At 35.0% G+C, this 144179-nt stretch overlaps 5 protein-coding genes and 1 non-coding gene across 7 annotated transcripts in view; 3 read left to right on the top strand and 3 right to left on the bottom strand.

Moving 5' to 3' along the window:
- Positions 1-12553, bottom strand: part of LOC116134388 (dual specificity protein kinase YAK1 homolog) — a 15134-nt gene extending 2581 nt beyond the window's left edge. For both annotated transcript variants that reach the window (XR_004128732.1, XM_031420067.1), the window contains exons 1-15: positions 11966-12553; positions 9209-9408; positions 6911-7064; positions 6710-6819; positions 6313-6382; positions 6132-6214; positions 5971-6049; positions 5838-5878; positions 4883-5005; positions 3018-3168; positions 2156-2270; positions 1954-2036; positions 1769-1843; positions 960-1034; positions 11-816 (exon numbers count right to left, since the gene is read on the bottom strand). Coding sequence is in view for 1 of the 2 variants with exons in the window: in XM_031420067.1 (XP_031275927.1) it covers positions 11-816; positions 960-1034; positions 1769-1843; positions 1954-2036; positions 2156-2270; positions 3018-3168; positions 4883-5005; positions 5838-5878; positions 5971-6049; positions 6132-6214; positions 6313-6382; positions 6710-6819; positions 6911-7064; positions 9209-9408; positions 11966-12085 (2285 nt within the window). In the remaining variant the exon portion in view is untranslated. The remainder of the gene's footprint in view (positions 1-10; positions 817-959; positions 1035-1768; positions 1844-1953; positions 2037-2155; positions 2271-3017; positions 3169-4882; positions 5006-5837; positions 5879-5970; positions 6050-6131; positions 6215-6312; positions 6383-6709; positions 6820-6910; positions 7065-9208; positions 9409-11965) is intronic.
- Positions 12554-35743: 23190 nt separating this feature from the next.
- Positions 35744-42564, top strand: LOC116134523 (protein SCAI-like). Its single transcript, XM_031420217.1, has 10 exons — positions 35744-36163; positions 36697-37084; positions 37674-37880; positions 38058-38279; positions 39210-39276; positions 39407-39601; positions 40147-40238; positions 41495-41677; positions 41759-41895; positions 42109-42564. Exons 1-10 carry the CDS (start codon positions 36021-36023, stop codon positions 42326-42328), a joined length of 1854 nt encoding a protein of 617 aa, XP_031276077.1. The 5' UTR covers positions 35744-36020; the 3' UTR covers positions 42329-42564.
- Positions 42565-50258: 7694 nt separating this feature from the next.
- Positions 50259-50365, bottom strand: LOC116134625. Its single transcript, XR_004128772.1, has one exon. It is a non-coding gene; the product is annotated as a small nucleolar RNA R71 (small nucleolar RNA).
- A 19872-nt stretch (positions 50366-70237) lies between these two features.
- On the bottom strand, positions 70238-73186 carry LOC116134533 (benzyl alcohol O-benzoyltransferase-like). Its single transcript, XM_031420224.1, has 2 exons — positions 72603-73186; positions 70238-71302 (listed from the first exon to the last, which is right to left on the bottom strand). Exons 1-2 carry the CDS (start codon positions 73047-73049, stop codon positions 70370-70372), a joined length of 1380 nt encoding a protein of 459 aa, XP_031276084.1. The 5' UTR covers positions 73050-73186; the 3' UTR covers positions 70238-70369.
- Positions 73187-78459: 5273 nt separating this feature from the next.
- LOC116134409 (tRNA (guanine-N(7)-)-methyltransferase-like) lies at positions 78460-81769 on the top strand. Its single transcript, XM_031420088.1, has 8 exons — positions 78460-78678; positions 78771-78827; positions 78918-78993; positions 79831-79910; positions 80061-80110; positions 80212-80296; positions 80384-80482; positions 81325-81769. Exons 1-8 carry the CDS (start codon positions 78460-78462, stop codon positions 81547-81549), a joined length of 891 nt encoding a protein of 296 aa, XP_031275948.1. The 3' UTR covers positions 81550-81769.
- A 2532-nt stretch (positions 81770-84301) lies between these two features.
- LOC116134399 (F-box/LRR-repeat protein At3g48880-like) lies at positions 84302-136156 on the top strand. Its single transcript, XM_031420080.1, has 2 exons — positions 84302-84420; positions 135553-136156. The coding sequence occupies exons 1-2, from the start codon at positions 84302-84304 to the stop codon at positions 136154-136156; spliced, it is 723 nt and encodes a 240-aa protein (XP_031275940.1).
- Positions 136157-144179: the final 8023 nt, after the last annotated feature.

The following is a 144179-nucleotide window of genomic DNA, read 5'->3' as shown; positions in this document are numbered from 1 at the left end:
GACTGCTTACCTATAATTGGGATCCCAGTCTCCAGGATCTGGCATTGACAGGCCAGCTTCAGGTTTATCATGAGCTGTTTCTGCACTACAAGAACCACGTGTTAACGAGCTGGACATGCTCTTCATCGCAGACAAATTATGAGTAATTCCGGAGCCTCCTCGTTGCTGCTTTGAGTTGGAGGAACCTGGATTTGATTGCAGATTTGATGACAAACTACCAAGTACTTGAGAGTTAGCTTCAGATTGACCAGAGCTGGTGCCATCAATAGATTGTCCTTGCCAATGTTGAGATGATGAACTCTCTTGAGAATTTCCAGAATATCCCCAACTTTTTCTTCTATTATAGTGGGTAACAGCAGCCATTTTTCCTAAAGGAGATCCATGAACACTGCTTCTTGCAGGAGAAGTTGGACCATAATGTCCAGGAGAGCCAGCTGAAACCTGACCATATGAGCTTGGAGGAGTGAATTGTGAGGGACTAGTACCTAGGGGGAGTGGAACCATAATTCCTGCTGATGGACTCACACCAAGCCCATTTCCATGAGAATACTGAATGACCCTCTTTCTTGCATCAGGGCTACTTCCAAGCATTGACATGCCTCCTTGTGCAGCCATGTTCATCCCAGATGGACCAACAGGAGAGAAATAGGCAAACATATTGCCACCATCACCATAACTCCCGTAACTACTTCCAAGCCCAGTACCATCATTATAACTACCATAGCTTCCCACACTACCATAACTATTACCATGAGCATATGGCACCACCTGAAAATGTGGGGTATTATGCAGGGAAAATTTGTTCCTGCCAGAAATCTGCATGAAAAGTAAACATAATCTGCTTATTTATCTTTTTCTGGATTACAAAATATATTATAATGAAGTTATCAATAGTTGCAGAAAATGATAATTAATCATCTGCGTAACCTCTTAGATTGTTTAAAGGAAAATATGCTTACATTAGGAGAAAGACCAGCAGCAAACCAATGGCCTGCACCTGGGTGATGATCCACCTTAATATTCTGACCAACAGGCTGAAAAAGAATTTAAGTTTAATGTATGTCAACAGAAACTAGATAACTGAAAAATGCCTAACATTTTACAGAATAAATTACACAGAATGCCTCTAGTTCAGAAATGTTATGAGACCCCCTTTATTTTAAAATAGACAAGCAATATCCCTGGCAGAATAAAAGCCTATTTTTGTTCTTCTATTTTTTCACCATTAGCATCGTTATTTTGATAGTTGGCAGAGCCAACTGCAGAAAGATAAGTACAAGGAACTGTATAAGATATTGATCAGCTTGAAAACTATAAACCAAAATAAGAACTGTCCTCAAAATATAAGCTAACATTCACTAATCAGTTAGGCAGTCAAGTGCAGTTTACCTTATTTATACATCCAAAGTCTTCACAAAGCGCTTTGTGATTGAGAAAAAAATTGAACTCCGAAAATGAAATTGACAAATTTAAAATTCTTTAAAAATGAAATATCTACGCTTTGAAGATTGAAAACATAAAACTATACATGCCATACTGAAATAGAAAATATAATAAAAAAAAGGAAAATTTTGAGAGTTATAGAAACAACATAGAAAATGATGAGCCCAACCAGAATGCGAGTCTAATGCTGAGAATCTGAAAAACTCCTTTGCTTGTCTGGTGCCAACCATTGAGAATAACAGTTGGAAGAGGTTCACAATATTAAAGCAATCAAAAGTACAAGACAATGGGCTAGAAAATCCAAAATACACATAGATCCACTTACCATGCGAGGTGTCTCTGGGGGTGGTTCATAAGGGCAAGTGAAAGGTTCCCCTGTCACAAAAGGATGTCTTGAAGCCTGCAGGCAAATGAATTCAAACTCTAACTATTTACTTTAATGTACATTTATATATATAGCAGCTTATTCAGGGAGTAAACAGATGAAGAAAACTGGGAGAATACAATAACCTGAAAAGGTGACCACCGTTTAGCAGGATCAAACTCAACAAGTCCCTTAAGAAAATCAAGCAAAGCTAATCGTCCTTGACTTTCTGTCAATGATTCATTATAGTAAAAACATCAAAGACATCACAAAAGATGTTAGTGACACATTCGAAAACACTTTTTAATGTGTTCCATGGTTCAAATATTTAAAAACATTGAAGCTAACCTTTCACAATATCTTCCATAGACAAGTTCTTTCTGTAAGGGTAGTTTGTAACAATTTCTGCAAGGTTCTTATGATTGAAGTACTCTTTCCCAATCAGTGGTTTTTTCAACTCTCTCTGACAAACAGTCAAAATTTGACAATCAGGAATACTATTTACATCACAAAAGAGTAAATCTGTATAATTGGTATACAGATATCATTTACTAGAGATTTAACAAGACCTATTCATCTTATAACCTCTTTTATAATACTTATCCTCTGATGAGACCAACACCACATATGAGTATGGGAGGAAAAATAAAGGTGTAAAAAAGGGATGGGGGACTTATTGTCAGGCTGTATGCGTGAGTGTGTGGGTGGTATTAGGTTTATGAGAGAGTGACAAGTGGCAAGTGATGATTGATGGGGGGCTGAATTCAGTTATACTAAGAGAGTACGAAAAATAAAAGATAATGTGAGGGATCTATCTAGGATCATTCGAAAATAGTAAAAAGGGAAAGGGGTTGGGGAGGTGCTGGCCCTTGAAGTCCAGCGGGTTTCTTTGTTCTTAGCAAATTTATCTTAAATGGTTTGGTTTATGTTTATCTTCTGTTATGCTGAATTGTAGTTGTAGATGAACTGTTATTGGAGTAATGTTGTCACAGAGTTGCTATTCTATATATAAATTGAGTTATTCAGTATTGCTTGTGTTCTTTAATTGTTTTGAAGTGATTAAACTGTTCTTGTGTGACTGGAATTTCTGGGTTGTTGACTATTGGAGTTTCAGAGTGGTCTGGGTAGTTGTTTGTGAGTGATCTTTTGCAGGTGAAGTTTGGGGTTTCTAACATCCTCCGACAGCAAAAACTATAATGTGAATACTTACAGCTTCATACTCCATCTCTGTTAGTGCTTGGTAAGCACTTCTTCCACCCATGAAAACTTCACCATTATCCATACTGTGGACACTCCCAATGCACTTGAAAAACTTGCTTGTATTTTTTGCCTCCTTTAGTACATAATCAGGGGGCTGTTCTCTACAAAATGTCAACCATACATGAATGAGAATTGAAAATATTTGCAAAGTTTAAACCAATTGGTATTTTATAAGCACCAAAAAGAAAAGCCTTACACTGGGTATAATATCCTGAAAACAAAATAATTGTCAAATATGACATACATGGAAGTATTAGCCAAACTAAAATGCAAAAGTTCATTTTCTTCTACATTCTCATAGTTTTAAATAAATAAAAACATAAGAAAAGAGTAGAAAAACAAACCCTTGATTAAAAACTTAAGTTGTTTATTGAGTAAAAACTCCACGCCCAGTTATGAAAGATGTTATTTCATGCAAGGAATATCTTTCAAAGATATTGACATATTTTTACTTAGGGAAAAAGAAAAAAATAGATGGACGGTTGCACACACTGTATGCATGGTTCTAAGCTTCCACTAAACATCCCCTTCTATAATTAGCTTAGACCAAAGCGGGAAATTTTATCTATACATTCTATATTCAATGTGATAAACAATCACTTATGGTCCATGTAAATCCAACTTTGGTGTAAACAGGTGTGATACAACTTGCTATAAGTAATTAATCTTCTCCATTCACTAGTATTCTTTCCTTTATATAGAAATTATAAACTTTGCCGTAGTAATTAATAATTAAAATATGTTAAGAAACATAATATCCTTTGTATACAAGTATTGTTGTTTACGGAACTTAAATAAGTCATTTTGCCTCAATTTTCTGTTTGTACGTATGCTTACACATGTTCCTATGGTTTAAACCTTTCATATACACCTATCAAATTATGGAACTTTCAATGTTAGCCATAGGGTGAGCAATTTTTAGGCTGACACAGATTGAATTAATTGTGCAAAGCTTCAACAAGCAGTGGGGCTCTGCCAAGTGAAGTTACCAAAAAGAAAAAGAAAAAGAAAAAAAAAAACTAGATCCATGTTAAGAAATCAAACCATTCCCCCAAAATTCCAAAAATGCATGCTAAGCAAGTTGTCTACCTCAATTTCAGGCTACACTGGAATCTATTAAATCACTTTAGAGCTGTTAGAAAGGATTTTGTGACTACATATTCACCTCCATCAGAACTTAATATTGAAAGGTCTTTTGTCCATATATAGTATCTCCTTCAGTAACTTCACATCAACAATCTCCTCTTTTGGGGCAGACACCAAAAAAGTCTTTTGCCTAAATATATATCAATAGGAGATCTCGTGCAAGTATCTGCAAGACCTAAATGCAAGAGGTTCTCCAAGCACCCTGAAAATATTATATAGTTTTGTTTTATATTTTTTGTCAATAACTCTTATATCCACTGTTATTTATATTTGAAGTTTGTATCATTTTCAAATGGATTCTTATGCTTCTGCTAGAAAATAAACAAAAGAAAAAGCATTGGAATTTTGAAACTAATTTCCACGCTTTGATACAAGAAATTCAGAGGCTATTACAAACTTGCCTTATTTTCCTCTTTACATTACAAGAAATTATATAAGCCAATCAAAGACAACGCAATCATGCACTAGAATACGATATCTAAGAAGATGAAATATGATCTAATACTATTTGCAAACACAAAAGAACAAAAGAAGACGCTAGATCCAAGTATTTCAATCATTTGACTTGAAAGATTCAACATAATCATGAGCAAGAACATGAAGATTAAACACATAAAATATGGTTTAAACTTATTTGCTAACACAAAAGAACTAAAGAAAGAGTCATACCCAAGTATTTCAATCATTCGCCTCAAAAGATCAAATTCTGAAGCTCCTGGGAATAATGGCAGCCCTAGAAACAATTCAGCAACTATGCACCCAAAGGACCACATATCAATAGCCGTAGTATATCTATGAAGAGTTAATGGCAGAACATCAAGAAGCTTGCACAAATTATAATCAGGACTATAATCTACAGCACATCAAATACCATAAAGAACCAAACTGAAGGTTCTAAACAGCTTAACTGATAGATGCAAACAGAAACTTACAATTGAAACTTCCATCACAAGGGAAAGGAATGGCCTAAGGCTAAGCTGGAGCATTAAAAGCAAGAGACTTTTAACTTTTTTTAACAGAAACATCCAATCAAAACCTTCCACCTAGGTTCAGTCAGATCAATCGATTAACAGTTGAGATTGGATTATCATGAACTTTAAAAATTCTAGTCTTCTTAAGGCTAAGCTGTATCATTAAAAAGCAAGAGACTTTTCACCTTATTTATCCCATTATTTTGATAAGTAAATAAAAGGTTGTTGAAGAGCAACTGGAAACAACTTCAAAACTCCCTACTAGGAAACCAAGGAGATAATTACACACTTACAAGTGTGTATATGAACTGAAACACAGAGGATTGGGGTGCAGAAGCTAGGCCCTTCCCTGCTGGGACTACTTCAAAAGATTATGCCAAGGTATTCAGTATCTACTCTCATATATAAATGATGCTGAAAATTTAACTCTCAACATGAAAAAATCACTCTGAAACCTCAACCCAAGCTTATCAAATAATGTGGTTGGGTCCAAATTTTTCAGCTCAACCTCAAACAAGTTATAATAGTTCATTTAAAACCTGGAAGTTGGACTAATTCAGCATAAACTAGATATTTAAAAAAGCAGAACCCAAATTGGATTAAAGTGGCATGAAATAACAAGAACAAAGCCAAAATTTCATTTAATAGGATACTGATACCCAAGAAGAACTTCTGGAGATCTATAGTAACGACTCTGCAGAAGCAAAAAGAATATGCAGTAAATTAAATAGTTATGAGCATGATTAAATCAAAACAGAAGCCTAGCAATAAACATAAATAGAAAACCTGAATGTAGGAGTATACAGTGCGATCTTCCATGCATGCTGATCCAAAGTCAATTATTTTAATTTCTGCCGGCTTTACACTATTTTCAAGAAAAAAATATAAGTTCAACAAGAAAAAATCTATCAGACAGTTTGCAAACAAAACATGCCAGAGTATTTTACCTTGTGCACAAAAGAATATTTTCTGGCTTCAGATCACAGTGAATTATCCCAGCATCTTTTAACAGAGCCAGTCCACGTAAAATCTATGTAGAATACAAATAAGACATAGTGCAACACCATAAGATTGAACCATAAGAAATTGTAGTAAAGGCAAACTGAATACTAAGCTAAAATGCTATACCTGTTTAGAGAACAATTGGACAATGCTCAATGATAACCCCCTAAAGTGATTAATCTTGATAAGCTCATACCTGAATTACTATAGAATGTCAAAACCAAGGTGCACAAAAAGCTAAAACAATATACATATGAGTAATGCTACAGTTACCGACTGGTGTGTACCGATTTTGTGTACCGAATGACGTGGCACAATCCTGACCGTTTATTTATTATCAGTTAATATTAATCAACGGCCAGGATTTTGCCACGTCATTCGGTGCACAAAATCGGTACACACCAGTCGGTAAGTCTATCATTTTCCTATACATATACATATAAATGTAAGTATGAGAAGTCACAACTGATGAATCTTATTTTACAGCACAAAGGCACAAGTGATACATAGGTTGGTAACTTACAGATTTGTGTCCAGTAGTTCAAAGCAAATGCACAAATGGCGTTGATGTACAAAGTAATCATAAATACGAACAATGTGATGCTTATCGTCTGGATCATACTTCTTGTTTAACTGCAAAAAACCAAACAGCAGAGCAAACAAAAATTTTACTACTAATAATCACTGCCAGTGAGAAATATAATGCTAAAGCAGAATTAGGTACCGTTGTCAAAATAGATACTTCAACCAATGCCTGCTGATAGTATGCAGGTTGATTTTTAATTATCTTCAGAGCAACAAAACCATTCGTTTCTGCATCCCAGCACTTAGCAACCTGCCCAAAAGTTCCATGACCGAGAACATCTTTGACAACATATCTGCATATGATCAGAAAAGACAATTAGATGTTTGATGTTTTTATAAGAAAACTACAAGTCTGATTGGTTTTCTTTTTTGATAAGAGGAGATTAAACGTTTGACTTAGAAATCCTATATTAACAGAATATAGGGTGGGACACAGAAAGCATACTGAACTACACATACAATATTCACAATACACTCCAGTGTATGGTGCCTCATCGTTCGCATACAAAGGATGAAGCAAAAAGCAAGTACATATATGAAAAAAAAACTTAGTTAACCAAATGCCGTGTCAAACAAATAGCGCAATTAACCAAATGCCATGTCAAACAAATAGCACAAAAGCATATTGAGATTCCAAAACAAATGCTAAATAAATTACATAGTCAAGAACTCTGAAACAGAACTTTCAGAAGCTATGAAAAGCCCAATGCAAGGTGGCCAAACTGCCTGGCTCAACAAAAGACAGACTATGGCTAAAGAAAATGGCCCACTGGGCTTTGTACAGGTGATCAAAGTTTGATACAAACCAGTGCTCATGGCACACAGGCCTAACCCTCATTTCTTAATCAAATTATATTATCCATAGATGAAATTCAGATTATTTTCATGCAAAATATCGCTAATTGAATCATTATTATCATTGCAATTTTGTTATTTCTACCATCTAATTACTAACAATGGTCACCCATGTTACCACCCCATCTCACTCGCTCCTATATGTCCCAATAACCATTAGGCACTATTGCTACCACCGTGAGCACCTAGTTAAATATATTTTCAAAAGATTTCAAACTTTTAAATGCAACATTTAACCAATGAACTTCTAGAAAACACTTTCTCGTTTCCTATTGAGATGGTGCCTGCACTGAGGTCTGACTTAGACCAGTGCTGGTCCAGCCCGGCAAAACCAAAGCTCCAAAAGCCCTCCCCATCTATACAATGATACAAACAGAGGCATTTCAAAGACATGGTAGGTCTGGTAAAGAAATTGATGCAGAACTAAGAATCTTTTAATATTTTAGGACCTTTTAATTAGGGAATTTTTTTTAGCTTATTGGATTTATCTTATTATTTTATACAAATAGTATTGATTAGATATCTTGTTTGCTAAAATTATCTTTAGTATTATTAGTTTAATCCAAAAACACTTATTTACTTATTTTTACAGTTTTTTCAGACCATTATACATAGGCCTGGATGTACTTTATTTTGAATAAAGTGAAAATGAATGAATAACATTGATTATTGGTTCTCTCTCATTTCTACTCTTCTCTCCTTCCTCTAAATTTATGTACTTTTCTTTTATTATTATCCTCATCTTAAATTTCTCTTCCATCTCTCTCTTATTCCTGTCTCTTCTCCAATATCTCCCCTTTTCTCTAATATCTATATTTCTTTGCTCTTATTTCTGCCTATTCTCTAATTTCTCCTCTTTCTCTTCAGTTCTATCTCTGATATGTATCTTTCCTTTCTTCCTCTCTAATTCTATCTCTGATCTCTATCTTTCTTTCTTTTCTTTGATCTGTCCTACATCAGAAATTCAAATAAGGCAACCATGGATATGGAGCTAAATTCTGCCACCAGCCCTATTCTTGAAAAATCAATGGTCAAATCAGCTTGAAGTGTATTTTTCCATCCCTAGAGAAGGTTCAGATGTCTGAGCAGAAAATCAGCAACCACAGTCCAAATTTTAACTGATAAACCAAAAAAAAAAAAAAAAGAAAGAAAGAAAATGAACGTAATAAATGAGAGAGAAATACAATCCTGGGTTGCACAGAGTTAAAATCATTTCAGTGCATTAAATGTGCCATTGCCGAGTAATTAAAAAATGTGAACATTAAATATTTATTCACAAGACAACGAGTAGATGCTGGTTACATCTCAAGGAAGCTAACAATTCATGAATGACCAACATACACTTTTGGATGATATATAACATCAGAATTTATGTTAAAACTCAGTTTACCTAAAATAGTTGCCACTAAGACAGCTGTTATACCATGATCACAACAAAATTAATTTGATGCTTTATATACCAATGTAGCATACCCACACACAGACTCACTTCAAGGCCATGCTAAGTGGTACAAGAAAGAAGATCAATTTCAGAAGTACTAGGTGACTATCAAAAAAAAAAATTAAATAACCAATCACGAACCTTCTCTGCGTCTCTAAATTGACCAAGACAAAGTTCACAGCCAAAATAAGATCTGAGTTAACATTATCATAGCCATCATTGAGGACCCCAACAGATGGGCTGGTCAAATACCGCTTTGGATTTAGTTCTTCAGAATACTTGAACTGTGGGTTGCATATTTGGTATGTTTCAACTATATCCTTGGTAAGTCTGGACACCAACTGCAAAATAAAAGTTGCATGTCAGCACAAATGTTTTCCTCAAACAATCTTTACTCTTGCGAGCCGTCTAACCATTATCAAAAGTATATTAAATAATTTAAAATATATAAATCGCAGATCAATTAAATTTCTGCTAGAAGACAACAAAGGCATAATACATGTTAACAAATTGGATAACAGATGTATCTACATTTAAACAACTCCCCCTTTTCTTCTTCCATTCTCATGCATCATGACTTGAATTCATACAGATAGCAGCAATGAAATATTTTTTATTCAATTATTTCACATCAGTCCAAAATCTCAGACTTAATTTAAAAGTATGGATCATGCATTGATAAATGTTCATAATGCGAAAACTTAAGCCCAAATCTCGAAATCGGCACAGATAAATAACCAAGACTTCAAAGTTTCCAGCATTTTGTATCATTACAATATATTTGTACCAGGACAAGTTAGCCAGCTACATATTTAGTAAGATTTGAGTTTAATTTGTATCTATTGGATATTTATTTGATCAAAGTATCATATCTAACTATAATAATCTGTTGCCTAGATGAATCTAGAATTCCCTGATCCGATGGCAACCCAATCTAATTTAAGATGGGGAATCTGGACAAAATCCAAGGAGAGCAAGTTAAGGTAACACCTCCCACCTACCCATCATTTTTTTTTTTTTTTTTTTTTTAATTAACTTAATGATTAATGCTATAGAAAGCTCACTAATGGATCTCATGATAACCAACAATGAGAAAGGAAAAGGGACTTATCATACTCATTTAATCAGCTCAAACTAACACATATAACAAAATGGAATGAAGAGTGCAAGCTTCTTTTAAGGAATAATGGAAATTGGTAACCACCAAATTCTCCAAGAGAATGAAGCGTCAACAATCGTCTAATACATTAAAATTAGGAAAATTCTTGCATGTTATAACATTCAAAAGAAACACTGTTGCCTTACAAAATTCTGTAAGCACTAGGATTATTTATAAGTTGAATCAGTAGAGGTTAAAGAACTATACGTAATGAGATAAACATGCCACCAATTTTCGTCTACTATAATTACCAGTTGAGAAAGCTAATATATGAATACCAAAATGCACTTTGTTACAATAAAATGCATCCAATGTCATGGTCTTGATAAACAGATTTTTCCACTCAAAAGATAAATTAAAAAAAAAAAAGTTTAGACAACAATATTGAAAGAACTGTTCATGGCTTAGAATTTACAAAACATCTTGATATTGCACAATATTATCAGGAGATAGGAAGAGTTCACCATGCAAGAAATTGCCTCACAGCATTGTTCACACTACTGTAACAAAAACTTCTAAGAGAGATATTTTGATTCTATGCCACAATTGGTTTAGTTCAAAGAGTTGAACTTTTACGACAAGATAATAAGATATAGATTACATTGTTCTTTTTATATGTTCATAAATATTTCAATCTTGAAGATTTGGACTCCGACTAATGGTCAAGCTAAGCACTTGAATGGTTTAATAAAACTAGAATTTATGTGGACTTAATTGAAGATTCGTTAAGACAGATTATGGAGCAGAAATCAAACACAGATATCGCTGGAGAAGGTTTAAAGAAACTTCCTTTTTTTTATTTTTCATTTGTTTCTTTTCATAGTCAGACTAGTGTGCATGTTTGGGAAGGAAGGACAGTGGGTTAGAGACTGAGGGGTAAATTTCCATTAAGAGAAACATTCTTTGAGGATGGTGACCAACATAGCTGTGCCAAATGACTCTTCATAAAAGAAGTTAGACGGGAGCCAATAAGCTATCACAAACTCTTGAAATGTGTAATTGGAATTATGTGAAAGTCATCCTAGATAACGATATTCAGCACAAGAACTTTTCTCTTTATACTGGTTTACCGTTTTATCTTTATAGGGAACTGCTAAACTATATTAGGTTTAACCATTGACAATAAGTTTTGATAAGAAACCGAAGTTTCAATTGATAGGAAAGTGAAAGTTCATTAATAAAAGATTTTATCATGATATATACTAATTTGGAACTTCAACGATTTTGGATAAGAAATGAAAGTAAAGTTATTAGTGAAACAGAGCATTCTAAGAATTGAAAGAATTATAACAAGTGACAGCAAGGGTTTCTATAATACTTATTATGTAACACAAGGGAATAGGAGAATATCCTGCCCCGGTAATAAACTGCCAACACTACTTCCATACACTACCACCCATAAGTCTAAGAAAATGCACAATTTTGTGAAGGGATTGCAATACTAAAAATTTAAGCAAGTTTGTACTATCCTACTAAACCTTATAGGGATTCACGTGAAAATTAATTTCATCCAAAATGGCATATCTTACTGCAACATAAACTTAAAAAGCAAAAGTCTTTACAAATAAAACTACTAGTTCCATCTACTAAGCAGTTCTATAAAGCTTAATCCTTCCTCATTCATCATTGCCACACCAAGAAGCTTAAGCAATTCTTGAAATTTCAACATGCAAACACAGACCCACAAACATTTGAACAAGATATGATCAATCAACAATTACAAAACTAAAAAGACTTACAGGCTTTCCAACAACAACTCGTAAACCTTGTGTTTCATTGCGCAGCATATATAGGCGAAACGCCAGCTCCCTCGGCCTCCACGTGGCTTGACCTCCATTGCTAGGGCTGCCCTCATCCATTGACCCACCACCAATACATAAAATCAAGCTCCAACCCACAAATCGGCCATCTCCACTTCCTCCATTAAAACAAAAAAAAAAACACCTAAAATATCAAAGATTGATCAATCACCGATTGAAATTTCGAAAATAAAATTCCCTTCTACTTGCTGATGATATTGATTTCATAAACCCACCAACCGATTCTAATCCCATATCTCATTCATTCACATAAACTCCCTCAATCACAGGATTTCAGCTTTCCACAGATCCATTAACCATCAAAATCAATTGTTACATGTATAAAAATTCTAGCTTTTTTTTTTTGACCCAGATAGTCTATTAATTATATGTATAACATAATAAATATATAATAAAAGATGTAACAATTGAAATTATAAAGAGATGAAAGACGAGGAAGAGAGAGAGAAATTGTTTTTGGTCTGCGAGACAAGCACCGTGTTTCTTTCTTCCTTTAAGATTTTGTTTTCTAACGCCAACAAAACCAAAACCAAAACCAAAACCACTGTTTTTGTGTTTTTATTTTTTTTATTTTATGTGTTTCTATTTTCTATTGGGTTAATTACAATAATACCCCTTTGGTATAACTAAATCACAAAAATTCCCTTATTGTTATAGTGCTATCATAAATCTCTATTAAGTTTTATGTGTTAAAGTAAACAATATAGGGGCAATTCGATAAATTTATATTTAGCTATCATATTATTAATTTTAACGACGTACTAAGGTTCATTAACATTTAGAGAATTTATGTTATTTCGGAAATATCAACAAAAATTTTGTTATTTGATTTAATTATGGGGGTTAATAAAAACCCCATTTCTATTTTTATGTTAATAAACACCTGACTTTTCAAGTAATTGATTTGTTTTCACATAAAAATCTTTTCTAGATTCTCACCGTTTCACTCTTTCGTCTCTGTACAATGCATCATTTCTCTTAATAGAATTAAATCTGATGCTAACATTCTACATTTTTTTTACCTAGGATATATTACACTTTCCAATTTGTATTATTTTTATCTTTAAATGATGTATTATAATGAGGTAAATACTTTTGGTCCCTCAGGTTTGGCCTACTTCCGTTTGGTTCACTAGAATCCGAAAGTAACAGTTAGGTCATTATTTGAATATTTGTTAGCAGAGTTTGAAGAATCTTTTTAGTAACCCAAAAAAATACTGAAAATTCTAAAACAACCCAACAAAAACTAAATATTTAAAAAAATTTCAAATAAATTAAATTAAAAAAAAAAAAAAGCCCACCGCATCACTTTCTTGAACCCAATAGTTCACGACAACCACACCCGAAACCATCCCAACACTAAGACACAAAACTCATACCACTCCTAACTCAAGACCCTGCAAAAACTCCCACCTCCACATTCTCTATTAGTGTATGCCCTAAGAATCAATCGTGTTATCAATTCCATGATATTATATATTGTGAATATTTTATTAATAAAAGAAAGTGTTCTTATTTCATACGTTTGTTTACTGCTTTATTTATATTATATGTATTGTATGTAAAATGTCTGGATAATATGGATCTTTAAAATATCAAATCATCGAAACATTCCCTACGTAAGTAATGCTAATTGGGCAATAACATTGCATAACAGTCATGTTAAACGCCTCCATTGACTATCATATGATGGTATTAGTGTGGTTGATGATGAAAGTCATATCACAAGGGCATTAGTATGGATGAACGGTTAGTGAATTGTTTATCGAATATGATCAATTACGATGAATTACATGGACATATGGAATGTGGTCAATAATACATCATATAATCGTACTAGTGTACCACTGATTCTTAGATCTAAGACATCACGGTTAGATTAAACATATGATGCATATAGTTCATATGATGTATAAGCACGAGACTAGACATGTCTTGTGTAGGAAGCGAGTTTGGTCATATGTTATTCATGTGCGAGGACAAGTGATGTTTAAGATGAGATCTGTTAACTTGAAATAGTTTAATCTCGAGTTCCCAGTTGAATGTCAATAAACATTGGAAAAATGAAATCTCTGGCTAGAGTATAATAAATGTCAAATGAAAAGTAGTTTCATGTTGACATGTTCCATTGTACTGATTGACAATTCGATTAAAGATTAAGTTAAAGGTTTTGACATAACATGAACTCATTCTTAATCGAGATTAGATGACAGAGGAATTTTACTACATGGTACTGACGATCAGAAAAAATGTTCATTAGAGTTTAAATTCATTGTAGCTTAAGGGTTATAGAGCATCGCTAAATGCTTACCATGATCAGTGAGAGTTTCGATCATAAAAAGCTATGATGAAACATATCGAATTACAATATTGGGCCCACGATTAGGTTATAGTGAACATAAGTGGTCACACCTAAAAACCAAGCAAAATGAGAGAGAGTAATACATATCGTTAAAGGTTAACGTTGTTCAAATGTAAACATGTGCATTCAAATTTATATATTGGTGAAAAATGATTATTGATAAAAAGCTACCACTTACCAAGGATAATATGGTAATTTGATTATTTTTGAATTAGATTCAATAATGGACTAAACAATATATATATATTTATTGGATTGGATTGGATTCAATAATAGACTAATATGTAAAAAAAATGGGATTTAGTAAAAGTTAAATTCCTTGGTTATTAATTAGTTTAGACCAATGATTAACTTTAAAAATGAAATTGTTTCAGAGACTCATAAAGAATAATGAAATTGTATTAAAGGGTTAATAACAATTTCAAAATTGTTAATTGGTCCAAGGATATAAATATGTGATGTTTATCCCATTTAACCATAATTTCGAAAAATCTCACTCAAAAGGGAAAGCAATATTTGGCTCACTCTCTTCTTGCTTGGGGTGGATACACTTTGAGGATTTTCATCAAGTTTTGAAGATCTTTCATCTCCAATTGAAGATACAAGAGTTGTAAAACTTTAAAAGGTATCAATTCAACCATAATTTTTGTTAATTGCATGCCTATTGAACCTTACTTCATGATACACCATTTTCCCACCATTTTACCCCATGCATTCTTTCAACCACTGCATAAATTAATGGATAAAACTCATCTTAAAAATCAATCCAACCCCATAAACTAGCTCCATCACACAACCAGCAACACTAAACAGAAATCCAAATCAATCAAGCTAAAAAAAGTCCAAAAGAAATTTAAAAAACAAAAAAAATTCAAATCCTCTGAGCCAATATGGCTGTGTTGATACAGTGATACCTTGCTGGAAATGCATCAATACTATAGGTTGCAGTTTGAATATTTTTGGTGCCAGTTGAAGTTTGCTTCTGCAATTGGTCTGACGTGCATGGCTATAGTTTCTTGGTGCATTTTAGTTGAATGGCTTAGGTTTGATTAAGTCATGTAAATGATGCATTTTGTGTATGATTTGTTAGTTGTTAGAATTTAAATTCAAATATGTAAATGTCTACTATAGTTGTTGTAACAGTGGATGGTTTGGTTAAGTTTTGTATATATTGTCAGTCTAAATGAAAATGAATATAGACTTTTGCACACTCTTATTTTGTTGCTCCTTTTCTTTTCTTTGCATTCTTCGGCCAAGAACATCAAATGGTATCAGAGCCACACACAAAAATCTGAAGTTTCTTGCATCCAACCATCAACCACAACTCAAGATCCATCAAATGGTATCAATGGTTCTTGGCCGGAGAATGCAAAGAAAAGAAAAGGAGCAACAAAATAAGAGTGTGCAAAAGTCTATATTCATTTTTATTTAGACTGACAATATATACAAAAACTTAACCAAACCATCCACTGTTACAACAACTACAGCAGATATTTACATATTTGAATTTAAATTCTAACAACTAACAAATCATACACAAAATGCATCATTTACATGACTTAATCACACCTAAGCCATTCAACTAAAATGCACCAAGAAACTGCAGCCATGCACGTCAAACCAACTGTAGAAGTAAACTTCAACTGGTGCCAAAAATATTCAAACTGCAACTTGTAGTATCAATGCATTTCCAGCAAGGTATCACTGCCTCAACACTCCTCCTTGATACCTTTGCTGGAAACACCAAGTTTGGGTCTAAGTTCTTCAAACTTGGCTTTAGGCAATGCTTTGGTCATGATGTCTGCAGTTTAGTGCTCACCCCTGTAGTGAATTAAAGTAACTTCACCATTATATTCAGCTTCCCTTACAACATGAAACTTTATCTTAATATGCTTGGTCCTGCCGTGAAGAACTACATTTTTGGCCATGGCAACTGTAGACTAGTTGTCACACAAAATTGGAGTTGGACTTCCCTGATTCTGCTTCCAATCTGCCAGAACTTTCCGAAGCCAAATGGCTTGATTCATAGCTACTGCAGTAGATATATACTCTGCCTCTACTATGGATTATGCCACAGTTTCCTGCTTCTTTGACAGCTAGCTAATTGCACCAGAGTTGATGTAGAATACATAACCTGAGGTATTTTTCATGTCATCAAGTGATCCTCCCCAATCACTGACAGTATAGCCCAACAACACCAGATTTTTAGACCTTTTGAACCAAATACCAAGCCTGGAGCTCCCTTTCACATATCTTAACACTTTCTTGGCTGCCCTATAATGCAATTCACTTGGACAACACATAAACCTGAAGAGATAACCGGCAGCAAACATGAGGTCTAGTTGTGTGGCTGTTAAGTACATCAAACATCCAATCAGGCTTCTAAACAGTCCCTCATCCATTCTCATTGCACCATCATTCTTACTCAGCTTCAAGTTGGGAACCAGTGGAGTGTCAGCAGGTTTGGAATTTTCCATGCTAAACTTTCTTAGCACCTCATTTGCATGCCTTTCTTGGCACACAAAAATTCCATTGTTGGACTGAACTATCTCCATACCAAGAAAATATGTCATCTCTCCTAAATCTATCATCTCAAATTCACATTGCAAGGACTTCTTAAACTGACTCAACTGATCTACATTGCTCCCTGTAATCAGTAGATCATCCACATACAAAGATATCACAATCAAGTCACCTTTAGTTTCCTTAACATTTAGTGTATGCTCATTAGGACTTCTAACATATCCTAGGCTACTTAGATGATCATTTATGTGGTTGTACCAGGCTCTAGGTGCCTGCTTTAGGTCATACAAGGCCTTTTTCAGCAGATACACTTTGTCTTCTTCACCCTTCACTTGATAACCTTCAGGTTACTCCACAAAGATTTCCTCACTCAACTAGCCATTCAGGAATGCTGACTTAACATCAAGCTAGAAAATTTTCCAACCAAATTGGGCTGCCATAGCAAGAAGTAACCTAATAGTGTCATGTCTAGCCACCGGAGCAAATGTGTCAGAGAAATCCACCCCTTGTTGCTGTGCAAAGCCTTTAGCCACAAGTTTTGCCTTGTGTTTATGAACTGAACCATCAGGCTGGACCGATACGCCATTTTCAGGTGCGATAGCCACGACACACCCAAGAGCAATGTGGCCACGAATCGCTCTCCTCTTGAGGTTAGAGAGAAGGTGCGACTACTTGCTATAGTTGCTCGTCCTGTGCACCTTGTGAGGCTGGAGCGATGTCTATGGATGTGCTGTGAGGTAGCGGTAGTGAGGAAGGTGGCTGTTGTTTGAGGGTAATGGTGGTGGGTGAAGGGGTTAGTGGGGCGACTCTTAAGATAAAAAGATGAGTTTAGGTTTGGTGTGTTTTTTAATAAAACTCTTTTTTATTACCATATATGTTAAAGTTAAAAATACCGAAGTACCCTCTTGCCGTTTATGCGAACATAACAAATGTTGACTCACAAGGACCTAATCGTTACTTTCGGATTCAACTGAACCAAACTTACTTAAGCCAAATCTCAACCCAAATGTATTTACCAAAATAGATTTCAATTTTGATATTATTTATTTAGTTGTTTTATATCAAATCTATATATTAGATATTCAAATTTTACATAAGTGATTTGACTGATGTACGTACGTATCTCATAAAATAATCACATGAGTTAGCTAATTATGTGGTAATACCAAATAACTTGTCACATAAAAGAAAATGTTACATATTTGCTTTGCGTTATTCTTGTAAAATGAATAATATGTTTTTTTCCACAACATCCAAGTATTTTTCCAAAAATTACTAAATTCTTAAGTAAAACTCAACATTTTATATTCCAAATAAATTATAAGGGTGTGTAAATATTAGGGGTGGGAAGGTTTGAATTCGTATCTGGTTCGATCAGAACTGACTGGATTTAACATAAAATCGAGTCCAACTTATTGTACCGGTCTAGCACCCGATCTGAACTTGATATACTTGGGTCAAATTGAATCAGTCGGGTTATAATGGATTAGGCTATCTTTTAGGCCTAAAATTTTTAATGGTCAAATGACCCAAATTTTATTTAAAGTTGCTAGATTTGAGTTGTTGTGCTTTCAAAAGAAAAATCAAAAGCCCACAAGTTCATTCAAATGTTTGGGACTAAAAAATTTACAAAACCCAAATGTTGATTTAAATGCTATGACTTAAAATACATTTCCTCTTCAATGTTTCTATTCAGGAAAGCCATTTTGACATTCATTTGCCAAATCTTATAGTCATTAGCTTGTCCATCGAGAATGAAACCATCAGGTTGTGTCATATACACATCTCTTCAAGGTTTTCATTCAAGAAAGCAGTTATGACATCCATTTGCCAAATTTCATAGTCATGATATGCAGTAATCGCAAGCATAATCCATAAGAATCTGATCACGGCAATTGGTGAAAAGGTTTCTTCATAGTGAATACCATGAATTTGTATGAAACCTTTGGCAACCAGTCATGCCTTATAGGTATGTACTTTGCCATTGATGTCAGTCTTCTTCTTGAAGACCCATTTACACCTTATGGGTTTTACCCCTTCAAGTGAATCCACCAGAAACCATGACTAGTTCTGGTACATAAAGTCCATTTCAGATTTTATGGCTTAAGCCATTTAATGGAATCTGGATTCGATACAACTTTATCGTAGGTTCTGGGTTCATTGTCTTGGTAGACCAGTATGTCACCATGTTGAGTCATGAGAAAACCATATCTCTTGGGCTAATGTCGTGCTCTCTCAGATCTGCATAGCTCCTGTGCTACTTGAAGTGGTTCACTTTGATCCACAAATTGTTGAGTAACCCTCACGATGTTCAACTACCTCCTATGGCACATCTTCCCATCTTTCATCTAATTATCTTGTGGTACTAGAACTTCATCGAGTTCTACTTTTCTCCCACTACTACGAGCAACAAAAATTTTACGCTCTTTTGGATGGTAGAAATATTATCCTTTGGTTTCCTCAGGATAACCCACAAATATACATTTGTAGGATTTCGGGCCCAGCTTGTTCGAAGTCAATTTCTTGACATAAGTATCGCAACCCCAAATCTTTAGATAAGACAAGGTGGGCTTTCACCCACTCCATTTTTCACATGGAGTCTTATCTACAAACTTTGACAGCATACTGTTCAGTGCGTGAGTCACAGTTTCTAGGGCATAACCCTAGAATTATGTGGGCAAATCATAAAACTCATCATGGACCTAACCATTTCAAGTAAGGTCCTATTCCCTCTTTCAGACACACCATTATGCTGGTGTGTACATGAAGAAGCGAGTTTTAATACTATCTCACATTCCTTCAGGTATGTTTAACACAACTTGCCACACTTGGTATAGTTGTTATTTTGAGAATATCCTTACTGTCTTTCTTAAGAATATATTATTATGAAACAGTTCCACAAAGAACAAAGAATATTATTTATACTCAAGGACAATAATCCATTAGTAAAGTAATATTCTCACTTGTCCTAAGTGGCACAGAAATATAATTTCTAGAAACTGAAGAAAGATCATAATAATCCACAAGTTCCAAGAATCAAACCCGTAGGCAAAATCAGACGATAAGATCCTACAACAAATGTAGCATCATGTGCTCCATTTCCAACTGATAGGTCCACCTCTCCCTTGGTGGGCAATCTACTATGCCGTAGTCCTTGCACATTAGAACAAATGTGAGTACCCCATCTTATGTCAATGACCCAAGATGTTGACGGGAGACGTTAATCTCAAGAACGTACCTGATGAAGAAGTAACATTCTTCTTCCTTTTTACTAGGAAGGCCTTGCAATGTTTCCTCTAGTGGTTGGGATTCCCACAGTGAGAATAAATGCCCTTGCTATCTGCAATAGTTCTTTCTAATGACTTATGTGCCCTTTCCTTCTCACTTGAGCTGGCTTCAACCAATGTCAACGTTTCTAACATTTTCATGCTTGACTCAGTAGCCTTTAACATATCCATAAGCTGAGAAAGGGTATTCTTCTTATTATCCTCAATGAAGTTATAGACAAATTGAGAATAAGAATTTGGCAAAGACTGTAATATTAGGTCTATCGCTAAACCCTCATTAAGTCTGCATCCCAAAATCTCAAGCCTGTTCATATACTCGATCAACTTCAATATATGATAGCCAATTTTGGTACCCTCTTCCATCTTGCATCTGAACAATGACCAAGCCACCATATGCTTCTCATTTCTCTAAAGAAAATGAAGAATATAAGCCAAGTCCATTTTCTAGCACTGGTGTCGTTGTAATGATGTCATTGATGCAAGCACAATGTATCTAGTCATTTCCGCTTTCACATCATGTGTATGCTTCATATACGCATACCCAGTCTCATGGATAGAACTATCAGTAGGCTTTGGTGACAAGGCCTGCTCAATGGTGTATAATTTATCGCTTGACTGAAGTATATTGTTTATACTTCTATACCAGTCAATGAAATTCTCACCATTCCATTTCTCTCTCAGTTCGATGATTCGTCGTAATGATGATGGGATCATATTGCTCAAGTGAATCTACAAGTGCAGAATAAGTAACTGTTATTACAATGTTTATTATTATTATTTAATAAGGCCTTTTATTAAACAATCACTCCCATTATTTTCCTCAAGTCAATAGCCCTCACCATTAACTTGGGAAAGCCCGTTGTCTTTCCTAGTGGACTGACATCTCATATAGCCCATTTCAAACCTTCGCTTTGGTGAACAAGCCAAAATGGGTTGATTATGTAGACCAACAAACTTAATCCACACCAGTTGATAGCTCCCACTACCAACCTCAAATGTAAGCAACCAACAAGCCAATCACACAATTCAATAGCCTAGCCATTGTCCTCAAGTGTGATTCTCAGTATCAGTAGAGTGGACACTACATGTCGCCACGTACACATAACAAGTGTACTTCTCTACTATGCCTATGACGTGTTTATCAACCTTAGTTTTGGCAAACAAGCAAAACAATTATTTTAAGTCGACCTATCACCATTAAGGAAAACTCCAATGAAATTTAACCTCCTATTGGCAGAACTGTACCCTTCGCTTTGGCAACCAAGGTTCCGACGAACAGTGATTTGATTAAACTCATGGTGAGGAAGGCTAACACATGACTTAATATACTTTATTTGAGGGTTTTTATTTTACGTCTCACCAGTTTTATTATCTTTGTTAGAATGACATCGTTTGGCATGTTATGAAACATTCAACCTTAGCATGCATTCTAAAGAAAATATAAATGTGTTGGTACATGGCCCAACTAAAGCTGATTTTCTCAAGCCTAGAGGAATCAGTGGGTCACCTAAGGGTCCTGTAATAAATATCTTGAGTCTTCAAGTATATTACAAAATACATCAGACTAAATTTACAGTGAAATTGATTAAACAATAATTTTGCATCAATAAATTTAGAAACCTTGATTTACATTCGAGGGGAATGAGATGAGAAGAGAATGTACATCGAGAAGGTAGGGCACGCATACCCTATTTAATAATTACAATTATACATACCCAAAATTTTTAAAACATTCACCATAGGTTCAAGGCTCATGTACCGGGCACCATGCAATTTTTCCAACAAGAATTATTGCATACACTTAAAACAATCAAATTTGAATAGGGTGGGTTGAATTATAGAAATTACCCTATTGAATTTGTAAAATTATGCATCGATCCAATAATAAAAACGCTACAGCACCATTCACGCCGCAACCTAGTTTTATCACGCAATGGTGCATAGTAGAATAGATTTGAGCCGTGGTGAAGTTTTATTTCGTCGCGGTTCAAATCGCGCAATTGCGTGATCACGCTGCGTAATCACACTGAGGCCCAAATGTGCGATTTCGGTCGCTCGATGTTTTCCCGCATTTGCGCCGCGATGGAGTTTTATTTCGTTGTAGCTCATTTACGTAATCCTGCTTTACAAAATTCTATGCTGCGGTGCAGAAGAATTGTGCCGTGGTGCAAATCATAGTTTCTAGATTATTGTTCATGTGCGTATCACAAAAATGATCCAATGCGAATCCCTCAACAAATCCAACACATCAGTTAATCGATTTAAGCAATATTAACAGATCAATAAAGCAAACATGCAATATCCAGTAATCAATTCAGTTAATCAATCAAAATACTATTAAAATATATACAATTGAGGCCCTAGGCTCTGATACCATTGTAAGTAAATCAGTGAGTAAATGCAGCGAAAAACAAAAAATATTTCCTATGATTACTCTGAATAACCCAAGATCTGGGTCTGATATTTATATATTTTACATGCTTAAATTGAAAAAAACAAATATAACTTTAATCCAGACAAGGATCAAAAATCATACACACGTTTGGAGGCTCCTTCAAATGTCTCTGAACGCGATTTCGCTATCGATTCAAGAGTAAAACCGAACTCACGTCATTCACACGAAGAAAGTGCAATAGAGACCAAAGATTGATTTTGCAAGAATCAATCCTTGGCTTTAAGGATTCAAGGTTTGGAAGAAAGAGAAGAAAATGAAGAGAGAAAAATTTTCTCTCTCAAATCTAACTCCCTTGACCAAGAATGAATAATTCACTCAAAACATATTTTGCTTTTCTTTATATAGAAAAGCAAACTATCTATTCCACCCACAAAGTTCAGCCACAACGCAAACTAAGGTGGAATCGCACATAGGTCCCTGTTTAATTATTTAGTTAAATATTAATATAAATATTAATATCAACTTCAATAATTAAACTCTTAATTTTGCTAAATTATTCAAATAATAAAATTGGGCACAGGCTACAACCTCAGAAAATTTAATTACACAGCAAAATTACCAATATGCCCTTTCATCCAAAAGACGGATATATACTTTCATAGTTAACCATCCTTAAACTGTCTCTTTAGTGTGTGACCCATAGGCTCTTCATCATACTGGCAGTGAGTAGTATCGCGATTGACACCAATCAATCGTTTCACAACACACAGGCCAAGATTGTCCCCTAGCAAGGCATCATGGCCACCCGATAGATTTGGATTCAGCGAAATAGCTACCTGTCAACGATATGGTTATCATGCAATCAAATCCTTTCATCATCTGTTATCTCATTGAGACTAAGGTATAGAAATAGTGTCAACCTTAGTTATCCTCGATATATTTTTATTCAGTTACTAGACCCATGACCGGAATAAATTAGATTGAGCAACAACTCAATCCCACTGTGATCACATATTTACTGTCATTGTCATTAACTGAATTGCATCGTGAGATAACTTCTCCTGTACCTGGGAGTGATGAATCCTCTGTCGATCTGCCATAGTCTTGATACACTCCTTGATGCAGCCAACCACTACCATATTGATAGCTCTAAATAGAACTACATTAGGCTAGTGTCAAACTACACCATTTGGTGCACAAGGTGCTCCGATGATCTCAAGTCTAAGGATCATATGCACCACCATTCTTTAGAGGATTTGTTCCATAGACACTAGGGTTACCATCTATATGGAATCCTCTGGTGGGTCAGTCTAGTAAACTTGCCTATAGTGAGCACTCATGTGTTGCACCAGGTTGTCAATAAACAACCTTGACAAGTGAGATTAGTCACTACCTTTCGACAGGGTCATTCAACACTATAATAGTCTTACTGTATTATATGTGTCCTTAGTTAGAATACTACTGGGGCTACGAACATTTCCAGAATGGCCACCATATATCATCATAGGGTTCTCACTATCAAGATTTGAAACACTTGATACCCTCGTCACGGTTCTGCCATCCTAAAGACATATATCAATACATACAACTGTGATTCACAGGATAAAATAGACAATGTCTTTTATTGATTAATAAACATTATTACAAAGAGCCAATTCCACAATGATTGATTGACTTTAGGTAGACCTGGCAAAACAGGCGGGTGGGCCGGGTTGGGGTCGGGTCAATACAGGTACGGGCCCAATACGGGTCGAGTTATATGGGTCCAACATATTGGACCTGTACCCTACCCTATGCGGGTATGGGTGGACCCGCGACTACCCATTTTTTCTCTCTCTAGTTTTTATTTTTTACAGTTTCACCCTTAACAGTTTTCAATTATGACAGTTACACCCGAAAATTCCTGCAGTTTTAATTTTTTACAAAATTCACAGTGAGTTCTTTTAGTTGCCTTGAAAAGATCACCCGTATCCAAATTTCATCAAGCAGCCAGTTTAAATATTTTGACATTAAATTGAAAACTCAAAGCACTCCACAACAGCTCCTCACTAAAAGATGGGTATATTCATTCATATGATAGGAGATAATTTATACCCTTAATTATTTGTTGTTTTGAGTCTAAATCCAGCAATCTCCATTCTCTGAAAACCCCTTTAATTAGCAGTGAAACACTGATTAATTAACTTAATATTTTCTCTTCTTTGGACACACAACAATCTAGTGAATTAACTTGTGTATTATCTCATAGGCAAAGAGTCACAATTAGTCGATCATAAAGCAAAGAGTCACAATCACAAAGGCAATTAAAGTCAAGCTTTTCACATCACAAAGCCCAAAGGCAATTAAAGTAAGGCAAGTAAAGTTTAAAAGTTTATTTCCATTTCAGACTCTTCTGTCAAACCCAAAAGAGGGAAACACAAAAACACACAAAGCACTTGCGCTTGCTCTTGCTGGTGATGGTGGTGGTGGTACTCACCGAAGACAGAGACACTCTGGCAACAGTCCATGGAAGTTGTTTTAGTGACAAAACAAAGAGAAAAACAGAAAAAGAAAAAGAGTTTGGGTTGAGGAAGACAGGGGTTAGTGGGTGAGTCATGAGTGTGAGAGTGAGAGACGAGAGTGAGTGAGTTACATACCTTGGATAAGCGGGATTGATTTTGCGTGGTGGAGAGTTTAGAGACTGTCGACGACCGACGTGGAGTTGTGTTAAAGAAGAAGATATGCATTTGCAAGGTTGATTTTTGGAGAGGAGTTGCGTTAGAGAAGAATGAAAATCAGAAGAAGACGGCTAGGAGAGTGAATGAGTTAGGGATTTGGAAATGAAGAATAAAAGAAGACTAGTCTGGGTTGGGAAACGAGATTTAAAAAGGGGTACCTACGGGCACCCGCGGGTGAACCCGTATAACCCCTTTGAAATACGGGTAGGGCCGAGTACGGGTTTGAAAAAAAGGGGTCCAATTTCATGGACCCATACCTTATATAATTTTCCCGGGTTTAGGGTCGACCCACGGGTCTGGACCTATTTTGTCAGGTCTAGCTCTAGGGTACCTACTCCAACACGACTTCATTAGGATACTCTAATTTAATTTACAATTTCTGTTGCTTTCAAGTTCACATGTAAGGATCATAAATCAGACTCCCTAATTTGTATAATATACCTTCTCAGACTATATTATCCTACTATTCCCTATTAACTTTCTGTACCCAACAAAATGAAGATTAACAGTTCAAAGTCCATTAAGTTAAGTGGAATCCTAAAGAGATTTCATAGATCGCTGAACCTATCTCTAGCGTTCGCTTGATCCACGGTGTTTACTCTAAGAAGCTAACACATGAATCACTTCTCAGTTTCATCATGCTCAACATTCAATTGAATAAAAAACCCAACATCCAATTGCATTAAGTATAAGAATAAACACATAATCCAAGCAATATAACTAAAAAACAACATCAATTTATAGACTAAACCATTGTAATCCAAGTTACATCAAAACCCTAACCCAAAAGTGAGTTAGTTCATACTCAAAGTAAAGAAAAACATAACATAAATTGTAAATAAAGAGTTCAACATGCTAGAAATTGAAAGAGAAATGAAATCTTCCCTAATTTGGAGACCCAAATTCTTCAAATCTCATTCTCCTCTTCCCATTTCCTAAGAACGTCGACTCCTCTAAAAATGGGCAAAGTTTTATTTTTATAGTGCCCACTAACCCTAGGACTCAAGACTAAAATGGGAAAACGCATCATTTTTAAAAAACAACTTTTTCTAGATTTCGCCGCGGTGAACTTGATTTTCACCGCGGCATCACAACGAAATGCAAAGATGCATATTTGACCTGAGAGTTTCATGCCGCAACGAAAATACTTTTTGCCAGGGCGAAACTCTGCCTTCGTTTGGTTGAATTTATGGAATTGCCTTTCATGCTCCAACACTTGAATCTTTGATTTTCTCTTTCGTTCTCGTTACGTTGAGCTTCAAGGGTGCTTTTAATCAACCTCCAAACATCTCTGAACTTGGAAAACTCTCGAGTTTGAATCGATTGACCTCATTTTTGCTTCGTTTTGATCCAGAAATGCGTTTTAGATTTGAAACATGAAATAAACTAATTAAATAGCAATTCAGGCCTAAATTCAAAGGGAAGTATCCGACAATCCTACAAAATAAACAAGAAAAATAGTATAATCCACGGATTATCAAATATCACCAAACTTAAGGTATGCTTGTCCTCGAGCATCAAACACAAAAACAACAAAACAAATGTAAGGAAAACTAACTTAAACCAAAATGAAAAAAAGAGGAAAACCATGAAATAAAAGCAAGTTGCCTAGAATTTATTGACACTATAAGTCTCAAAAATTGTTGAAACAATATTATGGGAAAATACTCAACACTCTAAGAAGTCACAATTGAGTTGACTATCTTTCTCCATTGGTCCCCTAAGTAGGTAATCCCCACTTCAATCCACCTTTCGACTTCTCGGATTATTTTATGCAGAAATGTGAAGTTTATCAAATGATGGTAGACTTCATAAGCCTAAGTATCGAAATACTCTCCATTAATGTGGACTAGACATCACTAAGGACCAAAAGGTCTTTATTGGCTTGTAACATTAGGCTTGGGTGAGTGGCTCAAAAGAAGGGATAGGAAAAACAAAGTAAGAGAACTAGGTTTTCCACATGCAAACACAAAGAGCAACATCGACAAAACCCATTCTTCCTCATTTTCCAACCAACTTCTACAATCTTTTTCACAACCACCAAACTTATGCATTTCTTATTTTTCTGTTGGAAATGCATAAGGAAATCTGAAATTTTAATTACAACTATAAATAGATATTTTTTTACTCAAAAACAATTGGGGTTACTTGCCCCCTTTATATTGCCTTTTCTTACAACCCTCAAACTTTAACTTTTAATCCATCACTTCTTCACACACCTCTGAAACTCTTTTATGTTATATACGAGGTTCAAAGTTCTCCTAAAGGGTATGATAAAGTATTTAGGATGAAGGGTTTGGACATTTTTGGTTACACGAGAAGAATAAGGCAATAATATCAATGGCTCAAACGGGTGACTAGGGACAATTCATTCATGGGTTGGCTAGAAAGGCTCAAACGTTCCAAAAAAATTTGCGTAAGTCATTTCCTCAACAATGTCTAATCCTAGAATTTTGCCTCAAGCACCTCTCAACTGGGTTCTAGAGTCTACCAACATTATCAAGACTTCAACTAACCACATAAAATGAGTCTAAGTATGTAGAAAGAATAAAAATGGTGGTTGAACCACTCAACAAACCTCTAGATCAATCTAGTCAACCAACCTAACTTGAAGCAATGCTAATCATTTTCCAATAATAGTATCCCAACAATGAAAATCTCATCATAGACTTATGCAATTCATTTAGGCAACAACAACAAAACACACAAAAACAAATAACATAAAAAAACACTTAAAACTAAATGAATTAATAGTCTCAAACTAAAACAAACAAACAAACTAAACACACAAACAAGGTAAACACAAAAATTTTCTAAATTTTCCTAACCCCAAACTTAGAATGACATTGTCCCCAATGTCACCTCATGCATATCATGGCATAGGAAAATAAGGGCTAGAGGTGACAAAATACTCCCCTAATGGATCTATGAAGTGTGTGATGCGTGCAAAACCCTGACATTCGGTCCTTGGTTTCTTGATTATCCATATCTATCAAACAAAGAAAACTTAAGGACCCTAAATACGTTAGTTAACTCCACTGTAGATTACAAAAAAAAAAAAAAAATGTATCTCAACCTTGCATTGTTCAAACTAATCTAAACCCTAAAAAGAAAAGCGAAAAGAAATTTAAATCAGAAAATTAAACTCCAAGTTCTTGTTACAACCATAAATAAATAAAACAAAAACAAAAATAAGCAAAAATGTGGTTCAGGATCAATCCTCTTCGGCTTCTTCTTCTTCCTCCTCATCTTCTTCCATGGCATCCTCAAGGCGTTGTTCATTGTACTCATTCTAGTCCTGCCATTGGAATTATGCCATATCACAGCCTTGGAGGTTGTAGAAGTGCTCTGCATCTCGAACATCTTTTTCATTTGATCACCCATCCATAGGAAAATACAAGGATAACAAGTAATTGACAAATACAATAAAATGAAATAAACTTAACTAATATTACAAGCCATTCATTCAAAAAGCAAGGCCATGCCTATTTAATGCAAAAGAGATATAATTCCCTAATTATAGGATCTATGTCTTTAACCACCCCATTAGTTGAAATAAGCTTACTTCCATTAGATCAAAACTTAATCAATGATCCTAATTAAGTCTACTAATAATGTAAGAATTTAGGCCTTGAAAATCATGTAAATAGATCCAATAAGGGTTCATGTGGATCTTCCACTTTGGAATGAGACTTGGGCCAGATTGGATCTTTTCAACACTTGAACTTCTTTCTTGATGGGCTTGAGCTTCCCTTGTTGAGCTTGGATTTAGAGTGAATTGGGCCGAAATGTTTGGACTCTCTCCCTCCTTAGAGCTTGCTTGGGCCGAATATCTTCCATTACTTTCCATATTCCACAATCCAAGTCTTTTAAGACTTGAAGTGAAATTCTTCAATTCAACTGAATTAGCAAGTGTTTTAGGACTTGCAATTCCTTGTCCACTCATGTTTACAAATGTTTTAGGATTTTTAAATGTATCATAGTGGCTTGAGTGGGTGGGGGTGTTTTTGTTAATTTTAAAACTTTTATTAAGAAAGGTAATCGTCAATGTTTTAAGTTGAATAAAATAGTATTGGATTTTGGAAATTATTAAAACAAATATATTTTTGATTTTTTAAGATAGGATAGGATAGTGAAAAGGATAATGGAAAAAGAGTGTGCCACAAGAACGCTTAGTTGTCTACTAAAATTTTAATTAAATTAAAATTTCCCTAACTTTTAATACTGTATATTTTTAAATTTCTTTCTAAAAATTTATTTATTTTCTGTAGTATCTCTCCCTTAATTTTGTTTAATAGATCTGAAACTCTTACCTTACTTCTTCCCAAACATATCTGCTACCAGACAAACAAATAGGAGGTGACAATGGTGGCAAGGAGTTGCTATGTGGCAACCGTGAGCTGGCAGTCGATTGTCAGCGGCATGCTGGTGGCCTAACGTCGACGGTGCAGCATGGCTAGGTTTCACTGCTTGACATTGGTGATGTGGTGTGACCAGGCTTTGCCACCTATTTCTGGACATTTTTTTTCACCAGCCACACAAGACAATCAACCAACAACTACCACTAGAACCAAGTTGTCAACTGCTTTGTTTCAATTTCTTTTTTTCTTTTTTGGGGTATTGAGTTTTAGTTTGATTTATAGGTGTGAGTTTGTGTTTGATGATGGAGGTTTTTGTGGGCTGTGCATTTGTGTTTGATAATGGAGGTTTTTGTGGGCTATGCATTTGTGTTTGATAATGGAGGTTTTTGAAATAAAAACCATCACCCACCATCCATCTCCAACACATCTAATGTTTTTGAATTTGGGAACAACGTGAACAAGATTGATAAGACTTTAAAAGATGAGATTTTGGTAGGTTTATGAAATATAAATGGAAGAGAAAGATGTGGAGCAAGTGGAATTGGAATTAAGTTGATTTTTGTTTTAATTTCATTTCCGTTGAAATTACTTCATTACCCTTCATATGTTAACTTTACCTGATAATGATGGGGGATTTTATTAAAAGGCCATTTGAAGTTAAAATTTAATTAAAAGGCGATATAGTTTGTAAATGTTAACTAAACGGCCTTGTTTTTTATTAAGCTTAATTAAACATGATTACGGGTTAATTAGGATTAATGAATAATTGTGTAATCTTTTAAAAATTATAATATGTCCCCAAAGAGTCGAAATTCTTGCAAACAAACCCAAACACCTTCTTCTTCTTCCTCCCGCCACATTAACACATTCCTCCGCCATTAACATCTTCTCCAACACAGATCCTCATTTTCCTCCTCCTAATATTTCGTCTAGGTATGTGTATCTCCCCTTTCGATTTTATATTTCGATTTACAAAGATTTAATGATAGATTGGGTTTGGGTTATGATTTTGATTTAGTTGTTTAGGTTGTTGGGTTATGTTTGATGTAATGGAAGTTGAAATGAGTGAAATTTGTTGATCCTCCTCCTCCTCCAATACTGCATGATCCTGTCATCAAACTTAAAATCATCAAGGACGCAGTCTAAGTCTTCTATGCCTAATCTTTTTCGCTTGGCTCCTTTTCCTACACCTCTACCAATGGCCTTTTTCATTAAACTACAATATGTCGTTACTAGCGTTTGACCAAAGGCCACATCGGTGATGACACAATCAGGATATAATAGATCACCATTACTGGTTTGTCGTAGCCTCATCAGTGCCAATACCTCATCGATGTGCTGCATCAAATAAAAACAACATGATAAGTATACAATAGCTCATGGAAAACATAAGCAAAAATAAGGAAAATTAAGCGAAAATAACTCATCGAGTCGTCAAGCCACCTGCCCATCGTCAACATCTTTTCAAACCAGTCCCGAGGATAATCCCCGGTCTTACACTTTACATGGGCATCACTTCCAGATTCATTGTAATAGGCATAGAAGAGTTTTTTCTTTTCCTCCTCTATTGGCCTATACAAATCGACCTTTGACTCCATTTTCGCTTGCCCACTTCCTCCTCCTTCCTCCATTTGTACATCCTCGCTTTCTTCGCCTCCCGCCTCACCCTCCTCCATTATCACTGCCCTACTTCCTCCAGCAACCTCCTTAACCTCCTCCATTTTTGCTTCTTCCTCAATTTGTTGCTTCATTTTCCTCTTCTTTCCATGTGTTACTACGATGTAAGGCGATTTGACAAACTTGCTCTTTCGGCTCTCTATTTTCAGCCCAAGTTGCACTTCAACCGCCTTTAATACTCCACCAACTTCCTCCTCCACCCTACCAACTTTCTCTGCCACCTTATCCACTTTCTCCCCCACCCTTTTCATTCACTCTGACATCTTCTCAAACCTCTCATAAATGGCTGTTGTAAAACTCCCAAACAGACCGTTTATGAGGTCAACCACCTCATTCTCCCGACCCAACGCCTCGGCAAAGCGATACTTGTTGTACTGGTTTACTGAGGCATACAAACCTCTTCCTCCCTCCCGCCGATTAGAGCTTCATCATCCTTAACGTCAACCACATTCTCAAGTAGTGGCCCTGCAACTACCCTAACATGCGTGACCCCTTCTAGGTCCCACATTAGGCGGTATATCCCTTTATCGCTTTCATTCTCCAATGGTTGGAAAGATGTGACATAATGCTGTTCCGCTTCACCCCTAGTAGCAGTGAGAAAGGGATGGATGACTCCCTGCAATAAGAAACAAAATCAATCAGATTTAAGTGACATTTTAAAGCAAGTGCATATTCAAAAGCTTAATCCTTTAATCTTACCTAAGCTGCTTGAATTTCAATGTCTATTTGGTCATAATCCCAATGGGTACACTTCTCGATGTGCCACCGCAACATCCTAGGAAATTGTTGTCGCACATCCGAAGTCTTCAAGACAGGGACGACCTTATAAATCCAAGCCTACATTGTAAAAAAATAGTCCATATTATAATTCAAACACATATTACAAAAAATATAACAAAAAGCTATTAATATTTACCTGCATTGCCTATGGGAAGCCAAACAAATTGTACGTGCTTGATCTATTCTTCCCAGCCCATTGGGAGTGTTTTAACGCCATCTATTTTAGTTGCAAGGACTCCATGGTTCGCTTAAATGATACCCGTCCCCACGGATAAGTATTAAAGAAGTTCAAGTTGCTTGCAAACATCACCCAATCAGTATCAACGACTTTTGTTGAGTCAGTAGCCATTAGGATCAAATGTAAGAACAATACCAAGCACAGTTTGAACTTCTCTGAAGAGCTTAGCCCACCTTCTTCTAACCTCTCCTCTAAATCGCGTCCCATAATAGATGCTTGCCCCCGCAAAACCTTGTTAGCCAAGCTTCTGGCTGCCCTACTTTCCTTTATTCTTTTTTGCTCAACCGCATCTGGCAATTCCCCACATCTTAAGCCTGTCACCAAGGCATATTCCATCATCCCAAAACGTAGTGGCTTTCCATCCACCACGAACCACATTTCTTGCTTTTTTTTTGCTTTTTACTGTGTAGCAATATATAATGCACTCCTTGCCCCCAGAATGCCTTTTTCCAATTTGTTCTGATATCCAAAAAATGACTGAAACAAGTCTCTTTGAATCGATCTTCACCATTCCTCACTCCTTTTAAAATCCCCTTTATTCTCATAAAAACTTCCCAACTTGACCTTACTATCACCCTTATAGGGAAATACGGTACCTTATCGCTTACAATCTCCAACCCGTAGTCTTTATAGTTTATGCTCCGAAAAATCTACACAATCAATATAAACAAAATATCAGCAAAAAAAAAAAAAAAAAAAACCAAAACAACTAATAGGCTACCAACATACTTTGTAAACAAAGAAAAAGCATCATACAATCAACTTTTCAACTAATCTTTCCACGTGTATGACAAAAAAAAAAAAAGAAAAAAAAAAAGGCTTTTAATGAAAATGTTGTTACTAATGAAAGCACAATGGTTACTGTCTTTTCCACTTGTGCTCATTTGGGTTCTTTTGAATTGGGCAACTGGGTTCACTCTTGGATTGAAGAACATAGATTTGGTACTAATCTTCATACTATTAATGCGCTTATTGATATATACTCAAAATGAGTGAGGTCGAAATGTATCACAATCATAATAATTTAGAAATTGGCTCTATAAAGAGAGGTTATTACATAATTCAGGAGAAAAGTAGGAAAATTTTGTTTTGATCATGATCGCTTAAGCGATATATGTGCGACCACATATATCGCTTAAGTAACCAAGAGTTTTCCAGAAATGATCGCTTAAGTGATCACCTCAATCGCGAAAGTGACCAAGAGTAAAAGCGAAGAATCGCTTAAGTGATTTAAAAGATCGCTTAATGATATTAGATCTGGGCAGATGTTGATTCTGCCTCGTACAAGATCGCTTAAGTGATCTAAAATCGCTTAAGCGACCAAGAGTAAAAGCGATGAATCGCTTAAGCGATACAAAAGATCACTTAAGCGATCTTAGATCTAGGCATATGATTCTTCCTCGGACAAGATCGCTTAAGCTATCAAGAATCGCTTAAGCGACCAAGAATAAAAGCGATGAATCGCTTAAGTGATACAAAAGATCGCTTAAGCGATATTAGATCTGGACAGATGTTGATTCTGCCTCGGACATGATCACTTAAGTGATCTTAAATCGCTTAAGCGACAGTACAGAGCAAAGGGATGTTATTTCATGGAATATTATGATTGCTGGCTATACTCAAATGAATCACTACAAAGAAGCATTAATGTTGTTTCGGCAAATGCTACGATAATGATGTCACCTTTTTAAGCATTCTTCCAACTTGTGCTTATTTAGGTGCGATTGATCATGACAAATGGATTCATGCTTATATAGACAAGAACTTCCAAAAACTAAACAACATATCCCTCTGGACAAGTCTTGTTGACATGTATGCTAAATGCGGAAATATAGAGGCAACAGCACAAGTTTTTGACACCATTAGTTCCATAAGCTTGGCTTTACTTTCTAAAACCTAACTTTCTAAAACTTAAAAATCAAGCAAGCATTTCTGTTGACATTTTCAGTCAGATAGCACGACTTGCATACATTTCTTCCTACCGATATATGAATTTACTGAATTCAAAAACTTAATTGCACTCTCTTATTTCATCACAGGATAAAAATGACCCCTGATTAATCCATCTATCAATAGTTCAATACAGAACTTTCTCTTATTTAATCAACAATTACTTGAAAAATTTCAGGCAAGTGTTTCAACAACCAAATACAATTTCTTGTTTCCATTTTGGGCAACAGAAAAGTAAAACCTCACCACAAAACACAAGATCTGGCATTATCAGTTAATAATAAGCAAGTAAAAGGTTCTTCTAACGATATATTCAAGATTGAAGTAAAGAAACAAAACCTACCAAATTCTTATATCACTTCCTTCAAGGAATGATTAAATTAGATCATGTCTCTTGAAAGCAAATGATTGGCCATCAAACTAACATCACATACACACAAATTCAAACATGTGATCTAAACTGGCAGGTTAATCAGAGCCGCATAGAAGCATTGATAGAATAAAAAGCTTTTAATCATTCAAATTCCACCAGTGGTTTTTCATCTACAAGCAGTACACGAGAAGTACACCATCACATATCTAAACCAGTAGCATCAGTGACATGAAAGATGTTGACACCACAACCATGCACCAAACAAAGGCTAAGCATAGAATTGGTACGGCGAACTAAAATACAATACAGTACCAAAACTCCCAAAACATTTAAACCCTAAATATTTCCTATTCTCCATTTTGACATTTAAAAAGTAACATCACTTAGCAAGCATGCTTTGCTGATTCCCCCAAATTTGCACAAATCATCCATTTTCTCATCCAATTAAAAAAACAAGTAAAAATACGTACCATTTCTTCGCTGGCCTCCTCCTCTGTAGAACCGTTTTGCGATTCTTCTCTCTATTGTTGTGTCGCCGCCGTCCCCTCTGCCTATGGACCACCTTCACTGATCGAATGATCCACCAGAGCAGCCATTGAACTGCTTGTGCCGTCGGACACTAGTATTCGAAGTGGCGTTGGGTTTTCCTCCTCATTGTGAATGTCAGCCATGGTTTTAAGAAAGGAAACTTTAGGATTGAAAATGGATCGAAAATTTGCAAGAATGTGGGACTGTAGTCACCGAAAATCGCAGAGAATGGGTTTAGGGTTCAAGAAATCGATTTTTGCCTAATGCGTTTTGATTAAGCGATTTGAATGGGTGGGGCTCATTTTTAAATTTCAAATTTTAAATAACTTTTGTTAATTATGATTTTGCCTATATATGTTTGAATCTTTTTATTTTAACCTATTTTACATGTTTAATGAATCTTAATTATGCCACGTTAATTTTTCTAAATTAAAAAATAAATCAAAAAAAAAGAAAAAGATTTTCAAGGCGATTTTTGTTAAATGGAAACTTGAGATGTCCCAGAAGTCAAATTTTATCGATTATGATTGGGGTTTCCCGTTTAACCTAATAATCTGAATCTGGTGTAAGTGTGTTTTGACTGTTATTGACGGAACCTATAGGGGTGAGATTTAACCCCAATCAGGCAATCACTAACAATAACGAAGCACAGAAAGCACCATTAACTCGGTGTTTCGTGTCTACTAGAATTAATTTCCAGGTCAATCTGCTTCTTCGTTTTGTTTCGGTGGACGATCCGATTATTCGATCCAATGAATTGAAGAAATCGAACCGAAAACTAAGATGTCGCAGCAAAACATGAATTGCAATATAAATAACAACTCTAGTAATAATATTCCGGTGAGCGAAGTGTATTGGTCTCTCGTCGAAAAAGCCGACAAGAAGTTTTCAAAGATCAGAGACTTGCCGTATTACGAGCGCAACAGGTTACTCTCTCAGTTTCATTTATTTATTTTTTCTTTAATTCATGTTATATCACTTGATTTTTGCTTTGGAAGTTCTTAAATCATAGTGTTCCTCAGTAATTGATTGTAAATTTGAGCATTATTGTTCTTTGTTAAATTTATCCTTAACCTTTTGAATAAGCAAACATATTCGTTTTGTTTTTGTAGTGTATATATGCTTGTTTAAATGAGGTTATTGCACTGCAGAAACAATATAATTGAGAAATACCAATAAACAGAAATTAATAAAAAAAGAGTAAACGAAGATTTTATGGAATATTGATTAGTATGTACCAATACTATAATTTTTAATTTTGTTTGAAATTTAGAGTTAGAATTTTGAAACCCTAGTGGGAGAAATAAAATTATGTGGAATATTAGTTAGTATATTACTTTTTTCTCATTTGAACCTATTAGTTATTATTATTATTTTTTTTAAGTATTTGTTGTGTTGCCCGAGAGCCTTTAAGAGCAACATAAATTGTGGGTTATTCTTGATTTGTTACTGTTCTTAGGTATGACACATACTTTTACAAGGTATTCAAGGTGTATACGCAGCTGTGGAAGTTTCAACAAGAGAACCGAGAGAAGCTGGTTGAAGCGGGGCTTAAAAGATGGGAAATTGGGGAGATTGCCTCTCGAATAGCTCAGCTTTATTTTGGACAATATATGCGGACGAGTGATATGAGTTATCTGTCTGAGTCATATATCTTTTATGATGCAATATTGACTCGGGAATATTTTAGAGATGGATTGTATCAGCATTTGAATCTGGCAAACAAACAGTTGAGATTTCTTGCTAGGTTTTTGATGGTGTGTTTAGTTCTGAACCGACGCGAGATGGTACATCAATTGGTTAATCATCTAAAAATGTTGCTTGATGAATGCAAGAGGACATTTCCGGTATATTTTTGTAGTAAACATTCTTCACATCTTTTTATTGGTCATTATAACTTGATATTTCTTGTTTTATTTTCTGTATAATGTTTTATTCACATCTATCATTGAAAATCAATACTTGTTGAAGAGGAGTTTGAAAATTCATTTGCATGTGTCTGGGGTTGGGAAGAGAAGTACAATGGAAAAGAAAGATGGAAATTTTGGAGTGAATGATTGTATGCTGTGGTGGAGTGTATCTAGATTTCCCATTAAAGTTAGCCTTTTCAAATTTTCAAATCACTTTATTTTATTCTATCATTAAGTCTTTCAGGAAGTATTGAATATTTGTTGGGATTGGTTGCGACCCCTCAGCAAAGTGCCATTTGTCTAAATGTTGAACATATGACACAAGCTGTACTGATGGTTTTCATTGTTTCGTGATCGTTCCATGTGTTTCTTCATGACTGTTATCCAAGGCACTGTAAAACCATTCAATTCCACGTGATGTCTGAATGTTCTCTCTTGAATTTTCATGAAATGTGATAGAAATTCTTTCACAGTTGCTTGCTTTGTCATGGATAGAATGATGATCCTCAGATGATATTTTTTCCAGGAAACAGACTTTAAGGAATGGAAGTTGGTGGTTCAGGAAATAGTTAGATTTTTGAAAGCTGACACGGCTTTTATGAATATTAGGCCTTTAAGATATAGTCTTGTTCTGGACCCTCATCCAGATGCTCTGCTGCATGTTGCCACTTCTGCTGCTAATAGAAGCTTAAGATTACGAGATGCTATTTTGAGCAGCTACCACTATAATGAGGTTAGGTATTAAAGATATCCTTTTTTCTATTCTTGTCATCAATATATGGAATGGGAGATGCTTTATTCATATTCTGAAATTGAAATGTTTGAATAACTCAGTTCTCTTGATACTATTATAAATTATACCCTGGGCAATTCTTGATTTTCTTTTTTCTTTAATGCATTTATTGGTCAGGTCAAATTTTCAGAGCTCACTCTTGATGCCTTCAGGATGCTTCAGTGCCTAGAATGGGAACCCAGTGGTTCATTTTTCCAGTCAAATAATATTAAAATTGGTCAGAATGGGGCCCCAGGGCCTAGTCGCGTAAACTACTCTCAGGATATTGCTGATCCTACCTTACCACCTAACCCACGAAAAGCCATCTTACATCGTCCATCTGTGACACATTTTATAGCAGTGAGTTGTGAGAGATTAATTTTTCCAACCTGTTGCCTGCTTTATTATATCTTTAATATTGACTTATTAGGTTACATAAATTCTAAGTCATGTATTTCTTCTTTATAAATTTCATTTGTTAAACTGATAGTGATCAGGTTAAGTTGGTTAGTTGATAGATGTAAATACCATGATTAGAAATAGGTCCAGGCCGTCATGAGGAGCAAGAGTTGTTTATTTACTAGTGGGTGTTCTATGCCATTGACTACCTAACAAATGGGAAACTCAGGATTCCTTGACAACTTCCCTTTAATGGACAATAATTCATTTTCCTCAAGATGAAAAGAGATTTGTTTAAGGTCCAAAGAAGCTGAGTTGATGCAGCAAAACTGAAAAAACAAATAAAATTGTGCAAACTAGTTATTCATATTTTTGGTTAGGGAGAGAAGGAATTGGCCTCTTTTTGAATTTTTGGACAGGTCTGGAGTTACAGCGTATTTACCTCTCTCTTCATTATTCATCTTTCCTTTCCAATGATTTAGGAGAATTTTGAGTGGTTTGTCTGTATCATAGATAAGGCTGAGGAATTGTCAATGTTTCTGTCATATAGTATTGAAACATTTAGAGAGGTTTTGAGGTGTTGAGTTGAGCCGATAATGCTGTGTTATCGATAGTGCTCAAAATAGATATGTACTATATTTTTCTAGAAGGGAGATAAACTCAAGTAGTGAATTGGATGGTATGATCCTTGGTTTTCAATCGGGAGGTTGGAAATAATATTGTGGGATCTGGCAGTAATATGTAAAGCCTAGCTTCCAATTAGGTGCACATGTCAAGTGGTCTATAGCTCATCAAAAATAAAAAAAATAAAAAACCTTTATTGTCCGTATTTTATCAGTTTATACTTTTGTGTTGTTATAAATTACCAATACTTGTGCTTTTTCTTGGCAGGTTTTGGCCACAATTTGTGAGGAGCTACCTCCAGATGGTGTTCTCTTAATATATTTATCTGCATCAGGTTAATCAAATTCTGCTATTCAAATCACATGATTGTGGAATTTTTATTTATCATAGGTGATGTGGTCATGCTTTTTACATTATTCATATTGCTTTAGGAATCGTTGAAAACTGTATTTCTTGTCCATCAGGTGTCGAACCTTCTATGAACACTGGTGATAACAGTAACAGGAACTTTGAGTCTCATACCATTTCCTCAGATGCCTACTCCACTTCTCCATCAAGCTCGACAAATAATAGCACAAACCCCACCTTACAGCGAAGGAGAGGAGAATGTTTATGTTACCAAACTGGCTGTTTGCAGTTTGGTACTCGAGGAAATGGAGGTACTCTGCTCCATTCAGCTTACTATGTGATTGCCTGAACCCTGTGTCTGAATTAGGTTAATAAGATTGGATACATGACCCCAATTCTAGATTTTTTTTCTTAATTTCTCTTATCATATTCTGCAAATATTAATTTTCTTGTTAACCTCACTTCTGCTAATGAAATTTGATAAAAATGCATGACTCATTCCTTGCTTCTTGCTGCACAACGACTAGATACTAGTGATGGTTAACTAAATTCTAAATCCTTTTATGAACTGAAAACAAACTGTACCTTGTTTCCTATCAATATAAGAAAAGATACTTGCGTGGCTAATTGCCAAAATGATTTTCATGTTAAAGAGCTTCTATGAATTCTTGATTAAATTTTTGTTTCTTTCATGGTTTTATTGATCTTTAATTCAAAATTACGACTCATTATCATTTTGTATATTGTTTTATGCCAAAGTAATGCATAGAAGCTCTTTTATACCATGATTTTCGCTATTGGTATGACCAGAATTCTAGAATGCTTATTTTGACATCAGGTAGTCCTTTTTTTCCAGGATTAAGCTGCATTTATCCTTCTGATATTATTCCCTTCACGAGAAGACCACTTTTCATAGTAATTGACAGTGATGGTAGTGAATCATTTAAGGCAAGTATGTGAACTCCTATTCTTTGTTATTGCATTTAAATTCTTACATGAGGTTTTCAATAGCGTGCATAACTATGTTGAATGTTAAGTCCAGGTTTAATTATTGCAAAGGTTTATTGCAGATATTAAGGATTTGGAAAAGGAGATATGATGTAGATTATGTAAGTGGAATTGAAAAAATCTTGGTACTTTGACTTATACGGTGATTTCATTAAGGGTTTTAGGAAATGTTGCAAGAGATATTTGTATCCTCTAAAAAGCAAAGCTTTGTGATTTGTCAAGCAAAATTTTGGTGGCCAGGAAATTATTAAGCCATTTGTTAAGCAAATCATTTTCCAACAAAATAATCCTATAACAATAAGTCGGAGATAGGTTTTACCGTACAAAACCAGTTTAAGCAGTAGGGGCATGCAAGGTTTGTTGAATTTGGAAATTGCTGTGCTGGGGACATTACCGGAATCAACAGTGATGATATTATATTGTTACTCTGGTTGACAATATTTTGAACTGGTGTGTCGCTACGCTAATGGTGGAGGTGACATTTCTCTCCCCGTGAATTAGCGGCAACAAAAAGGATGATAAATCTTTGGGTGGTTGTGTGGAAGCTTCTAGAGTGAGTTTTTGAGGAAAGTAATAGATCATGGAAATTGTGTCATGACGTTGCTATCTTGTGGGCATGTGTTGTATTTCATACATGTAACTCTTTTTTAGTAATATTCTAAGTTTCATACCAAAAAAACGCTTGGGTTGGGGTTCTTCAATAACTGCTGCCAATATAGGAGTATTTTTTATGTCCATCAAATCACAATTTTAAATTATTTCTGCTATTCACTGTGTAATTTACATACTTTTTGCTTGCAAAGATATGAGTAACATCTTTGAGATTAGGGAGGCTTCTACTCATTGAGATATTAATATATAGGTTGAAGATGCTTCTTCATTATATATAAGAGAGAGAGAGAGAGAGAGAGAGAGAGAGAGAGCAGTTAAAGAGGTTGTGTAATTAAATGCTGATTGATCTGTTAATGTCATGACCAGTTTTTGTTTCTTCATGCTGTCAATATTCTATCTAATGTTGCAGTCCTTGCATGAATAACTTTTAGTATGTGACTTCTAAGAAGTGATTATATGTTCTTCATTTTTAAACTATATAAACTGTTAATGGTCCATCTTGAATGATCTATACAGGTCTCAGAATGTCACATAAAAATATCTTAATGCTAATTACATGTCATCATGGCATTTAAATTTTGCAGGCTATAAGTGGAGCTGAGAAGGGAGAGCCAGCTGCAATGCTCCTATCGCCAAGTAGTTCAATCCTCATTGCTGGTACTGATTTCTCTCGCAGCCCAAGTGGTAGCCTATTTACCATTTTTCTCACAGCCCCATTGCAGGCCTTCTGTTTGTTGATTGGTGTTTCAGGTTCTGAAATTGAGATGGTGTGTAGGAATCAACCCTTCTTTCTCTTCATATTTATCAATTGATTTCGTTTGTTAATTAAAGAGGAAAATTTTCTTCAGGATAAATATAAGAAGGCGGAGACGCTTCTTTCTTCATCATTGAATGACTGGGGATCAACTTTGGCAACATCAGATGATCTTGATCACGTATGGGCACAGATTTTAAGTGATCCATTTTTAAGGAGACTTCTTTTGAGGTACTGTTTAATCTTCTCTCTTGTTCATTGTGCAGGATTGAAATTTTGCATCTGCACATGATAAAGGTTGTCTGATGAAAAACTATTGGTTAATGTTTATGTTTGTTTGCAAGAACATCTGTCGTAGCATGATTCTTTCCTGATACTGAGTTTCTCTTACTATTACAATTCCATGAACGAAATTATGGTATAAAAATCGTTTTCTTTCTGCAGATTCATATTTTGTTGGACAGTTTTGACACTGTATGCACCAACCTTTGAGAAGAAGAAATTTCAACCGGAGTGTATGCCTTGTCTTCCAGAGTCTGTGCTCCCAATGTCGAAGATATCTCAAACTGTAGTTCTACAGATGGCCAACATATTTGGTGCAACCAATAAATTTATTTTCTTAGAAGGAATTGTGCTTCCGGAGAGTAGAGAAACAGAACATTGACATGTAGAGTTTGTGAATTTTCATTTTGCATTTTCGCTGTTCTAACAATCCTGCTGGTTTAAGCACTTAGGGATGATCGATCTCTTTTTCTTCTGTTATCCTCTTCCCAATTGTGTTTGGAAATTTATGATCTCCTGTAACACAATAGCTTGGGATGCTTGTAAGCTGAAAATTGTTGATTCCTTTTGTGTATTTTTTTTACAAGTAAATTCAGAAATTTAAATTGTAGTTTGAAATTGTGAGAATTTGTTTATTTTTGTTTTCTTAAAACATTGTATGATAATGAAATTATATGAAGTTAAGTATTTTTAATTATTTAATTATATGTAATTATTTGAATGAATGAATTTTTTTTTCTCTATTTTTATGCTTAAAAAATAAAATAGACAAGCGAGTGGCTATTATTATACCATTTTTTTAAATATAAAAACAGGAAAAAAAAAAAAAAAAAGCCAAAACAAAACAAAAGAGGTCAAGGTAGGTACAACAGAAATATAATATGTTTCCTATAAAAAAAATAAAAAAAAATTAATGAAGATGTCGAAAATTGAAATTTTGAATGGTACGAATCCTTTATATGTTTAGTCTAAACTCCACTGTAAAACCATATATGGTAAATTAGACCTAGAGGATTAGGGGAGGGAAGGGGCAGGGAGGTGAATAGGATATACAATAAATATGTATGATGCTAAACAAATGATAAGCAATGAATGAGTGTGATTTAAAGGGTAACCAATAATAAGCAACAAATGAGAGAGATGTATATATGAATGTGAGTAATAAATTTGAGTATGATGATGATGGTGCAAGTATAAGATGAGTAATAAATGAGTTGAAAGAGAATAAATGCTTAGAGATTATAGTGGTTCGGAGTTCTATCCACAAGCCTTCTACATCTACTTCTTCTAGGCAATCTCCTTGAAATTCCACTAGAATCAAATTTCGCCTTTACACTAGTTTTCACAGGATTTTGTATTTACAATAGTTTGACAAGATTTCCTATCTAGATTTACAAGATTTCGCCCATAAAGTGTTTGATAAAAAGTGTCAAAAAAATTGCCTCTTAACTTAGGCTTGAAAACAAAATAAGAACAATACTCTCAAAGGATAACGAATGGGTACAAGAGAGTGATTCTTTGATTTGGATTTTGAGCTCAAGGGATTATGTGAGAATGTTTGGATATGACTTGAATCTTTGATATTCTCTCTGGTTTTCTAAGCATTGAAGTGCTCTATTTAAGCTTGACTTCTCCCTTGGTTGCAAAGAGTTGTTGTTGCATTTAATGCATGTCTGAAAGCCTGCAGACACAGAGGAACAGTCGTTCCATTATTGTGAACGGTCGTTCTTGACACCAACGATCAATTCGTACAACTTTAGGGTTTCTGGTATGGTCATTCCACCACGAGGAACAGTTTGACCATTGGCTCCTTAAAATCCATAAAAATTCCAGTAGTATGAAGACTACCTAGAACGAGGACGTTTAACCAAGAGCGATCTTTGAGTGTGAACGATCATTCCACCACGGAGAATGGTTGTTCCACTTTTGATACTTGAATCTTTAACTTGGTCTTCAAGGCTTGTCTTCCACTATACGTCAAAGGCGCGAAAAGTTTGAGTTTTGAGAACTTTGACTTTTGACTTGGATGGAACGGGCGTGCTGATGTGAGCGACTTGGTTCCATTTTGGATAGAAGCATGTATGGTCACATGAAACATTGTCGTGCTAAGAGGAAAGTGCATCTAGGCAACTTTAATACAAAGGAATAGTCGTTCCTTTATCCTGCACGATCATTCCAAAAGGAAAAATTGCATTTTGTTTTTTGGTTAAAGACTCTTTGCCATACCTAAGCATGTTTGTTAGAAATCAATTAACTCTTTATTAGTTTTGGCACATCAAAATACATGAGGGTTCAACAATCTTCCCATTTTGATTGATGACAATTCCAAGCAATTATTAAGTTTCAAATAATAATATAAGTTCATACACAACATGCCAAAAACAAAATTTGACAAGCTCCACCTTAGAATATGCATACTCGAAAAATAAAGTGAGCATAATACTCCCCCTTACACTAAGCATATTCATTATTCTTTTCAAGTAAGAATGTAATACTCTTTTTGAAGATCAAAGAAGAAAAACATATTCATTTCAAAAGATATTTTAGTATCTCACACAATCAAACTCAAATATGCATTATATCTCTCCCCCTTTTTGTCATTAAGCAAAAAGATATCAACACATCAACACAATCGTAATGACACATAAGAATGATGAAAAGAAATGCATTATATACCAATAAGCACAAAAACACAAACGTATCATGAGAATAAAAACTAAGTATTAACAATAAGTTCAAGTGTTCAAAAGAACACAATTGTTTCCGATGTGCATAAAGAGAACAAAATAAAAAGAAACTGACACTTGGATGACACAAAGAAAATAGATTTGGCTAAGATGGTGGTATAGAGGCTTTGATCTATTGAAGCTCATTTGAAATTTCTCGAGTCGATTCCTCAAGTGCATCACCTCTAAGGAAGCAAAGTATATACTCGCGGAACTCCACGAAGGCGAGTGTGGCAACCACAATGGGGGACGCAGCCTAGCTAATAGGGTACTTGGTACGTGATTATTTCATATGCATATTTAGCAAGTGCACTAGTTGCAAAAAGTAATAAAGTGATAAGTAGAGTATCGTTTCCACGAGGATAGTGTTACTAAGATCTGATTTCTCTAGTTCAAGTCCTAATTGAAGCAACAATAAATTGGATTGATGGAAAATTAACAAACTAAAAACAAATTGAAAAAATATAAATAAATGATAATGAAATTAAAGCAAAACCCAATAACTTAACTAATTAAACAATGCTAAACAATGTTGGGGTGTTGATTTTACCTAGATACGCCAACCCATATCATAGAATCTATTACCCAAGTTCTAATTCCTTGATTGAAAATCCAATTTTCTAAGTTGTTTGGTGCTCCTTCTCAGGTTATACCACCCCACCTATTCCTATTAACCTTCCGAACCCAAAAATTGAAGGTTAATAGTTCAAGGTCTCTTAAGCTTTTTGGAATTCTATCTAGATTTCATAGATCGCGTTTATCAATCTCTAGTTTTCGCTCAATCTATGGTATTTATCCCAAGAGGCATATATCACAAATCACTTCTCAGTCTCTTTGTGAACAACGTACATTTGAACGGTGATCAAACATCCAAAAGTCATTAAGCAAAGAGATAAACACCCAGTTATGAAATTAAAACTCAAAGTAAATCAATTCATATAAATTTGAATTATTGTATCAAGGTTACATCAAACCCTAGCTAAACAGCTCAGTTCATAATAAAAAACAAAACAAAAAAAAACAAAAACAAACTGAATCAAGGTTCATCATTGAAAAACAAGCAAAAGATGGAGAAATCTTCTCTAATTTGAAGCCCAAATCATTAATAATCTTCTCCTTCCCAGAGCTGCATCCCAAATGACGAACCAAGACCCTTTTCCCTTCCCTTTCATGCCAATTTATACCCCTCTCACTTAAGGATGAAGCCCTAGTAAGCCAAAATGCGTCATTTTTTTTTTTTCGCATTTGATGCATTTTCGCTGCGGTGACGCTTTTCTTTTGTTGCGGTAAGGATATTTCGGGCCAAATTTGAGCATGATAACATCTGAATATGAAAAAGTGGTAAACACATTAAGTTTATCCCTTTTAATTATATTTCTACTAGTTTAAGAATCAGACCAATCTGAGGTCTACAACTCAAGTTATGGCCAAAATCCTAAAGTACGTCCAAAGACGTTTTTCTTCTGTTCCCAACGTGTTGTTCACGACTTCAAGCGAAGTTTTCACCCTATTTAAGTCCGAATTAGGAAAACCCGAAAACATGAAAGTTTTCAGTTTGCTTCTTAGCTTTCCATAGCTTCTAAATTAAGGTCATTCTGAGTTGACAACTCATGTTATGCAATTTATGCTCAAAACCATCATTTATGCTCAAAATCATTGTTTAGGCTTGCAAAGAAAAATTAATAGAATTAAGTAGCAATTATGGGTCAAATTGTATGAAAAGTATCCTAAATCCTATTGAAATTCAATGCAAAATTATAGGAAAAAATAGGATTATCAACTACCCCCAAACTTAAGATTTGCTTGTCCTCGAGCAAAAACGAATAAAAATCAAAACAAAAAGAAAGATACATACCCAGATTAAATCACAATGCAAGTCTAAAAAATTGTTGGCAACATTATTCAAGGAAAATTATTCAATATTCCAAAAAGTCAAATTTGCAAATTAACTTTTAGCTCCTCGAGTAAGTCATCCCCAAATCAATCCATCATTCACTTCTCGAATTATATTATGCAAACAAGCAAAATCTCTTAGATAATTAACAAACTCCACAAGCCTAATTTTTGAATTACTCTCCACTAATGTAGACTCGACATTGCTAAGGATCAAAAGTTCTTTATAAGCTTGTAATGTTAGGCTTCGATAGTAGGCTCCAAGATAGGAAAAACAAAGTAAGAGAACTCAATTTTCCTCATACAACCACAAAGAGCTACTTCAAGTCATGATCCTTATTTATTGCTCAACCTCCAAACAATGGCACACCTTTCTCAACCCCCAAACTTATAAATTTCTTATTTTTGATTCTAAATTGAAATGATTTTTTTCACTTTTTTTTTTTTTTTTGTTTAACTCAAAGTATTTACAAAAATTGATAATTCATTTGGGGTTGTTTTCCTTTTTGCTGCCTCTTCACAACCCTCAAACTTATGATTTTATGATCGATCACTTATTCAAACACCTTCATTGCTTTATATGATATGCATATGGTACAGAGTTTTCCTAGAGGGTGTGTTAAAGTGTTTAGAGTGAAGGGGTTGGACATTGTTGGTTACACACACACACACAAAAACAATAATATTAAAAGGCTCAAAAGGGTGACTAGAGACAATTCAAAACAGGGTTGGCTAGAAAGGTTCAAACATTAAAAAAAAAAAAATGCCTAAATCATTTCCTCAACAATGTCTAATCTATGATTTTGTCTCAAGCAATTCTCAACTAGGTTCTAGAATTCATCAACATCATTAAGACTTCACAACATTCACATAAAATGCCTCTAAGTATGTTAAAAAAATGAAAATCTTGGTTGAACTACCCAAGGAACTTCTAGCTAAAACAAAGTCAACCCAACTTCAACTTAAAGAAACACCTCATACTTTTCCAAAAATAAAATTCCCAACAATCAAATTCTCATCATGGACTTATATGAATCATCTAGGCATTTTTTTCAACAATGCACAAAAACTAAGAACAAATACAACCAAAAAGCATTAAACACACAAACATGAGTAAAATAACCACATCAAAACACACAACAAACCACACATTTGAACAACAATACTTCAAACCAAATCACTCACACAAGAAAAGCAAAAATAAACACACCAAATTAAACAAACAAGAGAATTTACAAATTTTTCCCTACCTTCAAACTTAAAATGACATTGTCCTCAATGGCACACAATAAAGAACAAGGAATAGAGAAAGAGAAGGGTTAAGAAATACTCCCCTAATTAATGCGCGAAGTGTGTCCTCTATGTCAATGCTCGGCATCTATTCATCGTCTTTGTCATCATACGAATCTGTCAAGGTAGGAAACTCATGGTGTACCAATTTGTTAAAACACATTACAGATTAAAAGGAAATATCAAACCTTATCAAACTAAAACCAAAGTTCTAAAATTGAAAATAAACTTCAACAAAAACAAAATAAACTAAAAACACCTGGGTTGCCTCCCAAGAAGCGCTTTCTTTTAAGTCAAAAGCTTGACTTTCCCATTCTTTCATCAACCCATGTGGGGTGGTTCATTAATAATCCGTGGATTATAATGTTTTTATTAGACGTTTTAGTCGGATTTCAGATACTTTTTAGTTCATTTTGACCTGAATTGCTACTGAATTCTTTATATTTTGTGTTTCAGGCTAAAATGGACATTTTATGCAAATAATGAGTGAATTGGAGTTTTCGGACTAAGAAGTGAGCGGATCTAAGAAGTTGGGAAAGTTCTGAAGTAGAGTGGAGCACTATAAAGCTTGTTTCCATGAGGAGAGTGTTGAAGATCGAAGATTCAAGCAAAGAAAACAAGCGGAGGGCAATTCTGTAAATTCAGAATTCCACATGAAGGTTCGCCACGGTGAATAGAGTTGCGCACGAGAGCTTTATTTCACTTCTTCGCTGTGGCGAGAATCCTTCTTCGCCGCGGTGAAGTCTGCGAATTCCAAAACGCACAATTTCATTTTTTATTCATTTTCCTAGGGTTTTAAGCGAGGTATAAAAGAGAAACTTAGTCATTTTTGTGGGTTCGTTCGTTTTTAGAGAGAGAGCAGCTATTTTCATATTCTTAGGTTTATTTTGGGTGAACTTTGATTGAAAAAGGGTGAAGATTCGAGATTAAAACTAGTGGATTCATCATTTGGGGAGATCTCTTGTCCTTTCTCTTATTTTCATTATGTTGAACATTGGGTTTTTCGTTTCTTTTGTTTGTGTTGTTGATTTAGCTATGAACTAACCCATTTTAGGTTAGGGTTTTGATGTAGTTTGGATTCTAATGGGTTAAAGAATTGATGATTATTATTTTCATATGATTTTGCTTTGATTGTGTGATTATTCTGTATTTATTGTTTTTATGTGATGAACATGATGAGATTGAGAAATAATTCATGTTAAGCTTCTTGGGTAATCACCATTGTAGTATTAAATGCTAGAGATAGATTTAAGAATCAATGAAATCAATTTAAGATTCTTTGTGCTTAATGAGCTTTGAACTATTAGTCTTCATTTTGTTGGGTGCAGAAGTTTGATAAGGAAGAGTAAGGAAATATAGCCTGAGAAGGTATATTTTATACTTTAGAGAGTTCGATTTATAATCAATGCATGTGAATATGGAATTAGTATAATCCTTAGGTTTAGCCCATAGAGTCCGAATGAAGTCAAAACCCTACCTGTTTGTTTGAATTGATTTTATCCTTGTTTTAAATCCTGCATTCATAATTTAGTTTTGAATATTTAGAAATTTTGATTTAGTTTAGTTTAAAATTCTCCCATCAATCCAAACAACTCGATTGCTCCAACTTGAAAACAGTAGAAAAACTTAGTGCTTAGCCACCAATCCTCGTGGGAACGATACTCACTCATCACTTTATTACTTATGCGACTAGTACACTTACTACATTTGCATGTCTATGAAAACACGCATCAAGTTTTTGGCGCCATTACGGGGGATTGAGTTTTGAGTTAACAATAAAATTCTCTTTTTTTAGCTAGATTGGAGTGTAATTTTTACTTAATTGTTATTTGTTTAATTTTCGTTATTTTTTCTTCTTTGTTTGGTGTGATTTTGCTCTTTCTACTTTTCTATGTAATTTATGCGAAGAGCAAGATGTTAGCCAGTGGTTCCTGTTGACCTAAGATTCAAAGAACCACTCGAAGACTGAACAAAGAAAGAAGAGAAAGAGAAGCTACAATTGAACTAGAAGTAATAGTTGTAGAGATGGCAAAGAATAGAACACTAAGGGAATTCTCAGTTCCCACAGTTGAAGGCAGTGGGTCAAGTATTACTAGACCAGCGGTATAAGCCAACAACTTCGAGATAAAGCCGGCAATCATCCAGATGATCCAGCAGTTGGTTTAGTTCGGGGGTGATTTGAAGGAAGATCCGAATCTACACATTGCCAATTTTTTGGAGATTTGTGATACGTTCAAGTCTAATGGAGTGTCAGACGATGCAATCAGATTGAGACTATTCCCATTTTCATTGAAGGATAAAGCTAAGGGATGGTTACTGGCACTACCAACTGGAACAATCACCACATGGACTGATTTAGCATAGAAATTCCTGACCAAATTCTTTCCTCCAGCAAAGTCGACAAAGTTAAGAAATGACATCACATCATTCATTCAAGAAGAGTCAGAATCATTGTATGAGGCTTGGGAGAGATACAAAGAATTACTGAGAAGGTGTCCACATCATGGGTTGCCAGTTTGGATGCAAGTCCAAACATTTTATAATGGATTAACAGTGAATGTGCAAACTATGGTGGATGCAGCCTCAAGGGGAGCATTACAGAATAAGACTTCGGAAGAAGCTCACGAGTTGCTTGAGGTTCTGGCAAGCAACAACTATCAAAGACCTAATGAGAGAATGCAACAGAAGAAATCTATGGGTCTTCATGAAGTTGGTGCATATACAGCCATTTCAGCCCAACTGACAGCACTTCAGAAACAGTTGGGAAGTATGCAGGTAAATTCCATTCAAGCTGCTCAACTAACTTGTGATTTTTGCGCAGGTAATCACGTGAGCAGTGAATGTCAAGTAGGGAACATGTTTGTCTCAGCATAATTATAATTGAAGCAGGTGAACTGCTTGGCTGGAAATCAAAGGCAACAAAACAATCCGTACTCCAACACATATAACCCTGGTTGGAGGAATCACCCGAACCTATCTTGGGGCAATCAAAACCAACAAAATTAGCAAAACAATCAATGGAATCGAAGGGCATTGCTAAATAACCAAACAGGGGTGAACAATCAACCGGGAGATCCCAGAGTGACAAAGTTGGAAGACATATTTGGGAAGTTTATGCAAGAGACCACGGGTTTTATAAATGAGATGAGAACTAATTTTAGAAATCAAGGGGCGTCCATTCAGAATCTTGAGGTACAGATGGGGCAATTAGCTGAAAAGCTAAATGAGAGACCATAGGGTGCTCTACTAAGCAACACAGTGATGAACCCACGTGAGCAAGCAAATGCAATAATTTTGAGGAGTGGGACAGTTTTGGAAGAATTGGGGCAAGCAAGGAAAGAAGAAGTGTCACCAAAAAGAAGGGAAGAATCTGACGGGGAAGTAGATGAAGAGATAGTTGCTGAAGAGAAACCATCTACTTCTAGGGAAGAAGAACAGAAACGGGAAGAGAGGCAAAAGAGAAGGAAAGAGAAATTTCCATTTCCCGAGATACCACCAGAATTGGCACACCACACTCCACCTGTGCCGTTTCCTCAAAGACTGAAGAAAAAGAATCAGGATAAGTAGTTTTCCAAATTCATTGAGATATTTAGAAAATTGCATATTAACATTCCTTTTACAGATGCATTGCAACAGATGCCGAGCTACGCGAAATTTCTTAAGGAAATTTTATCAAACAAAAGGAAGTTAGAGGATGAGGAAACAGTGATGCTGACGGAGGAGTGTAGCGCCATTCTCCAAAAGAAGCTATCTCCAAAACTCAAAGATTTAGGGAGTTTTACTATTCCTTGCATTATAGGAAATATTACTTTTGATCTTGTTTTATGTGATTTAGGTGCTAGAATTAATTTAATGCCCTTTTCTGTTTTCAGGAGATTAGGAATTGGTGAAGTGAAGCCAACGACCATGTCGTTGCAACTTGCAGATAGGTCCATAAAACATCCGAGGGGGATAGTGGAAGATGTGTTGGTGAAAGTGGATAAGAAAATCTTTCTAGCAGATTTTGTTGTTTTGGACATGGAAGAGGATAAGGAAATTCCTCTTATTTTGGGCTGACCATTTTTGGCCACGGGAAGAGCACTTATAGATGTGCAAGAAGGGAAGTTACTATTGAGAGTTCAAGATAAAACAGTAACTTTCAATGTCTTTGAGGCTATGAAGTTTCCATCCGAATCGGATTCATGTTTTAGTGTTGATGTGGTGGATAAACTAGTAGCAGAATCTATTGAAGAGAACACCCCACAATTACCTCTAGAAGCTTGTATTGCCAAATCAAAAACAGTAGAGGTAGATGAGTCGGTGAGTAATGAATGTGCTAGATTGTTGGAAGCACTTCAACCGATTGATGAGAACCAAGATCGAGAATTTGAGGAATTTGATTTTGAAAAAGAGAAGGAAAAGGAAAAAAATGAAGAACCTCCAAAACTTGAGTTGAAACCTTTACCTTCCCACCTAAAATATGTGTATCTTGGAGAATCAGAGACCTTCCCAGTAATTATTAGTTCAAGTTTGAGCAAATTGGAAGAAGAGCGATTGATTAGGGTGTTGAGGGAACAAAGACTAGCAATTGGATGAACTATTTCGGATATTAGAGGCATCTCGCCATCATTCTGTATGCATAAGATACTCATGGAGGATGATATCAAGTCTAGGGTGCAACCACAACGAAGATTGAATCCTTCGATGAAGGAAGTGGTGAGAAAGGAGGTGGTGAAACTCCTAGATGCGAGAATAATTTATTCTATTTTCGATAGTCCATGGGTCAGCCCGGTACAAATGGTTCCGAAGAAGGGAGGTATCATGGTGATAAAGAATGAAAGTAATGAATTGATACCAACTAGGACGGTCACAGGCTGGAGAGTGTGCATTGATTACCAGAAATTGAATGAGGCGACAGGAAGGATCATTTTCCACTTCCTTTCATTGATCAGATGTTGGAGAGGTTGACAGGGCATGCCTATTACTATTTCCTGGATGGGTATTCAGGATATAATCAGATTGCCATCGCTCTTGAGGATCAAGAGAAGACAACCTTCACTTGTCCATATGGCACCTTTGCTTACCGAAGGATGCCCTTTGGGTTATGCAATGTATTAGCCACATTCCAGATATGCATGATGTCGATCTTTGGAGATATGGTGGAATGGTTTATAGAAGTCTTTATGGATGACTTCTCAGTTTTTGGTTCATCTTTTGACAATTGCTTAGCTAATCTTTCTCTTGTTTTGCAGTGATGTAAGGAGACGAACCTGGTGCTCAATTGGGAGAAGTGCCACTTCATGATCCAAGAGGGAATAGTGCTTGGTCATAGAATTTCAAAAGACGGAATAGAAGTAGACCGAGCAAAGACAGAAGTGATTGAGAAGCTGCCACCAGCATCAAATGTTAAAGCAGTTTGAAGTTTCTTGGCGCATGCGGGGTTTTACAAACGATTCATCAAGGACTTTTCTAAGATTTCTAAACCCCTTTGCAATTTGTTGATTAAAGAAGTTGCTTTTGATTTTAATGATGAATACATGCATGCCTTTCTAACTCTAAAAAAATTATTAGTATCTACACCTATTATTGCAGTTCCCGATTGGGGACTACCATTTAAATTGATGTGCGATGCTAGTGATTTTGCTCTAGGAGTAGTGTTAGGACAAAGGAAAAACAAAGTGTTGCATGTAATTCAGTATGCTAGCAAAACACTCACTGATGCACAATTGAATTACACCACCACTGAAAAAGAATTGTCGACTGTGGTTTTTGCTTTTGACAAATTTCGTTCATATTTGTTAGGTGCAAGGGTGATCGTCTATACGGACCATTTAGCACTCAAGCACTTATTGGCAAAGCAAGAAGCAAAACCTCGGTTGATAAGATGGATCATATTGCTTTAGGAGTTTGAGTCAGAAATTAGAGATAAGAAGGGGTCGGAAAATGTGGTGGCAGATCACTTGTCAAGGATTGAGAGACCAATCCAGGGAAATGAAGAGGAAATTCCAATTAGAGAAACATTTTCGGATGAGAAATTGATGAAAGTGGATGAAGCACCATGGTATGCAGATTTTGCGAATTATTTGTCATCAAGGGTGCTCCCAATTGGAATGACTTTCCAACAAAAGAAGAAATTCTTCTCAGATTTGAAGTATTACTTTTGGGAAGAGCCATTTTTGTACAGACATTGTACTGATCTAATGATACGTAGATGTAACCCGGAGGAGGAAATGGAAAGCATTCTACGACATTGTCACGAGAGGGAAGTGGGTGGCCATTTTGGAGGAGCTAGGACAGCAGCCAAGGTTCTTCAATCTAGGTTTTATTGGCCAACCCTTTTTAAGGATTCTTTCCGGATGGTTTAGGAGTGCGACCAATGTCAACGGCGAGGTAATATTTCAAAAAAGGATGAGATGCCGTTTAACAACATCCTTGTGGTTGAGCTATTTGATGTGTGGGGGATTAACTTCATGGGTCTCTTCCCAAACTCTTTTGGGAACACATATATTTTGGTGGTAGTGGACTACGTATTGAAGTGGGTGGAAGCAGTTGCATTGCCGTCTAATGATGCCAGGGTAGTGATTAATTTTGTGAGAAAGAATATTTTCTCAAGATTTGGAGTACCAAGGGCAATCATTAGCGATGGAGGATCGCATTTTTGTAATAGGCAATTGGACGCTCTGTTGGGAAAGTATGGGGTAAAACATAGAGTTGCAACACCTTACCATCCACAGACCAGCAGGCAAGGAGAACTGTCGAACAAAGAACTGAAGGGGGTTTTAGAAAAGACAGTAAATGCATCTAGGAAAGATTGGTCACGGAAATTGGATGATGCATTATGGGCCTACCGAACTGCATTTAAGACTCCAATTGGAATGTCTCCATTCAGGATGGTCTATGGGAAAGCATGTCACTTACCGGTAGAACTCGAGCATAAGGCATACTGGGCAGTCAAGCAGCTAAACATGGACTTAAGAGCTGTTGGGGAGGAAAGGATGCTGACTTTAAATGAACTCGATGAGTTCCATCTCGAAGCTTATGAGAATGCTAGAATGTACAAAGAAAAGACCAAGAAGTGGCATGACAAGCATATCCAAAAGAAGAACTTTGAAGTGGGTTAGAAAGTGTTGTTGTTCAATTCTAGACTTAGGCTTTTCCCCGGAAAACTTAAGTCTAGATGGTCCAGACCATTCACAGTTACAAGAATTCACTCATCCGGAGCAGTGGAAGTTTTACATGAAGAAAATGGCACTTTTACAGTCAATGAACAGAGATTGAAGCCATACATTAATAGGGTGATGAGTTGCAAGTCAATCCCGATCCAGCTTGACATTTCGACTTGAAGAATTGAGAGAGTTGAGCTTTCGACTATAAACAAGCGCTCCTTGGGAGGCAACCCAAATGTTTTCATTTATTTATCTTTGTGATTGTTTTGTAGTTGCTTAGTTTTTGTTTGATTTGTTTATGAAGTTTAATTGGTGTATTTTTGGATGTTTCAGGTGAAGTTTCGAACTAGGGCAAAAAAGAGATAAAAAAAAAAATATCCCAGACTTCGCTGGGGCGAAGGAGTTTCTTCGCCACGGCGAAGAACATTTACCACAAAATGGAAGAAGAAAAGTCCCAGACTTCGCCGCAGCAAAGATTGTTCTTCGTCAAGGAGAAGTATCTCCTGTATTTTCCCGTCGCGGCGAAGCAAGTGGGGTGAATTTTTGCCAAGGAAACTTCGCCGCAACGAAGATTGTTCTTCGCCGAGGCGAGGTACTCCCTGTATTTTTTCGCCGCGGCGAAGAATTTCTCTTCGCCACGGCATCGATTGGGTTTCAAAAACCCCAGAATTCGATTGATAAACTTCGCAGTCTGCTTTCTATAAATTCTCACTTTCTTTTTCATTTTTCACGCAACTTTTCAAACACATTTGAGAGCAAAAATTTTTCAACTTCAATCTAGAGCCTTCCCAGTAATTTCTCAGCAAAGTTTCTCACTCCTTAACCCGCCTAACCACCAAAACAACTCGTCTCAACTAAGATCTTTGTGAGAAATTGACGAAATTTTTTAGTTCAAGAAATTTGGGGTTTTGCAATCTAGGCTGGTTTTGGCAAAATTGGTGGCGAATACTCCATTGTTTTGGTAAGATTTCAAGTTCCCTAAGCTTTTAATTGAAATTTTTCGTGTTTTGATTTGTGGATCTGAAAATTTTGATTGTTGGTTGAGTTGTGAAATGTTTGGGGCTTGTGAGCGTTGATTTTGTTGAGGAAGGGTTGATTGTGCATTGTGTGATATTGAGGAGTGTGGGTTTTGATTTTTGGAGTATTTGGTTGATTGCGGAAAAATCGTAGTTTGGGGGTTGAGGTGAAATTTTTTGGAAGTATTGTCAATTTTTGCAGGATTGAATTGGTTGTTGTACGACACTTAGGTTTGAATTTTTCAGTTGTATTGTTGAGTTGAAGTGTAGTTTTGGAGAAATGCCGCTCAAAGTCAAGGTACCGTCCAAAGGTAAAGGAAAATGGAAGAAAGTAGACAACCATTTTGTAAGTGACAACGCTCAGCAACGGTATGAAAGAGCAACCCAAAGAAAGGATAAAGGATTCATTACCAAGCGTGGATTAACCATTGTCCACGCTAAAGGATGGAATCAATGGAGACTTTGGGGGTTGTTTATGAGTCAACCCGAGAAAGCGGCCGTAGAGTCGATTGTTAGAGAGTTTTATGCCAACGTCCCTGAATGTAATGAGGGGTTTGTCTTTGTGAGGGGGATTGATGTACCCTTTGATGTAGAGGAGATAAATAAGTACTTTGAATTACCTCAAATCTCTCGTGATGAGCATACGGAGTGGAAATTGAGACAATTTGATGATAATGTGATACTTCCGGTCTTCACAAAACCAGGTACCACTTGGGAGGTTTCGAAGAAAGGAAAGAAGACTATCAAGGGAACAAATCTGACTCCAATGGCTCGGTTGTGGCAATATTTTGTGAGTGTAAGGATGATATCGAAGACGCATTATAGCACAGTGACTTATGAAAAGGTATTGCTTCTCTATTCCATTGCCACAGGGAAGAAAATTGATGTGGGGAACATTATTTTGAATAGTATCAAGAATGCAGCTCAACCAGGGCAAGGCAGTTTTCCATTCCCACAGCTTATTACAGCATTGTGCCTTAGCAAAAGTTGAGAAAATTGATGATGAACCATTGGTTCATGTTGCCCCAGTCCTCGACACCGCTTATTATGATAAGCATCTTGCGCAGCAACCCGATGAGCAGCCCAGAGCTGGGAAAAAATGACAGCAAACCACCCAAGGTGCTGCCACATCATCCAGTTCCATAGCCACCATGAAGGAAATGATCCAGCAGATGATGGGGCAGATGAGACGTATGGCAAAACGTCAGGATTGGCTGGCAAAGCAGGCTAGGAAGACACATGAGTTACAAATTAGCTGCTGCAACAACGTCGGAATTGATACTTCAAAATAGCAGTAGGCTGACTGGGATTCAGATGAGTGGACGGGCTCAGAAGTAGAAGAGGATGACACTGAGGAAGACGAGGAGGCCAAAGAATGAGCACCTGAGCACCTGTTTTAGTTTTCATTATTTTATTTGTTTTAGTTGTTTATGTTTTCTTTTATTTTGAACATTGAACTCAGTTGATATTTTTGTTTGGGATTGTGTTAGTTGTTTTAGTTGTTTCATTCTTGTTTCAATTTCTAGTTGATGTAAAGACGAGATTAGGGTTGTAATACTTTCATACTAGTCAGTGGATTTTTCTAACATAGTGGACACCACAGTTTTCAATTGTTTTTACAGAATTTGAGTGATGAAAAAGCTGAGGACCGGGTGTCCACACTGTTGAGCGGAACTTCAGCTTCACGAATTAATTAGGGAACTATCTCGCATCTTTTTCTATTTTGTTTTCTATTCCTAATTTGTGCATAATGTGACATTGGGGACAATGTCATCTTTAGTTTAGGGGTAGGAAAAAACTTGAAAATTTTTTTTATTTTTGTTTCAGTTACGTTTGTGTTTTTGTTGTGGTTGTCAATTATGAATTGCATAAGCCATGATGAGACTAGGATTGTTGGGATTTTATTGTTAAAAAATGTTAAGCATTGCTTCAAGTTTATGTTATTGGCTGAATTTTGATTGAAGTTTGTTGAGTGGTTCAACCACCATTTTCATTTATTTCGGCATGTTTAGATTCATTTTATGTGGTTAGCTAAAGTTTGATAATGTTGGTGGATTCTAGAACCTAGTAGAGAAGTGCTTGAGGCGAAATCTTAGGAATAGACATTGTTGAGGAAATGATTTAGGCATTTTTCGGAACGTTTGAGCCTTTCCAGCCAACCCATGAATGAAATTGTCTCTAGTCACCATTTGAGCCTTGTGAGTTGATCATTGCTTTATTTTCTTTGCAAATCGAAAATTTCCCAATCCAACCACCCTAAACACATAATCGTACCCCTAGGAGAATTTAGGGCCTAATGCAAACACAAAGAAAGCAAAGAGTTGTACGAATCACTAAAAGAACAGTTTGGGGATTGTGAGAAGGGCAATAGAATAAAAGAGGTAGTGAACCTCAAGTTGAATGATTGTTATTATTTTCAAAAAAAAAAAAAAAATTTAAATTCTTCTTGGTTCAATTCAAAATCAGAAATAAGAAATATTAAGTTTGAGGGTTGTAAAATGGTTGACACTTTGTTTGGTGGTTGAGAAGAAGTGGAGATTGATGTGACTTGTAGTGTTTGCATGAGGAAAACCGAGTTCTCTTACTTTGTTTATCCTATCCTTTTTCTTGGAACCCACTACCCGAGCCTAACGTTACAAACTTGTAAAGACATGTTGATTCTTAGCGATGTCTAGTCTACAATAGTGGATAGTAGTTCGATATTTAGGCTTATGGAGTCTGCCACCATTTGATAAACTTTTCATTTCTGCATAAAATAATCCAAGAAGTTGGAATGTGGATTGAAGTGGGGATCACCTACTCGGTAGACCGATTGAGAAAAACAGTCGATGTAGCTTATAACTTCTTAGAGTGTTGAACATTTTCTGATAATAATTTTTCAACAACCTTTGAGACTTGTGTAATTTCGAGGCAATTCATATGTTGAGTTTGAGTCTAAGTTGTGTTTGTTCATTTTTCAGTTTTGTTGTGTTGTGTTTTGTGTTTTTGGTTGTTTATTGTTTTTCTTTCGTTGAGTCCTTATGCTCGGGGACGAGCATGTCTTTAGTTTGGGGGTATTTGATAATTCATGGATTATACTGTTTTTATTAGACATTTTAGTCGGATTTCAGATACTTTTTAGTTCATTTTGACTTGAATTGCTACTGAATTCTTTATATTTTGTGTTTCAGGGTAAAATGGACATTTTATGCAAATAATGAGTGAATTGGAGTTTTTGGACTTAAAAATGAGTGGATCTCAGAAGTTGGAAAAGTTCTGAAGTAGAGTGGAGCACTATGAAGCTTGTTTCCATGAGGAGAGTGTTGAAGATCGAAGATTCAAGCAAAGAAAACAAGCGGAGGGCAATTCTATAAATTCAGAATTCCACATGAAGGTTCGCCGCAGCGAAGAGAGTTGCGCACGAGAACTTTATTTCACTTCTTCGCCGCGGCGAAGTCTGCGAATTCCAAAACCCACAATTTTATTTTTTATTCATTTTCCTAGGGTTTTAAGCGAGGTATAAAAGAGAAACTTAGTTATTTTTGTGGGTTTGTTCGTTTTTAGAGAGAGAGCAGCTATTTTCATATTCTTAGGTTTATTTTGGGTGAACTTTGATTGAAAAAGGGTGAAGATTTAAGATTAAAACTAGTGGATTCGTCATTTGGGGAGATCTCTTGTCCTTTCTCTTATTTTCATTATGTTGAACATTGGGTTTTTCGTTTCTTTTGTTTGTGTTGTTGATTTAGCTATGAACTAACCCATTTTGGGTTAGGGTTTTGATGTAGTTCGGATTCTAATGGGTTAAAGAATTGATGATTATTATTTTCATATGATTTTGCTTTGATTGTGTGATTATTCTGTATTTATTGTTTTTATGTGATGAACATGATGAGATTGAGAAATAATTCATATTAAGCTTCTTGGGTAATCACCATTGTAGTATTAAATGCTAGAGATAGATTTAAGAATCAATGAAATCAATTTACGATTCTTTGTGCTTAATGAGCTTTGAACTATTATTCTTCATTTTGTTGGGTGCAGAAGTTTAATAAGGAAGAGTAAGGAAATATAGCCTGAGAATGTATATTTTATACTTTAGAGAATTCGATTTACAATCAATGCATGTGAATATGGAATTAGTATAATCCTTAGGTTTAGCCCATAGAGTCCGAATGAAGTCAAAACCCTACCTGTTTGTTTGAATTGATTTTATCCTTGTTTTAAATCCTGCATTCATAATTTAGTTTTGAGTATTTAGAAATTTTGATTTAGTTTAGTTTAAAATTCTCCCATCAATCCAAACAACTTGATTGCTCCAACTTGAAAACAGTAGAAAAACTCAGGCTCCGTTTGGTTCATTATTTTGATAGATTTTAGAATAATCTTTTGAAAAAAGTTAAATTGGGCGGGGATTACGATGTAGGATTTGAAAATTAACAAAAATATCCCCTATGTTTGTTTATTTACTAAACACCCCTATAATAAAATATTAAAAGTTAAAAAAAACACCCCCAATCCATCCATTAAATACGGACAGCCGGCCACCACTGCCGGAGGGTGGCTGGAGTATTTTTGCAATTTCTAAAAAAGATATTTGGGAGTGTTTAGTTAAATTAACAAATTTAGGAAGTTTAAAAGAAATTGAAAAATATAGAATAATATTTTGGGAATAATGACATTGTACTGTTTAACTTTTTTGGGAATACTAATAATAGTATTCCCAAAAGCAAACCAAACAAAGCCTTAGTACTTAGCCACCAATCCTCGTGAGAATGATACTCACTCATCACTTTATTATTTGTGCTACTAGTACACTTGCTACATTTGCATGTCTATGAAAACACGCATCATTCACTTCCTTTTGCCACCTCTTGGTCTTTCCTTTGGAATTTTGGGCATTCTTTTAAGTATCTTTTCGGAACATCAAATTTGTATATGCGTACTTGAGATGAGATGGTGACTAGTTGAATCCAATGTTTGGAGTCTCTTCCAACAACAATTTTGACTTGTGCGCATTTACACCAAATTCCTTAAATTGTTCCTTGTGAAGTGAGTTGCTTGGTTGAAATTTCCCTATGCATCTTGCACACCCTTTCGCTTTGAGATTTTCCTCTTCATTACTCTTGTCTTCATGTTCTTCCAACTTTTCTTCATTGTAAGGTTGCTCCAACACTATACCTCTCCTCAATGTTATGACATTTAATTGTTCTTTAGGATTTGTGACCGTTGTGCTTGGCAAAGAACCTTGAGATCTCTCTATCAATTGTTCAACCAATTGCCCCACTTGAACCTCCAAATTCCGAATGGACACTTCTTGATTTCTAAAGTTTGAGCGTGTCTCATTCATAAAACTTGCAGTTTCTTGCATGAACTTCCCAAACATATCCTCCAATTTTGACACTCTCTGCTCTACCGATTGAAGATTCACCCCAATTTTACTTCCTCGCAAGTGGACGAATCACTATCGCAGTATAATACGCAAAAGCAAGGGTCAATCCCACAGAGATTTGTAAGTTATCAAGTAATACTAATAACTATGCCTTAATTAAAACAAATAAATTCAAGCAAATTAAAGAACTAGTGATTAAAACTAATTGTAAAAAGAAACTAAAAATTAACTATTACTGACTGAGCCAAAATGACACCAATAAAAACTAATTTAAGAACCATTGAACTACAACCTAGGTATCCAATTTCACTATAACAATCCAGTTTTATGCAAACTATCAAACTATTATTATCACAATACAATTTCTAGGGTTTGGACTCACATAATTAAAGTAGTACCATAAGGCGTTCGGGATTAACCTAGTATCTCTAACACGAGACTAGCTAGGGTGTATAGCTAGCCTAATGATTAAAAACCCATTAAACATAAGAGCACTTGAAATCATGAATAAAGGCGCATCTATCAAGGCGTATGCACAAATACTAATCATTCAAGAAATCATGAACCAATTAGCATTCTGTCAGGGCGTATGCACAAAATACTAATCATTCATTCACACGAGCTATTTAAGTTTAGCTAGGGTGTGTAGTCTAATCTTGTCTCACACAATCAATTAATTAACATTAAAGGTGTTCAAGCAATAACATCAATTAAAGATTGAATAAAGAATAATGAATAAAACTAGAATTGCAATGGATTGATAGACAAATAGAATTAATAAAGACATAAAACCTTCTTTTTAGGCTACATTGGATCCCTAGAAAAGTATTTAGCTACACATGAGCATAAGGAAGTCAAACCTCAAAATCTTGAAAAATGTGAACTACAAGAAGAAGAAGAAGAAGAAACCCTAGGTAAGATCTCCTCTCCTTGCCTCTTCCTAATTATATTTGATATAATAAACCCTAGCTTCCTAAAATATTGCTAAGGACATATATTTATAATATTAAAGTCATGAGGGTATTGTGGTAAAAAGTTATACTTCAATTAAAAACGCATAATAACAAATCTGCACATCTCCAGGCACTAACGTAACTTTTGTCTCCATTTTTAACCATCTTCCAAGTCGAACTGGGCCATGATTAAAACATAAAAGTTGTCGCTCTGTCTCTTAGCTTTAAAATGCCACCAGAACTGGGTCAATCGAGTTGTGCAGCTCAAGTATGATCATTTTCGTGAAGCATGTTCTAGCAGAAAAATTTCCGAACATAAATTTCCCATATTACGCTACAGCATGATTTTGTGGTGCCGCAGCATGAAGTTCCTGTCCATTTTGCAATTTTATTCTATGGCATGGGAATAGTTCCGCTAAGGCATGGGAATAGTTCTGCTACGGCGAACAATCTTAAAAAATCCATTACTTCTTTGTTTGAGCTTCAATTCTCGAACCGTTTATTCTTACACGCTTATGATTCTTTCATCTTCAATGTCCATGCTTGAAATCCTCATTTTAAGCACCTAAACACCTGAAAATTCACAAAACATACCCGTGATTCTAGAAAATAAAAGAGATATAGAAATTAAGTAAAATTAACCAATTAAACCTAATTCCATCACAAAATATCCTTAAAATCACTAAGTATGAGTGCACTTCCAAGCACTCATCACTTGCACAAAAAAGGTGATCTCGTTCCTCATCTTAGCCAATTTTGCTAGTGGAAAGTATTTAGCAAGAAACTTCTAAGCTAATCTGTCCCATGTGATGATTATTCCAGTTGGGTGTGACACGAGCCAACCTTTCGCCTTATCTTATAATGAAAACAGAAACAATCTTAGCCTAATTGCATTGTTAGTCACTCCATTGTGCTTGAACGTGTCACATATCTCTAGAAAACTAGCGATATGCAAAATTGAATCCTCATATGAATTTCCACCAAATTGGACTAACTGTTGGATCATCTGAATTATTGCCGACTTAATCTCAAAGTTCACTACAATAGGTGGCCTCGCAATACCATAATGGCATTCTTGCACCATTGGTACGGCATAATCCCTTAACGTTCTATGTACTTCTGCCATGATCTTCACATGCACTACAAGAAAAAGTCTAAACTTAAGTATTCAAGAAATTTAAGCTTGACTACAAACTAAAAATAAAACTACAAACAAAAAAACTCAAGCTTAAGACTTTACAATATTTACAATTAACTATAAAAATGAAATAAAGCTTCAATTTAGCACCACAATAGATACTATCAATATTAATAATCAACTATCCCTGGCAACGACGCCAAAATCTTGATGTATGATTATTTCATATGCATATTTAGCAAGTGCACTAGTCGCAAAAAGTAATAAAGTGATAAGTACTAGAGTATCATTCCCATAAGGATAGTGTTACTAAGTACCGATTTCTCTAGTTCAAGTCCTAACTGAAGCAACAATAAATTGGATTGATGGAAAAATAACAAACTAAAAACAAATTAAAAAAAATATAAATAAATGATACTGAAATTAAAGCAAAACCCAACAACTTAACTTATTAAACAATGTTAAAAAATGCTAGGGTGTTGATTTCACCTAGATACGTTAACCCAAATCATATAATCTATTACCCATGTTCTAATTCCTTGATTGAAAATCGAATTCTCTAAGTTGTTTGGTACTCCTTCTGAAGTTATACCACCCCACCTATTCCTATTAACCTTCCGAACCCAAAAATTGAAGTTTAATAGTTCAAGGTCTCTTAAGCTTTATAGAATTCTATCTAGATTTCATAGATCGCATTTATCTATCTCTAGTTTTCGCTCAATCTATGGTATTTATCCCAAGAGACACATATCACAAATCACTTCTTAGTCTCATTGTGAACAACATACATTTGAATGGTGATTAAGCATAAAAAAGTCATTAAACAAAGAGAGAAACACTCAGTCATGAAATTAAAACTCAAAGTAAATCAATTCATATAAATTTGAATCATTGCATCAAAGTTACATCAAACCCTAGCTAAACAACTCAGTTCATACTCAAAAACAAAATAAAATAATAAAAACAAACTGAATCAAGGTTCATCATTGAAAAACAAGCAAAAGATAGAGAAATCTTCTCTAATTTGAAACTCAAATCTTCAATAATCTTCTCCTTCCAAGAGTTGCCTCCCAAATAACAAACCAAGACCCTTTTCCTTTCCTTTTCGTGCCAATTTATACCCATATTACTTAAGGATGAAGCCCTAGTAAGCCAAAACATGTCATCTTATCTTTTTCGCATCCGACCATTTTTGCCGCAGCGATGCTTTTCTTTTCCGCGGTGAAGATATTTTAGGCCAAATTTGAGCATGATAACATCTGAATCTAACAAAGTGTTAAACATATGAAGTTTATTCCTTTTAATTATATTTCTACTAGTTCAAGAATCAGACCAATCCGAGGGTCTACAGCTCAAGTTATGGCCAAAATACTAAAGTACATCCAAAGACGTTTTTCTTCAGTTCCCAACATTCTGTTCACGACTTCAAGCCAAGTTTTCACCCTCCTCCAGTCAGAATTAGGAAAACCCGAAACATGAAAGTTGTATATCTACTTCTTATCTTTCCATAGCTTCTAAATTCAGGTCATTCCGAGTTTCCAAACTCAAGTTGCGCAATTTATGCTCAAAATCATCGTTTAGGCCTGCAAAGAAAAATTAATAGAATTAAGTAGCAATTATGGCCCAAATTGTATGAGAAGTATCCTAAATCCTATTGAATTTCAATGCAAAATCATAAGGAAAAATAGGATTATCAGTACTCACGGCCGACTACTATTGGCCCACTATGAGATCTGATTTGGCCAAATTCTCTGAGCATTGCAGTAATTGCCAATGTTTTGCTCAAGTATCACACCTTCCTCCCGAACGGCTTAACTCCATCCTCACCCCTTGGCAATTCATGAAGTGGGGGATGGACATAGTGGTGAAACTTCCAATTGCATCGAGGCAACGTGTCTTCATGTTATTGCTCACCGATTACTTCACCTAGTGGATAAAAGCCAAAGCCTTCACCCAAGTTAGGGATCGAGAGGTGAAGAGTTTTGTATGGAGGAACATCATCTATCGGTTCAGCCTAACGAAAGAGATAGTCACTGACAATGACTCCCAATTCCTAATCTCCGGCTTTCAAGACTTTTGCCAGATGTAAGGGATCAAGCTAAGTTTCTCCACTCCACGCTATCCCTAAGCGAATGGACAAGTGGAGTCATCCAACAAAACGATCATATAGACAATGAAGAGAAGGTTCCAGAAAGCTGAAAGGGCTTAGGCAGATGAACTCCCCAAAGTATTATGGTCTTAGTGTACCACAACTTGGTCTTCCACGGGAGAAACACCTTTCTCTTTGGCTTATGGTTCGGAAGCAATCATCCCTGTAGAAGTATCAGTCCCCTCAGCTGGACTCCAATGGGTGGATGACGAAAAAAACGAGTGACAACTTTGCCATGCACAACCTTGACACTGCCAATGAACTAAGGGATCAGGCCCTCATTCTTAACATCATCTGTAAACAAAAGATGGCTTGACACTACAACAAGAATGTCTAAGCTAGCACCTTCAAGGTTGGCGATTGGGTCTTAAACCAAGTGTTTCAGAACACGAAGGAGATAGAAGTTGGCAAACTCGGTTGCATTTGGAAGGGACTGTACAAAATCACCAAGGATGTTGGCAAGGGAGCTTACAAGCTACAAACACCGGAAGGTCGAGACATCAACAACAGTTGGAATGTAGTTCCCTTGAAAGTCTATCACTTCTTATAGCACCTTACTTGCCTCCCGCCAAATCCGCCAGATAAGATTTGTACAACTTAATCTCATCCTCAATGTCCTACTCGTCACGCTTACCTGCCTGAAACTCTTCCATCAACTTGATGCGGGTCTTGAGAATAACCTTGTAGCCACAGACTCCAACCTCACCATCAAAGCAACTCTTTTAGCCTCTCACTCTGTTGGCTAGATTCCAACCTCTTCAGCAAAGTAAACCTTTCGGCCTCCCACTCCGTCCAGCTAGATTCCATCTCTGCTTGGGAGTGCTGGAGGTTGGACTTGATCTCAACTTGACTCTCTCGTAACTTTTTTTCCATTTCTCCAGCTTTGACCAACTGCCTTCTCAACTGGGAGTTGGCATTGGCCAAGTCTTGGTTCCACTTCTCTTGGGTAGACACTAACTTCTTCAAATGCATTCCCCCCGCTGCTATCTGAAATCAATAAAACCACCCAAGATAAGATATGAGACTTAAAGAAGAAAATACCAGAGGAAAGAAGTTAGGATTTACCTGAAACAATTGAGTAGAAAACCATTCAACCGCTTGAGAAACTCCTATCTCCCTCAGTCGGTGATCATCTTTAGGCAGCAGCAGAGAGCCCATCACCCCTCCCACAAAGGATGGGTTTGAATAGGCCGAAGCGGCCGAGGGAATAACTATCTTCATGGCCTCCTCATCCTCGAGGACGATCGCTTTTTGAGTCGACTCCACCCTTTGAGACGACTCCACTTTATGCAACGACTCCACCTTCTGAGAATCAGTAGGGGTAGAGCCGGATGGGACCACTTTAAGAGCAGCTGAAGCATATGCCACAAACTCTGGCCTCTTCATTTTCTTTCTCTTCTCAGCTTAGTGCTTCTCGTGAACTTCATTCGCGCTTTGACACGTGGAAAGTTCCCTTCATTCTCTCCTCTACAAGGGAGAATTCTCTAGGAGTTAGAGGATGGACAATAGACTTATCAAAGATAATGAGATTGCAGTATCAAACCAATGGAGTGTACATCAACAGCCTTAATGGTGGAAAGGGGGTACTTTCTCGAATCCCACCAATATGACGCCACAAATGGCTACACCTCAAGTTTAGCTTAGACAACACGTGGTGGTAATCTCACTTAGCCTCAAATAATTCTAGGATCCTTCAAGTCTTCTCCTTTGCAAGTAACATTGGTATCGCTCGATTATAAGATAAGTCTGCAAAAAAGGAAACACTGAGATTTAGTACTCCATCAAACAACATGAATGCTATAACTACTCACCACTTGCCTGCCAAAAGAAAGGAATCTACTTGACTCCACTCTCCTCGAATACTAACTCCCCCCTCACAAAGAAGTACGCATCCTTCCAATTCTTGTCATACGTATTGAGCCCCGTCACCAAGTGCCTCCTACTATGCTGAAGCATAAAAAGTTATCGGCCCTTTTCTTTATCGTGCTCCTTCAATAATAAGAATAAAGTAAATTCATGGCCCCAAATCCCATATGAAGCCTTGTGCATATACAGTCTAAGGACATCAGCAACCACCATACATTCAGCATCAACTGGTTGAGAGCAATGAGATAGTGATTTAGTACCTCCCGTACCAACCTCAAAATGGGAAACCGCATGTCCTCTGCTAGCATCCGCTGGTATATGCTAACCCATCTTGGCATGGACCAGTCCACCCTCTCATATCTCGTTAGGGCTCAACCAGGGATTTTATAGAGATACCTGAGCATTGGCATTTCCTAATGAATAAGTAGAGAAGGTGGATTGTAAACCAACATGACACCTTAAAGATGGCACGACTAATATCCATGACCACCAATAGTAGATGGAATCATCGTCCCACCAACTTGTTATGCTTAAGTATCACTATTGGTCTACGAGTCATCAGCTAAAACTCCATCGCTCGAGCCATCTTTGTTCAGCTTGGCACCTTGATCCCTTAGCATATGCCCCGCACAGAAGGCAATACTCACACCCTCAGTTGGAGCTAACCCATCATCTTCAGGAAGCACTACGATCGTCGAAGCATCTTCGTAGTCATTCCCCCCAGCCATTATCACTTTGTTCAGCTCCGCTAATCTTCCCTTACATTCAAACTCACAAAGTCCTATATCCGTCCAACACGGCTACACACTTGTCAAATGAAAAATGAAAATAGAACTCTGGAAGCTATTCACCTTCTCTAAAACTTCAAAAACCACACCCTAAAATTGCCTTAACACTAAACTGCTTTCAACCTCCTAAAAAATCACCCTCTTAAGAAAACCTTGTACCTGCTCTCTCAAACCTCGAAAACTATTTTTTCTCTCTTAGAATCGACACAAATCTTCACCAAAACTAGCATAAAATACTAAGAATATATGAAAAACTTAAAGGTAACACAAAAAGAATCGAAAATCTAAGAAACAAGAGGAAGATTTTACCTTATTTTCACTGGGAATGGTTGCGAGATTCTACTAAAGAAAAATGCTTGAAATTTTGTCTGAAATGAAGGAAGAGAAGAAAAGGTAGAAATAAATGCGCCACTAAAAAGTCATCTGACGCATTTAATGCCTGTCACCCTAAAACAACAGGTGGCAACCATTCATTGGACATCAAAAAGCGGGAGCTTTTCGTATCCCCACCCAAATGCATAATTAGGTCTAAGACCAAGCACGTGGCACTCGCATCTCATGGAAAATCAGTCCATCAAGCCAACATAACACCACCAAGTAGGTTTGACGCCTACAAGCGAAAAAACACTACCAATCCACAACAAATGATAGCCGCACGATTAGATTGAGGTTTCCTCTTAATAAACCGCTCAGGTCGGAAAGCAGAATAAATTCCACTAGCATTCACCAACGAAATTGTTTGCTAGTTAACTCCGTGCCTAATAACAACTCTCTGCCCTACATTTGACTCAACCTATTTGACATAAATCTCCTGCAAACTCACAAAGGAATCGTTCGGCTTTGCCTAACGTAGATTTGCCTTACAAAGAGTCCCTGAGAGCCGTTTGACTCCACCAATCTTTGCCTCGCAAAGATCCCTTTGATAATCTTCGGTCTATCATAGATTTGCCCTGCAAAGACTACCTAAGAGCCGTTCGGTTCCACTGATCTTTGCCTTGCAAAGATCCCCTTGATGGTGTTCGACGCGACCTTGCTTAAATTTTCCTTGCACGGAATCTTCGAAAGTTGCTCGGTTCTGCTAATATTTGCCTAACGAAGATCCCCCTAACGTTATTCGACTCGGTCGCGACAAGCAAAAGGTTGCTCTCTCCTAAAGGGCCATAATTTATCACCTTTGTAATCGGTTGAAACTACTCTCCAAAGTTAAATACCCCTTAACTTGGAGAGTGGGGGACAAACTGCATGGGCCAAAAATCGTGTTGGGCCTGATAAGGTCCAACAAAATAAACATACCACAGCCTAGCGCCTTGACCCAATCCCGATTGGGCCCACACTTGAATCCACCTTGTGAAGTGCCCACTCTATGAGTTGGGCTATCCTACAAGTCAAGCCCATCAACCCACAACAATCCATAATAGGGATCAGAATCCTATTCTATTTCCACTTCTGTCAAGATCCCAGATCTTACTGAAAGTGCCAAGCCTAATCTGATAAAAGCAAGAGATCATATTCTCTTCCTAATTGGAACTCATCTACTAAGTAGGACTCAAGTCCTACTAGGATTTCAACCCTTGGAGTTCACTATATAAACAAGGACAGACCCTCTCATTATTTATTCAGAAATAACCCATGGCACCTAGCTCTTAAAGTTCTTGCTCTCAAGAACCACTGCATTATTCTGGTAACCTTTTCTGTTCTCAGCCTCACCGACTTGAGCATCAGAGTGTCTACGACAGATGGTGTTTATCTAGCCTTCACGTTCTCTTTTCTTCTCTGTGCAGGTCCATTATGTTGTCGGTGGCTCTATTCTCACAGGATTCGTATCTTCTGAATCAATCGTAGATTTTACTGTCTATAGTGAGCTAATAGCACTGATGTCATTTAGGACTAAGGTGTTTGTATCAAATAGTGATTAGGGGAAAGTGTGGCATGCATGATACCCAAATCTTGGAGATAAAATTGTAAATATCCAAATATATTGATCCAGTACACTTAGTTTATTGAAAAAATAACCATAGAATTTAACATGCCTTCACCACATTAATTGCAGCCAAACTCCAAACAGAAAACAGAATAATACACATTGGTCTCTTACAAAGCAGAAGTGATCAAAGTCGGTTTATTCTCACTAACAACTGTTTGGTCCTTCAATATGTTGTCAATCTCCTTCACAAATCTGACCATGGCTGGAGCTGGCAAGCAAAGTGGCACAACAATTCCATCCTCTCCTTTCTTGTTCCTAAATGGTATATAAAAACTAGCCACTCCAGGAATGGCTCCTACTCCACCTTTGGCAGCTCCACCATAAGCTGCTTTCCCCCAACCAAAATCGACATCTCCGAACCCAGCCCTTGTCAAATCTGATACAAGATATGATCTCACCACAGCAAAATGTGGTCGACCTTTTATCACCATTAGATCTGCCACCGATCTCATGTATTCCTCTGTCACATCAGCTTTTGCCTGTCTCACTAACTCCAAAGCATACCCCAATGGATTTTTACAAAGCTTATCCGCTGTGGTTAAAGCCACAGGAAATGCAAACCCATTACCGTAGTAACCTGAAGGCAATGGAGGGTCAAACTTAGAACGTGCATTTACTATACATATTACACGCATTTCTTCAGTGGGGTCTGGCTGGAGAGCGATGGTTCGGCAACGCCAGAGACAAGCGGTGAGTATTTCAAAAGCGGAGCAACCACGGAGATGAGGAGGGAGACATTTTCTAATGGCAGAAACTTCAGAGGGGCCAAAAAAGAAAGAACGATGATCCATGTCATCGAGTGGAATGATTGTGCCTTTGGTGTCAGCTACTTCATCGTATTCGTGGTGAGTGCAAGTGACTCGTGGTGGATTACGAGCATTGAGAATGTGTCTTTCCCAAACTGGTGAAACAGAGGGGGCTTGAGCCCCCCGTGACATCTCAGCAACAGCCTCCATGAACTGGACTAAACCAGCTGCATCGCTCATTGTGTGATTCAGTCGGAGCGCGAATATAAAACCACCGCACTTGAGACGTGTCACCTGCCATTTCAATAAAATCATTAATATATTTTACGAATAAAAATACTTGAATAAATTTAAATTTAGTATAGGTCTGTATCCAACGTTAAGACAATCTTAATTTGATGAAAATTTTTCCATTGAATAAGAAGTGAAAGCTGGTTTAAATGGGTTAAGGTAATTAAAATGATATTTTGAAAAAGATTGTTGTTATACATGTGATTAATTAACAATTGTGATTTGTTTTATTAGACATAATTATAAAAAGTCTAATAAAATTGTTATATAAATAAGCAATGTTATGTTTATAACTGAATCATACAAATAGACAAAAAATAAATGATAGAGTAATCATTTTACATAATAATTTTTGTCTGTTTGTATGACTAAGTTGTGAACAAAATATTATTAATTTAATTTTTTTAATTTAAAAATGTCAATCAAATAATACAGTTTAACTTTTAGGTTTAAAAAACAAATTATGCAAGTGTCATTGGGTAAAGGCCTTACTGTAAGTAGTTGATTGGTCCCTACAACATACTGTACTACAAACCTCAATGTGTGAATCACGCCACTCCGCCTAGCACTATCTTATGAAAAGTTTCCATACCCCAATCATTAAAATGAAATCAATAATTAATTTTATATATGTTTTACGGGATCCTTTAATTTTAAATACACCTAATATTTTTGGAAACTAGTAAAAATCCCTTTATAATTATTAAAAACCCCATAAAAGTATGGGATTTTTAATAATTTAAAAAGGGTATTTAATATTTATAAGGGAGATTTTTTACGGTTTTTAAAAAGCTTAGATATACTCATATGAAACAATCTCCCGATAAGTATATAAAATAAACTCATAATTTACATGTCTACTCATTTTCAATTTTTTAACAACTTATAAAAGGATTACAATACCATTTGTCAATCTATATTAACAATTAAGCTCATAAAAACTCATGATGCCAATCAAACAACCCAAACTAAAATTAAATTAATTATGTTAAATAAATTTTTGTAATTAGTGGGTTAATTGTTACATGAAAAAAATTTCACTCTTTGATCCAATAAATTTTGTTTAAATATATTAAAATTAATTTATGTAATTAGTCGATTGTTATGTGGCAAAATTTTGTAGATTTTAATTCGATAAAACTTGATATATTTTGTTTTGTAATATCAACCGATAGTAGTACATCATAGTCTAAATCTATAAGATAAGAAATATATATTTGATGTTATAATTATATACATACACTACTTTTTTTGAATAATTAAAACATAAAAAGAATAATTGACGAGAAAAAAAGTTAAGTACCTGAATAAGTAACAAAGGGGAGTTGAGCACCCCAGCAGAACCAGGAACATCAAAAAGGAGTTGTTCCAAGCCTGGAAATGGAGGCTGAAGAGCATCACCAAATTTGTCAAGTGTAACATCTGCATCAGCCTCGATAAACAAAACACCCTCACCAGTACAATCCACCATAAGCTTACGTTTAGGCCCTTCTCTAAGCCTACCAGCAAATGGATAGTAAAAAACAAGAGTTTTTGCAATGGCCGCTCGGATCACCTTCACCGGATCTTTCCCTTCCATTGAAGGGTTGTACCTGTAAAATTGAATCACAGGGATCTGGAAACGAAGGCCATCCTGATCATCAATGTCTGAGAGTAGTTTGAGATCGTGAGGGGTAGGTTTTGCAGGGACAATAAGCTCAGGTTCATTTCTATGAACTGTGAAGACAAGGGAGGTGGGTGGTGGCGCCATGTGATTGGATATTACAGAATGATGAAAACAAGAGAATTAATAAGAGTGTTAATTAGGTTTGTGTTATGCAAATTTTGGAAGGGATGATAGCCATTTATAATGAAAGTGTGTGGGGCTACATCAGCACCATGTTTGTTTGAATGTGGGAAGAAAAAGCATGGTGGTTTCTTGGGTGCTATTGTTCTTCCACTTATAATTGACTCGATTATTGGCTTGGCCTACTGCTTTTCAATAATTCATCTTCATCTTACTTAGGGTTAATAATTGATTTTTTTAAAGAAAAAAAAATTTCACATACTTAGTCTTAAAATATTTTAGAGTGTTGTAACCTCATTTCAAATATTAAAAATATTAAGATACAACTTACAAATTTAAATCATATTCTTATTTTTGAAAATCATATTTGGATCACAAATCAAACGAAGTATTTAAGAATTCTTTTTTTACATGTATAAAAATTCAAATTAAAGCAAACTAAACTTAATACCAAGTGTACAATAATGTAAAATTTGTCATCTAAGTGTTTCTGAATTATTTCAGTTGATTTGGCTAAAATAATATAATTATAAAAGCATTGTTATTTTAAGAAAAATCAGTTAATATTTTTCATAGTATATAATTCTGCATAAGGGTATAGTTTACGATTCTTAAAGGAGGGTTTATTTAGATTAAATTATAATATTTTAATTAAAACCAATAAAAATAGTAATACACATTGAACACATTGAGAGGAAGGCAAGATCCGTTTCGTCGTGGTGGGTAAAAAAATAAATAAAGATAGTCAGTGGGTAGTTGAGGGTAATTACATCACTGTAGAAAAATAATTATTATTACTATTGTTTTATATGCACGTGAATATCAATCTCAATCTAATTTAAAAGCCAGCCACCCTGCGTTGACATCTCAACAACCATTTCAATGTCTGTATTTTCCCTGCATTTTCTTAGTTTCATACGTGATAAACTCATTTATATACATTTTCTACGAAATTCCACACACTATTTGTTTTCATACCAACAACCCAAAACTCCTAATAACCAAAAAATTATATTAACAAAAATTAGTATCAATTATTATATTTAATCAATTAAAAAAGGACATATTCATTAATTATTTAGTATCACAATTACTCAAAGCTTTGCTTATTCAAGTCAAGCTTTCATTTTATATGGCAAGTCTTCTTCTCTTCGGTCAATTTTTAATAGTTAAAGACAATGTTTGGTAATCAATGTCATTTGCCATGAACTTACAGGTTTTTGGACTATTAGCACGTACACCTAGGCCTTTGATATTTTCAATGATTTTTAAATAATTAAATAATTATTATATATGACATCATACAGAGTCCCTATTTTTTGTTTGTTTCGAATTTGACAAGTTTGTCCTTAAATACAATTGTTATATATGGCACTATATGTTTTGACAACTTATAGGGTGTGTTTTGAAATCTTATCCAAAATATATATTTGTTTTCGTATTTTGAAAATTTAATTTAATTTTATTCAATTTTTTAAACCTCTATGTTTGTTAATTTAACTAAATACCCTCAACAAAAAAAAGTTTAAAAATTGACAAAAATACCCCCATCCACTCACATTTTTCAGATTCTGGCCACTACTATCGGAAGGTGGTTACAATCTAGTATAGTAGCACACTACCAACTGGATCTGGTCGGTAGTGCTCAGATCTAGCATTTTCCAGTCAGATCCAATATGGATCTAGTTGGAAAGGCAATATCGACGCACGACTTGCTAGATCCAATTGGTCGTGCGCCATTACGGGGACTTCCGGCCACCCTCCGATGGTGATGGCCAGTTGCCAGCATTTAATGGGTGGGTGGATGGGGGTATTTTTGTTAATTTTTAATATTTTGTTGTAGAAGTGTTTAACTAAATTAACAAACTTAGGAGGTGTTTTTGTTATAGTTCCTTGTGCTCTATAGAAGTATAAAGTGTAACAAATCTCATATCGAAAGCATATTATGGAGGTCTTAGGCTTATAAAAGGAATAGTCTTTCAACTTAATAGGTTAGTTTTTTTGGTGTGAAACTTCCAACCCCTGACAAAAGGAATCGGTTAAAAAGTCTAAGGTGTGTTTCTTTATGAATTTTATGTATAAATTCTTAGTATTTTTTTAAATATTGATAATGATTGAAAAATGTAAAAAAAATAAATAAATAAATAAAAAAGAAAAATAGAAATGTCTCCGATTTGTTTATCTAAAATAGTATTTAAAAATGTGAAAAAAAAAAATCATGCTCGATATGGTTGTCTGAAAACACAAAAATAAAGAACGAATGAAAAATATACAACTGCTAAAATTTATTTAAAATACCATTTATTTTGAGATATATATATATATATAAAGTGGAGCCAACCTTGTATCTCATGACAACCATTTCGTCCCTTCTATGCTTTAAAAATTGTTGAAAAAGGTGTCCAAACACAAATTTCGTGGCAAGAAAACGAAAATAAAATGGAGACTTTGGAGGAAGGTCGTCCCGTACGCCAAATTCTTGTTGACCGAATAAGAATTTTACCTAGTTCTTCGCTCCGTTGGTTTAGGCCACGTTTGATAGGCTTTTTAAATAACATTCTATAATAAAATAGTATTTAATGAAATACAATAGGATAGAATGTATTTCGGAAAATATTTACTGAAAATATTTAGATTCCTTTTTAACCCTTTTACATTTGTTAATTTAATAAACACAACCTATAATAAAAGTTTATAAATTAAAAAAAACACTATCATCCACCCAACTATTATCGACAACCTCGGAAGTGGCCAAAATGACACACGACCGAGTGGATCAAGCCAATCGTACGTCAATCCGGCATTTTCGGACCAAATCTATGACCAAAGATTTGGCCGTTGACAACGGCCATATCGTTGGCCAGAAATCTGGTCATCAACAATGGCCAAGATAAAGCTATTGTTGATGGCCAAATATGGCTGTCAAAGGTCAGATCTTTTGTCGTGGATGTAGTCGGAAATAGATAGATCGGTACACTACCAGCCAAATTCAGTCGATTGTGTGTTGTTATGGCGTCGACGTCCAGCGGTGGCAATGGCAACGGTGGTTGCTAGTGGGTGATAGTAGCTTGGGTGGATAGAGGTGTTTTTGTTAATTTATAAACTTTCATTGAGAAAAAAAATTATTAAATATTTTGAGTTTAATAGAATAAGACTGGATTTTAAGTTGAATAGAAAAGTTAATTATTTCATTGGATTGGAGAGGATAGTAAAAAAAAAGCCTACTAAATGCAGCCTTTATTTTTATTTTTATTTAATGGTTTACAAATTACAAAGACTTGATGTATGAATTATGATGTTCAATCGTTGATGTATAACTGAAGTACTTATTTCTTAGGAGGCGTTTTGTTCAGAGAATGTTGTATAACTGAGAATGTTATATTAATGGAAAAAATGATGACCTTGAAGATTACTAAGAATGTTTAAAGACAACCAAGCACATGCCAAAGGCTTTAAAGTACTACATTTGAGATTTTGCTAAAACACTATAGCTACATTAAAGTTTAAATTTTAACAAACTCTCCCTTACCCACCCAAGCCACTGTGGGCCGTCAGCCACCACCTTGGTCACGACCAGCAGTGGTCGGAACGACACACGACCGACTAGATCTAGTTGACCGTGTGGGATTTGGTCGTTTCTAGCCATATCTATTTTGACTGTTTTCAACTAGATCAATGGCTATTAATGACCATGGATCTGGCTATTTCCAACCAAATCTACAGTGATTTGGCTAGAAATGGCTAGAATAGATCTGGTCGGAAACGACAAACGACCAGGCGACTAGATTCGGATGGTCATGCGTCGTTTCAGCCACGTTGGCTGGTGGTCAACGATGGTGGCCGTCGACTGGTGGTTGTGGCCAATGGTAGGTGGTGGTGGCCGATGGTCCTCTTTGATGACTTGTAAATTGTTTTAAAATCAATGGCATCACTATACAAAAATTTATCTCTAATTAATTAAATTGTAATAGCCAATTCATGTAAATTAATTTCAAAACAGGGGCATTATTATCCAAAAATTTTAATAGTAAGAATTAAAATTGTAATATCTAAGAAAATTGTGGTATTCAGATTATCACTTATATAATCAATAGTAATTACTATTGATTTTGAAAGATTACCATAATCTTGTATTACTTGACAATCAAACATGGTAATGTAAATAATATAAGATGATATTACCTTAGAATCAATAATGGGCTGTGTCGTGCCTAAAAATTCAAGACCCGTCGTGTCGTGGGCCGTGCCGTGCTAAGGCCCGTAGAATTTCATGCCTCGTTGTGCCATGCTCGCGCGCCAAATCTGAATGGCCTACAACACAGTCCGCTATATAGCGTGCGTGCTGTGGGCCTAGCATGCAGGCCGGCTTGCATGTTTTAGGGTTGGCCTACAATTTTTTTAATATTTAATATTTATAAATTATGGTAATTTTGATTTATTATTATAAAAATATTTTATATGTTATATTTAGTGACATTTTATATCTGTATTAATTAAAAAATATATATAATCACTATGAAATATAATAAAATAATTAGACATTGAAATATTAATTGAATTTCAACACGTTTCATTACTTATAAGTTATAATTATAAATTACAAATACAAACATAAAAATTAGGATTAAGAATTAAAATTAATAATTACATCTCCATTAGAAATACAAGTATACAAATATAATACAACTATCTTAACTTGGATTCTAGTTTAAAAATATTCAAAGTAAATGATTGATTGAAAAAATATCATACATCTTCATTTTCATTAATTTCTTTGAATATTTGTAAATTAGAATCAAAGTTGAGATAATTGTATTGTATTTGTATACTTGTATTTCTAATGAAGATGTAATTGTTAATGTTAATTCTTAATCCTAATTTGTAAGTTTGTATTTGTGATTTATAATTATAAGTAATAAAAAGTGGTGAAATTCAATTAATATTTCAAAGTCTCATTATTTTATTATATTTCAAAATAATATTTCATAGTAATTCTGTATTTTTTTAATTAATACAAATACAAAATGAGAGAGAAAGGAGAATGAAGATATGAATTGGAGTGTGAAAAAATAAGAGAAATAATGGGGTATTTAAAAGAAAAAATTTCAAAATTTCAAAAACTGTGAAATAGCTGTTCTTAATGGCTATTTTTTTTTTTTTTTAAAAAATTCATGCCTTTTTTAAGACCCACAAAACGGCTCGCACGCACGATCATGGGCCTTATCATGCCGTGCTTCTAAGATGGGCCGTGCCAGCCCACCGCCCGCTCTACGTCACCTCAATAATGGGGACAACCCAACCAAACATACCCGGATCCGACCCTCCGAATTGGGCGATAAGTGAAACGGATGATTAGTAGGAAAGTAGAGTGAAAATGGGTTCGTACCTTTGCCTACAGTTACAAACAGTCGCTGCTTTGAATGCAACTTCAAAGCTTTTAGTCTCCAAACCATCTTTAACATTCAATTTTCATCACTATCATCGTTCCTATTACACTTCCCCTTGTGCTTGTGTTGCTACCAAACAGCTCAGAAGCCCAGACCTTGTAGCCTTGGAATATGCTGACCTCAATCTCTCTGAAAAAATTTCTGGGGTATATATATATATTTTACTTCTTAAAAAAAAAAAAAAAAAAAAAAAAAATTAAATTGTGGGTTTTTATTCATTGTTGTTGTTTTGTTGCAGGAGCTGGGCCATGTGAGAATCAGGCAGCATGTCAACCCTCTGAGTTCATCGTTCTCTGTATGGAGTCTGCTGAGTTTGTTTTTACTCAGTTTATAATTGTATTGTGTTAATAATGTAATTAATACGGAATTGTTTTGTTTTAATTAGGCGCCAGTGCAAGTACCCGATTGGAATGAAGTTTACAAGGACCCAACTTTGCCACTTATGGTGGATATTGGCAGTGGTAACCCTTCACCATATATATAATATTTGCATATGTGCTAAAGTTTAGGATTTGTTGAAGCTATCTTTTCTGATAGAAGACATCTTGAAAGAAAAAAGAATAAGTTTGAGCGAAATGTCATGTGATGGTGCTTGTTTGCTTATTTTTTTAATAGAATAATGATTGTGAATGTTCAACTTCATTATTATGAACATCCCAAAAAGCAAATAGCACCAGTCCTAAGATATCTTGTGTTCTGGTCTGATTAGCTCATCTTGTTACATGAGAATCTTACATGGGAACTTGAAACATTACATTTTCCGTTTCAGCTCTTACAAATTCCTATTGTATTAGGCATTGTATGGGACGATAAATTTGAATATAAACAGAAAGTACTGTGTCACAGTTGATACCTTCAATAAGTTGAATAGCCTTCCCTTGATTACACTTGAGAGTAACCAAGTTGCAAGAAAAGGCATTTCTCTAAGCTGCTTTCTTGAAGGAGGTTCCTAAAAGAGATGGTCCTTGCCTTTAAATTTGCATAAGTGCCTCTTTTATGCCTTTGCCCTTGGCTGTTCTAAATTTATACCCTTGACAAAACACTTTCTGTTCTATGCGATGAGAAAAGACAAATGGATATTTTTACTATTGATGACATTTGTTAACTATGTGCTTTACTATCAAGTTTTGGCTTATGGAATCAGCTTCAATGATTGATTTTTTTTTTTTTTTAAATAATTATCATCACTCTTTATTATTCCTGTGGTAGTTGTGAATGCTGTAATCATTGTTGTTACTGATTGTTGGAGAAAGTGCTTTTATTTCAAACATGTATCTAACAATATAAACATTCCCCAGGTAGTGGCCGATTTTTAATGTGGCTTGCAAGAAAAAACCCTGATACTGGAAATTATTTGGGACTGGAAATCCGGCAGAAAGTATGGGAATGAACTCCTTGGGTTACTTCTAATTCTCTCAAGAATTCTTCTGACTGAATTAATGTACATTTACGTGGTCCTCTATTCTATCCTGAACTTTGAAGACAGGGTGCTTATTTCTTATGTCATATTACTCTTTCCATGATGCAGCTTGTCAAACGCGCAGAATTCTGGGTGAAAGAGTTGGCTCTTAATAACATGTAAGGCTTTGAAATTCCTTTATAGGTTGAGCAAATAAAAAAGCTGACAATATCTATCTTATTGGTGATTTAAAAGAATAACTATTTGAGATCTTTCACAGACGTTTTATATTTGCAAATGCCACACTTTCTTTCAAGCAATTGGTATCCACATACCCTGGACCCTTGATGCTAGTTTCAATCCTGGTGAGTGCAACATGGCAAGTGAATATTCAATAAGACAATTAGTAGATAGTGTTTCAATGCTAAATAGTTTTCGCTCTCAATGCTCAGTGCCCAGATCCCCATTTCAAGAAAAGACATCACAAGAGAAGGGTTGTGCAGAAAACTTTAGTAGATTCTATTGTAAATCATTTGATGCCTGGAGGAAAGGTATATGCTCTGAGGCAGAATTTTCTTTGCATGGATGCTTTTTTCTACCTTTCTTTTCAGTTATTTGATTTGAAGTTTTTCCTTAATAATGAGAAGAATTTAATTTTTAAGGTACTGTCTCCATTGAGCGAGACTTTTACTTGATAGGAATTATAATGGGAACTTCTTATGGTGACCAGATTGGTGGTAGTTCGCAACTTAAAATGACACCATATGTATTTGAGTCACCTGTTGTACTTGTTGGAAATTTATATATCTTGCTGTCGGTTGTAAGATTAAATTTATTTATATTTTTATAAATTAAGAAAAAAGGGAAAACTGCGTCAAATTTAGCTGTATAAGGAAGAAATGAGGCACTTTATTTATTATTTTGTTTGCAGTTTGTTTTAAATGGATAGCTTCACCTCTTTATGTTGTGGATGCTTCCAACCACGGCATTCAATCGACTTCACCTGCATTTAGTGTTCATTTATGAGTTTATGTCAGTTGCATTGTCATCGTAATTTCAGTTTACATTTTTTCAGTTTGTCATATGAACTATAAGGTTTTCAGAATTAGTTTTTCTTCACACATTATACTAAATTGGATGTTTGTTACTGGGTTGTATTTGATAACCAATCTCTAAAACTATATTTATAGAAAGTGCGGCTGTTGTTTCTTCAGATTAATCCTGCAGATACCCTTTCCTCGTGTATCAAGTTCTTGAAAATGATGTCGAGTGAAGTTATAATGTGCTTTTATATAACATAATATTCTACTTCAAACTTCATTCACATGCAAGCTTTAGCCTTTTAGATGTGTCTTGCTCTCTTACAAAGTCTTGGTATATTGTGATCAAACAGGTTTTTGTGCAGTCTGATGTTCATGAAGTGGCTCTTGACATGAGAAATCAGTTTGATGCAGAATCAAGCGTGCTACAACACATTGACACAATTGACCTGAGTGTGCCTTGTGACAACGAAGGATGGTTATTAAAAAACCCAATGGGCATAAGGACTGAAAGAGAAATTCACGCTGAATTTGAAGGTGCAAAAATTTATAGAAGGATGTACCAGAAGCCGAAATGAGTGAAGAATAGACTTTCTCTTTCAGCTTGGTGAGATCTTACATTTTGGCACCTAGTAGTCGTTGTAGTTGAAATGACTTTATTTACTATCACAACAGTGGATGTCCGGGGGCAAATCTGTGTATTATTTTTTCTTGAAAATATTCTGCTAACATAATGGTTAATTAATTATAATATTGTTACAAACTTTATATTACAAGCTATGTGTACTCATTTAATAACGTCTTTACTATCTTTGCAAACTATTGTATCATTTACAAGACAGTCAACATTTTTGGGGGGGAGCTGATGCCTGCCGGAAGGTCAAGGAAGTTGGTGACCTAATGACAGGGGAGCCGGCGACTAAAGCACTTATTGCAAGAGTAAATGTTTGTCATGAATAATACTGGGTAAAAGTAATACATGGTTTTGGAGAAATTTGGTTTAAGTTCACTTAGTAAGCAAGTCATGATTTGGAGGATTGTATCTCATCCTCAGAATAAAAACTTTCTTTTAAATTATTTATTGCAGGTTTATTAATATGCAATTTTATTAATGTAAATTTAACATTCTATAAAGCCAAAATTAAACCACCCAAATATATAATTGGTGAAATAATGGTTGAGCGTTTTGTTGCAGACCAAAATTAGATCTGTTCACAAATCCTCTGTATAAAAATAAACATCTAAGTAAAGCTTAACTGGTAAGAAAATAGAAGCCTTGGCATTTGGCAACGTGTATTAGTAGAAAAATAAGCATTTCAAATAAAGCTGCCAACAAATTATCCCAGCCTTAAAATAGTTAATATTGATTGCGAAAAACATTTGGTAAGACTTAGCACTTTTAAATTTCATTTATGCAAATTAGGAATCTTGAAATAAAGAATCAAGTGAATATTAAAGATGGCATCAAATGGAAATGCAAACAAGCAAACGTCCAAATGAGACTTAGTGACAGGGGGATACTTTTGCATATGGTCATAGGGGTGTTCAAAAAAATATAAAAACCAAACCGAAAAACCAGTTAACCAAAGAAATGGTTCGGTTATGGTTCAAAGAATTCAAAAAACTGGATTTTAGGTTCGGTTTTTGATTCGGGTAAAAATGAAAACTGGTTAACCGAAGCCCATTTTTTGAACCGGTTTACTAAAATATATATATATGAAATAAATAATAATAAGAATAATCTTAATCCCTAAATTTGCACAATTTCTTTTGTTGTTTTCTATTGGGATTTATTTAGTTATTTTGTTGTTTTATTATGGACGTTTTATTACGGACTTTTATTTTTTTTTAATTTCGGACTTTTATTTGTATCAATTTTTAATGTATTGTTAGCTGTGGTCAATGGATATGTATAAATGTTTAATTTTTATTTGGATATGTTTTCTTTGGATAGTTAAGTCATATGGTCGAGTCGGTATGACCGACTTATAGTTGAACTCCCAAGGCATTAGGCTTTGTGGCCAAGTTGGCGTGATGATTTATAGTTAAAATTCAAGGAATCAAACCTTGTGGCCGAGTCGGCGTAACCGACTTGTAGTTGAAAATTTCAAGACATTAGTCTTTATGAGTCGAGTCAATGTGAATTGATTGAAGGTGGGCATTGTTTTTTGCTGAGTAGTACTCAATTTTTATTGAGTTGGGAGGAGCTCTAAGCCTAATAGAGAAGAAAAATGCATGGGATGTATGTGTTTAAGTAATAAGCTAAATGGAGAAAAAATAAACCAAACTGAGTGTTAAGTTAATAGGTGAAGTAATATGCATGACAGCATGGCGTCCATGTTAAAAAGAGAGAGCTCAAGGCCCACTCATGTCGATTCATTATGCCAAGTGGAGGAGGTGCACCAAGTTTCAGCGCAAGTCGATGTGGTAGAGTGTTATGTTGGCAGATCCGAGTGAAGGTGTTACCACCGCATTACTTAGTGGACCACTTCTGTGTTTGCCGAGTGGGAAAGAAGCTGGAGAACTAGCTACTTTAATGGATGAGCCAATGGAGTCGTATGATCCGAATGGAGACACATGGCCGACTGGAGATGTATAGGCCGATTGGGAAGACACATGTAGACTGTAAAGGGGTTCCGGTCTTTGCAAGTGATGGAAACAAGTTCTGCAGGCCGATATTTCAACGTAGAGGAGCTCTACGATGGATGCCTTTTCTCTTGTGCAATTGCTTCCGTTGGCTTTAATATTGAGTTCACCCATGATGCTTGACTCACATCAGATGGAACAGTAAAAGAAAGAGAGGACTCTCTCCAGCCCGACAATTCTCTAAGTTATAGCAGTTCTTCCGTGAGAGACCATTGTATTCCTGCCACAAGCTTTGAAAGAGGTAACCGACTTCGATTTCGTAGAGGGCTTTGCATCTTTCACTTTAGGTCGAGAACTCGAGTGAAACACCTTCTCATCATCTATATTATAGGTCTGAATTTTGGAGCAGTCAAGATGTTTCTGCATGCCTTGAGGCGAACAAAATCTTGATAAACATACTTACAGATCTGGAGGCGGCAGCGGCATTGTGTCGAGTGTTGAACAGACAACTGCTGGTTCTGCTGAAGACTAGAGATAGAGGCTGATTTGGGTCACGGAAGGTTGCATAACAGATGATTATCGCGCACCAGATTGTTAAGAAGACTACAACTAATTAGGTCGTAGCATGCTTGCTGCAGTTGCATGTGAGGTTGCAAGTGGTTTCTCCATTAACTAGTGTCCATGACGGGTTCTCTGCCTTGAGAAGTAGACTTCCATCTTTTGGTATCCATCAAATTCTAACCTATGAATGGTAGTTTGTTGTGTGTGTTTCTTCGTCTTTTCGTTACATGGGGGATTGGCTACGTGCCGAATGGAGGATGCTTACTGGATGGTGTGATGAAAGCTGTGGGGTCTACTGGAAGGTGAGAGAGAAGGACCAAATGGTCCGGTCGATGATCTTTTAGAAGAGGTTGCTGCTGTAAGTAGTTGATGTACTATATGAAGCGGAAAACAAAAATTCAATCGGTAAATTAATTACATTTTTTTGCCTAAATTCGAATATAGATCATACTGTTTACATATTTATAAATAAAAATCTGTATAAAGTAAATTCATCAAGGATTAGAATACTTACATACGTTTGGAGGCTCCTTTGAATATCTCTGATTTCAGATAGGAACACTGTTCATGATTACTATTCACACGATTTTTTACCAATTGATCGAAAGTAAGATCGCACTCACGAAAGTCCACACGAAGATAATCCGCAGAACCTTTGATTATTTTACTAAAACAATCAAGAGCTTCAAGAATCAAGAAAGAAGAACAAGAAAAATTTTCTTCTTGAGGGAGAGAGAGATAGGGTGGCTAGGGTTTTAATTGAATGAATAATTCCTCTTAATGTTTTAATTTTAAGTTGCACTTATATAGTGCAATAATTAAAACCCTATTCCACTTAGGAATAGCCATGGACTCCAACCCTAGTTCACCTTTGCAACCAAACACACCATTTATGGTATTTTAATTAATTATTATTATTATAATTAAAATCAATTAATATATAATAATATATTAACATTCAATTAATAATAATAATTCATTTAAATATATACATAGATATATTTAAATATATTCTCATGCTACTTTTGCAACACTAGTGTCATTGATGCTAACATCAAGCATTGAACGCCATCAGCATCATCAAGGAACTTTTGATAAGTTTCCTTTACTTCCTGAGTGGCCTTAGGATCAGACTCAGCCATGTGTAACTTATCAAGGATATAAAATTTCTTTTCGAACTTAAGTATAATCCGAAGATTACGATATGAGTCCGAAATTGGATCCATCCAACTTGTTTTCTTTCTCGATTATCGGTCGCAGGTTCATAATAGTCATTTTTAAGTGAATCTACAATTCAGAAAAGTAAAGTCAATATAATGTTTATTATTACTTAATATGGTTTTTTATTAAAAACAATCCCAGTATTTTTCTCAAGCCAATAGCCCTCACTATTAACTCGAGAAAGCCTGTTGGCTTTCCTAGTGGACTGAGATCCCATCTGGCCCATTTCAAACCTTCGTTGTGGCGAACAAGCCAAAATGGGTTGATTAGGTAGGCTAACAAACTTAATCCACGCTAGTTGATAGCTCCCACTACCAACCTCAAATGTGAAGTAAGCCAACAAGCCAATCACACAATCCAATGATGGCCTAGCCATCGTCCTCAAGTGTGATTCCCAGTATCAGTAGAGTGGACACTACATGTCGCCATGTACACTCAACATGTGTACTTCTCTACTATGCCTATGACGTGTTTATCAACCTTCGTTGTGGCGAACAAACAAAACTGTTATTTTAAGTCGACCCATCATCATTAAGGAAAACTCCAATGAATTTTAACCTCCCACTGGTAGAAGTGTACCCTTCGCTGTGGCGAACAAGGTTCTGACAAATAGTGGTTTGATTAAAATCATGGTGATGAAAGGCATACGTGACTTAATATATCTTATTTGACGGTTTTTATTTAATGTCTCACCAGATTATTATCTTTGTTAGAATGTCATTGTTTGACATCTTATTGAACATTCAACCTTAGCATGCATTTTAAACAAAAAATTAAACGTGCCGGTACATGACCCACTAAACTGATTTCCTCAAGCCTAGAGGAATCGGTAGGTCAACCTAGGGTTTAAAAGTTAATCTTGGTCTTCAAGTCATTCCTTTTCATAGCTCCTTCGTTTCTTCTTCACAATCATTACAAATAATTTTATAATAAAAAACCTATTCTAATTTATATCAATAAAATAGAAACCTCGCGTTACATACGAGGGGAATGAGATGAGGAGAAGAAATACTTGGAGATTTAAGAAAGAGAGGCAGGACACACATGTCATATTTGTTTGTAAAAATTACAGACAAACCTAATAAACAATAAACAATAGGTCTAAGACTCATGTACTGGGCACCAGGCAATTATCAAACAAGAACATTGCATACATTCAAAAACAATCAATTTTTTGAATTGGGTAGGTTGAATTATCAAGTTACCACCTTAAACGTGCATAATGAATATTGGCTTTAAAGGTTCAAAAACTACAATTTAGCCCTTGTGCAAAAAACGGAAAGCAAGAACGAATAGTAGGTTTCTTGCCACAGCGAAGTTCATGCACACATGGTCGTTGCAGCGAAGTTTTATTTTGCCACGGCGACCGTGAACTTCCAGAAAACACAAATCGTTCCAGAGAGTTTTATGTCACGGCGAAGTTTTATTTCGTTGCAGCCAAATTCACTTTTTGCATCTCGCCACGGCGAAGTGTTATTTCACCGCAGCTAACGTCGTAAAACAATGAATTAGGTATAGTAATGTCTTTTGCAATTTTTCGCATAATGATACGGATCCAAATCAAATCGAATGCTTAAACATTCGACTAGGATACCAACCAACCAATACACATTCAATCAACACATTATTTAATCAATTGATTAATTAAGACATTCAACATACATAATTTTTCCAGATTTAAAAACACTTCAAATCATGTAATAACATGTTATCAAACAAATATACATGTTATCAAACATCAATTAAACAATAAAATCTAATACCCAAGGCTCTGATACCACTGTAAGTAATTGATTTACCATACGCAACGGAAAACAAAAATTCAATCGGTAAATTAGTTACCTTTCTTTGCCTAGATCCGAGTATAGATTATACCGTTTACATGTTTATAAACAAAAATATGTATAAAGAAATTCATTCAAAGATTAGAATACTTATGTACATTTGAAGGCTCCTTCGAATATCTTTGATTTCGGATAGGAACACTGTTCACGGTTACTGTTCACATTCTACTGTTCACGTGATTTTTTGCCAATTGATCCAAAGTAGGATCGCACTCACAGAAGTCCACAAGAAGATAATCCGCAAAACCCTTGATTATTTTGCTAAAACAATCAAGGGCTTAAAAAATCAAGAAAGAAGAACAAGAAAAATTTTCTTCTTGAGAGAGAGAGAGAGAGAAAGACAGGGTGGCTGGGGTTTTAACTGAATGAATAATTCCTCTTAATGTTTTAATTTTAAGTTGCACTTATATAGTGCAACAATTAAAACCCTATTCCACTTAGGAATGGCCATGGACTCCAACCCTAGTTCACCCTTGCAACCAAACACACCCTTTATGGTATTTTAATTAATTAATTATTATTATAATTAAAATCAATTAATATATAATAATATATTAACATTCAATTAATAATAATAATTCATTTAAATATATACATAGATATATTTAAATATAATCTCACTCATTTAATTTTAATTTTAAAATTAAATATAGGCAACAACCTTAGCAAATTTAATTGCACTGTGAGATTACTAAAATACATTTTCGTCCTAAAAGATGAAAATGCCCCATTCTCACAAATTGATTCTTAAATTATCTTCTAAGTGTGTGACCCGTAGGCTCCTCATCATATCGGCAGTGTGTAGTGTCGCGATTAATACCAATTAATCGTCTCACTACACACAGACCAAGATTGGCCCCTAGCAAGGCATTATGGCCACCCGATAGATTTAGATTTAGCAAAACCGCAGCCTGTCAACGGTATAGTTACTGTGCAATCAAATCCTTTCATCAACTGTTATCTCATCGAGACTAAGGTACAGAAATAGTGTCAACCTCATATATCCTCGACATGTTTGTATTCAGTTACTGGACCAATGACAGGAATATTAAATTGGATTGAGCATCAACTTAATCCCATTGTGGCCAAATTTAGTGTTATTGCCATTTATTGAATTACCTAGTGAGATAACTTCTCCCGTATCCAAGAGTGATGAATCCTATGTTGATCAACCATAGTCTCGATACACTTCTTAATGTAGCCAATCACTACCGTATTGATAGCTCTAAATAGAATTATGTTGGGCTAGTGTCAAACTACACCAATTGGTGCACAAGGTGCTCCGGTGATCTCAAGTCTAAGGATCACATGCACCACCATTCGTTAGATGATTTATTCTATAGACACTAGGGTTACCATCCATATGGAATCCTCTGGTGGGTTTGTCTAGTGAACTTGCCTCTAGCAAGCACCCATGCATTTCACTAGGTTGTCGGTAAACAACCTTGCCAAGTGAGACCAGTCATTGTCTTTCGACAAGGGTCGTTCAACACTATGATAGCCTTACCGTATTATCTGTGTCCTTGGTCAGAATAATACAGGGGCTACAAATGTTTCTAGAATGACCACCATATGTGATCATAGAGTTCTCACTATCAAGATTTGAAACACTTGATACCCTCATCACGGTTCAACCATCCTAAGAACATATATCATTACATACAATATGATTTCGTGATATAGTAGAATATGCCTTTTATTGATAAATAAACATTTATTACATAGTCAATTTTACAATAATTGATTGGCTCTAGGGCACCTATTTTAACAGCTGCCATTTTTGTTGCAAAAAATAGAGAGAAGAGGTGGAGTCTTAGTTTTAGCAGGTGATTGAGTGAGATCGAGCAGAGTGGGCCGAAAAGTCCCACCATGAATGTACTCTTGAATGATTGACCCTGTTGGCTCATTCTTTTTTACATTCTGGCCGAGTGCGACCAATTGAAATTGAGTGACGTTTCTTGGTATCTTGATAATCGTTGTTTGGTTGAGTTGGGTGACTGAGTTGATGAAAAGTTCTCAACTATATTGTTGAAGATAGTGTCACAATCTCTTCTTGGGAGCAATGACAATGACACTATTGAGGACTGAGGAGTGGCTGAGTCGAGTCGATTGGCACTCATTGTCAAGCTTTTCGAGGTGGGTTCAAGTAGTACGTTCTTCTTCATGACGTCTATCCACGTGTAGTGATGATGAGTCGGCTCGGCTTTGTCTGTATGTGTTTGGGATTTATATTAGCAGGGTAGAGTCGAGTCGGCTGTGACTCGTACTTGGAGTGGCAATGACTTGAACTTCAGTATAGGAGTTTGATGGTTACGGTTGGTCGGCTCAAGTCGGATGTTTCTAGCTAATTGAACTTTTACTCGAACTCTCAAACTCATGTACTCGTTGAGATCCATTCGGTTCAATCTACTCATCCATTTGATATCTTATCGATTAGTTTACATTGTTTGAAGGTTTTTGACTCGGTCTACTGAGCTGATTGAATCATGTTGAAATACAATAGTTCTGAATGAACGCTTTCTGGTTCTACTCCATGGGTTAAGTCGAGTAGAGGACGAGCCTTCGTTCGTTGCCATGCTCGATCGAATTCATCTAGAATTCACTTACGATTGGAGCCATCCTATACATACAAATCTCTTGGGGCTCAATTGAACTAATCAGGTGTGATGGTTGACTTTCAAAGACGGCATCATGGGTGACACTTGTCTTCATTCATTTGATGGGGTAGTCTCTTAGTAACTCTCACCTCTTCCAAGCTTGCTTTTCTCTTTACTTTTCATTTCAAAGTTAAAAACGAGAGAAAGGCTTCTTCCTGCAAAATCCATTTCTTTCCTTCGAAGCGTGTTCCCTGTTGTTTTCCTCCACTAGGTTTCAACGTGTTATGCCTAAAAAATCAGGGTTGACACAGGCTTACATCAGTGAGGACCAATCAAAGTTTAGGAAGGCATTGTGCTGCCTAGTCGTCCAAGGACAGAAGGAGTAAGGTTGTCATCAACTTGGCCGGTAAAGGCTTGGCTAGTGAGTGGCTGGGAGTCAGCCACCTACCCAAGCCCTACGTGATTTAAGGATATCTTTCGTGCAACCAGTCAATGGGAAGCAAGGTAGAAACTGCATAGCACCTGCCCACTAGCAGACTCGTAATCATTACCCAGAAACCTCTTACTATAAATAGAGAGCTTACCTCTCATTTTTCGAGATTCTGATTCTGATAACATAAACACTCACTCTCTCTTTCTCTATATTTCTATTTATCTAATCGCTACTTGCGACCTAATTGTAATCTTTCATTTATAAAAAAGATAATGGACATAGGATTCGCTTTGAGCATCTGAACCATTTTAAAAACCGTCTCTCTTTTATTCATTTCTTTTTCAATTCACATGTAATTTCTATGTCCGCTTAGCACCTTGCACGTGCGAATAGTTGGTGTAAAAATCCAACATCAACACAAGGCAAATCCCTTTTTGTTGGATTTGGAAAGTACTGGAAGGTTCCTTGGCTAGACTTTGAGGGGTATAGTGCGCTCTTTGGTTTTGTGGGTGTCTTCCCTTATGGGCTTTGCATTTTAATGGGATTTTTGGTTGCTCAAGATGTTTGTAGTGTGGTCCATTCTAGATTTTGTCGTTTGAAAGAGGATTTAAGCATTGTTTGAGTGGTTTTTCAGTTTGCTTTGAAAGAAAAAAAGGGTCTCATGCTTTTGGGGTTTGGGTAGTGGTTTATGGTTGAGGAACAAAGCTAAACGTTCCCCTGAAAAAGCTGGTTGGAATGTGCCCACTCTGCAGAGTTGAACAACTATTAACTTTGAGAGAGCCAAGTGGTATTTTTGTATTGTTGCTAAATTTCAGCAGGATAGAATGGTGGGAACAACCTTAATTCTTAGTAACTTTTTCATGAACTTGCCGAACCGAGTGGAGAGAGTACTTGTTGTAGTGTGATTGAGTTGACGTTGTGCCCAATAACTATTGCGGGGTAGGTGACTTTGAGGAGTCGCTAATTTACTTAGCCAATGACAATATCAATGTAGCCCTTCGCATCGAGCAAGTGGAGCGTATTGTGAGAGAGTCGAATGGAGAGTCCAATGATGGTTTGACTAATGAGTGGACTAGTGAGTCAAGTGGGTGTTCTAATAGGCCGGGCAGTAGCAGGGCAGATGACAGTGAAGTCCCTTCAACTAGCAGAGTTTATGGGGCTGAGTCGGCTTACCATTGTCGTTGAGTTGAGGGAGGCTAAGGTGGGCCTTTCATGTTGGGCCATTCGAATCAATTTACACTGCTTGGCTCACTCGGTTCAGTCTCCTTGGTTGAATGGAAGCATCTTGTGTGGGAAGTGGTTGAGTGGTCGATCCGAGTGGTTTTTTGAGCTGAAACTATCATTGTTCTTGAAGCAGAGCCGAGTGAAGTCTTGTATGTGCTTTCAAGTATAGCTTGAGTTGAGTCAGATCATGTGGCACTGGAGAACGAGAATGAATATGAAGAGGCTGACACTTGTTGGTACATGAGAGGGAGCCTGTGGGGTCTTGAAGGATTCAAAGTAGCCCAACATGCTAACCAAGTGGTGCAAGGCCGAGTCGGCTTTGGATGAGGAAGTGTGGAATGCGTCAAATCAGTGTCGAATGGTGGGTGGCCCACGATATTAACGTCAACCTAGTAAAGGCATAGCCAGGCAAAGTGTAGAAAGAAAAAATGCTTGCCAAGATAAGAATGAAGAATTGATTGCGAGACATTCCCCATTTTTTATGTAGAACATCTGGTGGATGAATTCATGGAGTGTGTTGAACACCAGAAGTTCATACGTAAAGCCCCAAGATCATAAATGAGCATGTTCCATTCAAACGGCTATAACTTTTGATCCGTGAGGAGTACAGGGCCTGTAAAATACCGTTGGAAAAGTTATTTCAAGCCCGTTGACATGGCAACCACTTTTGTCAGTTGGAAGTCATTTTCGGGGTCAAAATCCACCGTTTTTGCATGTTTCGGCGTTGTTTTAGTTGTCTGCGAGTTTTTTCCTATTTTATTTCTTGTTTTCTTGTTTTAATTAATTTAGTTTTTGTTTCCTTTAGGAGTCTTATTAGGGTTGGTTGTCACCCTATATAAACTTATTTTTTGTTTTGGATGTTGTCCAATGAATTATTTAGACTTATTTCAAAATTTAAGACTTAAGTTTCTGTCATTTAGACTTATTATTAGTTCTAAAGGTGTAGCCAAGTGCTAGCCTTGTTTTATCACGCTAACTTGCCACATCACTTTCGGTCTTTTTTCATTCTCTTGTAAAGCACGTAGAACACTGTAATTCATTTTGGTAGCCTCCTTAATGTGGGCTTCGATTTGACTCGGTGAAAGGGGCCGGGTAGAGTGGAACATAAGGAGATGCGTGAGGTGGATTTACTTGGCACCCTCATTTGGCCAGGATGACCGTGGAACAGAGAGTATTGGATGGAAAGTCGGGCATTTGTTCTTGAATTGATCTGAGATGTTAGGTCTCTTAGTATGAATGTGCTCTTGCCTATGAAGTGAATCTTAAAAGGGAAGTTTCAAGGCCGAACAAAAGTGCAATTATGGAGTTAAGAAAGCGGAGTCGACCAGAAGCATGAAGGTGACATCGATTGTGATTGCGAGAGCAAAGTCGATTAGAGTTGTGGGGACATGCTAAGGGGGCTTTAGTGTCTCCAATCATGACTCGAGTCGTCTGTGCGGAGTAGGTCGTTGCTAGCCAGATGATTGTCAAGCCCCCATGGTGGGCACCAAACTGTAGATGCAAAAAATCTACGGTTACAGAAATAGGGTTTATTCGGTGAGGTTGAGGCCACTGACAATCTGTTGGACCTGCACACATGAAAAGACAAGCATGAAGCTTTTAGAAAACATCGAGTGGTTTTTTCCATAAGCGCTCCGATGCTCAAGTCACCAAGACTAAGAGAGATTATGTAATAAGAATTAAGGGAAAGAAAGATTACCAAGAGTCTTGTCGGAGGCTAGGACTACGGCGAAGCTGCAGAAGGCTTGGGAGCAAGAACTTAGGAGCAAATATGCGATTTTCAGTAGTGGAGATCAAATCCATTATGAGAGGTCGGACCTTTATTTATACGGTGAACTCAAGGGATTGAAATCCTAGTAGGACACTAAGTCCTACTTTGAGAGATAATCTCTATCAAGAATGAAATAGGATTTCTTGCCCTTATCAGATTAAGTATACTAGTTTGAATAAGATTTGTAATCTTAGCAGAAGAAGAAATAGATTGTGCTCCTGATTTCCAATTTATGGACTATTGTAGGTAATAGGCCGGAACCCGTTTTAGCTTAACTTGTAGGATAGCCCAACTCATAAAATGGGCAGTTCATAAGGTGAATTTAAACATAGACCCAACCGGAATTGGGCTAAAGCCTTGGGCTACGATATGTTTATTTTGTTATTGGACCTCGTCAGGCCCAAGACGATTTTTTGCCCATACACATATCATTTTTATCTTATTTTTTCTTGTGATTAGAATGATTTTAAAATAACATTTTGACTGAGTAATGTAATAAATAGGACCTGGTATGGGAATGGTGGCAACTGGAGCAACTGGAGTTGCAGGGGCTAGGAGTTGCAGGTTATGGAGCTTACCATTTAGCACATGACATACATGGGATTCATCATGGCAAATTTGGGAGTTGGAAATAAATATAGAAATTTCATTGTCAATTAATTCTTTTTGTTGTACAAAGATGTGTGACAAGCTCGAAGCAAGCGGTAGCTTGAAGCGAGTTGTAGGTCGGTGTAACTTTTGAGCCGACGAGCAAATTAAAGCAAGCTGTGGGTTGATTGCAGCAAGCTATTTCCAAACTAGAGCGAGTTCACATAGTTGTCTTCTGAGTCAAGGATAAGCCTTATCACTATTGATGAGCCTTATCCTCTAAAATCAAGGAGAAGACGGCAGTACTCCTTACAGTTTTGCTTTGGCAGCAACACCTACAATCGTGGGATTAATTCCCAAAATCAGGCCTTGTCCCTAATTTTCCTTGTGTAACCATTATTCCTAACCACTATATAAATCCACTCAAACTCATCGTAAAGAGGTTAGCAAATTTAGAGAGAGAGAGAGAGAGCTTATTTACTTTCTAAGATAAAAAGTAATAAAGAACATTGAACGTAGACTTAACAAGTTGAACCACTTTAAAATTGTTTTTTTGTCTTTATTTTCTATTTTTATTTCGATTTCTTGACGATTATTTATAATCACGCTCACATCATAATAAATCATCAAAGTTGATTGGATATCTGTAATTGTTTCGAGTTTTTATTTATGTAAATTTAAATTCTTTATAATTTAGGAGTTTTTTAACCTGTTGCCATTTACGCTAAAATTAATCCAACACTCGTGTTTTTGTTATATTTGAATGAGTGAAGATTGAAAAATAAAATTAATTGTTTCAGTACCATTATAAATATTAATCAATAGTTGTGTTTTCAAATTAAAGGGGCAGCGTTCTAATATAATTTTTGTTAGTAGTAAGTAATTTGAAGGGTATTTCATAATTTTTATTATAAAAGTAGTGAATAGTTTTAAGATAAGTGTTTTCAAAGTTTTACGCTCATACGCTGCAAGAAAGTAAACCAGTCCAAACCAATTTTAGAAAATCGATTTGGAAATCAATTAACCGTTCCAAAACCAGTTAACCGTGTCGATCTTGTATCTACGGAAACCACCTGTATTGGGTGTCCACCCTTATAATCATCCGAGTGGGGCGGCGCGCCTGATTTAGTTCTGTTTGTCTTCTTCGTTGCTACTGTTCATCAGCATCATTTCTTCTTAATAAAATGTTTTAAATTGAAGAAAATTAGATTGAAAATTGTGATGTGTGAATTGATTGGATAGGATATCTGCTTTTCATTTTGTTTTCAAATGAGAAAAGAGATTGGTGTACGAATCTGTTTTCATATTGAGGAAGAATCATATTCATATTCCCAATACTTTTTATAAACGACATCTTCCCACCCAAGGTTTACTGAAACTTCAGTTTCCACCTTAGTTTCATAAATTCCAAATTCCTGCCCTTAATTAATACTGTTCATAACTTTAAGGATGCAGAGGGTGCCATTATCAAACAGCCCTCCAATCATCTTCTTCTTCTTCACCTAATAAGCCAAATTCCCTCTCATCTTCTTCTTCTTCACCGGTCAGCCAAACTCCAAGAAGAGATTTTAAGATTTCTCACCCTTTTCAACAATATAATCATCACCAAACGCTTCACAATATCTCGATCTGCTTGAGACTTTTGTTGTTGCTTGATGTGTTTTTGCTAAGATTTAGAAACGATAGGCTCAGAGACGTCAATATCAACCCATTAACACGGCAGCTATAGTTTCATGTTGAAGATGAACCCTGCAATTTCTCATCATCTTCTTCCACAAATCCTCACTCAATTTCATCCACCGTTCACTGGCCAAAACATCATCATCGTACGGTTTTTGAAATTTTCTTGTTGCCACCAGCGTTGGAAATCAGCCGTTCTACAACCAATTGACTCATCGGAACCTCCCAACAAACTTGATTTTCTCTACCCGCCGTTCGTCAACTGACTCTCCTTCTAGTGTTTTGCTTTTTCAACGAAAATGGGGTTGATTGGAGTTTTGTTTGTTGAGATTTTGAAAAGAGACTATTTGTGTGTTGTTTGGAGGTCGTTTGGGATCGATTAAGAAGTGTTTTGAGTTTGTTTTCTAGGATTGATTGAATTCGAGGAGGATGATCATTGATCAAAGCTTTCTAAATTTTGGCACTCCACCTATCTATAAAAATTCCCAAGCTTTTAGATTATAATTCTATTTTTTTTATTTTCCGGTCGATGGTGATAGTTGTATGGGGCCGTTCTGGTGGCAGCTCATTTTCAGTTTAGATCTAAAAATTGAAATAACCTTTGTACCCTTTGACAGTTTAATTAAACAATTTTTTGTTAATTTAAAGATAGAATTTGGAATTTATGAAACGTGGAAACTTACCATCTAGCTTTACCTTGGGCTGGAACATGTCGTTTGCTCTTTATTTTATACAAAGGTGGACCATAGGGCAATAATTGTTTCAACTTTTACGACCACAAGTCTACAAATTGATTTATAATTTTCTTCTTTAATAATTTACTTCAGATTCTAAATAGGCTGTGGTTTCGTTATATCAAATTTAATATATATTAGTAATTTTCATAGTAAATTTATAACTTTTTAAAATAAAAGTTATACTTTAAAGACACTTTAACTCAAAAAAAAAAAAAAAATGCGTTGAAGATATCATATACGCCGCCTATAACAACAATCTCTATGGCTCCGTTTGGATCATTATTATGATAGTTTTTAGAATAATCTTTTGAAAAAAAAGTTAAATTGGGCGGGTATTACGATGTAGGATTTGGAAATTAACAAAAATATCTCTTATGTTTGTTTATTTACTAAACACCCCTATAATAAAATATTAAAAGTTAACAAAAACACCCCCAACCCACTCATTAAATACGGATAGCCGGCCACCACTGCCGGAGGTGGCCGGAGTATTTTTGCAAATTCTAAAAAAAATATTTGGGGGTGTTTAGTTAAATTAACAAATTTAGGAGATTTAAAAAAAATTGAAAAATATAGAATAATATTTTGGGAATAATGACATTTTACTGTTTAACGTTTTTTGGAATACTAATAATAGTATTCCTAAAACTAAACCAAACGAAGCCTATATCTACTAAACTTCTTTCATTGAAATCTGTAATAACTAGACATGGGTCAGCATATTGCGTAGGTATATTTATTTAATGTTTTTGAAATAGGTTGTAAATAAATTTATTCTAACATAATAAAGTAATTAAATCAAAAGATGATAATTGTTAAATTATAAAATTTTAGAGTAAATATAAATTCCATATATGTACAGAGTTGTGTTAAGATAAAATTAATAATTGTACCTTTATAATTATTAATATCAATTAATATTATCAATATCAATTATTTAAACTTAAAATTTATATTGACTGGTCAATTTTTTTCTCATAATATAAGGTTCATATATTTCTTTAAAATCAGTAATCCCTAACCAAGGTTTGAAAACAAAAGTCTATTCACATAGTTCATTCAAAGGCTTTGTTTGTTTTACAGTTGAGAACATGATAACTCAATTAATTTCGAGGTTAATAATTGTAGAACCACAAAACAGAATATGAAGAGACTAACTTCCATCATTATACGTTATAATTTAAAATGGTTAAATTTTTGGAATGCCTATGTCATGTAGTTATATAATTATTATTAATACTCACCCAATATGTAAAAATGGAAGAATTAAATCAAAACCAACGTGTCAAGATGGAGAATTTTTAGTAGATTCACTAAACAGTAAATGCAATGGATCAATTAAAGGAGCAATTTTCAATCAATTAATAAGTAACATCAAAATCAAGATAAAGTTAAGGATAGAGAATAATACTTTTATTATAAAAGAAATAAGTACATCGGTTTTTCATACTGTGAAAATGGAATGCATGGAGAATGATGCATGTGATACTATAACATGTATATCCATATTTTGCAAAAAAAATTCAATCAAATTGAAAACAAGTAAGGTATAACTTGTTGTCTTAAGTCCTTAGCAACCTTGGACATTTTTAATTTCAAGAGAAATTAAACAAAAGAGTATCCACACTAAGGTAAAAGAAGAAATAGGCTAAGAGAAACATTTAGGGTTCTTAGAAATTTTGATCTCTATCTCAAAATTTATATATCATTTTCTTTATATATGTAGCCTTGTAAACAATTCAATAATTGTTTTGGACTTCCTCAAATAATTCCATAATTGTTTTGGAGTTGTAAATAATTCCATAATTATTATGAAGTTGTTAAACTTCTTTAAATAATAATATTGGATTAAAATTTAATCACAATTAATAATTTAACTCTTAAATTGTTTACATAACATTTAACCCTTAAATTGTTCATATGTTTACAATTACAACCCATTGTTAAATTCAATTTAATATAAAGAAAATGATTAATTATGAATTAGAATTCCATTTCATTCCAATTAGTAATTTAACTTTCAAATTATTCATAATAACTAATATAATCCTCCATTGAATTTAATTCAATGATAAAAATATAAATAACGTTATTACTCTTGGTAGGTGCTAGCCAACCTTGGATAATCAACTTTCTTTGGCTATTTCTCCATTCTCCTTAGTTTTTATGTGTGACATCTTAGGCTCACTATGTCCTAGCCGTGGGCCTAATATCATAGTCTATTCATATATGTTTTGTCATAACTCTTTATGAACAAAACTCCCACCGATTATGGTAGGCATCCAGCAATGCTCCATAACCCTTAAATCACAATGAAGATATACTCCAACGAACCCTTTTATAATCATATGCATTGTATAATCAAATCCTTAAGTTGTCTAATCCCAGTTAAGAATGGATTCATAGTATGTCAAAATCCTTATCTTGATTTTATATCAAATTGACAATCAATACATATGGAACGTGTCAACTCAAATATTGGACTGGACGCTCCTCAAACACAAGATTCTCTTCTCGTTACATCTCTATGCTCAGTATATGGGAAGGATCACTGACATACTTTCGAAGCATTGAGACATGAAATACATTGTGTACTTTGTCCATACTGGGTGGTAGTGCCAACCTATAGGCTACCTTCCTACTTACTGTAACACTTCAAATGGACCAAATATCTCGGTGCTAACTTTCCTTTACTAACAAAACGCATCACCCGTTTGGAGGGTTAAACTTTCAGAAAAACTTTATCACCCACTTCGACTCAACATCTTTCCTTTTCAAATCAGCATAGCTTTTCTGCCTGTCTTGGGCTTGCTTCATTTACTTTGATAAGCTTTACATCTTCTATCATTTTCGAGGCTCTTGGCCCAAGAGTTGATTCAACTCATCTTTTCTTGCCGATCTCATCCCAATGCAGTGGAGATTTACATGTCTACCCTACAAGGCCTCGTAAGGAGCCATCTTAATTGAGACTGGTAGATATTTTATAAGCAAACCCACCAAAGGTAACATCTCATGCCAGGATACTCTATAATCCATACAGCATACTCTCACAAATACCTCAAGCACCTGATTTGTTCTTTTTATCTAGCCATCTATCTAAGAAAAGAAAGAAAGAATAGAAAGAAATACTAGAAAGAATAAATAAAGAAAGAAAAAGAAACAGAATAAGAATAAGAAAAATAGAAAAGAAATGCATAATCTAGCATTTGTGCATTTGCATCATGAATATGCATAATACCATGCTCATTATCGTGAGTAGTGAAAAATTAGAAAATTGAGAGAAAAACAGTGAGCAAAACATAGAAAGAATAGAGAAAGAAGAGAATAATCGGGAAGTGTGATGTAAGGAAAGAAAATTCAGGATTTAAGCAATGGAGAGAAAAAGGTAGCATAACGGGTTTACTTACTAAGCAATTAGTGTTCACTCCGTTGTTTTCAATGTTCTGTAGGTAATAGGTGAGTTGCGATCACGGAATGTCACGCAATGGAAGGGTTGGGCTACACTGTCAAGATGCCATTTTGAGTATATGATATAAAGAAATAAATATGGGCCCAACTTATTTCTGTTTATACGTGTTTCTTATATATATTTTTTAATGAGTTTTATTGATTATTTTATGAGTTACTAGCTAGAAAGAAAGATTACATTTTTGGTTCAGAGCAAAAGTTTTGGGATTTGACAGTGTGTCTCCTGCCACGTTGATGTTCCATAGCCGACCGCTGTAAGTTATTTCTTTCCTTACTTGTAGTAGATGAGTTGATTGAGTTGACTAAGTGTTGGTTAGAAGTGAGACGTAGAACCTGAGGAAGCAGTAGGAAGGAAATGAACACGGGTTAACCTTCTACACTCCAGAATCTACTCCTCCTGTCCTTGATGAAGCGAGGATTCGTAATATTATCAGCAAGTTTTGGCAGAAAATCGGGGAGGCTCCGTACCGGAGAGAGGTAAGACCCCGGTTATTGTACCGACCCCTAGAGAAGAGAGAGAGAGAGGTCAGTATCCCCAGTAGTGCAGAATCGTATGAGCCAATTTATGGGTTGCCTAGTCAAACACCAACCACAGAATTTAGAGGTACTGTGGACCCACTAGTGGCAGATGAGTGGTTCAATCAGTGGAGCGTACGACGACACTTTCCCTATGACAGACCGGGAGAAGATTCAGTATGCCAGTTTTTTATTTAGGGATGATGCCTGTATATGGTGGGAATTGATGGAGATCATGATACAACTTTGATGACCTGGGGAGATTTCAGAAGATTGTTTGAGGCAGAATATAGAACATTGATCGAGTCCATGAAAGATTTAGGAGTTTAAGTTTGCAACGGGGGCTAATTCAGTGAAAGAATATTCAGGAAATTCAATTCCCTGGCAAGGTTGCCCCAAGTGTAGTGAGTACACCAGAATGAGGAGAGATAAGTTCGCGCATGGGCTGAAACCAGAAATAGCCCGAGATGTGATGGCCGGTGCCCAGCCCCCTCAGACATACAGTGAGCTTTGGATGAGCTTCACGGGTAGAAATATTTATGAATAAGCTGATGCCGACAACTCCATCGGCAGTAGCCCCCACTGTTCCACTCCTGCTCCATAGAGAGATAAAGTTAATGCCCCCACTAATAAAGGGTGAGAAATAAGAAAAAGTTTAAACCAAGAAGAACAGGAGGGATTGGCAGAAAAAAAGTCGAGAACCAATGAAGTTCCCCAGTGCCAGAAGTGTGGAGAAATCATTTGGGGAGTGTCTTAGAGATTTGGGCTGAAATGTATGCTATAGATACCGGCAGCCAGGGCAATGATGAAAGATTGTAAAGCCTCCTACACCCGCAGCGTAGACACCTAGAAGTACCAATGCTCGGTGTTACAGTAGCCCATAGTGAAGCTGAAGCTAGCCATCTGCAGTTACTGGTCAGTTATTATTTCATTCAGTTCCCCTTATTGCACTAATTGATTCTGGAGCGCCACTTTCATTATTACACATGGGATTTGAACGAGATGGTTAAAACCTATTAGAGTGGATTGTCCCATTAAGATATAGTTACCAGATAGTGTTAGTGTAGTAACTAAGAGTGCTTCTAGGGGAGTCGTAGTGTCCATGGTAGGGAGTTGCCAATGGATTTGATAGTGTTTGCATGCCTGATTTTGATGTTATTTTAGGCATGGATTTTCTGGGGAGATTTGGAGTAGAGATTGATTGTCAGAGAGAAGAAAGCAAGATAATCTTGATGATGGAGGTAAGTTTAATTTTGGCGAGGGTCACCAGCTAGTATGTTAATCAGCAGTGTAAGCCAGAAAGATGTTAAGAAAATGGTGCTTAGGGTATATTGCTCGTAGTGCACAGTAGTGAGTCCACAACTAGAGATTAAGAAGTACCAAAGTTCGAGAGTTTTAGATGTATTTCCAAAAGATTTGTCGGGTTTATCTGGAAAGAGAAGTAGAATTCAGTATTGAACTGGCATTAGGGACCGCACTATTTCTAAAGCCCCTTACCGGATGGCCCCAGTTGAGCTTTAGGAATTGAAAAAGCAGCTTCAGAACTCTTAGACAAGGGTTTTATTCGACCTAGCCATTCTCCCTGGGGTGCTCCAATTTTTTTTGTGAAAAAGAAAGATGAGTCTCTACAGATGTGTAAGATATGAGAATAAATAAAGTGACAGTGAAGAATATACCCGTTACCTCGCATAGATATTTGTTTGATCAAAAAAAGGAGCAACAGTGTTTTCAAAGATTGATTTGAGGCCGGGTTATCACCAAGTAGGGTTGCGAGCAAGATATGCCAACGTGCTTTTCAGACCAGATATGGGCATTATGAGTTTGTGGTGATGCTTTGGATTAACTAATGCCCCAACATCTTTATGGACTTAATGAACAAGGTGTTTCAGGTTGTCTTAATCGATTCTAGTGGTGTTTTGATTGATATTCTGGTATATTCTAAGACAGAAAGGAACATGAAGAAAACCAAGATGTGCTACAACGATTGGAGATAAGAAGCTGTTTACCAAATTTTCTAAGTGTGAGTTTTGGCTAGATCAAATTATCTTCTCGGTCATACCGTCTAAAGGAAGGTGATCAGTGGATCCAAGTAAGGTAAAAGCAATTCTGGAATGGAAACAGCCGAAGAAAGTAAAGGAAGTTAAAGTTTTTGGGGCTAGCAAGCTATTATAGGCGGTTTGTCAGGGTTTGCTCAGTTGGCTAACCGCTTACAACTCTCACTAAACAGATAACTCATTTCATTTGGTCGAATGCCTGTGAAGAAAGTTTCAAGAGTTAAAAGAAGTTTGACCACAACTCCATTCTTGTGTTACCACAAGAGGGTGTGATTATGACATTTATACAGATTGCATTTCAGGGACTTGGTGCGTATTGATGAGTTGGGTAGAATAATAGCCTATGCTTCTCGTTAGTTAAAAGAGTATGGGACAAGATACCCTACACATGATCTAGAGTTGGCTGCTGTAGTCTTTGCACTGAAAATATGGAGGCATTATTGTATGGAGCAAAGAGTAACATTTATAAAGATCATAAAAGCTTGAAGTATTTCTCACCCAAAGAGAGCTGAATATGAGACAGAGGAGATGGTTAGAGCTGGTTAAAGTAGACTGAAATTAAGTATCAGCTGGGGAAAGCCAATGTAGTAGCCGACGCCTTGAGTAGAAAAGCGTACTTGTCCCGACCACAAGGCAGAAAGAATTAATAGAAGAATGTGGCAAAGAACATATTGAGGTCATATCGGGAAGGCTTGCCAGGTTAGACTTACGCCCACTTGTGGGAAGAGATCAAGAAAAAAAAAAAGCTGCCGATGAGTGGTGTCAGAAAATAAGTCAACAAGTGCTTGAGGGTAAGATACCAGAGTTCCATCTGTTAGATGGTGTCCTCCATTTCAGGAGTCATTTGTGCATTCTCTCAGATGATGAGTTAAAGAAGAGAATTTACGGAGGCTCATGACACACCATACACTATCATTGGAGCAACAAGATGTATCAAGACTTAAAGAAAAGCATTGGTGGCTAGGTATGAAGAAGGGTATTGGAGATTTTGTAGCTAAGTGCCCGGTTTGTCAACAAGTGAAAGCAGAACACCAAAGGCCATCTGGGTTGTGCTTCAGTTGCTTAGTATTCCTGAATGGAAATGGGAGAGTATTTGATGGATTTTATTACAGGCCTCCTTAGAGTGCAGACAGGGTTTAATGCTATATGGGTGATAGTGACAGATTGACCAAGTCAGCCCATTCTTCTAGTAAATGAAAGCACTACTTGGATCAATTGGCCCAGATTACATTAAAGAGATAGTGAGACTGGATGGAGTACCAAGACAATAGTATCAGATAGAGATTCTAGATTTGTCTCTCTTTTGGACTAGTTTACAGAGGAACTTGGGTACCAGATTGGCTTTTAGTACTGCTACCATCCTCAAACAGATGACCAGACAGAGAGAACAAATCAGATAATTGAGGATATGTTGAGGGCTTGTTGCATGGATTACATAATGTCCGGCATGAGTGTTACCCTTGGTGGGAGTTTGCTTATAATAATAGCTATCAGCTACAATTAAGATGGCTCCTACGAAGGCCTTGTATGGTAGATGTAGTAGATCTCCACTACCTTGGGATGAGTAGGCGAGAAAGATAAGGAATACAACTCTTGGGCCAGAAACTAACTCAGAAAATGATGAGAGTGTCAAGTTAATCAGAAGTAGAATGAAACAAGCCCAAGACAGGCAGAAAATCTATGTAGACTTGAAGATAAAAAAGATGTTGGATTCCAAGTGGGTGATAAAGGGTTTCTAAGAGTTGCCCCTTACAAACGGTGATGCGTTTCGGTAGCAAGGGAAAGTTAGACTTGAGATACATTGGTCCATTTGAAGTATTACAACAAGTGGGAAAGGTAGCCTATAGCTGGCTCTACCACCAGCATGGACAGAGTACACAATGTATTTCATGTCTCGATGCTTTGGAAATATGTAAGTGATCCCTCCCATATTAAGTGTACAGGATGGGACTTAGAAGAAAATCTTGTGTATGAGGAGTGTCCAGTTCAGATATTGGATAGAAAGATTAAAGAGCTCCGAAACAAGGTATCCCTTAGTGAAAGTCTCTGGAGAATCTTAAAGTTGAAGAAGCTACATGGAGGTGGAGCAATATGCAAAACCGTTACCCGGAGTTGTTGTTTGAATTTCGGGACGAAATTCTTATAAGAGGGGGAGAATGTAACACCCCCCTGGAAGTAAGTAATTTAATTTATGCTCTTATAACTTTAGTGATTTTGCTAAAGTTATTTGAGAAATGTGAGAAAATGCCTTAAACTTGTATTAAGGTTAAAATGGTCTTTTCACTCAAAATTAGTTGAAAAAGTGGGGAATGAAAAGGGATAGAATTTCATGGAGAATGCAATAAAATGAGGGCATTATGGTAATTGAATAAGGGATATATAGGAATTTAAAGAAAGTGCAAGGGCAAAATGGGAAACTAATATATTTTTTTTATGTATATCAAATTGAAGAGTGAAACCCTAGCCATCTTACCATTTTCACGCACTTTCACCTCCATATTCTCTCAAATTCTTCAATTCTTCTTCAAAGGAAATTCATAGGTTTTGAGTATTTTTGAGTGGATTTCAATCCCAAGCAACTTTAGGAGATCCTTGCAATAAGAAGGTTTTTCATTTTTAAAGTGTTGAATTTTGATGGTTTGTGCTCATAGGATTTAAGAAGAAGAGAGAGTTGATCAAAGAAGATTCTAAAAGGGGTTGGATTGCTCATATCAAATGTAAGTAATCTCACCCAAGTTGATTTGAGAAATCAAGTGTGTAGAGATTTTACATCATATATGCTTATGATTTTGAGAATTTTGATGAAATTGATGAATTATTGATGAGTTTGTGATTATTGATGAATAGAATTTAGCCATGAGAAGTGGTTTTGATTGTATTGATTAATTGAAGTTTGGTTGAAGTTAGAAAGAGTTGAGTGAATTTTGGGAGTAATTGTTTTGGACAGGTTTAGTAATTGTTTAAGGGAGTTTTACTCCAAATATTGGTGGCTTCTCAAGAGATAGAATTGTAGTCAAATTAGAGTTTGATTAGATGACTAGTTTGATGAAATGTCCAAGAGAAGTGTATGCCTGAGTTTTATTCATTTATGAATTGATATGAGTTTGTAGATGGTAGAGAGAACTTATTTTTAGACATGGCATATTGCATTTAAACATTTGCATTTAGAAAGAATTATAAGCATAAAACCATCTACATGCATACATATTCATAAGAGCATGAAAAAGCACTAAATATGTTAGAGGAAAATAGAAAGAATAAGATATTAAAGAGATTCAAACTGAATTAGTTAAAGAAGTGTAAAAAGATAAAAAGAAGAGAAGGTTGTTGCGATGGGGAGTCCGTGAGTGACATAGTCCCACATGCACCGCCGTTTAGTGATGGCCTCAGAATTCGAAAGAAGAATTGTACAGTTCGTTAGAAGGTGTGTGTGAGAGGATGTAACTAAAAATAGAGAATTCACTCACACGGCCAAGGCTCCAAATCCATGCCTCAACTGAGTCGTCGGCAAGAAAAGAAAGAATAGACAGAATAAAGAATAAAGAAAGAAAAGAATAAGAAAAACAGAAAACAAAATTCATAATCTAGCATTTGTGCATTTGCATCATGAATATGCATAAATACCATGCTCATTATCGTGAGTGTGAAAAATTAGAAAATTGAGAGAAAAATAGGGAGCAAACAGAGAAGAATGAGAAGATAGAGAAGAAACAGAGAAGAATAGAGAGACACAGGGAAAGAATAGGGAATAATCGGGAAGTATGAGTTAAGGAAAGAAAATTCAGGATTTAAGCAATGGAGAGAGAAGGGTAGCATAGGGGTTTAATTACTGAACAATTAGTGTTCACTTCGTTGTTTTCAATGTTTTGCAGGTAATAGGTGAGTTGCAGTCACTCGGATGTCACGCATGAAAGGTTTGGGCTACACTGTCAAGATGCCATTTTGAGTATATTTGTATATAAAGAAAATTAAAATGGGCCCATACTTTATTACTTGTTTATAGTGTATTTTCTATATTATATTTTTAATGAGTTTTATTGATATTTTACGAGTATACTAGCTGGAAAGAAGTATTACAATAATCATATGGTTGTATATCAAATCATTTCGTTGTCTAATCCCAGTTAAGAATGGATTCATGGTATGTCAAAATCCTATCTTAATTTATATCAAATTGCAAATAATACATATGGAACGTGTCACCATGAAACAACCTTTCAGGTAACATTTTATATACTCGGGATTTCCCTTTTCCAATGTATCTTGACATTTCTAGGAACTTGATATCAATCTATACTAAGTCAACGGATCCCATCTTGACTATCACTTGTCCTACACATAAACAACACATGGCCAAATCGGCTTATTAACACTTGACATGATTAGCCTTATGTTTATACACCATATGAACCATAGTGTTTATGTAGAATCCAACGTGATATCTCAGGTCTAAGGATTAAAATAACTAGTACGATCTTATGTGCATCATTGACTACATTTTAAATGTCCATGTGATTCATCATAAATGTCCATATTTGATCAATAGTTCCACTAACCGCTTATCCATGCTAATGCCCTCGTGATATAACTTGTATAATCACCCACACTAATACCATCACATGATATTCTACGGAAGCATTCAACATGCCTACGTGTAATAATTTTTCTACCCAATTAATATTACCTATGTAGGGAATACTTTGATGATTTTGATTTTAAAGATTGTATCATCCAGCAATTTCACATATAATACATATATTAAATGAAGCAATAAACTACATGTGAAATAGAAAACTTTCTTCTATTGATAAGATAAAATGTATATACAAAAATAACATTAACACCACACCACACACACACCACACACACACAACACATATATAACATATACCTTGGAAACAAGACATGATTGGTTCTAGGGCATACACTAACAAAACTTCCCATTGCACTAGAGCCAATCGTGTGGTTCTAATACCAATTTTCTCAAGATGAGGTCTAATTGCTTCTGTTTCATTGCTTTAGTAAGTGGGTCAGCTACATTATGTGAAGGTCTTTTCTGATCAAAATTTCTCCAGCTTCAACAAGCTCTCTCAAAATATGATATTTATGTAATATGTTTTGATTTCTAGTGTGCTCTTGGGTTCCTTTACTTGTGCAATAGCACCATTATTGTTGTAGAACAAGGTTATCGGATAACTCATGTTCGGAACCACGTCAAGTCAGCTACAAATTTGCGTATCCACACACCTTCTTTTGCTGCTTTGAAGCGGCAAATATTCAGCTTCTGTAGTGGAGTTGGTAGTGGTCGACTGCTTGGAACTTTCCAACTAATTGTTCCTCCATTACAGTATATGAATAGATATAGACTTTCTATCATCCAATCTAATTGAAAATCAAAATGAGTATCCCTGGATTTTTAATTCTAATCTCCATAACTCAGGATTAAATCCTTGGTTCTTCTTAAGTACTTAAGGATGTTTTTAACAACATACTAGTGCTTCTCCCTTAGGTCGGACTGATATATGCTCATAACACTTACAACATATGTTATATCAGGCTAGTACATAACATACATACATAAGCTACTACGACTAAAGCATAAGGTATCCCACGCATCTACTCACACTCCTGATTAGTCTGGGATCATCTTTGAAAGATGAATTTCGTGACTGTAGGCAAAAAACCTTTTTTTTTTTTTTTTTTTTTTTTTTTTTAAGTGTTACATGTCGAACCGTTTCAACATCTTTTCTATATACATTCTTGGGATAAGCCTATTAATCATTTCGCTCTATCTATAGATATGATGTCACAGGATATAGGTCGCTTTCTAAGTCTTTCATGGAGAAAGTTCTGGATAACCATGACTAATTTAGTCATCATTCAATGTCATTTCCCATCAGTAGTATGTCATCTACATACAACATGGGGAATATATGGTATGATCTTCGTCCATTATAAACATAAGGTTCATCAGGATTCTTTTTGAAACCAAACGATTTGATTGTTTCATCAAACATTGTTACCGCTTCTTAAATCTGTTTTAACCCATAAATGCTATGCAGTTGCACACCTTATTTCATTTAGAATGGATACAAAACCTATAGTTGTTGCATGTAGATATTTTCCTTAATGAATCCATTGAGAAACGCTATTTTGACCTCCACTTGTCATATCTCATAATTATAGTGTGGCAGCCATGGTTAGCACAATTCTGATTGATTTAAGCATAGTGATGTGGTGAGAAGTTTCATCATAATCCAACCCTTGTTTCTGAGTATAACCTTTTGACAAACCAACGTTGTAGTCTATACCTTCCATTCTTGCCAATCTTTCTCTTAAGACCCACTTACATCCAATAGAAACTATTCCTTATAGAGATCAACGAGAGTCCATACTTGATTAGCATGCATGGATTTATCTCAGAATTCATAGCTTCTAGTCATTTACCAGAATTGATATCTAATATCGTTCTTCATAGGTTCTAGGATCATCCCGTGACTGACTTCTCCAATCATGATAGATTCAAAAAATCTCCCCATGAAGATATCCATATTTTTCGAAGGTCGAGATACTCTAGAGGATTGATAAATAGGGACTGATATTTTAGGCATTGGGATTTCTTGAAGGGGACCATTATCTGAGTATTTGTTGCAGGCTCACTGGACTCTTCCTAGAGCACAATTTCTTCGCACCACCTTCCTCTATGAACTCTTTTCAAGGAAATGTGAATTTTTTTTTTATTACTGATCGAAACTCTTTGATCGAACGAAAGAAAAAATAATATCCCAAATTGTCTTTCGGATATCCAATAAAAACACCTTTCTTAGATCTAACATCCAACTTATCATCTCGAAAATGGACATAAGCTGGACACCCAAATTTCATACATGAGACTATGAGGTTTACCATACCAAATCTCAATGGTGTCTTCTGATAGTTTAGATGGTTTCCTATTCAGAATGTGTACAGTGGTACAAGGAAAAATCTACAGTGACGTTGGCAAGTCCGTGAAACTCCACCATCGACCGTACCGTATCTAATAAAGTACGGCTTCTCTTTATGACACACCGTTATGTTGTAGTGTATTCAAAGGAGTCAACTAAGAATTATACCATATCTTTTTAAAAAAATCTCGAAATTTCGTACTCAAGTATTCACCACCATGATTTGATGTAGAATTTAATACTTTTTTTTGTTTGTTTCTCTACTTCATTCTTGAACTCTCAAAACCTTTCAAATGATTCAAATTTGTTTTCATCAAATACATGTACCCGTACCTAGAATAGTCGTCGATAAAGGTAATGAAGTAGTATGAAGAACCTTTCCAAGCCATTTCACCAAATGGTCTGCATACATCAAATGTATTAAATCCAACAATCTTTGGATTTTCCCCTTTACTCTTAAAAGGAGATTTGGTCATTTTTCCTTGAAGACAAATTCACAGGTCAGATAGGGTTCTGAACCCAAGGGCTTAAAAGCCCATTTACTTTAAGCTGATTATCCTTTTATTCCTATATGACCTAATCGATGATGCCAAAGTGATTAAGATTTATTTCATTTCGAGTTCTTTCATTAGTAATGGTATTAATTATGTTATGATCATTCTATTCTTCACATACAAACTATTTGTTAATAGCTTTGCTAATTAATTTATTTCCAAAATAATTAGATACTCATTTCTATTAAATTGTTTTGTAACCAGATTTACATAAAACAAAAATAGAAATGATATTTCTGATTGCTTAGCAACAAACAAAACAAAAAAAAATTATGTACAAACACAAAATGTGTTCTGATGGCAATGCAGCTGGCAAGCCTTTGGTCTCGGCCACAACTTTTGCTCCATTTGCCATCTTTAGAATGATTTCATCTCTTGACAAAGCAGAAATATTCTGCAGTGCCTGTAATCAAACACAAATGCGAGATAGCAATTAAATCTAATATCCAAGAATGATCATTTAAATTACACTTAATTCAAATCTATAACATAAGAATGGAACATACCTACTCGAGCTTTCTTCAAGCTCTCAAGATATAGAGGAGAACCTTTCGAATGTCCATCTTTCTTACATTGGAAGCCCATCATTTTATCTCTCTTCCGGTGTGGCATCCAGGAATATAGAGAGTGGAAGGGGTGCTTCCGTAACATAGTCGCCTTTTCAAAGTTGAGAAAACATTCTCAGGTCCTCAACCAATCTTTGAAATTTGGTCCGGTCAACTTGTTGTCATCTAAAATCCTCAAAGAAGATTATGCTCATTTAACTAAATATCACACAACAACTATTGTAAAAAGGTGTAAGAAATTAAAACATTTATCAGTGTCTTGCCAATTTAAACCTTTTAATACTAATCTAATTAGCTCCACTATTTATTCAAACCCATACTACCCTAAATGACGATTCAAAATTTTATTGAATAAATTTCTAGTGGGAATCAAATTCTTATCAATTTAATAAACCTCACACAATAGAAATCTTGGTCCATTAAATTCAATAAGTAGGAAACAATCCTTTTATCACCATATAAGCTATGATTCATTTCCTTGCCTCTAGTTTCGGATACCTCACATAATAGAAATTTTGGTACCCTATAGACTAGTAATCTAACCCATTATGCTTTCTCAAAATAGAATTATTATACCGTCACATAATGAATCTTGGATACATGAGAATTTCTACTAAGAACTAAGACAATCAATTTATGTCATAAATTAGCATCCTCACATAATAGAAATCTTGGGATCTCCAATTCTATGGCAAAGAATTTTGATCACTAATGGAAGGCGTAGACTTAATATTTATTTAGGGAATATTTAAAGATAGGTTTTGTTTTAGGTATGGTTTAATACACCCTATACATATCCACCATATGTATCAACTAATATAAAAAATAAACCCCAAACTACAAACCTAAAACTAAATGTCACGCCATAAATTAATGCACACTTCATATAATATTAAAACTTAACATAACAATGACATAATTAATATGCATAAATATTACAAGCAATTACATGCTTAGTACGGCAAACATGTTATCAAACAAACAAATATGCATTGATTAATATACATATATACCTCTATATATCAATTATATCTAATAAATTGCCCATTAATAATTATTAATAAAACTTTAGGGGATAGTAACACTTACATTAAATAAGCAATTATACAACCAACATTTGACAATGAAAAGTTGGTGGAGTAAATTTATGCTTATTTTATCACATGGAATATCAATATACATTAAAATGATTCAATTAATCTTATCAAAGAAATATGAACATTAAATTGTGTTCACACTACCTTTCCATGTTTTTGGCACAAAGAATTTTACCCTTAACTCTTAAGGCAATTATCTTAATACCCTTTAATGTCCATTAAATCACATATTAACAAACATATGTAGTATGAAAAATTACGCCAAAGAAGATCAAACAACCCTTTTTGCACCTAATTAAAACATGCAATAATCTCTCCCATACACAAAATTCATCTCCATGCATCCATGAACATTTTAATCACTATTAAACATTAAAACTTTAAATTGTCTAAACAAGTATGCTAATTAATCAACAATTAATTTACAAACTTCTCATGGCCAAAATTTCATAATCAAAATTATGTGAACACAAATTTTCATCAAAATGACATATTAGCATCCATACAATGTCCTATCACCAAGAATTATTCTTCAAGCCGTAATATTGACACACAACATTTTAACCCAAAACTCATTGGCCAACTTCAATCAAACACTAATTCAATTAAATCTTTACGTTGTGCCATAACCTCACGTTTTCAAAAAAAAATATCATGAACATACAATGCAATAAAAAAATTTAAAAACTTAAGCCCGGCCGAATTTTGCAAGTAACAACCAATGGTCAAAACAAATTTATGGCATATAAAGGATACACATGCATGGATACAAACTTACAAAGAAGTTAATATGTAACTTCATAAATCAAAATTTGTAAAATTACACAACATTATTCAAACATATGAACATCAACTTTTGTCCAATTTTAGATAAATAAGGATCAAATCCTGGCTCTGATCCATTTGAAAGATGGAATGCATAGCGGAATGAAAGAAATGAGAATATTAAAGAGATTCAAATCTGAAATTTTAGTTAAAGAAGTGTAAAAAGATAAAAAAAAAGAGAAGGTTGTTGCGATAGGGAGCCCGTGGGTGACTGTAATAGCTACTTTCTACTAGTATACTTAGAAAAATATACTATGATAAAAGTATATTTGTAGCAAATGAAAAATAAATAGGCCCAAAAACTTTTCTTTACTGAACATATATTGTTCTGTACATAGCCAAAATAACATATAAACAAGCTTTTACAACGGTGGACAGTAATGCCATTCCTCTCCGCTTGTCGACGTCCTTCCGACTGCTGCTCACCTAATACTTGCAAAACATGGAAAAACAACGGGGTGAGCACAAAAATGCTCAGTAAGTAAATCCTTTATCTCTTCTGTCCCCGCAACTCCTTCTTTGGTTCTATCCTTACTTAATTCTCTTCTTCTTTCTTTCTTAGTTCTTTCTCTTTTCTTTCTCTGTTTCTAATTCTCACTATTCTTTCTGTCTATTCTTCGTATTCTCTCTATTCTTTCTAACCATGATGGAATTCATGGTATTGTGCATGAATGAAATGCATATGCAATAATGCATAGAAATGCATTTTCTTTCTTCTTTCTATTTCCATTTCTGTTTCTTTCTATTCTTGTCTTTTCTTTCTTTTCTTGCTTGTTCAAACTCTTCTTTTCTTTCTTATTCTTATTCTTATTCTTTATTTTTTATTTTTTTTCGATCGCACTCGGTTGATGCATGGATTCGGAACCCTAGCTGTGTGAGTGAGTACAGTCCTCATCTACATGCACTCTTGCGGACCGTACAAATTCTTTCTTCTTCTTCTGCCACTCAATTAAGGTGGCGTGCATGTAGGAAATTCTTCTTGGTACAACACTCATCCACATACACTCTTATGGGTCGTACAAATTCTTCTTCTTCTTATGCCACTCAATTAAGGTGGCGTGTATGTAGGAATTTCTTCTTCTTAGCACTCACGGGTTCCCCATCACAACAACATATTCTTTTCTCTTCTTTAACACTTTTTCTTTCTTTAAGTCTTTAGTGCTTTTGTTTCTTTTTCTTTATTCTATAAATTCTTTATTCTTTCTTTAAGTTCTCATACATATGTAAATATGTGTATATGGATGGCTCATGCTTATGTTTCTTTCTTAAGCGCAATTATGCAATGCAAATATGCTATGTTGCACAAAAATAAGTTTCTCTACTTATGCACAAGCTTCTCTTAGGCATTTCATCAAACATCATGCATGCATACTTTAATTCTATTTTTGATACATCTCTACTTCTTTCTTTAACCATCCATTCATGGAGCAAAACTCCCCCACAATAAATCTAAACATGGCCAAGAAAAACACTTCAAATAGTCTACTTAAATGCTTTCTAAATGTAACCAAATTTCACTTGGTTACCACAACTTCATTTCTACTTCTAATGGCTCAAATCTTCTCATCAAAAGCCATTAACTCATCAATAATATCATTCTCAATAATCAATCATAAGCTCATAAACATGAGCATGCATATCAATCATTTGATTGCTTAAACCGTAACTTGGGTTGGATTCACTTATCGTATGCTTGAAGACTTGCACAAAAGTTCTCTATCCTTGTTGGACTTGTTCTTCCTCTTAAACCCTAAGCATAAACTTAATAAGAATTCAACATGTATACAAATTAATCCCATGTTTAGAGCAAGAATTCTTACCTCTTGATGCTTAGGATCAAATCCTTATAAAAATCCAACCAAAAGCCCTCAATTTCCTTAGCAAAAAGGATGAAGAATTGAGAGAAATGAAGAGTAGTAGAAGTGTATGAGGTGTAGAGAATGGGAGGGTTTCTAAGGCTAAACCCATTTTAGCTCATATAAATAAGCATTCTTTCCCATTTTGCCCTTGCTCTTCTTAGGGAATTCCATCTCTACCCTTTTCTTTACACATCCAACCCCACTCCAATGCATTCTCCTTGAAATTTCCTTGCATTTCACCCCTCACTTTTTCTGCTAATTTGGGGTAGAATGGTCACTTCACCCATAAGGAAAATTCACTAGAAAGTTCACCAGAAACATTATCTAGCTCGTCGCCCCGGTGAAGGTTTTTCTTCGCCTCGGAGAAACATTCCAGAGCATATATCGCCACAGCGAAGTCTACATTTCCAAAATTCGCCAAGACTTCTTCAAATTTAGGGCATTCACACAACCATATCAACATACAAACTTAGCCAAGCACCAATTTACCACATTAAGGGAAAAATAAACATAAATCAAAGACGTCTCAAAATGGGCGTTACAATTCTCCCTCCTTAAAAGAATTTCGTCCCCAAAATTCAAACGAACAACTCTGGGTAACGGTTCTGCATGTCTTGCTTTGTCTCCCATGTAGCTTCTTCAACTTTATGATTTCTCCAGAGGATTTTCACTAAAGGGATACTCTTGTTTCGGAGCTCTTTAATTTTTCTGTCCAATATTTGAACTGGACGCTCCTCAAACACAAGATTCTCTTCTACGTTCACATCCTCTATGCTCAGTATATGGGAAGGATCACTGACATACTTTCGAAGCATTGAGACATGAAATACATTGTGTACTTTGTCCATACTGGGTGGTAGTGCCAACCTATAGGCTACCTTCCCTACTTACTGTAACACTTCAAATGGACCAATATATCTCGGTGCTAACTTTCCTTTACTACCAAAACGCATCACCCGTTTGGAGGGTTAAACTTTCAGAAAAACTTTATCACCCACTTCGAACTCAACATCTTTCCTTTTCAAATCAGCATAGCTTTTCTGCCTGTCTTGGGCTTGCTTCATTCTACTTCTGATAAGCTTTACATCTTCTATCATTTTCTGAGTCACTTCTGGCCCAAGAGTTGTATTCAACTCATCTTTCTTGCCGATCTCATCCCAATGCAGTGGAGATTTACACTGTCTACCATACAAGGCCTCGTAAGGAGCCATCTTAATTGTAGACTGGTAGATATTATTATAAGCAAACTCCACCAAAGGTAACATCTCATGCCAGGATACTCTATAATCCATACAGCATACTCTCAACATATCCTCAAGCACCTGATTTGTTCTTTTTATCTAGCCATCTATCTAAGAAAAGAAAGAAAGAATAGAAAGAAATACTAGAAAAGAAATAAATAAAGAAAGAAAAAGAAACAGAATAAGAATAAGAAAAATAGAAAAGAAAATGCATAATCTATGCATTTGTGCATTTGCATCATGAATATGCATAATACCATGCTCATTATCGTGAGTAGTGAAAAATTAGAAAATTGAGAGAAAAACAGTGAGCAAAACATAGAAAGAATAGAGAAAGAATAGAGAATAATCGGGAAGTGTGATGTAAGGAAAGAAAATTCAGGATTTAAGCAATGGAGAGAAAAAGGTAGCATAACGGGTTTACTTACTAAGCAATTAGTGTTCACTCCGTTGTTTTCAATGTTCTTGCAGGTAATAGGTGAGTTGCGATCACTCGGAATGTCACGCAATGGAAGGGTTTGGGCTACACTGTCAAGATGCCATTTTGAGTATATTTGTATATAAAGAAAATTAAATATGGGCCCATACTTTATTTCTCGTTTATACGTGTATTTTCTTATATATATTTTTTAATGAGTTTTATTGATTATTTTATGAGTATACTAGCTAGAAAGAAAGTATTACATTTTTGGTATCAGAGCAAAAGTTTTGGGATTTGACAGTGTGCCTCTCCTGCCACGTTGATGTTCCATAGCCGACCGCTGTAAGTTATTTCTTTCCTTACTTGTAGTAGATGAGTTGATTGAGTTGACTAAAAGTGTTGGTTTATGAAGATGAGACGTAGAACCTGAGGAAGCAGTAGGAAGGAAATGAACACGGGTTAACCTTCTAACCCTCCAGAATCTACTCCTCCTGTCCTTGATGAAGCGAGGATTCGTAATATTATACAGCAAGTTTTGGCAGAAAATCGGGGAGGCTCCGTACCGGAGAGAGTTAAGACCCCGGTTATTGTACCGACCCCTAGAGAAGAGAGAGAGAGAGGTCAGTATCCCCAGTAGTGCAGAATCGTATTGAGCCAATTTATGGGTTGCCTAGTCAACACCAACCATCAGAATTTAGAGGTACTGTGGACCCACTAGTGGCAGATGAGTGGTTCAAATCAGTGGAGCGTACGACGACACTTTTCCCTATGACAGACCGGGAGAAGATTCAGTATGCCAGTTTTTTATTTAGGGATGATGCCTGTATATGGTGGGAATTGATGGAGGATACTCATGATACAACTTTGATGACCTGGGGAGATTTCAGAAGATTGTTTGAGGCAGAATATAGAACAGTTGATCGAGTCCATGAAAAGATTTAGGAGTTTATTAGTTTGCAACAGGGGGCTAATTCAGTGAAAGAATATTCAGTGAAATTCAATTCCCTGGCAAGGTTGCCCCAAGTGTAGTGAGTACACCAGAATTGAGGAGAGATAAGTTCGCGCATGGGCTGAAACCAGAAATAGCCCGAGATGTGATGGCCGGTGCCCAGCCCCCTCAGACATACAGTGAAGCTTTGGAATGAGCTTCACGGGTAGAAATATTTATGAATAAGCTGATGCCGACAACTCCATCGGCAGTAGCCCCCACTGTTCCACCTCCTGCTCCATAGAGAGATAAAGTTAATGCCCCCACTAATAAAGGGGTGAGAAATAAGAAAAAGTTTAAACCCAAGAAGAACAGGAGGGATTGGCAGAATAAAAAGTCGAGAACCAATGAAGTTCCCCAGTGCCAGAAGTGTGGAAGAAATCATTCTGGGGAGTGTCTTAGAGATTTGGGCTGAAATGTATGCTATAGATACCGGCAGCCAGGGCATATGATGAAAGATTGTAAAGCCCCTCCTACACCCGCAGCGTAGACACCTAGAAGTACCAATGCTCGAGTGTTTACAGTAGCCCATAGTGAAGCTGAAGCTAGCCCATCTGCAGTTACTGGTCAGTTATTATTTCATTCAGTTCCCCTTTATGCACTAATTGATTCTGGAGCGCCACTTTCATTTATTACACATGGGATTTGAACGAGATTAGGTTTAAAACCTATTAGAGTGGATTGTCCCATTAAGATATAGTTACCAGATAGTGTTAGTGTAGTAACTCAAGAGATGCTTCTAGGGGAGTCCGTAGTGATCCATGGTAGGGAGTTGCCAATGGATTTGATAGTGTTTGCATGCCTGATTTTGATGTTATTTTAGGCATGGATTTTCTGGGGAGATTTGGAGTAGAGATTGATTGTCAGAGAAAGAAAGCAAGATTTAATCTTGATGATGGAGGTAAGTTTAATTTTGGCGAGGGTCACCAGCTTAGTATGTTAATCAGCAGTGTAAAAGCCAGAAAGATGTTAAGAAAATGGTGCTTAGGGTATATTGCTCATGTAGTGCACAGTAGTGATGTCCCACAACTAGAGATTAAGAAGGTACCAATAGTTCGAGAGTTTTTAGATGTATTTCCAAAAGATTTGTCGGGTTTATCTCCGGAAAGAGAAGTAGAATTCAGTATTGAACTGGCATTAGGGACCGCACTAATTTCTAAAGCCCCTTACCGGATGGCCCCAGTTGAGCTTTAGGAATTGAAAAAGCAGCTTCAGGAACTCTTAGACAAGGGTTTTATTCGACCTAGCCATTCTCCCTGGGGTGCTCCAATTTTTTTTGTGAAAAAGAAAGATGGATCTCTACAGATGTGTATAGATTATAGAGAATTAAATAAAGTGACAGTGAAGAATAAATACCCGTTACCTCGCATAGATAATTTGTTTGATCAAAAAAAGGAGCAACAGTGTTTTCAAAGATTGATTTGAGGCCGGGTTATCACCAAGTAAGGGTTGCAGAGCAAGATATTGCCAAGACTGCTTTTCAGACCAGATATGGGCATTATGAGTTTGTGGTGATGCCTTTTGGATTAACTAATGCCCCAACAATCTTTATGGACTTAATGAACAAGGTGTTTCAGGATTGTCTTAATCGATTCATAGTGGTGTTTATTGATGATATTCTGGTATATTCTAAGACAGAAAAGGAACATGAAGAACACCTAAGATTTGTGCTACAACGATTGCGAGATAAGAAGCTGTTTACCAAATTTTCTAAGTGTGAGTTTTGGCTAGATCAAATTATCTTTCTCGGTCATACCGTCTCAAAGGAAGGTGTATCAGTGGATCCAAGTAAGGTAAAAGCAATTCTGGAATGGAAACAGCCGAAGACAGTAAAGGAAGTTAAAAGTTTCTTGGGGCTAGCAAGCTATTATAGGCGGTTTGTAGCAGGGTTTGCTCAGTTGGCTAAACCGCTTACAACTCTCACTAAACAGATAACTCATTTCATTTGGTCGAATGCCTGTGAAGAAAGTTTTCAAGAGTTAAAAAGAAGTTTGACCACAACTCCTATTCTTGTGTTACCACAAGAGGGTGTAGATTATGACATTTATACAGATGCCTCATTTCAGGGACTTGGTGCAGTATTGATGCAGTTGGGTAGAATAATAGCCTATGCTTCTCGTTAGTTAAAAGAGTATGGGACAAGATACCCTACACATGATCTAGAGTTGGCTGCTGTAGTCTTTGCACTGAAAATATGGAGGCATTATTTGTATGGAGCAAAGAGTAACATTTATAAAGATCATAAAAGCTTGAAGTATTTCTTCACCCAAAGAGAGCTGAATATGAGACAGAGGAGATGGTTAGAGCTGGTTAAAGATTATGACTATGAAATTAAGTATCAACAAGGAAAAGCCAATGTAGTAGCCGACGCCTTGAGTAGAAAAGCGTACTTGTCCCGACTCACAAGGCAGAAAGAATTAATAGAAGAATTGTGCAAAGAACATATTGAGGTCATATCGGGAAGGCTTGCCAGGTTAGACATTCAGCCCACTTTGCTGGAAGAGATCAAAGAAAAACAAGCTGCCGATGAGTGGTGTCAGAAAATAAGTCAACAAGTGCTTGAGGGTAAGATACCAGAGTTCCATCTGTTAGATGGTGTCCTCCATTTCAGGAGTCATTTGTGCATTCCTCAAGATGATGAGTTAAAGAAGAGAATTCTTACGGAGGCTCATGACACACCATACACTACTCATCCTGGAGCAACCAAGATGTATCAAGACTTAAAGAAAAGCTATTGGTGGCTAGGTATGAAGAAGGGTATTGGAGATTTTGTAGCTAAGTGCCCGGTTTGTCAACAAGTGAAAGCAGAACACCAAAGGCCATCTGGGTTGCTTCAGTTGCTTAGTATTCCTGAATGGAAATGGGAGAGTATTTTGATGGATTTTATTACAGGCCTCCTTAGAGTGCAGACAGGGTTTAATGCTATATGGGTGATAGTAGACAGATTGACCAAGTCAGCCCATTTTCTTCTAGTAAATGAGAGCACTACTTCGGATCAATTGGCCCAGATTTACATTAAAGAGATAGTGAGACTGGATGGAGTACCCAAGACAATAGTATCAGATAGAGATTCTAGATTTGTCTCATCTTTTTGGACTAGTTTACAGAGGAACTTGGGTACCAGATTGGCTTTTAGTACTGCCTACCATCCTCAAACAGATGACCAGACAGAGAGAACAAATCAGATAATTGAGGATATGTTGAGGGCTTGTTGCATGGATTACATAATGTCCTGGCATGAGATGTTACCCTTGGTGGAGTTTGCTTATAATAATAGCTATCAGTCTACAATTAAGATGGCTCCTAACGAGGCCTTGTATGGTAGATGTAGTAGATCTCCACTACATTGGGATGAGATAGGCGAGAAAGATAAGTTGAATACAACTCTTGGGCCAGAACTAACTCAGAAAATGATAGAAGATGTCAAGTTAATCAGAAGTAGAATGAAACAAGCCCAAGACAGGCAGAAAATCTATGTAGACTTGAAGATAAAAAGATGTTGGATTCCAAGTGGGTGATAAAGTGTTTCTAAGAGTTGCCCCTTACAAACGGGTGATGCGTTTCGGTAGCAAGGGAAAGTTAGCATTGAGATACATTGGTCCATTTGAAGTATTACAACAAGTGGGAAAGGTAGCCTATAGCTTGGCTCTACCACCCAGCATGGACAGAGTACACAATGTATTTCATGTCTCGATGCTTTGGAAATATGTAAGTGATCCCTCCCATATATTAAGTGTACAGGATGTGGACTTAGAAGAAAATCTTGTGTATGAGGAGTGTCCAGTTCAGATATTGGATAGAAAGATTAAAGAGCTCCGAAACAAGAGTATCCCTTTAGTGAAAGTCCTCTGGAGAAATCTTAAAGTTGAAGAAGCTACATGGGAGGTGGAGCAAGATATGCAAAACCGTTACCCGGAGTTGTTTGTTTGAATTTCGGGGACGAAATTCTTATAAGAGGGGGAGAATTGTAACACCCACATGGAAGTACGTAATTTAATTTATGCTCTTATACCTTTAGTTGATTTTTGCTAAAGTTATTTTGAGAAATGTGAAGAAAATGCCTTAAACTTGTATTAAGGTTAAAATGGTCTTTTCACTCAAAATTAGTTGAAAAAGTGGGGAATGAAAAGGGATAGAATTTCATGGAGAATGCAATTAAAATGAGGGCATTATGGTAATTGACTAAGGGATATAGATGGAATTTTAAAGAAAGTGCAAGGGCAAAATGGGAAACTAATATATTTTTTTTTTATGTTATATCAAATTGAAGAGTGAAACCCTAGCCACTCTTACCCATTTTCACGCCACTTTCACCTCCATATTCTCTCAAATTCTTCAATTCTTCTTCAAAGGAAATTCATAGGTTTTGAGTATTTTTGAGTGGATTTTCAATCCCAAGCAACTTTAGGTAAGATCCTTGCACTAAGAAGTAATTTTTCATTTTTAAAGTGTTGAATTTTAATGGTTTGTGCTCATAGGATTTAAGAAGAAGAGAGTTTGATCAAAGAAGATTCTAAAAGGGGTTGGATTGCTCATATCAAATGTAAGTAAATCTCACCCAAGTTATGATTTGAGAAATCAAGTGTGTAGAGATTTTACATACATGTATATGCTTATGATTTTGAGAATTTTTGATGAAATTGATGAATTATTGATGAGTTTGATGATTATTGATGAATAGAATTTAGCCATGAGAAGTGGTTTTGATTGTATGATGATTAATTGAAGTTTGGTTGAAGTTAGAAAGAGTTGAGTAGAATTTTTGGAAGTGTATTGTTTTGGACAAGTTTGGTAATTGTTTAAGGGAGTTTTACTCCAAATATTGGTAGCTTCAAAAAGAGATAGAATTGTAGTCAAATTAGAGTTTGATTATGCATGCAATATGTTTGATGAAATGTCCAAGAGAAGTGTATGCATGAGTTTTATTCATTTATGAATTGATATGAGTTTGTAGATGGTAGAGAGAAACTTATTTTTATGCTACATGGCATCATTGCATTTAAACATTTGCATTTAGAAAGAATTATAAGCATAAAACCATCTACATGCATACATATTCATAAGAGCATGAAAAAGCACTAAAATATGTTAAAGAGAAAATAGAAAGAAATAAGAATATTAAAGAGATTCAAACTGAAATTTTAGTTAAAGAAGTGTAAAAAGATAAAAAGAAGAGAAGGTTGTTGCGATGGGGAGTCCGTGAGTGACATAGTCCCACATGCACGCCGCCTTTACTGAATGGCCTCAGAATTCAGAAAGAAGAATTGTACAGTTCGTTAGAAGTGTGTGTGGATGAGGAATGTACCTAAAATTAGAGAATTCACTCACACGGCCAAGGCTCCAAATCCATGCCTCAACTGAGTCCGATCGGCAAGAAAAGAAAGAATAGACAGAAATAAAGAAATAAAGAAACAGAATAAGAATAAGAAAAACAGAAAACAAAATTCATAATCTATGCATTTGTGCATTTGCATCATGAATATGCATAATACCATGCTCATTATCGTGAGTAGTGAAAAATTAGAAAATTGAGAGAAAAATAGTGAGCAAAACAGAGAAAGACTGAGAAAGAATAGAGAAAGAACAGAGAAAGAATAGAGAGAAGCACAGGGAAAGAATAGAGAATAATCGGGAAGTATGATGTAAGGAAAGAAAATTCAGGATTTAAGCAATGGAGAGAGAAGGGTAGCATAGGGGTTTAATTACTGAACAATTAGTGTTCACTTCGTTGTTTTCAATGTTTTTGCAGGTAATAGGTGAGTTGCAGTCACTCGGAATGTCACGCAATGGAAAGGTTTGGGCTACACTGTCAAGATGCCATTTTGAGTATATTTGTATATAAAGAAAATTAAATATGGGCCCATACTTTATTACTTGTTTATATGTGTATTTTCTTATATATATTTTTTAATGAGTTTTATTGATTATTTTACGAGTATACTAGCTGGAAAGAAAGTATTACAATAATCATATGCGTTGTATAATCAAATCATTTCGTTGTCTAATCCCAGTTAAGAATGGATTCATGGTATGTCAAAATCCTTATCTTAATTTTATATCAAATTGACAATCAATACATATGGAACGTGTCACCATGAAACAACCTTTCAGGTAACATTTTATATACCTCGGGATTTCCCTTTTCCAATGTATCTTGACATTTGTCTAGGAACTTGATATCAATCTATACTAAGTCAACGGATCCCATCTTGACTATCACTTGTCCTCACACATAAACAACACATGGCCAAATCGGCTTATTAACACTTGACATGATTAGCCTTATGTTTATACACCATATGAACCATATGTGTTTATGTAGAATCCAACCGTGATATCTCAGGTCTAAGGATTAATAATACACTAGTACGATCTTATGATGCATCATTGACTACATTTTAAATGTCCATGTGATTCATCATAAATGTCCATATTTGATCAATAGTTCACTAACCGCTTATCCATGCTAATGCCCTCGTGATATAACTTGTATAATCACCCACACTAATACCATCACATGATATTCTACGGAAGCATTCAACATGCCTACTGTGTAATAATTTTTCTACCCAATTAATATTACCTATGTAGGGAATACTTTGATGATTTTGATCTTTTAAAGATTTGTATCATCCAGACATTTCACATATAATACATATATATAAATGAAGCAATAAACTACATGTGAAATAAGAACACTTTCTTCTATTGATAAGATAAAAATGTATATACAAAATATATACATTAACACACACACACACACACACACACACACACACACACATATATAACATAATACCTTGGAACCAATGACATGATTGGTTCCTAGGGCATACACTAACAAAACTTCCACTTGCACTAGAGCCAATCGTTGTGGTATCTAATACCAATTTTCTCAAGATGATGGTCTAATTGCTTCTGTTTCATTGCTTTAGTAAGTGGGTCAGCTACATTATCTGCTGAAGGTCTTTTCTGCATCAAAATTTCTCCAGCTTCAACAAGCTCTCTCAAAATATGATATTTATGCTAAATATGTTTTGATTTCTAGTGTGCTCTTGGGTTCCTTTACTTGTGCAATAGCACCATTATTGTTGTAGAACAAGGTTATCGGATAACTCATGTTCGGAACCACGTCAAGTTCAGCTACAAATTTGCGTATCCACACACCTTCTTTTGCTGCTTCTGAAGCGGCAATATATTCAGCTTCTGTAGTGGAGTTGGTAGTGGTCGACTGCTTGGAACTTTTCCAACTAATTGTTCCTCCATTACATGTAAATATGAATCCAGATATAGACTTTCTATCATCCACATCTAATTGAAAATCAAAATCTGAGTATCCCTGGATTTTTAATTCTAAATCTCCATAACTCAGGATTAAATCCTTGGTTCTTCTTAAGTACTTAAGGATTGTTTTAACAACATACTAGTGCTTCTCCCTTAGGTCGGACTGATATATGCTCATAACACTTACAACATATGTTATATCAGGCCTAGTACATAACATAACATACATAAGACTACCTACGACTAAAGCATAAGGTATCCCACGCATCTACTCACACTCCTGATTAGTCTTGGGACTCATATCTTTAGAAAGATGAATTTCGTGACTGTAGGCAAAAAACCTTTTTTTTTTTTTTTTTTTTTTTTTTTTTAAGTGTTACATGTCGAACCGTTTCAACATCTTTTCTATATACATTCTTTGGGATAAGCCTATTAATCATTTCGCTCTATCTCTATAGATATGATGTTCAAGGATATAGGTCGCTTTTCCTAAGTCTTTCATGGAGAAAGTTCTGGATAACCATGACTTAATTTCAGTCATCATTCCAATGTCATTTCCCATCAGTAGTATGTCATCTACATACAACATGGGAAATATTATGGTATGATCTTTCGTCCATTTATAAACATAAGGTTCATCAGGATTCTTTTTGAAACCAAACGATTTGATTGTTTCATCAAACCATATGTTACAGCTTCTTAAATCTTGTTTTAACCCATAAATGGACCTATGCAGCTTGCACACCTTATTTCATTTAGAATTGGATACAAAACCTATAGTTGTTGCATGTAGATATTTTCCTTAATGAATCCATTGAGAAACGCTATTTTGACATCCACTTGTCATATCTCATAATTATAGTGTGCAGCCATGGTTAGCACAATTCTGATTGATTTAAGCATAGTGATTGGTGAGAAAGTTTCATCATAATCCAACCCTTGTTTCTGAGTATAACCTTTTGTAACCAACCAACGTTGTAGGTCTATACCTTTCCATCTTTGCCAATCTTTCTCTTAAAGACCCACTTACATCCAATAGAAACTATTCCTTTTAGAGGATCAACGAGAGTCCATACTTGATTAGCATGCATGGATTTATCTCAGAATTCATAGCTTCTAGTCATTTACCAGAATTGATATCTAATATCGCTTCTTCATAGGTTCTAGGATCATCCCCGTGACTGACTTCTCCAATCATGATAGATTCAAAAAATCTCCCCATGAAGATATCCATATTTTTTCGAAGGTCGAGATACTCTAGAGGATTGATAAATAGGGACTGATATTTTAGGCATTGGGATTTCTTGAGAGGGACCATTTATCTGAGTATTTTTTGTCTGAGGCTCACTGGACTCTTCCTAGAGCACAATTTTTCTTCCCGCACCACCTTCCTCTATGAACTCTTTCTCAAGGAAATGTGAATTTTTTTTTTATTACTGATCGAAACTCTTTGATCAGAACGAAAGAAAAAATAATATCCCAAATTGTCTTTCGGATATCCAATAAAACAACCTTTCTTAGATCTAACATCCAACTTATCTATCTCGAAAATTTGGACATAAGCTGGACACCCCCAAATTCTCATACATTTGAGACTATGAGGTTTACCATACCAAATCTCATATGGTGTCTTCTTGATAGATTTAGATGGTTTCCTATTCAGAATGTGTACAGTGGTAACAAGGAAAAATCCTTACAGTGACGTTGGCAAGTCCGTGAAACTCACCATCGACCGTACCGTATCTAATAAAGTACGGCTTCTCCTTTATGACACACCGTTATGTTGTAGTGTATTCAAAGGAGTCAACTAAGATATTATACCATTATCTTTTTAAAAAAATCTCGAAATTTCGTACTCAAGTATTCACCACCATGATTTGATCGTAGAATTTTAATACTTTTTTTTTGTTTGTTTCTCTACTTCATTCTTGAACTCTCAAAACCTTTCAAATGATTCAAATTTGTATTTCATCAAATACATGTACCCGTACCTAGAATAGTCGTCGATAAAGGTAATGAAGTAGATATTGAAAACCTTCTCAAGCCATTTCACTAAATGGTCTGCATACATCTAAATGTATTAAATCCAACAATTCTTTGGATTTTTCCCCTTTACTCTTAAAAGGAGATTTGGTCATTTTTCCTTGAAGACAAAATTCACAGGTCAGATAGGGTTCTGAACCCAATGGGCTTAAAAGCCCATTTACTTCTAAGCTGATTATCCTTTTATCTCCTATATGACCTAATCGATGATGCCAAAGTGATTTAAGATTTATTTCATTTCGAGTTCTTTCATTAGTAATGGTATTAATTATGTTATGATCATTCTATTCTTCAACATACAAACTATTTGTATTAATAGCTTTGCTAATTAATTTATTTCCAAAATAAATTAGATACTCATTTCTATTAAATTGTATTTTGTAACCAGATTTACATAAAACAAAAATAGAAATGATATTTCTGATTGCTTTAGCAACAAAACAAAACAAAAAAAAATTATGTACAAACACAAAATGTGTTCTGATGGCAATGTCAGCTGGCAAGTCCTTATGGTCTCGGCCACAACTTTTGCTCCATTTGCCATCTTTAGAATGATTTCATCTCTTGACAAAGCAGAACTATTCTGCAGTGCCTGTAATCAAACACAAATGCGAGATGCAGCAATTAAATCTAATATCCAAGAATGATCATTTAAATTAACACTTAATTCAAATTCTATAACATAAGAATGGAACATACCTACTCGAGCTTTCTTCAAGCTCTCAAGATATAGAGGAAGAACCCTCTTCGAATGTCCATCTTTCTTACATTGGAAGCCCTATCCTTTATCTCTCTTCCGGTGTGGCATCCAGGACTATAGAGAGTGGAAGGGGTGCTTCCGTAACATATGTCGCCTTTTCAAAGTTGAGAACAATTCTCAGGTTCCTCAACCAATCTTTGAAATTTGGTCCGGTCAACTTGTTGTCATCTAAAATCCTCCAAAGAAGATTACTGCTCATTTTCAACTAAATATCACACAACAACTATTGTAAAAAGGTTGTAAGAAATTAAAACATTTTATCAGTGTCTTGCAAATTTAAACCTTTTAATACTAATCTAATTAGCTCCCACTATTTTATTCAAATCCCATACTACCCTAAATGACGATTCAAAAATTTTATTGGAATAAATTTCTAGTGGGGAATCAAATTCTTATCAAATTTAATAAACCTCACACAATAGAAATCTTGGTCCATTAAATTCAATAAGTAGGAAACAATTTCCTTTTATATCACCATATAAGCTATGATTCATTTCCTTGCCTCTAGTTTCGGATACCTCACATAATAGAAATTTTGGTACCCTATAGACTAGTTAAATCTAACCCATTATGCTTTCTCAAAATAGAATTCCTATTATACCGTCACATAATAGAAATCTTGGATACAATGAGAATTTCTATCTAAGAACTAAGACAATCAATTCTATGTCATAAATTAGCATCCCTCACATAATAGAAATCTTGGGATCTCCAATTCTATGGCAAAGAATTAATTGACTCATAATGGAAGGCGTAGACTTAATATTTTAATTAGGGAATATTTAAAGATTAGGTTTTGTTTTAGGTTAATGGTTTAATATCCACCCTATACATATCCACCATATGTATCAACTAAATATAAAACATAAACCCCAAACTACAAACCTAAAACTAAATGTCACGCCATAAAATTAAGTTTCAACACTTCATATAAATATTAAAACTTAACTATAAACAATGACATAATTAATATGCATAAATTATACAAGCATATTACATGCTTAAGTACGGCATCACATGTTATCAAACATAACAAATATGCATTGTATTAATATAATACATATATACCTCATATATCAATTATATCTAATAAATTGCCCATTAATAATTATTAATAAAACTTTAGGGGATAATGTAACACTTACATTAAATAAGCAATTATACAACCAACATTTGACAATGAAAAGTTGGTGGAGTAAATTTATGCTTATTTTATCACATGGAATATCAATATACATTAACAATTGATTCAATTAATCTTATCAAAGAAATAATGAACAATTAAATTGTGTTCACACTACCTTTCCATGTTTTTGGCACAAAGAATATTTTACCCTTAACTCTTTAAGGCAAATTATCTTAATACCCTTTAATGTCCATTAAATCACATATTTAACAAACATAATGTAGTATGAAAAATTACGCCAAAGAAGATCAAACAACCCTTTTTGCACCTAATTAAAAACATACAATAATCTCTCACATAAACAAAATTCATCTCCATGCATCCATGAACATTTTAATCACTATTAAAACATTAAAACTTTTAAATTGTCTAAACAAGTATGCTAATTAATCAACAATTAATTTACAAACTTCTCATGGCCAAAATTTCACATAATCAAAATTATTTGAACAACATCAATTTTCATCAAAATTGACATATTAGCATCCATACAATGTCCTAATCACCAAGAATCTTATTCTTCAAGCCGTAATATTGAACAAGCAACATTTTAACCCAAAACTCATTTGGCCAACTTCAATCAAACACTAAAATTTCAATTAAATCTTTACGTTTGTGCCATAACCATCACGTTTTTCAAACAAAAATCATATGAACATACAATGCAATAAAAAAATTTAAAAACTTAAGCCATGGCCGAATTTTGCAAGTCAACCAACATGGTCAAAAACAAATTTTTATGGCATATAAAGGATACACATGCATGGATCTACAACTCTTACAAAGCAAGTTAATATGTAACTTCATAAATCAAAATTTGTAAAATTACACAACATTATTCAACATATGAACATCAACTTTTCGTCCAATTTTAGATAAATAAGGATCAAATCCTTGGCTCTGATACCATTTGAAAGATGGAATGCATAGCGAATGATGCATGTGATACTATAACATGTATATTCATATTTTGCAAAAAAATTTAATTAAATTGAAAACAAGTAAGGTATAACTTGTTACCTTAAGTCCTTAGCAACCTTGGACACTTTTAATTTCAAGAGAAATTTAACAAAAGAGTATCTACACTATGGTAAAAGAAGAATTAGGCCAAGAGAGACATTTAGGGTTCTTAGAAATTTTGATCTCTATCTCAAAATTGATATATCATTTTCTTTATATATGTAGCCTTGTAAACAATTCAATAATTGTTTTGGACTTCCTTAAACAATTCCATAATTTTTTTGGAGTTGTAAATAATTCCATAATTATTATGAAGTTGTTAAACTTCTTTAAATAATAACATTGGATTAACATTTAATCACAATTAAACAATTTAACTCTTAAATTGTTTACATAACATTTAAACCTTAAATTGTTCATATGTTTACAATTACAACCCATTGTTAAATTCAATTTAATACAAAGAAAATGATTAATTATGAATTGGAATTCCATTTTATTCTAATTAGCAATTTAACTCTTAAATTATTCATAAATAACTAATATAACCCTCCATTGAATCTAATTCAATGATAATAATATAAATAACTTTATTGCCCTTGGTAGATGCTAGCCAACCTTGGATAATCAACTCTCTTTGGCTATTTCTCCATTCTCCTTAGTTTTTATATGTGACCTCTTAGGTTCACTGTAGCCTAGCCATGAGTCCAATATCATAGTCTATTCTGATATGTTTTGTCATAACTCTTTATGAACAAAACTCTCACCGATTATGGTGGGCATCTAGCAATGCTCCATAACCCCTAAGTCACAATGAAAATATACTCCAATGAACCCTTTTATAATCATACATGCTGTATAATCAAATCTTTCTGTTGTCTAATCCCAATTAAGAATGGATTCATGGTATGTCAAAATCTTTATCTTAATTTTATATCAAATTGACAATCACATATGGAACGTGTCACCATGAAACAACCTTTTAGTAACATTTTATATACCCGGTCGGAGATTTCCCTTTTCCAATGTATCTTGACATTTGTCTAGGAACTTGATATCAATCTATACCAAGTCAACGGATCCCATCTTGACTATCACTTGTCCTCACACATAAACAACACATGGTCAAATCGGCTTATTAACACATGGCATGATTAGCCTCGTGTTTATACACCATATGAACCATATGCTTTTATGTAGAATCCAACCGTGATATCTCAGGTCTAAGGATTAATAATACACTAGTACGATCTTATGATGCATTATTGACTACATTTTAAATGTCCATGTGATTCATCATAAATTGTCATTTTTGATAAACAGTTCACTAACCACTTATCCATGCTAATGCCCTTGTGATATAACTTTTATAATAACCCATACTAATACCATCACATGATATTCTACGGAGGCATTCAACATGCCTACTATGTAATATTTTTGCCCAATTAATATTACCTATGTAGGGAATACTTTGATGATTTTGATCTTCTAAGGATTTGTATCATCTGGACATTTCACATATAATACATATATAAAAATGAAGCAATAAACCACATGTGAAATAAGAACACTTTCTTCTATTGATAAGATAAAAATGTATATAAAAAATATATACATTAACATATATTATATATATACAAAACAAAACACCTTGGAACCAACGACACGATTGGTTCCTAGGGCATACACTAACAATTACATCTTTCACATGTGATATTTTATGGTGCTGTCGATCTGTCCTAGTGTATACGATTTTGATTCTCCTTGTTGCAAGTCTCAAATATTCATCTTTTAATGAGAATTGTGGCAATTGAAGTCAGGGACTTGAATTCTTCCTTACAATATTTTAGTTTGTAGAAATGATTAGGTAGTTTGACTAATTTCATTAGAATTTGTATACCTCTGTTGTCATGTAAAGTAAGCAGAGCAATTACGGTGTGATATATTCATTGCATGTTATATCTTTGGCAAATTGCAATCTATAGTTGTAATCCCATATGTGTATCATGTTCAATGAAGAACAAATGTGTTCCAAGCTGTAGTAAAGCTTGTTTATTTTCAGCTTCTACAAGTATCTTCAGAATTGAAAGTCCCACTGTTGTTACTTTTTGCAGTTTGTGTTGTTGTTTCGAAATGTCCCTTCTCTGTAATATTTGTTTTATGTTTGGTTGTTTGTTTAGAGATTTGCACCTGTAAATTGTATGATAAATAATGGTTTTGAAGCACAAGATTCGTAATAATTAAAAAAAAAAAATTTATAGTTAGGAATCACAATACGATTACTTGTATGATTAAGCAATTAAGAATAAATAAGTGTATCAAATATGATTCAGTTAAATATGGATTCTAAAATGCATTTTGGTCTTTTTGTATTAAAAAACTATGAACAACTAAAGATGCACATGGTTTGGCACAATCATTTGTTTGGTTAACCATTATCGTTATAAGACTCCTGCGAAACAAACCACTATCCTATTGTTATTAGTTGTATGTTTAACCATTTTGTATAATATTATTTTCTTTATTACTAAGAAAATAATGAAATTAATATATTAATGAAATACGATGGTTTAGTAAAACTTGCGTTAACCATATTACTTGTAAAGCGATGTCATCTTTGTATGTTGCTTTTACAATGATTCGTTGTAGAATTTCTAATGGTAACTGTAACAACCCTGTGGGTTGTTTTTTTGTTCTTTTGTAAGGAATCGTGATGTTTTGGTGCTGTTTTTTGGGTGCAAGTATATGGAAATTATGTTGTTGATATGGTATTTGTGGTTTATATAGTTCGCGGGTGGGTAGCGAACGGTTTATTTATTTATTTTTTTTTTTTTTGTATTTCAACTTCTTAGATCATGTTCTATTAATTATTAATGAGAGTCAGTGTTGTTATCTGAATCTAGTTTTTAATAGTTTTGTAAATTAATGATGGTTGTATTAATCATATAATGTTAAGTATTAATTAAATTTAAATGTAAATGGTCTACATTCATCTAAATTTCTACATAGGTATATTAAGTATTTGATACATTTGATTAGTATGAATTTTTTTAAACTAGTGGGAAAAGGATCATGTTTCATCAAAATAAATATCTGCTTTAATGAATTCCATTAATATCGTATAAATATTTGCATAAACAATATCATTTATTTGATCAACACTTTAACAAAATCAGTACATTAAGAATGACATTAAATATCACAATACCAAATATCATCAAAATATCAAACACATCAATCAAAAAGTAAGTACATTAACCCATAATTAAACCCAAATTCTAATATCCTGATTTTTAATAGTAATGTCACATTAAAAATATCACATAATAGTACAATGCACAGATCAACAATAAATAAACATGGTGATTTAATAATAATGATATCTTATGGCACAATTTTAAAGGAAACAGTAATAAATATTTTGTTAAATATTCAAGTCAGAGATGTTGTGATGATGTGATAATATATTAATTAATATAAAATATTTATACAGTTCAATATTGGTCTTGTTTAATTGTTTATGTTTTATTGAGTATCTTAGTTTTTTAATTAAAAATTTGTTGATTCACATCAGAACATATTTAGATTTGTTTTGTTTAATTATGAATACAAAAGAAACAGATGGAATATGAATAAAGATGTTATAATAAATAAACATGGTTGTTTAAGAAGAATAAAATCTTACTGGCACAAGTTTAATAGAAAGGATGATAAGAATAGATTAGAAAAGGTGGTAAAAATGTATATGCAGGAAAAAATGACATCGAATATCGATTGTACGATTAGACCATATAATATTCAGGTAATCTTCTTAACTAGCATGAGTGATTTAATAACATCTATCTACAATTGATATTAGTAATTATAGAGATATAATTATTAATTTTATCTTAACATCTGGTCAATGATTTTTTTGAATTTGTCTTGGTATCACTTTAATATTATTTAAAATTTAAAATTATTTGTTTGTTTTTTGAGAATACAAAAGGTGCTTTGGGAAAACGAATAGATGTCTCGTAATAAGTAAACACATCGATTGAAAAAATGTTAATAAATTTTTGGATAAGAGGAGACTAAACGGTAGCAAACCGTTTGCACAACATCCAAAAAAAGTGTAATAAATATTTTGTTAATTACTCAAGTAAAAAACGTCATGATGATATTATAATATATTGGTTGGATAGTGAAAAATGGTTCGGCAACCGTGCTCCAAATGAATGTTATCATTCGGCATGGGATTTAATTTGGTTGGTAATAGAATGGAAGTTTTTTTCGATGTGGATAGGAATGCTTATTTATAGATTTTGTTAATTTATATTATAATATATTTAGATTGATGTTTGTCAAACATGTGTAGACAATCCAATGAGTTTTAACTTCTATTTTTAGAATAAATTAAAAAGAATTTAAATTTTTACATGTGTAATAAATCATATAAGGAACTTACTAAAAATTATATTTCATACATACTATCTGGTAATCTACGTTACAGCTTCGACGCCTGATATTTTCTGGCAACGTTGATCTATCCCAATGTATACGATTTTGATTCTATTTGTCGCAAGTCCGAAATATTCTCCTTTTAATGAGAATTATCGCAGTTGGAGTCATGGACTTGAATACTTGCCTACAATTTTTCAGTTTGTGGAATTGATTGGTTAGTTTCACTAATTTCATCAAAAAAATTATACCTCTACTGTCGTGCATAGTGATTAGAGCAATGGCAGTTTGATACATTGCTTGCTCCATTTTGTTTGCAAGCTGTAATGAGTAGTTGTAATCCTATATTTCTATCATGTTCCACGAAGAACAAATGTGTTCCAAGCAGTAGCGAAGCATGTTTATTTTCTGCTTCTGTAAGGATCTTTAGAATTGAAAGCCCTACCGTTGTTAATGCTAGTAGTTTGTGTCGTTGTTTGAAGATGTTTCTTCTATGTAAGACTTCCTTTACATTTTTTTGTTCGTTTAGAGATATGCACTCGTAAATTGTAAGGTAAATAATGGTTTTCAAACACAAGACCACAACAATTAAAAAAAAAAAAAAAAGTGTTTTTCAAACACAAGATCCACAACAATAAAAAAAAAGGTGTAAATACTGGTTTCAACAGTTGGTAATCATAATATCATTACCTGTATGATCAAGAAATTAACAATAAAAAAGTGTGAAAAATATGGTTCAGTTAAATATTGATTCTAACATGTATTTTGGTTTTTATGTATTAGAAAACTGTTAAGAACTAAAGACACGAGTGATTTGGCATAATCCATTTCAATTGTTGGGAGTTGAAATACGGTTTTCTATATGATTAACAAAACAATGAAATCAACAGATTAACGAAATATGATGATATTAGTAAAACTTACATCAACCGTATTACTTGAAGAGTGGTGTTGTTATTCTGAGTTGCTTTTGCAATGATTCATTGCACAATTTGTGACTGTAATTGTAATAGATTTGTGGGTTGTGTCTTCGTTGTTTTGTAAGGAATCATGATGTTTTCGTGGCATTGTATTTTTGTGTTTGTGTGTGTGTGTGTGTGTGTGTGTGTGTGTGTGTGTGTGTGTGTAAGTATATGGATATTATGATGTTATTATGGTCTTAGTGGTTTATATAATTTTTGTGTGGATATTGGATAGCGAACAGTTTTCTGTGTGTTTTGGTTTGGTAGATAATATCGTGTTAATTATTAATGAGAGTCAGTATTGTTATTTGAATCTCATTTTTAGTATTTTTGTAAATTAATGATGGTATTTTTATTTTGTTGAACATTAATTATTTGATTTTGTTATATATATCAGTTATCGTTGTTTCATTGTTGTTTCTACTGAGAAAAATTGATTATTGTATTCAAAGAATATAAACTTTTTTGGTCTTAATTATTTAATGTTAAGTATTTATTTATCTTAAATGTAAACGGTTTGCATTCATCTATATCTCTACGTAGGTATATTAAGTATTTGATACATTCGATTAGTACGAATCTTTTTAAATTCATATAAATTAATGTATTGAATGATATTTTATGCATTCTACATGGATTATGTGGATATCTTATGCAAGTGTGCTAATGCTTTGAAATTTCTATGAGATAATTGGGCAACTGGTGAAATGGAAGAGGGTGCCTCTGTTGTAAGAAGATAGGAGAACCTGGACATGATGTCTTGCAGTTGACTTCAGGGATTGCTCACGTTTGTAATTCATGGTGTTTAGCTTGCTGTGATCATCTGCTTTGGAAAACTCTTGATTTGTCAATGTTGAGGTCAAATTTCATCAAAATCCCATTAGAGCCAGATGTTTACGTGGATGAGTGTTCTAAAAGACATTGACTCATTTGTTGAAGATTTCATTGAGTCTTAGCCAGAGATACATAAGAACCTTGATTTTTCACTTCAATTTGTATGTAGGGGATGAACAATTTACTTATATTGCTAAAAGGTAATTTTTTTTAATGTTTCTATTTAAAACCTTGCTGAAAGGTAAATTTTTTTATTCTTGCTGTTTATTGACTGAGTCTTTGGCATGGCCTTTGATACTAGTGATTATCATCTTTATTTTTTTTTTTCAAACAGTGAATTGGGAAGTAACCCACCATATATTGTTGTCTATAGGTGCCCCCAGCTGAGGCGACTTGTTATGCCAGCTTGGAACAGAATAAAGAATGATGTAATTTGCGAGGCCATTCGTACATGGAGATGTCTTGAATCCTTGACAATGCCTAGTATAGTAGATCCCCCTTATCTTATAGAGGAAAGAGCCCTAAATTGCAAGAACTTCAATGAACTCAAGGTCATGGGTCCTTTTGACGTTCTCTTTGCTTCTATGATAGCCAAATTTCTTCCAAATTTGAAGGCTTTGAGCTTGAGATGCTCAATGATAGTTAAGGATGCCCTAATGCTAATATTAGATGACCTACCAAACCTAGAAGTCCTCAACATATCACATTGCCTTCTTATAGAAGCTCCACTACTTCCTTCATCGATGCCCGAAAAAATTATTAGGAAGCTAGATAAAATTATCTTGCAGAAGGCTGCTCAATTACGTGAGTTCTTAACATGTACTAAGCATTCGTGCATCATGTGCCAGCGTACCCGAAGTGATGAAGGCTTTCTGAGGTGGTACAAGTATGAGGAAGGCCTATGGAAAATTGATGAGGCGAGGTCTCTTGCTCTTTGATTAGAACACTATAGAGACTGTAACTTAGTGGTCAAAAACTACAGTCTATGTACCTCTTCTTTACATTTTGTTTTGCTTGTATGTAATATCTACATAATATGTTGTTGAATAAGCATATATAGAATCGGTCCATTGTGTTTTAGGTTGTCATCCTCCTAACGCTTTCATTTTAGGTCGTCAACACTGTAACACTTGCATAATGATCTTCATCCATGTGAAAAGTATTATTTATCTACATGATTATGTACATATGGTAAAGTTTTACTTTCTGTTGCTTCAAGCTGATCTTTTGTTGTCAATTAATGTTATTTCAAAATGAAATGGTTTCAAAGTAATACGCAATTGAGAATTTTATCTGTCATTTACATCGTTACAATTAAATTGTAATGATTTTTCTATTTTCAATATATTATACTTATATATTTACATTTTTTCCACCTTGAATTGCAAATACTATTTCCAATTCATGTTATTTTATGTATGGAATTATTATTGCTTATATTATTGAATTTGAAATTCAATTGATTTTGTAATTGTTAGTCTTAAAATTCATTTCTATCATCAGATTAAGTATTTGATAGTGAGATTTTGAACGAATCTTTAATTTTTCCTTCTTTTATACTTTTATGTTAAGTTTGTATATGTTGAAACGGCAATATTATAGTGACATTGTTCGACTGAAACAGTAATATTAAATTTTTATGGCGCGCTGTTGTTTTGGCTTTGTAAAATTCGTAAGTGATGAAAAACGTTGTCATTTAAAACGTTGTTGATATTCAAAGCAAATATGCGGATTTAATGTTCAGTATTTTACTTTTAGTAAATTTTGGGATTTAGGGTTTTCTCTATCAGTTTTGGCATTAAGGCTATTTGTCACAGTCTGTTTGTCACGTTTTCCACATCCGTCTTTTCTCGTTGACTGAAGTTGAGATAAGTAAAGTAAATTTTCTTTAGTTATAGTGACAATGTTGTTTTTTATTTTACATTGGTCTAATTAATTTGTCATGAATTTTAACTTTGATTAAAGTACACGTTATTCTTACGGAGGTCTGAGACTTGTTATTATAGTTATAAGAAGTTGTTGTTAGATAGTTGTGCTGATAATTTGTTGTGCTTAGGTTGTTTATTCGTTTCTCTAGTAGTCATGTTGCAGATTATTTTCTTGATAAATTTACTCCCGAAATTGGTGTCTCTCTTATTACGATTTTGTTTGTTCTGCTCAGGTTGTTTATTTGTTGTTCTGGTAGTCGTGTTGTAGATTAGTTTCTCAGTAAATCTACTACTAAAATGGGTGTTTTTCTCATTATGATTTTGTTTATTATCTTGTTTTTATTTAGTTTATATTGTAATACTGTCGTTGTTTTATGAATTGATGTTATGAAATGCCACTAGTATAAATGCTTCAAAAGTTACCATCATTGTTATCATCTAATTATCTATTTATCTTTCAGAACACTTGCCAAGGTTTAGGTGTTCTTTGTAGTACGTCTGAGATATTGTTGTTTTAATAAGAATTGTAGCAGTTGGAGTCATATATGGTGAGTATATTAATAGCAATTTGGTACAGTGCTTGCATGTTATTCTATTTTCAAATCACAATCACTAGTTGTAATTTTGTGTCTCTATCACGTATTACGAAGAATAAATGTTTCCCAAGTAATAACAAAGTCTTACAATTTCTATTAAGTTCACTGACTGTCTATTTTCTCTATCTTTTTTATTTGATGATATTTTTTTTTATTGTAGTAATGGCTCCAAAAAACTTGATGAAATTTATTCGAAGACTTGATTATGAAGTATTGTATAAAGGAGGATCAAGCAATGATTCCAAGTCAAAATTGTTAATGCCTTTAAAGACTCCTGTTTTACCTGCATCATTCTCTAATTCTATGTAACCTGATTCTGGTTCCTGCCATGTTAAATTGATTGAAGAGGAAGATAATCAGTCAGAAGAAATTCATTACATAAATTGGTGAAACGACATAAAACTTGTCAGCAAGAGGATTCAAATACGATTTCTGAACGAAAAATGAAAAAATCTTTCTAAAGAAGATCTAGACAGCAAAACATTCAGCCTAGGAAAGAGGTAATGTTTTTTCCCTTTATCATGTGAATATATACTTTATTTGGCACGACGACATTAACGTGGTTTCATTGTTTTTGAAATAGGCTTCTGATGGTTTGTTAGAAATCAGAAAACATTGACTTGTTTCAAAAGATGTGATCTCAAATTTGAAAAAAGAAAATGAAGACGTGATTTCCGAGGTTTGCAGATTGGAAGAACTATTGAAGATATCAAAGGAGGCATTTAAAAAGTTTGAAACAGAATTGAAACATTGTCAAGAATCATTTAGAAATGTTGAAAAGGCGTTTGCAAATGAGCAACGGCAAAAGGAAGTCTTTAAAAAGAAAATAATAACATCAAATCTCTAATTGCACAAGCTGAGAAAGATAAAGAAGAGGCTTATGATTTGGTGTCAGAAATGTTTTTGGCCACTAGAAAAGCTTGTGTCATAGAATTTAAGGACAAATTCCCAAATGAAGATTCCAGTTTTTTTAGAGACAATTGTGTTGAAAAATGAGAAGATGCCGCCTAATAGAGAATATATTGACTGCAATGCTATTGTACGTTTCTCTGGTCCACTTAATGCCACTTCTGTAAATATTTAAACTGTTTGTCTGTAATACTAACGTTAAATATTTTGACAATATTTGTCACACAAGTGTTTATAGTTGTGTTATTATTACGGTCGTGGATGTATTTAGTTGATGCTAATTTTTGTGTATGTGAAAAAAAAACTCTAGCCTATGTAATGTTACTTCTGTAAATATTTAAACTATTTAATTGTAATATTAATGTTAAATATCTTGACGATGTTTGTCATGCAAAAGTTTGTGGTTGAGTTACATATGTAAAAAATATGTATTTATAACACATAATACATATAATGTAGCATTCATTGTATCTGACAATAATAATATAAAACGTATAAATATCTTTGTATCAAGGAATTTATGTTTCTGTATATATTTAAACATTTGATGTGACCTTTTCATATTCATATAAATATCTTTAATTTTCACATTAATCTCTCATAAACAATGTCTTATATTATATACAATGTATCAATCCTTTCTATTATAAACAATTATTTATATTATATACAACATATCAATCCTTTTAGTTAAACACTTCTTTGAAAACAATATTTGTCAATGTCTCCGCTGGTTCATCTTGTTCCAAGGCTAGCAGAATCTTGATACCTTGTCTTGAAGTTACTCTTGATAGTGCGATGTATAATTAACCATGTGTAAAGACCTAATGTTTCATATACAATCCTACTGTTTTGAGTGATTGATCCTGACTTTTGTTTATTGTCATACAGAAGCTAACTGTCATAGGTAACTGTCTTCTCTTCAACCTGAAAGGCCACTTTATATCTGCATTTGACATTATTATTCTGGGAATTGTAACAATGTCACCAATATTTGACCCAATAATAATCACTGCTTGTATGGACTACTTTCCTAAATGGGTTATAATCAATCTGGTTCCATTACAAAAACCATCAGATTGATTCAAATTACATAGCAACATAATTGGAATGCCAATTTTCAGATGTAATTCATGTTTGGGCATGCCGAAGCACATCAAAGAATTAAGAAATTCGGTCGGATAGAGAATGTCATCATCGTTTGATATACCTGCTGCTATGCAAGTGTTGTCTGAGCTGAAATATATCTTTCCATCTCTTGGTAGACTGTGGGTGATATAGTCATTCAATCTATGTTGTCTCATTTTTTGGTGTCAGTATTGTTCTCTCTCTCTCTCTCTCGCTCTCGCTTTCTCTCATATAGTCAATATTATTTATCTGAGCAGATAAGTCTAGAAAAACAGCATTCATAATTGTTTCTTCATGACTGGTATGTTGATCGATTTTCAAGTCTTTAGGTATTTGGATATAACTCTCATCTTTTGCAATGTCCTTTCCTTCTCCATTTGTCAAAAGTCTTCAAGTTATCTAATTATGTTAGGTTTACCAAGTTTGTCTTCAACCTCATGTTCTCTGTAAGTCTCAACACTGTTACATGTTTCCAAAAGAAAGATGATGATAAATAGGACTGTATTATGTTATGTTTTTTTCCCTTTTGGTATAACTAGTAGAATCTGTCTGAAATCACCACCCAGGGCAACAGTGAGGCCTCCAAATATTCTATCTACATTTGATTGATCTTTTTCAGACAAAATATCTTTTAGATTTCTGTCAAGAGCTTTAAAGCAATACCTATTTGCCATGCGTGCTTCATCCCAAATGATCAAAGCTGTTTGCTCAAGTAGTTTTGCCAATTGTGTCCCCTTTTTTATGTCACGTGTACTTTCCTCAGTGATATCTAAAGGAATTCGCAAACATGAATGTGTTATTCTTCCACCGGATAGTAGCAATGCAGCAATTCCTGATGTAGCTATAACTAGTATAATTTTACCATTTTACCCTCGTAACTTAATTTGGCCATGATTGTTGACCATAGGAAGGCTTTTCCTGTTCCACCATGTCCGTAAACAAAAAATGGTGTTCCACTTTAATTGTTGACCGAATCAAGGATTGAATCGTATATGCATCTTTGGCCATTATTGAGACCCTTGTATAAATCATTGTGCATTGTTTTGATGTTGTCGATATCATAATCTAATTCCTCAGCAATTAATCTATTATGTGAATTCTCAAAAACGGAACAGTTTGGAATTGGCATTTCAGGGAAATTAGCCAAGGATTTTCCTCCATTTTTCATCAGGTTTTCAATCTCAAACAAAGCATTATTCTGAATTTGTTCCTCAGTGCATTTCAATTCTGTCATCCATATTTTCTATTTAAGAATGTAGGGAATATCTTCAGATTGGCGTTCTGCATTTGCTCGCCACAAGTCTCTTGGACTCACCACTTCATTATATATAAGAATAGTTACAAAGAGTTGTCTTAACTGTCTTTTGGTAGCCCATATTGATGCTTCATCCAAGCAATCATTCCACTCTTTATCATCATCCAGCAATCCTAATGCATAACATGCATCTTTGAATGTACTGAATGTTTCTCCATTAACAGTTTGAATATCTTCAAATGATGTTGCTCCTCTTACTAAGTTTAGAAGCATTCGCAAATAATATTTCTCACCACTACCTGGAAATGCAAAATACACCCTGCCAATACACCTTGATTTTTGTCGTGGGGACCATTGTCTTTCTGTATCCTTCCAAACCCATTGCTTGGAAAATCAGGATAAGTCGATGATCTTGCAGAATGGTATTATTGATTACACTTCATCCATTCAGTCAATTTCATTTGCGTAACAACCTTGCTTTCCAAAAGTTTAACCAAACACTTATTTGGATCGAAAATAACTATTTGTTAGTTCATTCTCTAAGTGGAATGGCAATCTTTCAACAGCCGGTTCTCTGTAATACATGTCAAACTAAAATATCTTCTAGCAAGCTTCCATAAAAGAGATATATATGTAATGTTTTTGATTGAATTAATTAATTAATATTATATTTATAACGAACATCAACAAACAATATAAAAACATTATATTTGATGTATTTTGTACATAGCTGCAGTCAAGATGTGCCTTTATTTCATCTTTCTCCTGTAAAATGTTGCATTGATTGTTCTATTGACCATTGTTTTCAATTTCCATAGAAACTCTCGTTCTGTCCGACCCTTTGTTGACATACTTGAATAGATACTTGATTGATCTATGTTGATTACATATTTCAATATTTATGTGAGCATCAAACTTAACCAAAAGATTCCTATTATAAGGAACAACAAAACGGTCATCCAGTTTGGTACCCTTTTTCTCAATAAATGCTTCATTATTCTGTCTTCTATACATTGGGTATCCGTCGTCATCCACAGATGTTTGATTGACAAATTTCTTTGGAATTTTTTTTTTTTTTTTTTACATTTTCCTCTCTCGATACGTGGTGAATTCTTATTAACATCACCGCACAGACCATGGATCATGTGATTCTCGACAATTGCAAAGGCAACATGATCAGTTTCCTTATTCGGTATTTGAGCAGAAACTATTTCATCTATTTTGGATACCAAAGGATTCTTATATTCGGGATATAGAAAAACCAATATATGAGCATGTGGGAGGCCTCTCTTTTGGAACTCGATAGTGTAGATAACTGACAAAAAAATTATAACATGTTTAGCAATAATTGGTATAATATAATTTCATATAATAAATTATCAATGAACCACAATTTTTAAAGAAAGTAGAAATATTATTCATTGGATTACTTACTTACCACTGTTTCACCAAAATATTCTTCTTTTTTTATCTCTCGCATTAGCTCAAGCAATTTGATCTCAAAAACTCTGCAAACTACAGTTACTCTACCTTCTTGATCACATTGTCCAATACAATTCTATAGATATTGTATCTCTAGCCACTTGGGATTACAAGTGAACGTTAGAAAAATATCTGGATATCCAAAACATCTGCAAATCACCATTACATCTTGATAATTCTAAACATGATATCAGGGACTACCAGTGTGAGATGAAGGGAGCAACGTAGATTTCCGTAGATGCTATGCATTAACATCATCTTTTGAAATGGCATCCATCAATCTGCTATACAAATCACTTCTCAATTTTTTTCGGATTATTTCTAATCCAATGAAATCTTTCCTCTTCAACAGCCATATATGCATCCACAATATATTGCTTCAATAATCTACCTGATCTCATCAGAGTATGCCCTTCATATAATCTATACTGCAATCGAAATGCATAATATTCTCTCATGCTTAGCTTGTTTCTCTTTGAAGACTTTTTTTTCAGGTAACTCTTTATGGTTTATGTCAATTCTATATCCATCTTCTCCATATGGGAATAATATTGGATAACTTAATGCCATAAAGCTTGGATGCAAGTCAGAAATTCTTTGAAGACCCTTTTTTTAATGATGAACAATTGCTTCTTTTCCGGTTTCTGAAATTCCAATATCACTGACAATTAAACCTGCAATTTCATATGCAGTTGGCAGATTATATTGTCTTCCATCTTTTTCCCTTTTCACTTTTAACCACAAATGCATATCTTTAATATCATTCCAATGCATAAGGTTCCTGACAACATGAAAACTTTTAACCAATTCATTGTTTGCATCAAACATCAATTGCAATTCTTGCATTAATTCCATGTCAACAGTACCATCAGTTGTATTACCTCATATAGAATTTAATCTATGACTGGTTTCATACTCTGTGTCATAAATATAAAGCTACGCAAACTGAGGTTTCCTTCCTTTAGGTGGAAGTAATGATCCTATTCGCTGGTAATTCTATTCGCGAAGTTTGAAAACGTATGGACCACCCCCTTGGTTAATCTCATGGTCAACATGCCCTCCCATCGATGTAAATGACAACAATGAATTGTATATTCTTATTTTGCTTCTGAAACTAATCTCTTTGTTACCACTGTCCACATCCAATAAACCTTTTAATGGTTCTGGCGATTCTTTCAATAACGGTAACTGTACTTTATCATCCATACAACATAATGAAAACAAAGGGATGGTTGGCTCTTGGTTCTTAATAGTTCGCTCTTCGTACCACATGACTAATCCACAATGAATGCACTTGTAGGATGGGTCACCAAAGTTCTAGGACTCTTTTTCCACCATGCAAAGAAATGACATGATATTTTTAGAAAGTAATAAAGTTAATACTTAGATGTGTTCTATTAATTTGGAAACTCACAATGACATTTTTTTTTCCAAGTAACTTTAATAGTTGAGTTAACGTTTAAATATATCTAACTAACAATATGACATTTGTTACCTCTTTCTGTTGAGCGAGATTTTGAACCTCTATTTGTCTTTGACAAAGATTTCTTTTGTTTTTTCAATGTCTGACCTGGGAATGAAAATAATAATAAAAAGTTCATCACAATATTCAATAACATTTGCAATGTTAAAAATGGTTCAGCAAAGTTCCACACTTTTATTT

Source organism: Pistacia vera, unplaced genomic scaffold (genome assembly GCF_008641045.1).
Source record: "Pistacia vera cultivar Batoury unplaced genomic scaffold, PisVer_v2 Contig1081, whole genome shotgun sequence".
NCBI lineage: Eukaryota > Viridiplantae > Streptophyta > Magnoliopsida > Sapindales > Anacardiaceae > Pistacia > Pistacia vera.
This window is presented reverse-complemented; position numbering and strand designations above follow the sequence as displayed.

What these genes read in the sequence shown, in the direction of transcription:
- LOC116134533 (XM_031420224.1), bottom strand. Translation starts at nt 73,049, where the DNA reads ATGGCGCCACCACCCACCTCCCTTGTCTTCACAGTTCATAGAAATGAA. An exon ending in CCCCTTTGTTACTTATTCAG is followed by an intron (nt 71,303 to 72,602) that starts GTACTTAACTTT and finishes TTGAAATGGCAG; the next exon opens with GTGACACGTCTCAAGTGCGG.
- LOC116134409 (XM_031420088.1), top strand. Translation starts at nt 78,460, where the DNA reads ATGGGTTCGTACCTTTGCCTACAGTTACAAACAGTCGCTGCTTTGAAT. An exon ending in GAGTTGGCTCTTAATAACAT is followed by an intron (nt 80,111 to 80,211) that starts GTAAGGCTTTGA and finishes GATCTTTCACAG; the next exon opens with ACGTTTTATATTTGCAAATG. An exon ending in ATTTGATGCCTGGAGGAAAG is followed by an intron (nt 80,483 to 81,324) that starts GTATATGCTCTG and finishes GTGATCAAACAG; the next exon opens with GTTTTTGTGCAGTCTGATGT.
- LOC116134523 (XM_031420217.1), top strand. Translation starts at nt 36,021, where the DNA reads ATGTCGCAGCAAAACATGAATTGCAATATAAATAACAACTCTAGTAAT. An exon ending in AATGCAAGAGGACATTTCCG is followed by an intron (nt 37,085 to 37,673) that starts GTATATTTTTGT and finishes TATTTTTTCCAG; the next exon opens with GAAACAGACTTTAAGGAATG. An exon ending in TGGTACTCGAGGAAATGGAG is followed by an intron (nt 39,602 to 40,146) that starts GTACTCTGCTCC and finishes CTTTTTTTCCAG; the next exon opens with GATTAAGCTGCATTTATCCT.
- LOC116134399 (XM_031420080.1), top strand. Translation starts at nt 84,302, where the DNA reads ATGAATGGTAGTTTGTTGTGTGTGTTTCTTCGTCTTTTCGTTACATGG. An exon ending in GCTGTGGGGTCTACTGGAAG is followed by an intron (nt 84,421 to 135,552) that starts GTGAGAGAGAAG and finishes TTTTTCAAACAG; the next exon opens with TGAATTGGGAAGTAACCCAC.